Consider the following 144,179-nt stretch of genomic DNA (forward strand, 5'->3'; position numbering starts at 1 on the left):
GAAGATTTCCTTTAAAAACACTTCTGCTTTTCATGTGGCTAAAAGGAGGCATGTCAAATAAAGGAAGCACATAGATGGAGAGAAAAGACACAAATGAATAATGGGAAACACAAGTAGAAACAATGATGGGGAAAACAGAGTCAGTGGTGTTGAATGATATGTGAGAACACACGAAGAAGACACTGAAAAACATTGAAGGGTGGAAGTAAGGAAATATTAAAGAACAGGGAAAACTGCACCAGTGCTAAGAATTGTCACAGGCGTATTATTTACAGAAGAGTGAACCTAGAGATCTGGGATGGTTTGGGAGGGCATCCTGAAACCATCAAAATTGTGTACCAGATTTCATACACACACACACACACACACACACACACACACATAGAAGAAGAGGGTCCATAGCACTTAGAACTGCAAAGTGGTATGTGGCCAAAGAATCTTTGAAATACACTGATAGAATGTCAGAAGCTCAGTCAGAGAAGGACGTGATCAGAGTCACATGCAGGTAAGAGGAGGGGGGCTCTGGAAACCCGAGGTCACTTGCTCAGGGCTGTGAATCACATACGTCCTGGCTGATATTGGTCGCATTTCGGCCACACTCTGCTTCCCAGTCCTGCGAGGCACCATGCTGTCCCTACCGAGTGTTTGTGTATCTACTTGTATCTCATTGCCCATTCATTCATTCTCATTCATTCCTTCTCCTGTTTTACTTACTGATCTGTATCCTACACCCCCACCTTTAGCAATTGCCATAGCCCACTCTGTTCTGCAACTGAGCTCGTCCTCGGCACACCACAACCCAACACACACACACACACACACACACATACACACTACATACTACAAACACAATACACACTCGCACAGCTTGCTCCTCTATGTCATTACAAATCACTTTTTTTCTATGTGCAAAGAGGTAAACAGGATGACATCGCCATGAATGGACAGGGTATGACAAAATCAAGAGGTTAAGAAATCTTCAGTCCTTGGGGATGGAGGGACAGGGTTCAGTGGGTTCAAGGGGAGCCCTGCCAGGCAACAAGAGAGAAATCTATTTTTCTATTTTCAACAAGTTTGTGCAAGGAAATTGTGTGTGTGTGTGTGTGTGTGTGTGTGAGAGAGAGAGAGAGAGAGAGAGATCAAAGCTGTGGGACAATTTCCAGGGCAGACCACTAGATGGAGGTCCTGCCTAAAGAACACACTCGAAGGCTCAGGCACTACAATCTGCAAGCTTCCTCCTCTAGATGGAAATGTGAGTTGGGGGCACTGGGTGAAACCCTAATTACCCAAAGGGCCCTGTGATCTTGTTTCATCGTGGAACACACTTCCTCTCAATCTGCTTCAGCAAGTCTCCATTTTCTTACTCAGAAATTGCTCCAAATATGGGTCATTTGGTGCCACATTGTTCATTACACTTAGACAACCATAAGAATGTTTACTTTTTCCATGCTTTATTCCTTTGAATGTCAGAATGGCCAGTTTTGTCTTTTATTCTCCATTTTATGAGATTTAAGTGCTGCCTGTGTAGCGTTCTTTGTTTCTTGAAAGGAAACCTTGCAAACAGAGGTAATTCTCTCAATATGAGAATTTTGAGTGCAAGCAAGGCAGTAAATGAACTCAGATAAATCTGAAGGTAGCTAACCTCTCTTTCTGGGGGTTGAGTTGAGTTTTTTTGACTGATGCCAAGTACCCCATAGCTAAGGAACTCGGGACAGACTTTATTTTTATTGCGAGGATTACTAGAAGCAAGTGCACATTTATTCTGCAAATAAAACTCCATGAATTTAAACATACTATAGATCGATTTAATGAGCTATAAATTCAGAAATATTTGACACTTTTTCCAACAAAGAGCTTCACACTTGAGATTTATGAGTGAACTGACAATTCACAGGGTCTGCCTGTTTCCCTTTTGTGTGTCAGAAAGTGACAACTTTGCACCTGACAAAGAATGATTTGTTTTCTTGCTTAGCCTGATGGAGAATCAGGTTACATTAATGTTAGCCTGGGGAAATATTATACCAAATGGCCTCTGAATCCCTCCTTGCTGGGCTGACCAAGGTCAAGATGGCTGAAAGACAACTGGGGGCTGAAGATGCTTCTTTCCAGTGTCCTCAGTGCTCAGGTAGGGTCCCTTCCACTGTTTTGTCTCTCTTTATCTCGTTACTTCCTGCAAGTCAGCAGCAGGGGACGTGGTTGTCAGTTGCATGCTCACCCCATTCCCTGTCCAGGACTGAGAAGAGGGCAGCAGTATCCTACCATCCCAGCCAACTAGACCAGGGCAATACCACCAGGATCCACCAGGATAACTTAAGCTACTCTGATTTCATATTTAAAACATAGGAAACAATGCAGGTAATTGGTTACACAAGTGATGAAAGAGCTATGATGCCTAAGAGGGCAGTAAGGCAACCCAGAGATCAACAATAACAAGAAGTCATTACTATCCCCAGTCTGGAAGGGACAAAGAGAGAAGGTGGTACCTGAGCCCAAGGGCTAGGATCACCATTCAGAACCTGGAGCCAGAGAAGGCTGACCACAGGAGCCTGAGCCATGGGGAAGAGGCATACCCCATCAGAGTTGATACCCAAGGCAGAGCAGGATAGAGAAATACTCTGGCTTTTCTCTTCATTGGCTCTTCAATCTCCCAGTAATGCCTCCCATTGGCTGAACTCACCATAAGCCAGAAGCTGGCGAACATTTTCTGTAAAGGTCTGATAGTAAACATTTTTGGCTTTGTGGGTCTTATATCTGTACAGAGGTCTTCTACCCCTGTAAGCTCATAGCGTTAATTTATTTGCTTCATTAGATATTTTCTCTCCTCCCCTCACCCCCCACCTGCAAAAAGATTTGCATCACCGTGTGATAAGGAAATATGTGACTGCTATGCTACGTAGTTGCAAGCTCTTGGAGGACATGGCACCTGTGACAGGGCTCATTTTCTGGCCCCTCCATCTGTCCACTGACTCTGCCTCTGGACCTAGTCTGACTGAGGACTTGATATTCTATAAACACTTATGGCTCCTTGCATGACCCTAAATATTAGTGTTTCCTTGAGTTCTCTACTAGGTCACCTTCTTTTTCTCTTCCCCATCTCCTAACACAGGGTCAGTGTTCAGTAATACTTGTAGAATAAAGAAGGGACAATAGGATCCTCTTGTTTTTAGAACCTGAAATTCTTGTTGCCTTCCTAAAGGTGAGCAGCTATGGGGTCATGGAAATAGTCTTGGACCTGGAGTCTGGAAATCCAAGTTTTTATTCCCATTCTATTGCTTATCAGCTGTGTGATCTAGGCAAGTAGTTATATCATTTTGGATCCCAAGTTCCTCAGCTGTTGTAGGGGGTTGATAATTGGAGTTGTTCTGAGGACTAGTTGAGGGACTGCTCCTAGCATAGTGGCAGCTGACCTTCTCTTTTCAAGAGTCCTGCTCTTCTGTTAAAAAAGTCTCAGTGTTTCTTGAACAGGCCTCATGCTGTCATGGGGCCTCTAGAAGTCTCAGTGCTCAGACCCATATATCTAAGCTGTAATAGGATATACTCCTCCAGTACTGTGTGCTTTCCTGTCTCACCACCTGTGCTTAAGCACTTCCCTTGTCTTCAATCTCTGCTGATCAGAAAGGCATGCCTTTATCCCAGATCTAGGTCCATTTCTTTTAGGCTGTGTTGGGTTTGCTTACAACAGAGCAACTTCCTACAGAAAAATACTAGAAAGGGTGGAAGATGTTTTAAAAATCTGTTTTAAGGGATCAGGTTGTTACTAAAGCAGTCAGGACTCAAGGAGCCAAGATCCCAGAGAGAAGGGAAGCCCATGGAGGTGGTCAAGCATTCTAAATTGCCTTTCCCCTGGAGGTCTTCACTGATTTCTAAGTGGCCAGATAGAGAGGCAGAGAAGGCAAGAGAAACACGCATCTAAGGGGATGAGGGGAGAAGCAACAGCTGTTGGCAATTTTACAGTGCTGGTGCTGGGGAGATAGAAATTAGAAATAGAGTTTGCCAACGACTAAATGCTCCAAATAAAAGACAAAATCAGGGCTTCCCTGGTGGCGCAGTGGTTGAGAGTCCACCTGCCGATGCAGGGGACACGGGTCCGTGCCCCGGTCCGGGAGGATCCCACGTGGGTCCGTGAGCCATGGCCGCTGAGCCTGAGCGTCCGGAGCCTGTGCTCCGCAACGGGAGAGGCCACAACAGTGAGAGGCCCGCGTACCGCAAAAAAAAAAAAAAAAAAAAAGACAAAATCATAGGAGAAACTGAATGGTGCTTGGTAATATCTTGACTTTGGGAAGAATATTTTTGAAGGAGATTCTAAATTTTAATGGGGTATGTTTGTATTCTGTTCCAGAATGGAGTAAAAACAAGAAGGCCTATAATTTTGTAGAATCTAAATTTGGTGACACATTCAAAAGAATCGGAGACAAGCTTTTGGATAACTGTTGCCTTATAATAAAATATTTATCAAATAAAGATGATTTAAATAGAGGCAAAAATAAAGTGCCTTTTGTCACATTTGGGCTGAACTTTTGTACATTTAATAAAAAACAAAATGCTAACATTCTCTATTTAGTAGATTTTGCCCTGAGTTTTCTAGGAACCTTAGCACCTGTGGAAAAAAAGTATTTTCAAATGAAATATATAATGACCTACTGAGAAGAGTCAGTTAAAGCTGTTATCAATTTACTAACCATAAAATGCTACTTGGAAGTTTTCAGACAATTTTATGAAAAAATTCAAACTAAGATTATGCAAAACAAAGTGTTCAGTAGCATATCGTGTGACACAGGATTAGACCCAGGTGCATATTCTTAGAATATTCTGTTCATTTTTTTAAAAGTTTCACATTATCAGTTTAAAGAGGATTTAACAGTTGTTGCATGCACACAGACGAATGTCATGTTAACTTTTTAAAATGAATTTAAATATAGTTTTAAAATTAATCTATTTTATAGATCCAGTCATGCAATAAAACCAATCTGTTGATCAATCAATAAGTATTAAAAAATAATCAGACTCACTTTTCCCAAGAAGGCCTTTGTGGCAGTCAGGCTCAGAAGTGCGCTTTGTTGATTCTGAGCTTCCCACAGCACCTGCAGGGGAAGGTCATAGACTCTCATCTCATTGTCCCCTTAATTCTAACCACTTATGGACAGTTAATCTCCACAGGAAGGGGATTCAAGCTTCTAGTTCTCAGAGAGAGACTCTGTATATCACTCTTAGTTTTCCACATTGAGAGCAGACAGCTAGTAATTCTTACTAACATCTCAGAAATTACCCACAGAACAAATTGGTAGGTCCCTGGAGGAGAAAATATATTCCACTTTTCTTGCTTGGACTATAGGTTATTCCTACAGATGTTAGCCTTATGCTTTCCAATTATATAACTTAGAAAACCAGAAAGGATAAAACACAAAATAAATTGACTAGAAAACCAAAAAGAATGCATTAAAATTACGATGAAAACAGACAGGAGAAAACAATAAAATAACATTGAATCATGATAAGGTCTTAAAAAGAATGAAGATAAGGAAGCAGTATAAATAATAATAATAACACAAAGTAGACCAAGGACAATGGAAATACAGTAAAGAGTTAAAATGAAAGGAATAAAAGATTCAAAGACTAAATCAAGCTAAGCAGAGATAAAAGCAAGGACAGGTTTAGGTTTATAAAAAAGAAATCAATTTAAGATTAGATGTGGACTTGGTGCCATAGGAGTTCTTTGTCTAGCCCTGCCACATGAAAACAATCTTGGCCTTACTGGCTAAGCCAGACCTGCAAACTCGAGAGGCCTTGAAGGACTCCTTGGAAAGAACTCTAGGGCAGGGGGCCCTCAGGGCTGTGAGGTGGATGCTGGAATGCAGCTTCAGTTTACTAAGAAAACCCTTCTCTTAAACCTAATTGACTGTGTAGGTCACAGATCATAGTGTGGTAGATGGTTCCTAAGAAAACACATCTAGTCCAATCACCTGTCTATAGAGTTGTGAACTACGGCCTATATTGAAGAACGGGGTGTAATTCCAGGGATGGGGATGAATAGGTGGAGGCGTAGGGAACATTTCTTGGCCACACCATTTGGTTACAAGACCTGTCCGATTAAAGATCGTACTCTCAGCACCTTCCTAAATGATCCTTTTCCTTGTACCTGAAATTTAGGAATTGACACAAGCTTGTTTGATGTGCCTGGTGGATTGGTTGTAGTGAGCTGAGCTGCACAGCTGAGATGGGTCCAAGAACAGGATTTTCTCATCAAGGACAAAGGAAGCCCTGCTGGCCTGGTGTGAGTCAAGGCTGAAGGGGAGGTGAGGAGTGGGGAGGATAGTCCTGCAGAACCCTTGGCTGGGCTGAGTTTGCTGGAGCAGATGGAGAACGCTCCCAAAGGAGAAGAAAGATGCAGAGCACAGCACGATCCTGGGCTGGCCTCCACTTCACCCAGCCTCTCTGGTGGTGCCTGGGCATCTCGGCATAGCTGCCTCTGGAGCAGGGGCCACAAGCACAGATCTGGCATGGCGGGTCCGGTCAGCTACGGTAAGACCCAAAGGACCTGCAGGAGCCTTCAGAGTTGTGCCAGCTATGGTGTGAGGGGCCGTATTAATTTCCTATTACTGCTATAACACATTGCCACAGTCTTCAAACAACACAGATTTGTTATTTTACAGGTCTGAAGGTCAGAAGTCTGAAATGAGTCTTATGGGGCTAAAATCAAGGTGTAGGGAGGGTGAGTTTCTTCTGGAGGTTCTATGGGAGAATAACTTCCTTGCCTTTTCTAGTTTCTAGGGACTATCTGTGCTCCTTGGCTCCTGGCTCCTTACTCCATCTTCAAGGCCAACAACATAGCATTTTCAAATCTCCCTCCTGACCTTTCACCCCCTCCCCTTTTCTCTCTCCTACCTCTGCTCCCTACTTTGACCCTCTGGTATCCCTCTTAGAAGGGCCCTTATGATTAGATTGGGCCCACTTGGATTATCCAAGTGGATGACCCCCAAATCTCAAAATCCTTCATTTTTTTTTTTTTTTTTTCCAGTACGCGGGCCTCTCACTGTTGTGGCCTCTCCCGTTGCGGAGCACAGGCTCCGGAGGCGCAGGCTCAGCGGCCATGGCTCACTGGCCCAGCCGCTCCGCGGCATGTGGGATCTTCCCGGACCGGGGCACGAACCCGTGTCCGCTGCATCGGCAGGCGGACTCTCAACCACTGCGCCACCAGGGAAGCCCCCAAATCCTTCATTTAATCACATCTGCAAAGTTCACAGGTTCAAGGGATTAAGACATGGATATATTTGGGGGGTCTTTATTCAGCTTACCGTAAAAGCATTTATCCCTTGTCATTTCAGCAGGTGGCACAGTGTTCTGGAGAATCACCCACACTGAAGGTGGCTGTTCTCCAGCTCCTGGTCCTCACCGCTCTCTTGGTGGGGGCTGAAGGCAGGTACTGCCTTGTGGCTTCATTAAATGATGAGTGATTGAGCCAGCTGCTTTAGGGCCACCTTGGGGATCCACTTTCTGTTAGAATTCTCAGCAGCTTAGGCCCCTGACTGCTTAGGAATAGGGGCGCTGAGGGTCGAGTAAACTTCCTAGTACCAAACATGTTCATTGAATAAAAGTATTCTCAGTCCTTATGGGTACTGAATGCTAGGCCAGGAAGCTGAACCTCATTGGTCAATAAGACCGATTGCTCTCAGATTTTATTGATTTTTGCTTATTTACTCTCTCCCCATGTGTTAGCATCTAGGCTGCATTAGAGCACAGATTTTCTCTTATTCACTACTAAACCCCGAAGCTCAGCTTTTCAGGGATATTGATGGTAAATTCTCAATAAATTTTTGCTGAATTAGAAAAAGATACCATCTTGACTTCAGTGAACTAATAGTTTAATATGCTGAACTAGGGATTGGAAAAATCTGGCCCTGGGCCAAACCTGGCTCACCACTTTGGCTCGTAAGTAAAGTTCTATTGGAATAGGGTTATACCCATTATTTATTTCTATTGTCGTTGGCTGTTTCATGCAACGTTAGTAGAGTTGAGTGGCTGCAAGAGACTGCATAGATTGTGATTTGGGGCTAAAATATTTACTATCTGGCCCTTTACAAAGAAAGGTTGCCATCCACTGGGCTGACAAATAAATAGTAACTGCATTGAGAGTAAAAACAATGAAAGGAAATATACTGTAGGATGCCTTAGGAGGGCATAAGAGAGGCAACACTTTGGATATTCTTGAAGCATCCCATGCTTGCAGGGTCTTGCCATTAGTGAGGCCTCTTAGGGTATCGGTCATCTGTCCACAGTGGCTGTCATGGAGAACACATTGCTTCAGCCTTCATGGTTCCTGCGTGTACGCTGCTTTCCCGTCACCCAGGAGAATCTCTGTTGAGGTGGGAACTCTAGTGTCTAGGATCCGGATTCCCAGATTAAGCTGTTCTGCTTTTGTTCTCAAGGTCTTTCCACTTTCTTGCTTTACTGTTCAGGTGTAGGGCTTGGATCCCTACCGTTCATAAACTTCTCTCCTTCCCCCCCAGTGTCTTACAATTGTTTCCTGTGACTTTATCACTGGTCTCTTCCCCTAATCTTCCAGGCAGTCTAACATAATCTAATTTCTTTAAAATGTTTAGACGTTTACAAAACACTTCAGCTTCTAATTTTCTTCCTTGGGAATTCCCAAAGCAAGAAATTACAAAGCTTGGTTACCTGTTTGGAACAAGCATTAGGTGGAAATGACAATAACAAACAAAAATTGATATTTTAGGAAATTATCTTGCCTTATTTGTATTGCTAAGCAGTTTGGACTATATCCTGAAGGCAATAAATCTTAGATAAGAGAATGGTTTTAAGGAAGAGAGTGATAGGATTATCAGTTAGGCTGATATTCAGTATTTAACAACTAGTAAAATGCAATGACCACTCGGTCTTGAAGAACTGTTATGGCAATATGGCTACATAATAGCTATGGATGAGCTGGATTTGTGTGTTGTAAGTTGACCTAGCTGTCAAGGGCAGAATAAATGAGAGGCATCCCTACAAGATTCAAGGGAGGCTGGGGAGGAGAGTATTAGACTAGGAAGGAGATGATGAAACCTCTACTTGGGAAGTGACAAGGGGAATGTAGGAGTGTGCAGAGATTAACTTCATTTTAAATGTAGAATCAAAGGGGTTTAGGTGAGTGATTGGAAGCTGAGATTGAGAGAGAGGGAGAGTCATGGATTGATTGCTCCTAGGGTTTGGGCAATAGGATGGATGATGGAGCTCTTTACTGAGTTAGGAGACAGGGTAAAGAAGCAGGTATGAAGTATGCAGGGAAGATGTAGAATTAACTTGGCTGGGGTATTAGACCTTCTGGCAACCTCTGGGGGTCTTTCCTTTAATGGCTTAGTGAATAACATAGGTACTCAAGGAAAGGGAAAACCCCTTATGCAGGAATGGAAAAGATCTCTGCATCAGGGTACCATTTTGTGCAAGCCCAGCTTAGGGGGCTTGTAATTGTGCCTACTATGATGGGGACATAACTGTTGACTACGTCCCTTTCTGCTAGCCTGCCAGCACTTCTGTAAGTAGATTGTGTTTTATTAAATTTGGAGCCCTCTAGTCTAATCTCTTTCTCCTTTGTATTAGGTCCAGATAGTTCTTAGGTGGCATTTAAGATCACTTAAAAAAAACCTTTTCCATTATGATTCTATTAAGAGTTATGTTTTCTTTATTTTTCTCCTTCAAAATAAGTTTGTATAAACCCTATTAAATACAACACATGCTGGTTTCATTTGCTGTGATTCTACAGAGAGATTTCTTGACAGTATAACACAGATAAGGCACCTGGCAAAATTGAAATTTGGCCTATATTTTTTCTTAACCCAAATATTATGAAAAAGCCCTTTTGCATAAGGACAGGATCCGACAATAGTAAAATGGTTATTTTTAGGCTATCAAATTATAATCTGTTGTAGAAGCCAAGGGCAAAGCTATAAAAAGAGAGTACTTAAAACTACATTTTCCTTCTTTCTCTCCTTCCCTCCTTTCCCCACTCTGTCCTTCTCTTCCTCCCCATCTTCTTTCTTCCTATACCAGTAGGCACTGATGACCATACAGTAGCCTAAACACCTTCTCTACCTAGAATTCCCCAAATAGAAAATCAGGGAGTGCTTAAGGGATGCATTTATAAAGAATCAAATGATGGAAATTTCAAAACTTTTCCCAATTAAATTTAGTTTCTGATTCAGTCCAGATTCTTTTTCATTTAAGTGGTTGGATCAAAGTTAGGACCTCTTAAAATAAAATATTAAAAAGCAAAATCTTGGGAATTTAACAATACTAGAGCCTGCTGTTTTTGTATTTCCATTAGACCCATAGCTAGAGGAGGACAGATGTATTGAACATGTAAATGTGCTTTTAGAGTTTATGTTTATTTATTATTTTTTAAATTAGTAAACAATTTTTAAGAGTTCTAAGTTCACAGCACAGTGGAGTGGAAAGGATGGATCATTTCTCCTCACCCACAGCCTCCTGCACCGCAGGGTGCATTTGTAATAATTGATGAACTAACATGGACTTGTCATTGTCACCCAAAGCCCATAGTTTACATTAGGGTTCACTCTTGGTGTTTTACATTCTATGGGTTTTGACAAACATATAATGACATGTATCCACCCCTATAGTATCATACAGAAAACTTCCACTGTCCTAAAAATTCCAGAAACACCTTCACAGACTCACTCAGAGATACCATTTTACCAGTTACCTGACATCTCATAGCCCAGTCAAGTTGACACAAAAAATAAGTATCACAAGAATGTTTGCCTTAAGTATTTATATGTATTTGGAAACGTTAAGAAAGAAAACTTGGATTTTAATTTACTCATTTTTTACTATTTTGGATGCTTTTTGCTCATTCTTAAAGAACTGTGTTTTCCTATGCTATCAAATCTGTTTAGTCTGAAGAAGTTATTGTAGTACCTCTTTCACTGTAGATTTGCCAGCAATCAATTCTCTTAATGTTATAAAAAAGCGGCTTTTTTTCACTTTCATTCTTGAAAATTGTGTTCATTGGCTATAGAATTCTAGATTCACAGTTTTATTTCAGCAACTGAAAGATGTTGTTCTACTAGTTTCTTGTCCCCATAATTTTTGATAAGAAGTTCATGGTTGGGGGCTTCCCTGGTGGGTCAGTGGTTGAGAGTCCGCTTGCTGATGCAGGGGACATGGGTTTGTGTCCTGGTCCGGGAAGATCCCACATGTCACGGAGCGGCTAGGCCCGTGAGCCATGGCCGCTGAGACTGCGCTCCACAACACTGAGAGGCCCTAGTACGGCAAAAAAAAAAAAATTTCATGGTCATTTGCATCCTTGTTTCCCTTTATGAAATATATTTTTCTCTGGTTGCTTTCGATTTTTTTTCTTTATCTTTGGCTTCAGGTGTTTGACTATTATATGCCTAGATGTGATTTTATTCATACTTATTCTGTTTAGTGTTTGCTGAGGTTCTTGAAACTGTGGATCAGTACATATATCCTCAACTATGTTTGGGAATTTTTCAGTATTCTTTCTTCAAATAGGTTTTTCTTCTCCATTCTCTCTTTTCTTCATTTGGATTAAAATTATCCACATGCTAATCTTTGCCAATCTTTTTTTCTCTCTTCTTCAGCTGGGATAATTTCTATTAGTTTATCTTTAAGTTTACTATTTTCTTTGTTATTACCAGTATGATCATAAGCACATTCAGCTAATTTTATTTCAGACGTTGTGTATTTTGGTTCTAAAATTTCAGTCTAGTTCACTTAAAATTTTTCTATTTCTCTGATGAGATTTCCTCTTTTTCTTTGCAAGAGTAAAGTTTTTTTTAATTGAAGTATAGTTGCTGTACATTATTATATAAGTTATACAATATAGTGATTCAAAAATTTTATAGGTTATACTTCATTTATAGTTATTATAAAATATTGGCTCTATTCCCCATGTTGTACAATATATCCTTGTAGCTTATTTTATACCTAGTAGTTTGTACCTCTTACTCCCCTACCCCTATATTGCCCCTCCCCCCTTCCCTCTCTCCCCTGGTAACCATTAGTTTGTTCTCTGTATCTGTGACTCTTTGATTTTTCTTATATTCACTGGTTTGTTGTAGTTTTTAGATTCCACATATAAGTGACATATATAGTATTTGTCTTTCTCTGTCTGACTTATTTCACTCAGTGTAATGCCTTCCAAGTCCATCCATGTTGCTGCAAATGGCAAATTTTTTCTTTATGGTTGAGTAGTATCCCATTACATGTATATACCACATCTTCTTTATCCATTCATCTATTGATGGACACAGGTTGCGTCTGTATCTTGAGATTTCCTCATTTTTGATTTATTAAGGCATATTTTCTTTTATCTCTTGAGCATAGTCATAATCGCTTTTTGAAAATCATTGTTTGATAATCCCTGAATCTAGATCACTTTGGGGTTGACATTTTTTTCTTACAGTTTTATTGAGATATAGTTGACAAACAGCACTGTATAAGTTTAAGGTGTACAGCATAATGATTTGACTTATATTCATCATGAAATGATTACCACAATAAGGTTAGTAAACATCCATCGTCTCATATAGACATAAAGTAAAAGAAAAAAAATTTCCTGTGATGAGAACTCTTAGGATTTACTCTCTTAACAACTTTCATATATAACACACAGTAATGTTAATTATATTTATCATGTTGTACATTACATCCCTAGTACTTACTAAAGTATTTACTAAATCATGTAGCAGGTTCTGGGAACACCAAGAGGTACAAGGCCAAGGAGTTGAAATCTGGATTTTAGAGTAGAAAGACTGGGTTTCTCTAGCAACTCTCCACCTGAGTCACCCAATGACCGTGGGTAAGCTATTTAGCATCTTTTTCTTTACCTGTTAAGGATAATTTAAAAACATAATGTGGAATGCTAAGCAGTGTTTTTCACATTAGATGTACTCAGTATATGCTCATTTCTCTCACTTTGTATGGCTCCACCAAGTAAGGGAGATTACATATATGAAGTAAAATGAATAGTTTTTTTTTTTTTTTTTTTTTTTTCTGTACGCGGGCCTGTCACTGTGGTGGCCTCTCCCTTTGCGGAGCACAGGCCCCGGATGCGCAAGCTCAGCGGCCACGGCTCACGGGCCCAGCCGCTCCGTGGCAGGTGGGATCTTCCCGGGCTGGAGCACGAACCTGGGTCCCCTGCATCGGCAGGCGGACTCCCAACCGCTGCGCCACCAGGGAAGCCCGTGAAATAGATTTTAACAGAGGGTTATACAGAGGAGCCATGAAGAAGGACTATCTCCCACAGTATGGAAAGAAATGGGAGTGCTTCTTGGAGAAGATATGTCCAAGCTGAGGCTTAGAGGATGAGAAGGAAGGACAGACTCAAAAGCACAGAGGTTCCAAAGCATATGACATATCTGGGAGATTGGAAATTGTTATACATAGAGTATAGGGGTCATAGGTGGTAGGGGAAGGGTTAGAAAATGTGGCTTGGATGTTTATTCAGGATTTTAGACTTCATCTTGAATGTAATGAAAAATCAGAAAATTTTAAAATGGGGAGTTGACATAACTGTTATTTTGGAAAGGAAATTTTGTCATAGTGAGACTAGATGGTGGTGAGATTAGAGGTAGGGAGGTCAGTTAGGAATTTCTTACAGTATCAATAGCTACCATACACTGAACATTACGTATGGTATATTAATATAAGTATTAAGTATTTGTACTATCATAAGTATTCAGTGTTAAATATTTATATGAAGCATAAGGATTGAGACACTGGGCTAATTTTCAAACATAATGTCATTTGTTTCTTGCATAATATCTAATCTGCATAATAATATCTAGAGGGAAATATAACAATCTTAACCTCAGTTTACAAGTGAGGAAATTTAGGCTCAGAAAAGCTAAGTAACTTTGCCAATATCACACAGCCAATAAGAAACCAGGGTTAAGAACTGAGTCAAGTTCTGACTGATTCCAACAGTTCAGGTGAGAAATGAGGGCATGAGTTAGGATGGAATCTTTCCTTCTTTGTTATTTGAATAAGACATGGTTTTGTTAGCCTCAGAATCATTCTTCCTTCTTTCTTTCAATTCATTATGCCACAGAAATAAGCTGCTGCTATTTAGTAACAATTGCTTAAGAACCACTGTTGAAAGAGATGTACCATTTATGAGAATTCCCACCTTCCCACTTCCTTCTCCAGAGGAAACCTCTGGCAACAATTTAGTTGTATCTTTTTAGTATATGTATATATTCATACACATATAATACATATATTGTTTATGTATATGTATACAATGGTTACTAAGCATAACTCATAGATAATCATAGAGCAATTTTATTTGTATTCCCACTGGTCCTTATCTGGGGAGCTAGTTCTTCCCCTGCCCTGGATGAGAGCACATTTAGGTCTTGTGGCTTCTCTAGTCAATTCAAGTAACAAAATACCATCTCAGTGCACTAATTACTACGCTAAATTCCAAGTAATAACACAAAAATCTGGCTTTGATTTAAAGTTGAGGCTTCATCCCTATTTCATCTTGGCTTTGCTTCAGGAAAGGAGGCGTGGTTGTTTTTATTCATCTTTGTTCATCTAGAACTTCTGCTTGTCCTCCCACATCTCATCAGCCTTGTCTTTCTGACTCCTCTGCGTAAGAGTATCCTTTCCCTCACTTCTGACTCATTCTTTGATATTAGTCTTTTAAAAAAAATTCTGTCAATCTGATAGATACAAATATCTCACTGTTGTTTAATTTATAATTTCCCAATTACTAGTGAGATAGAGTATCATTTATATATTTATTGGCCAATCACATTTCTTCTTCTGTGAGCTGCTTTTTCATGTCTTTTTTAGCATTTCTTTATTAGTAATTTTTAAGAAATGATTTGCAATTTTGTATATTTTCCCTATAATGTCATTTGTTAAATATTTTGCAAATATTTGCTTTCAGTCCATCATCTGATTTTTGTCTTTGTGTATGATGATGTTTCTTGTATAGAAGTTTTACATTTTGGGGAGGTCAAATCTTTCCTTTATTTTCCAGGTTTTGTGTCTTGTCAAGAAAGGTCTTTCCTCCTCCATGGCTATAAAATATTCTCCTATAGTTCTTATTATATGTTCATATTTTGTGCATTTATCTTAACCCCATAAGGTATCTGGAGTTTAGTTTTGTATATAGAGTGAGGTGGGGGGGGTGTCTAAATTTAATGCTTTCAAAATGGATGGCCAATAGTTTTTGATGCTAGTTATTGAAAAGATCATCTTTTCCCTATTGATATGAAATGTCACCTTTATCACAAATAAAATTATAGATATGTTTCTGGAATCTATCTTATACCATGAAAGATTCTTCTTTTCTTGTGTTAATACCTTTGTTTTTGTCACTACAACACAGTTTGCTTTGACATCTGGTAGGGAAGAATCCCTTTTCCTCCCCTTATTCTGTTTTTAGTGTTCTTGGCTATACTTACACATTTTATCTTTACATAAATTTTAGAATTAACTTGTCACAGTTTATAGATGATCCAGTTGGAATTATAGTTCTAATTGCATTTTATTATGAATTTATTAACTGGAACAGAACTGAGATTTTTATAATATTGAACTTTTATATCCAGGACCATGGTATCTCTACAGTATTCAGGTCTTTTAAAGCACTTTATTGAAGTTAACATTGCTTTTTATCTAAATCTTTCATGTTTGTTGCTAGATTTATTTATTCCTATATAGTCTAGTTTCCTTTTAAATTGTCTTTTCTAAATGGTACTGCCAGTCTTGTTTCAGCAAGATTTTACTCACCTCAGAGGAACTAATTTGTTTGAGTTATATAATATTCTGTCATGCTGAACAATATGGTAACATTAATTCTAAGTAGAAGAAAACATGCTAGATTTAGTCACAAAACATGAGATTGCGCCCACCATTTATTATATGTAAATCATTTACATATTATATGTAATCATAAGGTTTTTTTCTTGTTAGATTCTTATCTGTAAAATGGGAGCAATAATTTTAACTATACACAGGGTCATTATGAGTATCCAATGAGATGGTATTTGGGAATATGCATTATATGAATGTAAAGGACTGTCAGTAGAAATCTTTTCACTAAAACATTTAGGAAAATGGTGAGTGAGTACAAATTTTTATGGACTTAATAAACTCTGGAAGATTCCTATAACTCAAATATCCCTGTATGTTACAATATCCTTTTAAGTTAAAGAGAAGTAAAACTTGTCAGAAACCTTTTTCAAAAGTCCATTAGAACCACTGCATAGGTATATTATGAGAGCTTCAGGTTGTAAAATAGCTATCATTTATTGAGCATCTTCTAGATTCTAGTCACAGCACAAAGCACTTTACACACATTACTTAAATCTACAAGGTAGATATTATTATCTTCCTTCTTTCCTTTCTCCTTTCAAATTTACTGAAAAGTTGCAAGAATAGTAAAGAGGAAATCTGTATAATCTTAACTCAAATCCTCCAAAAGTTAACATTTTACTATATCTTTTCATTTTTCCTCTATGTATTTAATTTATAATTTTTATTATTATATTATTATTTCTCAAACATTAGAGGATAAGTTGAAGATCTAATGCCTTATTATTCTTAAGTGCTTCAAGGACCCTCTCCTACAGAACCATTGGACATCTATTAGCATCAAATAACATTGATATAATACTGCTATTCAAACCCAGACCCCATTTAAATTTTGGCAATTGCCCCCATAATGTGTTTGTAAATGGCACCCTTTCTTTTTTCTCTAGGATCTAGGATCACCTGTTGCATTCAGTTGTGATCTTTTTGTTTCCTTCATTCTGGAAGAGTTTCTCATTTTTACCTTGTTGTTCAGGACATTGGCATTTTTGAGAAGTAAAAGCAAGTTACTTTGTAGAATGTTACTCAGTTAGGGTTATCTAATATTTTCTCATGTTTAATTAATGTTTTACACTTTTTATCCTTGGGCACGAATATCACAGAATGATGCTGTGTTCTCATTTCTTCATATAAGGAAGCAGATGGTGTCTATTTGAACCATCACTTTTGACATTGACTTTTATTACTTGGTTAAGATGGTGTCTGTAAGATTTCTCTATGTGAGAGTCTACTTATAAGTATTTTACTTATTAATCAATAAACAATTATGTTAATAAGTAATAAATAACCTATAGGAAGCTGCTTTGAGATTATGTAAATATCCTGTTCTTCAACAAATTTTCACCCATTAGTTTCAATGTTAATTGAGGATTTTTTAATCTGAATCAGTTAGTACTATCATGGTAGTTTTCTAATTCCATTTTTCCTTCTACATTATTATTATTTTTTTGAGAAGATCATTTTTTAAAAAAAATTCTATTTTTGGCTGTGTAGGTTCTTCATTGCTGTGTGTGGGCTTTCTCTAGTTGTGGCAAGTGGGTGCTACTCTTCATTGCAGTGCGCGGGCTTCTCATTGTGGTGGCTTCTCTTGTTGAGAAGCATGGGCTCTAGGCACATGGGCTTCAGTAGTTGCAGCATGTGGGCTCAGCAATTGCAGTGCATGGGCTCAGTAGTTGTGGCGTGTGGGCTCAGTAGTTGCAGCGTGTGGGCTCTAGGGCACATAGGCTTCAGTAGTTGTGGCACGTAGGCTCAGTAGTTGTGGCTCGTGGGCTCTAGAGCATGGGCTCAGTAGTTGTGGTGTACGGGCTTAGTTGCTCCATGGCCTGTGGGATCTTCCTGGACCAGGGATTGAACCCATGTCCCCTGCATTGGCAGATGGATTCTTAACCACTGCACCACTAGGGAAGTCCCCCTTCTACATTATTAATTGACATTCTGTTGCAATGTAGAGATTTCCATTAACCTCCATCTATTTATTTATATTAATATGGACTCAGATATTACTCTTTATGCAATCTGTCACCATAATAATTTATTTGATACTCAAATCGTCAAATATTCAGTCAGTGGAACCCTTTCGAGCTGGCTCTTATATCGCTTTGACATGACTGTGATGCTTAAAGCACATCTTTCTTTCTGGCACAAGATATTCTAGCTTAACTTGTACTTTCCCTCTGGATCTGGAATTATTCTTTTCTGATGGCTCTGGAATCAACCACTTTTCCTAGAATTTCTAATTTATTTTAGTGGATAATGACACTCAGCTGTGAGCTGTTAGAAGCTAATACTCTTGGTAATGGAGTGAATGAATGTCTTTTTCCTGAAGGGGAATATTGGTGGTGGTCCACAGTGTACACTGCTATGCATAGGTTAGTATAGTGTTCCTCTTTGTGTCTTGTGGGTTATTTTGGTCTTAAACACTATTTTTACAGGTTGTTGCCACATTTTATTTTGTCTCATATCTTCTTCATATATCATTTTTTCATTCTTTCTGTGTTTTTCCTTTTAAATGTCTTTGATAAATGACATATAGTTAGATTTTAAAAACTTTAAAAATTCCCATTTGAAGAGATTGGTTCAAGATGGTGGAGTAGAAGGATGTATGCTCACTCCCTCTTGAGAGAACACTGGAATCACAACTAACTGCTGAACAATCATCAACAGGAAGACACTGGAACTCACCAAAAAAGATACCCACATTCAGAGACAAAGGAGAGGCTGCAGTGAGATGGTAGGAGAGGTGTAATCACAATAAAATCAAATCCCATAACTGCTGGATGGGTGACTCACAAACTGGAGAACAATTATACCACAGAAGTCCACCTGCTGGAATGAAGATTCAAGCCTCACGTGAGGCTTCCAAACCTGGGGGTCTGGCAATGGGAGGAGGAATTCCCAGAGAATCAGACTTTGAACGCTAGAGAGTTTTGATTGCAGGAATTCGACAGGACTGGGGAAACAGAAACTCCACTCTTGGAGGGCACACACAAAGTAGTGTGCACATCAGGACCCTGGGGGAAGGAGCTGTGACCCCACAGGAGACTGAACCAGATGTACCTACTAGTGTTAGAGGGTGTCCTGCAGAGGCGGGGGGTGGCTGTGGCTCACTGTGGGGATAAGGAAACTGACAGCAGAAGCTCTGGGAAGTACTCCTTGGCATTAGCTCTCCTGGAGTCTGCCATTATCCCCACCAAAGAACCTGTAGCCTCCAGTGCTGGGTTGCCTCAGGTCAAACAACCAATAGTGAGGGAACTGAGCCCCACCCATCAGCAGACAAACGGATTAACGTTTTACTGAGCTCTGCCCAACAGAGCCACACCCAGATCTACCTACCACCAGTCCCTCTCATCAGTAAGCTTGCACAAGCCTCTTAGGTAGCCTTATCCACCAGAGGGCAGACAGCAGAAGCAAGAAGAACTACAGTCCTGCAGCCTGTGGAACAAAACTACAATCACAGAGAGATAGACAAAATGAAAAGGCAGAGGACAATGTACCAGATGAAGGGACAAGATAAACCTCCAGAAAAACAACTAAATGAAGTGGAGATAGGCAACCTTCCAGAAAAAGAATTCAGAATAATGATAGTGAAGATGATGCAGGACCTTGGAAAAAGAATGGAGGCAAAGATCAAGAAGATGCAAGAAATGTTTAACAAAGACCTAGAAGAATCAAAGAACAAACACCTAGAAGAATTAAAGAACAAAGAAACAGATGAAAAATACAATAACTGACATGAAAAATACAGTAGAAGGAATCAATAGCAGAATAACTGAAGCAGAAGAACGGATACGTGACCTGGAAGCCAGAATGGTGGAATTCACTGTCGCAGACAAAAATAAAGAAAAAAGAATGAAAAGAGATGAAGACAGCCTAAGAGACCTCTGGTATAACAGTAAATGTACCAACATTCACAGTATAGGGGTTCCAGAAAGAAAAGAGAGAGGGAAAGGACCCAAGAGAATGTTTAAAGGATTATAGTTGAAAAGTTCCCTAACATGGGAAAGGAAATAGCCACTCAAGTTCAGGAAGCACAGAGAGTCCCAAGCAGGATAAACCCAAAGAGAAACATGCTGAGACACATAGTAATTAAATTGACAAAAACTAAAGACAAGGAAAAATTATTAAAAGCAACAAGGTAAAAATGACAAATAACATACAAGGGTAAGGTTAACAACTGATTTCTCAGCAGAAACTCTATAAGCCAAAAGGGCGTGGCATGATATATTTAAAGTGATGAAAGGGAGGAACCTACAACCAAGCTTACTCTACCTGGCAAGGACCTCATTCAGATTTGACAGAGAAATTAAAAGCTTTACAGACAAGCCAAGGGTAAGAGAATTCAGCACCACTAAACCAGCTCTACAACAAATGCTAAAGGAAGTTTTCTAAGTGGGTAACACAAGAGGAGAAAAAGACCTACAAAAACAAACCCCAAACAATTGAGAAAATGGTAATAGGAACATGCATCTTGATAATTATCTGAAATGTGAATGGATTAAATGCTCCAACCAAAAGACACAGGCTCACTGAATGGATACAAAAACAAGACCCATATATATGCTGTCTACAAGACATGCACTTCAGACCTAGGGACACATACAGACTGAAAGTGAGGGGGTGGAAAAAGATATTCCATGAAATGGAAATCAAAAGAAAGCTGGAGTAACAATACTCATATCAGATAAAATAGACATTAAAATAAAGAATGTTACACAAGACAAGGAAAGACATACATAATGAACAAGGGATAAATCCAAGAAGAAGAAATAACAACTGTAAATATATATGCACACAACATAGGATCACCTCAGTACATAAGGTAAATTCTAACAGCTACAAAAGAGGAAATTGACAGTAACACAATAATAGTAGGGGACTTTAACACCTCACTTACACCAATGGACAATTATCCAAACAGAAAATTAATAAGGAAACATAAGGTTAATGACAGAATAGAACAGATTTAATTGATATTTATAGGACATTCCATCTGAAAACAGCAGATTACTGTTTCTTCTCAAGTGCAGATGGAACATTCTTCAGGATAGATCACATGTTGGATTACAAATCAAGCCTTGGTAAATTTAAGGAAATTGAAATCATATCAAGCATCTTTTCTGACCATGATGCTATTAGATTAGCAATAAATTACAAGGAAAAAACGTAGAAAAACACAAACACATGGAGGCTAAACAATACATTACTAAATAACAAAGAGATAAGTGGAGAAATCAAAGAGGAAATAAAAAAATACCTAGAGATGAATAACAACGAAAACATGAAGATCCAAAACCTATGGGAGGCAGCAAAAGCAGTTCTAAGAGGGAAGTTTATAGCAACACAATCTTACCTCAAGGAACAAGAAAAATCTCAAATAAACAATCTAACACTACACCTAAAGGAACTAGAGAAAGAAGACCAAACAAAACCCAAAGTTAGTAGAAGTAAAGAAATCATGAAGATCAGAGCAGAGATAAATGAAGTAGAAACAAAGAAAACAATAGCAAAGATCAATAAAACTAAAAGCTGGTTCCTTGAGAAGATAAACAAAATTGAAAAACCTTTAGCCAGACTCATCAAGAAAAAGGAGAGGACTCAAATCAATAAAATTAGAAATGAAAAAGGAGAAGGTACAACAGACACCACAGAAACACAAAGCATCATTAAGAGACTACTACAAGCAACTCTATGCCAATAAAATGGGCAACCTAGAAGAAATGGACAAATTCTTAGAAAGGTATGAGCTTCCAAGACCAAACCAGGAAGAAATAGAAAATAGGATCAGACCAATCACAAGCAATGAAATTGAAAATGTGATTAAAAATCTTCCAACACAGGGAAGGGTAAGATGGGATGAAGTGAGAGAGTGGCTCACTTATGGACTTATATATACTACTAAATGTAAAATAGATAGCTAGTGAGAAGCAACTTCATAGCACAGGGAGTTCAGCTCGGTGCTTTGTGACCACCTAGAGTGGTGGGATAGGGAAGGTAGGAGGGAGGGAGACACAAGAGGGAAGAGATATGGGAACATATGTATATGTATAACTGATTCACTTTGTTATAAAACAGAAACTAACACACCATTGTAAAGCAATTATACTCCAATAAAGATGTTAAAAAAAAATCTTCCAACAAACAAAACCCTGGACCAGGTGGCTTCACAAGTGAATTCTATCAAACATTTAGAGAAGAGCTAACCCCCATGCTTCTCAAACTCTTCCAAAAAATTTCAGAGGAAGGAACACTCCCAAACTCATTCTATGAGGCCACCATCACCCTGATACCAAAACCAGACAAAGATTATACAAAAAAAGAAAATTACAGACCAATATGACTGATGAATATACATGCAAAAATCCTCAACAAAATACTAGCAAACAAAGTCCAACAACACATTAAAAGGATCATACACCATGACCAAGTGGGATTTACCCCAGGGATGAAAGGATTCTTCAATATATACAAGTCAATCAATGTTGATACACCATATTAACAACTTGACAAATAAAAACCATATGATCATCTCAATAGATGCATAAAAAGCTTTTGACAAAATTCAACACCGATTTATGATAAAAACTCTCCAGAAAGTGGCCATAGAGGGAACCTGCCTCAACATAATAAAGGCCATATATGACAAACCCACAGCAAACATCTTTCTCAATGGTGAAAAACTGAAAGCATTTCCTCTAAGATCAGGAACAAGACAAGGATGTCCACTCTTGTCACTTTATTCAACATAGTTTTGGAAGTCCTAGCTATGGCAATCAGAGAAGAAAAAGAAATAAAAGGAATACAAATTGGAAAAGAAGAAGTAAAAATGTCACTGTTTGCAGATGACATGATACTATACATAGATAATCCTAAAGATGCCAGCAGAAAACTATTAGAACTAATCAATGAAACTGGTAAAGTTGCAGGATACAAACTTAACACAAAGAAATCTCTTACATTCCTATACACTAACAACGAAAGAGCAGAGGGAGAAATTAAGCAAACAAACCCATTCACCATTGCAAAAAAAGAATAAATTATCTAGTAATAAACCTACCTATGAAGGTAATAAAAGACCTGTACTCAGAAAACTATAAGACACTGATGAAAGAAATCAAAGATGACACAAACTGATGGAGAGATATACCATGTTCTTGGATTGGAAAAATCAATATTGTGAAATGACTATACAACCCAAAGCAATCTACAGACTCAATGCAATCCCTATCAAATTACCAATGGCATTTTTTACAGAACTAGAACAAAAAATCTTAAAATTTGTATAGAGACACAAAAGACCCCAAAAGGCCAAAGGATTCTTGAGGGAAAAAAATGGAGCTGGAGGAATCAGACTCCCTGATTTCAGACTATACTACAAAGCTACTGTAATCAAGACAGTATGGTACTGGCACAAAAAGAGAAATATTGATCAATGGAACAAGATAGAAAGCCCAGAGATAAACCTACTCACCTATGGTTAACTAATCTATGACAAAGGAGGCAAGGATATACAATGGAGAAAAGACAGTCTCGGGCTTCCCTGGTGGCGCAGTGGTTGAGAGTCCGCCTGCTGATGCAGGGGACACGGGTTCGTGCCCCGGTCTGGGAGGATCCCACATGCCGCAGAGCGGCTGGGCCCGTGAGCCATGGCCGCTGAGCCTGTGCGTCCCGAGCCTGCGCTCCGCAAAGGGAGAGGCCACAACAGTGAGAGGCCCGTGTACCACACACACACAAAAAAAGACAGTTTCTTCAATAGGTGGTGCTGGGAAAAATGGACAGATACATGTAAAAGAATGAAATTGGAACACTCCCTAACACCATACACAGAAATAAACTCAAAATGGATTAGAGACCTAAATGTAAGACTGGACACTATAAAACTCTTAGAGAAAAAAATAGGGAGAACACTCTTTTACATAAATTACAGCAAGATCTTTTTTGACCCACCCACTAGAGTAATGGAAATTTAAAAAAACAAACAAATGGGACCTAATGAAACTGAAAAGATTTTGCACAGTGAAGGAAACTGTAAACAAGATGAAAAGACAACCCTTAGAATGGGAAAAACATTTTCAAATGAATCAATGGACAAAGGATTAATCTCCTAAATATGTAAACAGCTCATGCAGCTCAATATTAAAAAAACAAACAACCCAATCAAAAAATGGGCGGAAGACCTAAACAAACATTTCTCCAAAGAAGACATATAGATGGCCAAGAGGCACATGAAAAGCTGCTCAACATCACTAATTATTAGAGAAATGCAAATCAGAAGTACAATGAGGTAGTACCATACAACAGTTAGAATGGGCATCATCAGAAAATCTACAAACAACAAATGCTGTAGAGGGTGTGGAGAAAAGGGAACCCTGTTGCACTGTTGGTGGGAATGTAAATTGGTACAGCCACTATGGAGAACAGAATGGAGGTTCTTTAAAAAACTAAAAATAGAATTACCATATGACCCAGAAATCCCACTACTGGGCATATACCCTGAGAAAAACATAATTCAAAGAGATACATGCACCCCAGTGTTCATTGTAGCACTATTTACAATAGCCAGCTCATGAAAGCATTCTAAATGTCTACTGACAAACGAATGGATAAAGAAGATGTGGTACATATACACAATGGAATATTACTCAGCCATAAAAGAACAAAATTGGGTCATTTGTAGAGACATGGATGGACCTAGAGACTGTCATACAGAGTGAAATAAGTCAGAAAGACAAAAACAAATATTGTATATTAATGCATATATGTGGAACCTAGAAAAATGGTACAGATGAACCAGTTTTCAAGGCAGAAATGAAACACAGATGTAGAGAACAAACGTATAGACACCAAGAGGGGAAAGCGGGGTGGTGGAGTGCTGGTGGTGGGATGAATTGGGAGATTGGGATTGACATGTATACACTAATATGTATAAAACAGGTAACTAACAAGAACCTGATTTATAAAAAAATAAAATAAAATTCAAAAATTTAAATTAAAAAATTCCCATTTGATAGTCCCTTTCTTTTAGTTTGTGAGCTTAATCCATTTATATTTTTTTCTAATTACAGTTAAATTGGGACTGATTTTTGTCATTCTATTTCATTTAAAAATTTTATTATATTGTCCTTTTATTTCTATTTAATTGAATTGTCCTAGTGATGAATTCCCTAGTTTATTTTTAACTGAATTAATCCTGCTGTTTGTCTCATATATTATGCTCTCAATTTTAAGTACTGTGTTTTTTCATATCTGTTATTTTTCTTAATTTCTTTTAATGAATATTATTATTACTTATATTACTACTATCCTTATCTCCTTAAATATATATTTTCATGTTTATTTTAAATTATTAACCATTTGTTCTGGCTGTTCCTTTAGTTGCTGCCTTTCTTTTATAATGGCCATATCTTCAGGTGACTTATTATTTTATCTCGTGAGATCACATTGACCTAGGGGTAACAATTACACTGGAAATGAATATTAATGAAGGGCCACAGGTCAGGCCCTAGTCTGTGTCCACCTCAGTGAGTTTGAGGAGAGGGGAAGAAAGAGGGCTTACAACATAGCACCATAAGATCGTTCTTGTTTAGTGCCACTCTACCAGGTAACTTCTCTTTTAACTCTTAGGAAAAAATAGCATGGTGAGGATGTCAACACTATAGATGGTAATACTGCCAATCCTGAGGTTTTTAGAGTAGAAGAATAGAATCTGGCAGCTGTACCTATTTTCAATAATTCTTCATCTCGTTATGGCTACTGAGCTGCCATAAATTCAAGATTTTACCTACCTGACCCCTGTGGTTGTGCTATTGCTATAGATTTGAGTGTTGAAGGGACAGGCCATGATTTTTTCAACGTAACAGCCTGAGAACAAGAAGAGAACTTTAAAGATTTTCTCCAATTTATCTTCTCACTGCTTTTCAGACCATCTTTGTCCCCAGGCTTCATTGATCTGTTTCTTATACAATCGGGTCAAGACAGTCATCATGCTCTCCAGGGTTTCTCACGTTTTCTTGATGATTCTGGGAATCCATATTTCCTTCTTATGTCTATGGTTTTATCAAGTTTGACATTTGGCAAGAAGCCAGCAACAACCCCTGCTGGTTTTCTATTCAGATGAAAAATTTGTAAAAATTTTTCTACATAATCAAATGGCTATAATTTCTATTTTATAACTTCTGGGTTTTCAATGTAGATTGTGCATGCAGTTTCATAGGTTTATTTTCAAGATTTTATTCTTTAAAAAAAATTAAAGTCATTTATCCATCTATAATTTATTTTTGTGGATGATGTAAGATTAGGATAAGGATGTCTCTATTTTATTTTTCCAGAAAGACAGTCAGTTGTTTTATCATCACTTAATAAGTTATTCATCCTTTTATTTCTGTTTGGCTATTTCAGTACCAATCATAATAAATAAAGTGGCTTTGTTATTAAGCTCTTGAATCAGTAGTAACTTAGCTGAAGTTACTCTCAGGACAGTCCTATCACCAAGAATGAGACTCATACAGCATCACTAATGCTGGCTATGGCTCCCTATTTTAATTGGATATACTTGCTGAATCATTTTTTATATGCTAAAATATTAAAAATAAAATTTGCCAAAAATTACCTTTGATGTAAGGATCATCTAGTTTGGTTGAATTATTGATAAGCAAATCATACCTCTTTCTGTTTTTCTTTTTAAATACCACATTGTTTTTAAAAGTTAATTTTAAAAGCTACATTATTAATGGTTGCTGCTAAGGGAAAGCAAATGGTATCTTAGATTGTCTTATTTAAGAGGCTTTCCAGTTGGATCCTGGTTCAGTTTCTTCAGCAGATAATCCCAGTGGGGAACACCTTGGTGATGGCTTTAGATGTGGGCTTCTGTAAACTGGATATCGGTGTTCCTTTGGTTCCTGGGAAAGAAGGTACATTATTTATCACCACCAATGGTTTCAGTGGTATCCAAGAAAGAGTGCAGGACTTTCCAGAAATCATTAAATGATAGCTTTCACAAGGGTTTCATTTTAATGCTGGTTGAATCCCACATTTCAAAGACACTGCCTAAAATTTGAAAGCAAATTGTATGGGGGAGAAACAGAAACCACTAAATACAGTTTCTTTTCATGTGCATATTTATATTCATTGAATCCTGTTTCCATTTGACCCACCACTGGTCCAAGAATTAAATCTCCCTATGTATGTCTTAACTCAGAACAACTAGGACTGCAATTTTGCCCAAGCGTATTAAAAAGGAAATGCTTGATTTATGTCTTAAAATGAAAACACATATCTATATGAATTATATCTTCTGTACCCTACTTCCTCACTACCTAGCTCCTTACAATGATTTAGGTTTCTCTGAATATGACTTAACCTAGAAAAACTCAGGTGGTAATATCTGTAATTTTGCATAAGTGTATTAAAAGGGAAACCTTGTGATTTGTATTTTTAAATACATAATGAACACTAAGCAGCTGGGTCAGCACACTGCTATTTCCTGGAGAGAAACCATAGCAATATTTGGGCTCATCAAGCATCATAGACAGTGATATTTTCCATATGGTTTCCAGGGAATGTAAAGCTTAGCTCAGTGCTGCTGCTTACATCATACATAAACAAGCCAAAACACCGTTTTTGCATGCATGGTAAATGCTTTTTCATTATATTGATTTCAACAATTTGAGAACATTTATAACCAGTATCTTCCAGGCCATGTCACAGTATGACATTTGGAAATGTCACTTTCTCCAAAAATAAAAGGAAGGGAAAATTTTCCTCTCTTCTACCTACAAAGTATGAAATTTGGATCATTTTCAAAAGTTTGTATCCCAAAGTGATACTCTGCTTGTTTATTCAGCAACCCTTCATTGAGTGTCTCCTGGGTGCCATGTATACTGTGTATTATGAGTATAACAATGTCCAGGGAGAAAACTAAACCCAAGTAGTTAGTTATTCAGAAAACTCTTGATTGCAGCTATGATAAATGCTTCCAAGGAAATGTTCAGTTTATAAAGAAAATATGTGGTAGACAAGAGGCTGAGGAAGAAATATGACTTCTTAAGGCTGACAGACAGATGTAGTTGCTGACCTCTACTAACATAGAATAGGGTAAGGAGACCCTCTCTGTGACACTTCTTTTGCTACTGGTATACCAAAGGAAAATAAGGGAAATCTTTGAGAGAGGACAGTGAAACAAGTGCAGACAATGTGTGGCTATTAAAAGTCCTAGAGGCCTTTTCAGTCAGGGTTGCAATGCTTCCTTTGGGCCATGTGTTCAGAACAGTGTTTCTTAAAGTGTGATCCATGGACAACCTACAGCCAGTTCCCTGGTATGCTTGTTAAATATCAAGACTCCAAGACCTAGGTCTACTGAATCCAAATGGGGGTGTATCGGGAGTCAGCATTTTACACAAGCTTCCCAGTGATTTTTATGTGCTCCATAATTTTAGAATTTTGCACTGATTCAGATTCTCATGTTTATTAGACCCTCAAATGACCTTTGTGCCCTTTCACTTTTGTCTCTGAATCAATTCTGGGATTACTTCACAGGGAAAGTAAAGTGAAGCCATTGGTCAGAAATCTAGAAGCAGCAAGGAGTCAGATTCCACGTGAAACTGAAATCCTCACAATGTGAAAAAGAAAGAAGCCTGAACGGGAAACCAAAAGAGGTGTTTGAATTCTGGCTCTGTCACTCACTATGTATAACCATGGAAAGTAATTTCTCCTCTCTCTTTCTGTTTGCTTGTTCATAAGATGATCCACATTTTCCCAACTTCAGTCAGTGGAGGATCACCTTGAAAATAGTATCACCTGTGCTATTAGAAATATTTTTCTTGGGCTTCCCTGGTGGCGCAGTGGTTAAAAATCCACCTGCCAATGCAGGGGCCTTGGGTGCAAGCCCTGGTCTGAGAAGATCCCACATGCTGCGGAGCAACTAAGCCCGTGAGCCACAACTACTGAGCCTGCGTGCTACTGAAGCCCACACGCCTAGAGCCTGTGCTCTGCAACAAGAGAAGCCACTGCAATGAGAAGCCTGTGCACCACAATGAAGAGTAACCCCTGCTTGCTGCAACCAGAGAAAAGCCCACATGCAGGAACTAAGACGCAATGCAGCCAAAAGTAAAATAAATAAAATTTATTTTAAAAAAAACACAAGAGGGGCTTCCCTGGTGGCGCAGTGGTTGGGAGTCCGCCTGCCGATGCAGGGGTCGCGGGTTCGTGCCCTGGTCCGGGAAGATCCCACATGCCGCGGAGCAACTAAGCCCGTGAGCCATGGCCGCTGGGCCTGCGCGTCCGGAGCCTGTGCTCCGCAACGGGAGAGGCCACAGCAGTGAGAGGCCCGCATACCACAAAAAAAAAAAAAAAAAAAAAAAAAAACCACAAGAAAATACAAAAAATCAAAATCCCAATCCCAGCAACTTTAAAAAAAAGAAATATTTTTCTTTTAATTGTTACTTAAGTTTAATTTGAAAAAGGAACTTCATATCATTACCATAAATGGAAAACCAATCATCACTATAATTAGAAAGTCATAAGTATAAAATATATAACAACTAAAAGTGTAAAAAGTCTATCCCTGAAGTGCTAAAATAATCAAATCTACTTTTAATATTATTGTTACCATACTTGGGAAAACAGCTAATTAAATGGTATTTAAGACCATTTTCTGTTTTATAAATCTAAGGACTTATTGGAGTGTCATGCAAATTATTTCATTATTACTGGGAGAAAAAAAGTTTAAACTTGAGAAATAGTTTCTGAAATATCAACCTTGGGTGATTATCAGGCAAAAATTTCATAACAAAAGCTATGAAAAAAATGACTTTTTTCCCTTAAAATAAATGGCATTTAATGCTACTCAAATATTTAATTAAATGCTTATATTAAGTATACAGTATTTAAGCAAGAAATATTTTCCTTAATAACATCTGTTAACTCCATCTGTTTCATTTTTCAAATGATTAAGACTAGGACAGAATTAGAAAAAAAAAAAACTACAGTTTTAGCCTAAATGAAATTTGAAATCTGTTTACAGTATACTTATTGTGCATCATTTTTTCGGCTTTATTGAGATATAATGGACATATTGTGTAAGTTTGAGGTGTATAACATATTGATTTGATACACTTATATATTGCAATATGATTACCACCATAGTGTTATCTAATGCTTCCATCACATAACATAATTAACATTTCTTTTTGTAATGAGAACATCTATGATCTAATCTTTTAACAACTTTCAAGTAAATATTAATAATACAGTATTGTTATCTATAATCACAATGCTGTGCATTAGATGTGGTCTCTCTCTCTCTATAGAGAGAGAGACCACACCTTTTTTTTTTTTTTTTTGGCGGTACGCAGGCCTCTCACTGCTGTGGCCTCTCCCGTTGCGGAGCACAGGCTTCGGATGCGCAGGCTCAGTGGCCATGGCTCACGGGCCTAGCCGCTCCACGGCATGTGGGATCCTCCCAGACCGGGGCACGAACCTGTGTCCCTTGCATCGGCAGGCAGACTCTCAACCACTGCGCCATCAGGGAAGCCCTAGACCACATTTTTTTAATCCATTCATCTGTTGATGGACACTTAGGATGCTTCCATATCTTGGCTATTATAAATAATGCTGCTATGAACTTTGGGGTGCATGTATCTTTTCAAATTAGTGTTTTCATTTTCTTCAGATATATACCCAGGAGTGGAATTGCTGGGTCATATGGTAGTTGTACTTTTAGGTTTTTTTTTTTTTTTTTTTTTGCGGTACATGGGCCTCTCACTGTTGTGGCCTCTCCCGTTGCGGAGCACAGGCTCCGGACGCGCAGGCTCAGCGGCTATGGCTCACGGGCCCAGCCGCTCCGCGGCATGTGGGATCTTCCCGGACTAGAGCACGAACCCGTGTCCCCTGCATCGGCAGGCGGACTCTCAACCACTGCGCCACCAGGGAAGCCCATACTTTTAGTTTTTTGAGGAACCTTCATAATGTTTTCCACAGTGGATGCACCAATTTACAACCGACCAATAGGGTATGAGGGTTCCCTTTTCTCCACATCTTCCCCAACATTTGTTATTTGTGGTCTTTTTGATGATAGCCATTCTGAGAGGTGTGAGGTGATATCTTATTTTTGTTTTGATTTGCATTTCTCTAATAATTAGCAATGTTGAGTATCTTTTCATGTGCCTATTAGCCATTTGTATGTCTTCTTTGGAAAAATGCCCATTTTTTGATTGGGTTGCTTATTTTTTTGATGGGTTGTTCATTTTTTGATATTGAGTTGTATGAGCTGTTTATATATTTTGGATATTAACACCTTATTTGTTAGATGATTTGCAAATGCTTTCTCCAATTCAGTAGGTTGACTTTTCATTTTGTTGATGGTTTTCTTTGCTGTGCAAAAGCTTTTAAGTTTAGTTAGGTGTTTATTCTTGCTTTTGTTTCCTTTGCCTTAGGAGACAGATACAAAAAAATTACTATAATTTATGTCAAAGGGTTCTGCCTATGGTTTTTTCTAGGAGTTTTATGGTTTCAGGTATTACATTTAGGTGTTTAATCCATTTTGAGTTTATTTTTGTATATGGTATGAGAAAATTTATTCTTTTACATGTAGCTGTCCAGTTTGAAGAGACTATCTTTTCTCCAATGTATATTCTTGCCTCTTTTGTCATAGATTAATTGAGCATAAGTGTGTAGGTTTATTTCTGGGCTCTGTACTGTTCCATTGATCTATGTGTCTGTTTTTGTGCCAGTACCATAATGTTTTGATTACTATAGATCTGTAGTACAGTCTGAAGTCAGGGAGCATGATTCCTCCATCTTCATTCTTCTTTCTCAAGATTGTTTTGGCTGCTCAGAGTCTTTTGTGTTTCCATACAGATTTTAAAATTATTTGTTCTAGTTCTGTGAAAAATGCCATTGGTATTTTGAAAGGGATTGCACTGACTCTGTAGATTGCTTTGGGTAGTATCGTCATTTTAACAATATTGATTCTTTCAGTCCAAAAACATGGTATATCATTCCATCTGTTTGTGTTGTGTTCAGTTTCTTTCATCAGAGTCTTATAGTTTTCCGAGTATAGGTCTTTTATCTCCTTCATCAAAGGAATTCATTTTGATTCTGTAATAACAAAACAATTACATAATAATAATAATTGGTCTCTTTAGTAAAAATAAAAAGGATAGTCAAAACTACCTATGGTAAAGTCTAACAACTCCTATGGGACTGAATTTTTTTTTCTGTTAACTGGTAGTATTGAAAAAGTAAAGATGAACACAAACTCATCTCATATGGATGTAGTGTTCTACTAAATAAGATGAGAAGGCTGTATTATCTATTGGGAAAAAAGGTAGAACAATTTCTACCTTTTTCAGAGAGCTGTTGGGGGGATAAGATAATAGATTGAAAGTGTTTTCAAAAGTTGTAAAAGACTAATAGCCTAAGAGATTATATATATTTTTTCTTTTAAGGACATAATGAGAATTTATAAGAATAGTTTCTTAATTTTTACAAGGGATCTAATTGATCTATGAAAATCTGATAAAATTATGATCCTTTGCCTCAGAAAAATGTGCACACACACCACACACATAAATACACCCAGACTTTTGCATATACTTTCAGGGTATTCATGTAATTCTCAAAGTCAAATCACTGGACCTAGAAGTCCATGAAAGAGAGAGTAAGATTCTTTGGTTTTATAATATAATGACTAGAGTCTAATATCAACAGGCTAATACTATAGTCCTGTATCAAATTATCAATATGGAAAGCACTCAGTGCTATCTACTTATATTAGATTCAAGAGAAATGTTTTGTGAGAAGATGATTGGATCAAATTGTTTCAGGTCCTGACTAAAAGAATCTAGTAAAAATGGACTCTCATCAGAGACAGAGGCTGAGGGATTAATTTAACCAAATACTTGAGGACCTACCTACTGCTTCAGGTGCTGGAATATTTTATTTGACCTTCACTTATCCATTCTCCAATGCTCTTCCTTTATTTCTCTAGAGCTGAGTGTCTAATATATCATTCTCCTTCTCTCTGGAGAACTTCCTAACATTCCTTGTAAGGCAGACTACTTGCAGCAAATCCCCTCAAATTTTGTTTGTCTGAGAAAGTCTTTATTTCTCCTTAATTTTTGAAAGAAAATTTTGCATTCTGTAGAATTTTAGTGTTTTTTTTTTTTTTTTCTTTTCAACCCCTTCAGTATTTCACCCCAATCTCTTGCTTTCATGGTTTCTGAGGAGTAGTTATGTGTAATTCTTATCCTTGCTTTTCTATAGGTAAGTTGTTTCCTTCCTCTGGCTTCTTTCAAGATTTTTTCTTTTTCTGTGATTTTCTGAAGTTTGAATATGATATGACTGTGTGTAGTTTTTTGATATTTATCCTGCTTGTTGTTCTTTGAGATTCCTGGATTTGTGGTTTGATGTCTGACATTAATTTGGGAAAAATTCTTAGTTATTATTGCTTTAAATATTGTTTCTATTCCTTTCTGTCTTTCTTCTATTTCCATTACATATAGGTTATATCTTTTGTAGTTGTATCACAGTTTGGGATACTCTGTTCTCTTTTTATTCATTCCTTTTACTCTTTGATTAATACTCTTGGAAATTTCTATTTTCCTATCCTCAAACTCAGAGATTCTTTCCTCAGCTGTTTCCCCTCTACTAATGAGCCCATCAAAGATATTATTCATTTCCATTATAGTGTTTTTTATCTCTAGTATTTATTTTTGATTGTTTCTTAGAATTTCCATCTCTGTACTTATATTATCTGTTCATGCAAGTTTTCTCCTTTTTTAATTAAAGCCCTTAGCATATAAATCATAACTTTAAAATTTCCTGGTCTGATAATTCCAACTGCCATATCTGACTCTGGTTCTGATACTTGATCAGTCCCTTCAAACTGTATTTTTGTCTTTTAGTTTGCCTTGTAACTTTCTGTTGAAATGTGGTCATGATACACTAGGTAAAAGAAACTAGTAAATAGGCCTTTAATAATGTAGTGGTAAGACGGTGAGTGAGGAAAGTGTTCCTTAGTCCTATGATTAGGTCTCAGTCTTTTGGTGAACTTATGTCCCTGGACTGTGAACTTCACCAGTACCTCTCAGTTTCACTCTCTTAGGTGAGACAGGATGGCTGGAGGGGTCTGGAACTCTGTGTTTCCCTTCCCTCAGGTAGGTTAGGCTCTGATATAGCACCAACAGATTAGGCTCTGGTAACATAGTTTCCGCTGAGGGAAGGCCTTGTTAAGAACAGAATAATCTGGCACGTTTTAAAATGGTTCCTTTTCCCTCCCCCTGCTGGAAGAACAGGGGATTTTTCTCGGATATTCACTATGAGAACTTGTAGAGCTCCTGAAGGTAAAACTCACAAAAATGTGAGGGCCTCCCTATGACTGGGGTCCCCTAGAGATTTTCCCTCTTAGATATGTCCACTCTGAGCCTCCAGCAATTTGTCAATTATAAATTAGCGTTTTCTACCCTGGCACTGGTTCTGTGGAATTTTCTGCTCTGATAAGTTGTGATTTTCTGTACTTGCTTGTTTGTCTGTAGAGTTTGTCACAGCAGTTTGCCCTGTGACCTCACTTGTTTGATGGATCTAGGAAGTGTTGTTGATTTTTCAGTTTGTTTCACTTTATACTTGTTGTAAAGAGAGCAAGGGCTTTGAAGCTCCTGGCATGCTGGTCTGAAAACTGAAAGTTCCCTGCTGGGATGTTTTAAATTGGTGAATGGACTGATCCTGGTAGAGAATGAAAAAGCTTCTGAGGCTAAAATTGGGTATGTGCATAGATAAAATGTGTTATACAAGTGGAAGAGGGAAAAGAAATGAGGTCCCACCTGGCACAAAAACTGAGGTTTTTCTAAATCACTAAGGCTCTGGGGTTGTGACCTAGGATGTAAAACGGAGAGTACTAGTATGTTCTAGCTTCGCTCATTTATTCCACATACTTAGGCACTGGGGATACACTAATGAAAATATCTCTGTCTAAAGAGTATATAATCTATTGGACACTGTTGGTTGGCTACTCAGCTTCTAGACTCATGGCGTTCATCTATTTCTTCAGAGGTACCATATTGTCTTCCATATCAGAGCCCTTACTCTTTTTGGTCTGCCTGCTATGCTCTCCTTGCCTGTTTTTCTGCTTCACCTAGACAAGTCTTTCCTATCTAGAGCAGACACTGGTGGTTGCCTACACATCATCTAACCTTAATCTTCATCCTGATATTAGTTATTGGCTCTTCTCCACACAACCATCTGCATCAGTGATAGAGACTACCTCCCCTGTCCAAGGGCAGATCCTGATTCATCTAAGTTAAACATGGAAATCTCATTTTCTTTTGTCAGTCCCTAGCTTAGGAGACTGTATTTGACACAATTGTGGTTGAGAAGGCATGAGAGGAAGCCTGTAGGAGGGGTTCTAGGAAAAGTTTCTCTGCTTCCAAGAAAAAGAGCTTTCTAGGAAAATTTTCTCTGCTTCCAAGAAAAATATCAGACATTTTATTCCTTTTCACACAGCCATGTCTGGATGTGATGCTTGGAACTTCTGTAGCCATTTTACCAACTTGAGGATGAAGCACACATATGAAGTAAGGCAGAAGCAAGAGAGCTACAGAGGAGTGGGACTGAGGAAATGTGATGTGGCGAGACTGCCTCATTCCTGGACTTCATGTTTTGTGAGATAAAAAATTTCTTTATTGTTAGGTTAAGAGTTTCTGTTGATGTCAAAAGTACCAGTAGTGTATATCATTCTTCATCAAACAACTCAAAAGTCAATTCCTCAAGGAAGGCTGAGCTCCACTCCCTTCAAATTAGTCCTATTCTCTTATTTTATGCTTTTGTATCTTCTTAGACTTTTCATCTATAACATTTATCACAATTTGTAATTGATTACTTCTGTGATTACTTGATCAATGCCTGATATTACCACTAGCCCATTAGCTCTGTCAGGGCCCTTATGTCTGTCTTGCTCACCACTGTATTACCAATGCCTTGAATAGTGTCTGGCACATAGTAGGTGCTCATGAATATTGATAGAATAAATAGATGCACATACAAACATTTATGTAAAGCTCACCGGGAGCCAGAGGAAAGGGTGCTTAAGCCTGACTGGGAGAATCAGGGAAGGATTCACAAGAGAGGTGAAGGGAGGAAGATGGGTTTTCCCGGCATAAAACGTGGTAGGGAAGAATAGTCCAGACAGTTGGAAAAGTATGTGCAGAGACACAGAGGTATGTTCTAAGCCATTTAGTCTGAACAGATCACATTTTCATTGCAAGAACTTTTGGTTCAAATCTATCCTCAAAATGATATTTAACATAAAAGCGTATTTTTGTTCATAAAGTGTCTCCCGTTTTTTAGTTTAAATTCTGAACAGAGAAATTACCCTCAGTGTCACTCAGCTTTTCCATGGATTTCCTTCTTTTGCATAAATTCCCTCTAATGAAACTCATTTATTTACCTTTTAATGGTCCATTAGGGGGAGAAATAGAGAACAACAAAGACTTGTTACATGTCATTCTGGTGACCTGTGAAGTTATTCTGATTAACTAGCCAAGAAGCTAATATTCTGCAAGTCACATCGGAGAAATAGAATAGACAGTAAGAGTCCACGCTGCCAAATAGGGGTAAATTCTAATCCAAGTTGCATCAGATCTATTATGAGTTTGGAGGAAAGTCAAATCTTTAGACTATTATATCCAGGAAACCTAATCATCTTCAGTCAGCACAAGCTGCCATAGCCCATAATATGTCATGTCCTATATAACACTTCAGAAATTGTTGCAATGGCATCTAATCCTTTTGTCCCTTCTTTCCAGGGCAGAAATAATTTTTCAGCAGCCAGTCCATGGGGCGCTGGTTTGGAATGTTGTCGTCTAGTGACAAAATACGATATGTAAGAGGTCTAGCTGATTTTGAATGTAAGCCACTGCTGATATGTTCAGAGTGTAACTGATTCCACAAACTAGGCCAATATCATTAGTTTATCATCATATCATGAGGCTTGTAATCTTGGTCATGATCACTAAATGTCTCCAGGAAAACAAGTAATGATTTCATCCATCATTTATATACTTTCCACATGCAAATTTCCAATCCAGGTCTCTGTCCTGAGTTGTATGTATATATAGAGCCAACTGCCAAATGGACCAGTCCAAGGACAATTCAAGTTCAGTCTGTTCAAAACTGGATTCATTGTCTTGTCCACAAGCTTTCTTCTGCTCTTGTGGTTTCTCTTCTTAAGCATGGAATCACTGTTAATCCATTTTCTTAACTAGAAACCCAGCAGGCATCCTGGACATCTCATTCATTCTCTACAGGCAGAGAGACACCAAGTTCTCTAGATTTAGCCTTCTAAGTATCTCTCTATTCCCTCTCCCAGCATTCTGATTCAATCTTTCTTAATCTCTCATCTGGTTTCCTACAGTCAGTAGGTTTATAACCTCATAAGTGGATGTATAGCTTCTAGCCTTGCTCATTTACAATTTCCTCCACAATATAGCCAGGCAGATCTTTAAAACAATGAATATCTGACCAAGGCACTTTATTGTTTAAAAACCTTTAAATGGCTCCTCATTGCTTTCAAGATAACACGTCAGCTCTTTAGCGCAACATACATTTTGGCATTTCATGACTTGGTCCCTATCTCCGTCTCCAGCATCATATATCTCTTTCCATCCTTATCTACCCTCTCCTTCTACAACCTCTGTTATTATAACTAATTATAGTTAACATCTATTGAGTGCTTACCCTCAACTAGGAACCATGTTAAATACTTTACATTAATATTTTCCAAACTTCTCTGCTGATACCTATCACCTGGGATCTTTGCTCAAAATACAGTTCCTAGTTCTTAGCCCAGATCCACTGAGTCATAGTCTTCAGGGACTGAGTCTGGGAAGTTGTATTAAACACCCACACACACATACACACACACACGACTCTTATCATCTGAGAAGTTTGGGAAAACACTGCTCTACATGAACTTTTACTTAATCCACATAAAAATTTAATGAGATAAGAACTGTTATTAGTCTCATTTATAGACAGAAATCTAAGGCTTAAGGGAAGAAGTTATTTGTCCAAAGACACATAGTTAACTGATTATCATTATTACAATTTGAACCCAGGCATCCAATCCCAGGATTTACAGCCCTGCTATGCTCTACTCTCTCAGTGCCTGCATTGTGATCACTTTCAATTCTCTGTGCCTCTTCTGCCCTTTGACTTGGAAGGTCATTTTCCCATCTTTGCCAGGAAAACTACTGTTAACACTCATTCAATTTACACTGAAGCTTTCATTAACCTCCCCAGTATTGGTTGCCTTCCTATGAACCATTCTGTTAACATAACACATCGTCATCTACATCCTTATCTGTTCCTCTACCAGACTATAAGCAGGCACATCCCAAGTCCTTCTATGTACTTAGTCTAGCAGCGTGCCTGATATATACCAGGTATGTGATTAAATATCTGTCAAATGAATAAAAATGTAACAAGTCACTTTAGTGTTGCAAGTGCTTGTGGTTTAGATCCTGTAAATGGATGGAGCTAGGGTTATCCAGAAACTTATTTGTTTTCAGGTATTGAATGCAGCCTCTTCAAATCAAGCCATGCCCCCATTGAATTTACCTGTTTTCATTCTAGGAGTCTCTTAGGAGAGGTGGGACTGAGATCCCAATCCATTTCATTTGAAATATAGAGGAATCAAATATGTGTGGTGTACTATAGTAGTCCCAGGCAAAACCAGATGATGGGAAAGGACAAAGAAGGCCCCAGAAAGGGGCAGTGTTCCAAGAGAAAGAGGAGCCTGGGCAGGCGATGTGGACTTACTACCAGAGTTCAGAAAATAGAGGGGTGTGCTGACATAGGCCTAAGACACTTTTGATTCAGACTCCCAGCGCCATGGGCACACTATGAGTGTGAAACAAAAGTTAAAGCATGGATGGAAGTTGTGTTTTCACTTGGTCTTAAGGTGAGAGGTAGAGCTCTACAGCGATGGCAGTGATTAAGACTTTTGAAATAGGAGGCTTGGTTAGGTCCCAAAATGTATGGACTAAAAATCTGTGTACCACCAGGATTTCAGCAAATGGAAATGCTGAGACTCCCCTTTTTGGCAGAGGTAGGGAAGGGACTGGACACAACTGGAGTGGAACTTTCATGGCTGGTGGTGACACCTGTGTTCCATCACTGGAGGCAAGGCAGTGGCCATATAAGAAGCCAAGACCAGCAGGTCAAGCTGTCCAGAGGTTAACAAACATCATGTCCACTTACGAGTGTTGCATGCATCTTGGTTCTACCTTTTCTAGTTATTAGTTGAAGGTAAGGAGTGAGGGGAACTGATCCACGGACAGGGGTAAGCTATGCTGGCAGTCCTTGAGAGTATTTATTTAGGGCAAGAGCAACTTAGTGGAGGGTGGAACTAGATTTTCTTTTCATTTAGCATATTCTTGGGTTTGGTATCATAATTTAGGTATTAAAAGAAATGTTGAGATCACCAGGTTGGTGAGGTCTGGAAATTGGGGTCACGTAATTCTGTAATAAGAGTAAACAAAAGAGATCTTTGAAAATATGAAGCCTCTTTCCAAGCATGCTAGACAGTCATATGCAGTCATGAAAAATGAGACCCTCCAGGCAACAGAACAGAAAAATGTTTTGAGACAAGTTTTATTTGAAACACAACCTTTATTTGAAACAAAAGCTTTATTTAAAAGAAGCCTTACTTGAAGAAAGACTTTGATACAAAACTATTTGAAGGCATTCTGGAGACTCTCACAGATGGGCAAAAGAAATTAGATCATATATGCAATTGGACAGAAGAGATGCTTTATTTGAAAACGAGAGAGCATGGCTACAACATCTAAAAAGTTGGCAGTGTATATGACAACAAAGAAAAGAGAACTGTTGTGTTAAGGAAATTAATGTGTTACTGACATGGCTTATAGCCTGTGAAGACAAATAACCTTGCCATATCTTATAAAATACACTCACTGGAATCTATTGACAGGAGATTCAGTTTCTATTCCGGACACTCTGCCTTAAGATACGAAGCCTTGACATGATCACATCCCAGTCGGCATAAGCTCCTTCTAGATGGCGGGATATCTCAGTTCCTGCTTCATAGCTCCGTCGGCCATGAAGTAAGCGCCAGTTATCAAAGGTAATCACATCACCTAGACAAAAGATTTTTTTCAATTTGAATATAATTCTGTGTGTAAATGATTTGCTGAGCTAGAAAATGTAAACTGCAAAACAGCATTGCTACTTGGTTCACACCAAGACGCAATATGTTTATTTCTTTACATAAAACTGCACATTTGCTTTTTCATACAAGTCAGGCCCACTGAATGGAGACTGCTTTAGACCTTTTGACATTTGAACTACATAGCTTGGGGGGCCCTTGTAGACACTTTTATAATTCTTACTTAAAGTATTATCTTTGTATAAAACTTCTGAATTGTTCTTCCTGATGGTTACTTATCTCTTACTCAGAAGTGTTTTTTATTTAAATTGAAGTATAGTTGATTTATAATATTGTGTTAATTTCTGCTGTACAGCAAAGTGATTCAGTTATATATACATTCTTTTTAATATTCTCTTCCATTATGGTTTATTTCAGGATATTGAATATAATTCCCTGTGATATATAGTAGAACCTTGTTAATCCATTCTATATATAATAGTTTTCATCTGCTAACCCCAAATGTCCAATCCAGCCCTTTCCCCAACCTTCTTCCCATTGACAACCACAGGTCTGTTCTCTATGTCTGTGAGTCTGTTTCATTTGTGTCATATTTTAGATTCCACATATAAATGATATCATATGGTATTTGTTTTTTTCCCTCTGACTTAAGAAGTATTTATTTCTACTTTAACAGCTTCAAACAATTATAAGGGTAGTGACATTCTTGGTTTGTCTTTCATGTTCCTACTATTTTATGTATATAATGTCTATGCCTCATAAAAATCTTGAAAGGAGAGTATTATCTCATATTTTCATACATGAGAAAACTGAAGCTCTGAGCAGCTGAGGCACTTGCCAGGAGATACACTTCCATTGAATGGTGAAGCTTGAATTCCAACTCCTATTTTGGGGGTATTTTTCTCCCATGGCATTTCCATTTTACATGTTACTGCTCTTAAACTCAACTTGGTGTTGACTTCATAGCAGCGGATTTATGGAGATTTCTAGTATTACCTTATTATACCAAAGATCAATTCAAAAAGTAGTCACACATGAAAAGTATCTTCTACTTGGCCCAATCAGCAGGAGGGAGAAATTATGCCTTTTATTTTAGATGTCATAAGCCTCAGGTTTGATGTCACTTTATTGAGATGGTCCAGACAAACCATAGTGCTTTCTGCTCCTTTATCCAAGTGGCTGGAATACTTCAAGTACTAATTTATTTCAGGTAGCACCGTTTGCCAGATCAGATAAGTGTAATGAGTAAAACCTACTCGTGTACTTTAGAGTGAGGCTCATGGAGATAATTTTATTTATTTACCAAGATAGAAAAATTAAGTACAGGTTTCAGTTTGTATTGTTTGGCTATCAAAATAGAAAATATAAGTCATCAGTCGTCATATCAGACATGAGATTTTATTTGGTCTGTAGCTTGTCTTTCAATATTTATTCTTTAGGTTAGAGGTTATTAAATTCTTGTGTGCTTAAGGATTACCTAGGAACTCATTAAAATGAGTATTTTAAAGTCTGGAGGGTCAATTTAGAGGAAGGGTAGGGGCCAGGAGTCTGCTATTTAAGCAAGTTGGCTGCTCACCAAGATTCTGTTGTTAGTGTTCCACATGCCAGGTTTGAGAAACACTGCTCTAGATATTGTGCTAAATGGTTAAGGTTGAAGAAAATCCATTCTTTCAGTTGTCTGAGAAAATGTGTTCACTGACCTGGATTCATTTTGAAGGTAAACTTGAATTCTTTACAATTCATGAGGTCAACAAACTCCTTCAGAGCAGCATAAAAAGGCTGAACGCTTTCAACAGGTACGTCAAATATTGTGTCTCTAGTTGCATTATTGAAGTTGATGCGAACCACTTGGCCTTTATCGTCTAATCTATTTTTCAAAGAGAAAAAGTTAAAATATAGAAGTCATGAAGTATCTATTTACATTTGTAAGGGTCATTTCATCTTGGAAGATATTTGTGAAATACAATATTGAAGAATCCAAACACATGTACAGAAGATATTAAGGTTATCTGTGGTACAATGTATTCATTTGTTTTTTTCACATATTCATTTAGCAAGAATTTTTTGAAATCTTACTACATAAGTGTCAGAATTGACTCAAATTAAGTTAAAATAAATGTTTCAGAGAAATTCCAGTTAAAATTTGTTTGTTTGTTTAGGAAAATAAATTCATTCTTTATTCTTTAAAACAGTAGCTTTTACATATTAAAATATTTTAAAGTTACAGTTCATAGGTCAATCACTTTATATGTTTCTTCTATGGAAGTTTTAAATATGATTTTACTGGAACAATATTGGGAGGAAAAATTTGTTTTTTAAAAATTGGAAATACTCTGTTCTATTTCAATCCCTAGTTTACAGATGGGGAAACTGAGGCACAGAGAAAGAAGAGTCTAGCCTGAGGTACATTCTTTGGATCTTTCCATCTATACTATGTATCTTAGTGTATAGGCTTCTAGTAGACTGATACTGAATGTCAGTTAACATTGTATTCCCAGCAATTAACATAGATCCTGGATTCAACAGGCAGTTATTAAATATTTATTGCATATGTAACTTTGTATATATTTTTTCAGTACATTTAGAGAGTACAAAGGTCTTTTTAGTACCTTGGGAGATCCTAAACTTGTGATATCTATATTCATTCTTAGAATATAAATCATGATCATGACAATGTAACATAATACTGTTTTCAATGTAAGAAATGATAACATTATTTCTAAATTTAAGTTTGCTGTTTATAATTAGCAAGGCATGACCATTTAGACACAGAGACAAAAGGAAGAGACAAAATTTTTTTTTTAGCTTATTCGGAAGGTGAACTTTTATCGAGTTCTAAAACATCAACCAACTTTACCTTTTCTTTAGGTACAGGAGGGATGGATAAAAACTGAAGGTGGGCAAGGAGGGTGACAAAGTACCAAGAATTACTCCTGGGCCAGCTTAGGAGGTGGTAATGTGAACCAACAGCTGACTGATGGGTCAAACCTAACAGACTGTCACATGTTCCAGGGGTTGATGACACTGATTTGGGGTCTAGATTACACTTAGCTGGCTGCTCACACAGAGTGAACCATTATCAACAAGCTAGGTTATGGGAGGAAGGATGCAATGGCCTGTGGTATACAAAGTATGGCTATCTGGGCCCCTGTGCTTTGCGCCTCAGATTAACAGTCAATCCTCTGAGCCAATGGCAAGTGTAATGATAAACTCTAAGAAATAGTGATTAGCAGCAACTCTTTGCTTATTGAATAGTGACTGAAAACTACATATTGAACCATATAGGGAAAGAATGTAAGAAAGGAACAGGTTTTCAAAAAAGGCTCTTAGACCTTGAATTTATATATATTGATAAAATACAAATATGACTGAATAGGCAGTGAAGAGCCCTCCCCTGTTGCCCCATCTTCTCCACATAGATAAATGATGCTCTGTGGCCTGCAGTTGGTGGCCTTATGAACAAAGAATCAAGGAAGAGGTCAGTCAGCAGAAGAGACTGTGGACCTCTGGGTTTGAGGGGTACAAAGGACAGTGCTTGGCCTTTCAATTGCCCCATTAGTGTTCATACTGCTGGTTTCAGACAACTTTCACAGTTTCTGAGGGCATTTTGCCTTTTCATCTTATCTTTAAAATTCTAGCCTGACTGCTCCCGACCCACATTCCCTCCTCTCCCCCTGCATTATTTTCCATACATATACCAATGACACCCTTTGTGTCATCCTCCATGATACTGACAAGTACGTCACATCTTTGAAACTTCTTGGGGTCTTCCATCCCAGCCACTCTGGGGATGTTTTTTTCCCCTCCACTAACACTGTAATTCTTGCATGGGAATGGTTATGCTAGTTATGAGCTCTCTCTTTTGGAGTCCATGTATATATCCTCACATATCTTTGAAAGGAACTTCATGATTCATTAATCTCATGACATCAGAATTGTGTGTCCCATGGTACATTGTATTAAGTTTTCATTTCCCAGAGTTCACACATGTGGGCAAAAACAAGCAATTTCTCTGTGTGTGTAAGTGTGTGTAACACAGCCTCTGTCTCTTTTCACCTGGTGTCTACTTTCTGTATGAGAAAACAAGAAACAAATTTGTTATTTAGCATTCTCAGTAATGACCTTAGGAGAAATAGAAAGTAAATTTAGTTATGAGGTCTAGAGAAGATGTTATCCTGAGGATTGAAGAATGTTAGAGGAGATGAGTGGCTGGCATCTTGAAGATCAACCTAAAATGCAAAATTGAATCTTAGTAAGCAGGATATTCTGTGTGCAAAAACAGAATGAAAGGAAGGTCTTAATGCAGGGTTATATGCTGAGGAAGGATAAAAAGCTCCCAAAGATGAGGAATAACCAGTTATGTATTAGCTATGCATAAAGGACAAGCATTTAAACATAAACAAGCAACATGGTGACTGCAAATTAGTAAAAGCAAAACATCATCAGTGATGCCAATAAAAGAACCCAAGTAAAAGACTGTAGAATCATCTCCTACAATCCAAGTGGATGCCTTGGATACGCCTCGTTGGTTAAAATATTATTTCTCATTGAGAGATATGATGTAAATTTGTTGTGATAATATCACTATGGTCTTGCCCACCACATCACATTTTATGCAAGAAAAATTTATTTCAGACTTTAAAAGCATCTCAAATCTTGCAAACGGATTATGTTCCCTCCTTGCTTTGGTCTTTAGAAACTCAGAGCTGAAATTAAAATCTATCACCAGTAAATGTGCTGGATTATGAAAATTATGGCTAGCTAAAATTTATTCTGCCCTTTCTGATCCAGACACTTTGACAGGGCTGTCTGTATATTATCTCTATAATTCCCAGTACAATTGTTATGTGGAAGTATTAATATCACTTTTTTTTATACTGACAATTCTCCTTTTCATGGCTTAGCAAGAATAAGTCACTTGACCAACAACTCACAGATAACAAGAGGAGATGTGTTCATGTGACCAAATTTGTAACCAGTAGGATGCAACACTATAGCTTAATCTCACTATTATTTTCATCCTAGTTACTTTGTTTTTTATTGTACTGCATGATACTTAACTTTCTCAGCAGCCTCCAAGATTTTTTTGTATTAGATAGGACATAAGCATGTCAAAAGACTTAAAAGATTTAACCACCAGGAAAATTAACCCAAACACTCAGGGGGCCGAGGCCCTTGATTAACTGAAAACTATCTTTGTTTCATCTCCTGTTGTTAAAAATACATTTTAAGTGAATTAATGTTAACCACTTGATATTCTCTATGGATATCCCTGAGACCTTGATAATGGCCAAATTCTAGAATGTTATTGCAAAAAATAACAAAAGCAAATTATGATGATAGATATTTAGTTGATCTCACTCAAGGAGACCTTCAGGATGGAGGAAGAGTAAGACGCGGAGATCACCTTCCTCCCCACAAATACATCAGAAATACATCTACACGTGGAACTGCTCCTACAGAACACCCACTGAGTGCTGGCAGAAGACCTTAGACCTCCCCAAAGGCAAGAAACTCCCCACGTACCTGGGTAGGGAAAAAGAAAAAAGGAAGAACATAGACAAAAGAATTGGGAAGGGACCTGCACCAGTAGGAGGGAGCTGTGAAGAAGGAAAGGTTTCCACACACTAGAAGCCCGTTTGCGGGCGGAGACTGCGGGTGGCAGAGGGGGGAGCTTCGGAGCCATGGAGGAGAGTGCAGCGACAGGGTGCGGAGGGCAAAGTGGAGAGATTCCTGCACAGAGGATCGGTGCCGACCAGCACTCACCAGCCAGAGAGGCTTGTCTGCTTACCCGCCGGGAAGAGCAGGGGCTGGGAGCTGAGGCTCGGGCTTCGGAGGTCGGATCCCAGAGAAAGGACTGGTGTTGGCGGCGTGAACACAGCCTGAAGGGGGCTAGTGCGCCACAGCTAGCTGGGAGGGAGTCCAGGAAAAGGTCTGGAGCTGCCGAAGAGGCAAGAGAATTTTTCTTCCCTCTTTGTTTCGGGGTGCGTGAGGAGAGAGGATTCAGAGCACCCCCTAAACAACCTCCAGAGATGGCTGTGAGCCAAGGCTATCAGCACAGACACCAGAGACGGGCATGAGATGCTAAGGCTGCTGCTGCCGCCACCAAGAAGCCTGTGTGCGAGCACAGGTCACTCTCCACACCTCCCATCCCGGGAGCCTGTGCAGCCCGCCACTGCCAGGGTCCCGGGATCCAGGGACAATCTCCCCGGGAGAACGCACGGCGAGCCTCAGGCTGGTGCAACATCATGCCGGCCTCTGCCACCACAGGTTCGCCCCGCATCCGTACTCCTCCCTCCCCCTGGCCTGAGTGAGCCAGAGCCCCCGATTCAGCTGCCCCTTTAACCCTGTCCTGTCTGAGCGAAGAACAGATGCTCTCAGGCAACCCACATACAGAGGCGGGACCAAAACCAAAGCTGAACCCCAGGAGCTGTGCCAACAAATAAGAGAAAGGGAAATTTCTCCCAGCAGCCTCAGGAGCAGCGGATTAAATATTCACAATCAACTGGATGTACCCTGCATCTGTGGAATACCTGAATAGACAACGAATCATCCCCAAATTGAGGCAGTGGACTTTGGGAGCAATGATATATATATATTTTTCTCCTTTTTCTCTTTTTGTGAATGTGTATGTGTATGCTTCTGTGTGTGATTTTGTCTTATAGCTTTGATTTGACCATTTGTCCTAGGCTTCTGGCTGTCCATTGTTTTTTTTTTTTTTTTAGTATAGTTTTTAGCACTTGTTGTCATTGGTATATTTGTTTTTTCATTTGGTTGCTCTCTTCTTTCTTTCTTTTTTTTCTTTTTAAATTACTTTTAAATTATTTTATTTAAAATAATTATTTCTTATTTTAATAACTTTATTTTATTTTATTTATTTTTCTCCTATCTTTCTTTCTTTTTTTCTTCCTTTACTTCTGAGCCAAGAAGGTGGGAGAGCTGAGGTCAGGACATTGGTCCACTAGAGACCTCCTGGCTCCACATAATATCAAATGGTGAAAGCTCTCCCAGAGATCTCCATCTCAACAATAAGACCCAACTCCACTCAACAAACAGCAAGCTACAGTGCTGGACATCCTATGCCAAAAAACTAGAAACACAGGAACACAACCTCACCCATTAGCAGTGAGGCTGCCTAAAATCATAATAAGGTCACAGATACCCCAAAACACACCACTGGATGTGGACCTGCCCACCAGAAGGACAAATCCAGCCTCAACCACCAGAACACAGGCACTAGTCCCTTCCACCAGGAGGCCTACAAAACCCACTGAGCCAACCCTAGCCACTGGGGGCAGACACCACAAAGAACAGGAACTATGAACCTGCAGCCTGCGAAAAGGAGACTGCAAACACAGTAAGTTAAGCAAAATGAGAAGACAAAGAAACACAGAATAGATGAAGGAGCAAGGTAAAAAGCCACCAGAGCAAACAAATGAAGAGGAATTAGGCAGTCTACCTGAAAAAGAATTCAGAGTATTGATAGTAAAGATGATCCAAAATCTTGGAAATAGAATGGAGAAAATACAAGAAACGTGTAACAAGGACCTAGAAGAACTAAAGAGCAAACAAACAATGATGAACAAAACAATAAATGAAATTTAAAATTCTCTAGAAGGAAAGAGTAGCAGAATAACTGAGGCAGAGAAACGGACAACTGACCTGGAAGATAAAATAGGAGAAATAACTACTGCAGAGCCGAATAAAGACAAAAGAATAAAAACAGTTGAGGACAGTCTCAGAGACCTCTGGGACAACATTGAACTCACCAACATTTGAATTATAGGGATCCCAGAAGAAGAAGAGAAAAAGGATTGAGAAAATATTTGAAGAGATTATAGTGAAAACTACCCTAATATGGGAAAGGAAATAGTTAATCAAGTCCAGAAAGCACAGAGAGTCAAATACAGGATAAATCCAAGCATAAAAATGCCAAGACACATATTAATCAAACTATCAAAAATTAAATACAAAGAAAAAATACTAAAAACAGCAAGGGAAAAAAAACAAATAACACACAAGGGAATCCCCATCAGGTTAACAGCTGATCCTTCAGCAGAAACTCTACAAGCCTGAAGGGAGTGGCGCGATATATTTAAAGTGATGAAAGGGAAAACCTACAATCAAGGTTACTCTACCCAGCAAGGATCTCATTCAGATTTGGCAGAGAAATTAAAACATTTACAGACAAGCAAAAGCTAAGAGAATTCAGCACCACCAAACAAGCTTTACAACAAATGCTAAAGGAACTTCTCTAGGCAGGAAACACAAGAGAAGGAAAAGACCTACAATAACAAACCCAAATGAATTAAGAAAATGGTACTAGGAACATACATATTGATAATTACCTTAAATGTAAATGGATTAAATGCTCCAACCAAAAGACATAGACTGGCTGAATGAATATAAAAATAACACCTGTATATATGCTGTCTACAGGAGACCCACTTCAGACCTAGGGACACATACAGACTGAAAGTGAGGGGATGGAAAAAGATATTCCATGCAAATGGAAATAAAAAGAAAGCTGGAGTAGCAATTCTCATATCAGACAAAATAGACTTTAAAATAAAGACTATTGCAAGAGACAAAGAAGGATACTACATAATGATCAAGGGATCAAGCCAAGAAGAAGATATAACAATTGTAAATATTTATGCACCCAAAAAAGGAGCACCTCAATATATAAGGCAAATGCTAATAGCCACAAAAGGGGAAATTGACAGTAACAGAATCATAGTGGGGGACTTTAACACCCGACTTTCACAAATGGACAAATCATCTAAAATGAAAATAAATAAGGAAATACAAGCTTTAAATGGTACATTAAACAAGATGCACTTAATTGATATTTATAAGACATTCCATCCCAAAGTAACAGCATACACTTTCTTTTCAAGAGCTCAAGGAACATTCCCCAGGATAGATCATAACTGGGGTAACAAATCAAACCTTGGTAAATTTAAGAAAATTGAAATCATATCAAGTATCATTTCCAACCACAATGCTATGAGACCAGATATCAATTACAGGAAAAAAATCTGTAAAATATACAAACACATGGAGACTAAATAATGCACTACGAAATAACCAAGAGATCACTGAAGAAATCAAAGAGGAAATAAAAAAATACCTAGAAACAAATGACAATGAAAACATGACGACCCAAAACCCATGGGATGCAGCAAAAGCAGTTCTAAGAGGGAAGTTTATAACAATACAATCCTACCACAAGAAACAAGAAACATCTCAAATTAACAACCTAACCGTACACCTAAAGCAATTAGAGAAAGAAGAACCAAAAAAACCCAAAGTTAGCAGAAGGAAAGAAATCATAAAAATCAGATCAGAAATAAACGAGAAAGAAATGAAGAAAACAGTAGCAAAGATGAATAAAACTAAAATCTGGTTCTTTGACAAGATAAAGAAAATTGATAAACCATTAGGCAGACTCATCAAGCAAAAAAGGGAGAAGACTCAAATCAATAGAAATAGAAATGAAAAAGTAGAAGTAACAACTGACACTGCAGAAATACAAATGATCATGAGAGATTACTGCAAGCAATTGTATGCCAGTAAAGGGGTCAGCCTGGAAGAAATGGACAAATTCTTAGAAAAGCACAAACTTCAGGGACTGAACCAGGAAGAAATAGAAAATATAAACAGACCAATCACAAACAGTGAAATTGAGACTGATTAAAAATCTTCCAACACACAAAGCCAAGGACCAGATGGCTTCACAGGCGAATGCTATCAAACATTTAGAGAAGAGCTAACACCTATCCTTCTCAAACTCTTCCAAAATATAGCAGAGGGAGGAACACTCCCACACTCATTCTATGAGGCCACCATCACCCTGATACCAAAACCAGACAAAGATGTCACAAGAGGGCTTCCCTGGTGGTGCGGTGGTTGGGAGTCCACCTGCCGATGCAGGGGAAACAGGTTCGAGCCCCGGTCCGGGACGGTCCCGCATGCTGCGGAGCAGCTGGGCCGAGAGCCATGGCCACTGAGCCTGCGCATCTGGAGCCTGTGCTCTGCAATGGGAGAGGCCACAGTAGTGAGAGGCCCACGTACCGAAAAAAAAAAATAATAATAATGATGTCACAAAGAAAGAAAACTATAGGCCAATATCACTGATGAACATAGATGCAAAAATCCTCAACAAAATACTAGCAAACAGAATCCAACAGCACATTAAAAGGATCATACACCATGATCAAGTGGGGTTTATCCCAGGAATGCAAGGATTCTTCAATATATGCAAATCAATCAATGTGATAAACCATATTAACAAACTGAAGGAGAAAAACCATATGATCATCTCAATAGAGGGAGAAAAGTCTTTCAACAAAATTCAATACCCACTTATGATAAAAACTGTCCAGCAAGTAGGCATAGAGGAACTTACCTCAACATAATAAAGGCCATATATGACAAACTCACAGACAACATCACTCTCAATGGTGAAAAACTGAAACCATTTCCACTAAGATCAGGAACAAGACAAGGTTGCCCACTCTCACCACTATTATTCAACATAGTTTTGGAAGTTTTAGTGACAGCCATCAGAGAAGAAAAAGAAATAAAAGGAATCTAAACTGGAAAAGAAGAAGTAAAGTTGTCACTATTTGCAGATGACATGATACCACACATAGAGAATCCTAAAGATGGACCAGAAAACTAGTAGAGGTAATCAATGAATTTGGTAAAATGGCAGGATATAAAATTAATGCACAGAAATCTCTTTCATTCCTATACACTAATGATGAAGAATCTGAAAGAGAAATTAAGGAAACACTCCCATTTACCATTACAACCAAAAGAATAAAATACCTGGAATAAACCTACCTAAGGAGACAAAAGACCTGTATGCAGAAAACTATAAGACATTGATGAAAGAAGTTAAAAATGGTACAAACAGATGGAGAGATATACCATATTCTTGGATTGGAAGAATCAAAGTTGTGAAAATGACTATACTACCCAAAGCAATCTACAGATTCAATGCAATCCCTATCAAACTAACAATGGCATATTTTACAGAACTAGAACAAAACATTTTACAATTTGTATGGAAACACAAAAGACCCAGAATAACAAAGCAATATTGAAAAAGAAAAGTGGAGCTGGAGGAATCAGACTCCCCGACTTCAGACTATAGTACAAAGCTACAGTCATCCGGACAGTATGTTACTGGCAGAAAAACAGAAATATAAATCAATGGAACAGGATAGAAAGCCCAGAGATAAACCCATGCACATATGGTCACCTATTTTTGATAAAGCAGGCAAGAATATACAATGGAGAAAAGACAGCCTCTTTAATAAGTTGTGCTGGGAAAACTGGATAGCTATATGTAGAAGAATGAAATTAGAACATTCCCTACACCATACAGAAAAATACACTCAAAAATGGATTAAAGACCTAAATGTAAGGCTAGACACTGTAAAACTGTTAGAGGAAAACATAGGCAGAGCACTCTATGACATAAATCACAGCAAGATCCTTTTGGAACCACCTCCTAGAGAAATGGGAATGAAAACAAAAATAAACAAATGGGACCTAATGAAACTTCAAAGCTTTTGCACAGCAAAGGAAACCATAAACAAGATGAAAAGACAACCCTCAGAATGGGAGAAAATATTTGCAAACGAAGCAACTGACAAAGGATTAATCTCAAAAGTATACAAGCAGCTCCGGCAGCTCAATATCAAAAAAACAAACAACCCAATCCAAAAATGGGCAGAAGACCTAAATAGACTTTTCCCCAAAGAAGATATACGGATTGCCCAAAAACATATGAAAGGATGCTCAACATTACAAATCATTAGAGAAATGCAAATCAAAAACTACAATGAGGTATCACCTCACACAAGTCAGAATGGCCATCATCAAAAAATCTACAAACAATAAACGCTAGAGAGGGTGTGAGAAAAGGGAACCCTCTTGGGCTGTTGGTGGGAATGTAAATTGATACAGCCACTATGGAGAACAGCATGGAGGTTCCTTAAAAAACTAAAACTAGAACTACATATGACCCAGCAATCCAACTACTGGGCATATACCCTGAGAAAACCATAATTCAAAAAGAGTCATGTACCACAATGTTCATTGCAGCTCTATTTACAATAGCCAGGACATGGAAGCAACCTAAGTGTCCACTGACATGAATGGATAAAGAAGATGAGGCCATATATACAATGGAATATTAGAAAAGAAACAAAATTGAGTTGTTTGTAGTGAGGTGGATGGATCTAGAGCCTTTAATACAGTGTGAAGTAAGTCAGAAAGAGAAAAACAAATACCGTATGCTAACACATATATATGGAATGTAAAACAAAAAAAAATGTTTCTGAAGAACCTAGGGGCAGGACAGGAATAAAGATGCAGACGTAGACAATGGACTTGAGGACACGAGAAGGGGGAAGGGTAAGCTGGGATGAAGTGAGAGAGTGATGGACTTACATATACTACCAAATGTAAAATAGATAGCTAGTGGGAAGCAGCTGCATAGTACAGGTAGATCAGCTTGGTGCTTTGTGACCACATAGTGGGGTGGGATAGGGAGGGAGACGCAAGAGGGAGGAGATATGGGGATATATGTATATGTATAGCTGATTCACTTTGTAATAAAGCAGAAACTAATACACCACTGTAAAGCAATTATACTCTGTAAAGCTGTTAAAAAAAAAATCTCACCAATAGCTAAGTTTATTTTTCTTTTCGTTTTTGTTTTGCCTCTGTTCTTTAGCCCTGAAGAGTCTGCAACCATATTGTGTCACAACAAAATGGTAACTTGTCATGGGATTTTAAGGTAACTTTAAAAAAAATTGTTGTATTTAGCCCATTTATATTTAATGTCATTATTGATAAGGTCATGTTTATATCTACAATCTTACCATTTATTTTCTCTTTTTTCTTGAATTTTATTATATTTTATTTTTTATAAAGCAGGTTCTTATTAGTTACCCATGTTATACATATTAGTGTATGTATGTCAATCCCAATACCCCAATTCATCCCCCCCATCCCACTGCTTTTCCCTCTTTTTGTCCATACGTTTGTTCTCTACATCTGTGTCTGATTTCTGTATTGCAAACTGGTTCAGCTGTACCATTTATTTAGATTCCACATATATGCTTTAATATATGCTATTTGTTTTCTCTTTCTGACTTCACTCTGTGCAAAAGCTTTTAAGTTTCATTTGTTCCCATTTGTTTATTTTTGGTTTTATTTCTATTACTCCAGTGGGTGGGTCAGAAAAGATCTTGCTGTGATTTATGTCAAAGTGTGTTCTTCCTATGTTTTCCTCTAGGAGTTTTATAGTGTCCAGTCTTATATTTTGGTCTTTAATCCATTTTGAGCTTATTTTTGTGTATGGTGTTAGGGAGTGTTCCAATTTCATTCTTTTACATGTAGCTGTCTAGTTTTCCCAGCACCACTTATTGAAGAGACTCTCTTTTCTCCATTATATATCCTTGCCTCCTTTGTCATAGTTTAGTTGGCCATAGGTGCATGGGTTTATCTCTCGGGTCTCTATCCTGTTCCATTGATCCATATGTCTGTTTTTGTGCCAGTACCATACTGTCTTGATTACTGCAGCTTTGTAGTAAAGTCTGAAGTCAGGGAGTCTGATTCCTCCATCTCCGTTTATTTCCCTAAAGACTGCTTTGGCTATTCTGGTCATTTGTGTCTCCATACAAATTTTAAGATTTTTGTTTGAGTTCTGTAAAAAAATGCCATTGGTAATTTGATAGGGATTGTGTTGAATCTGTAGATTGCTTTGGGTAGTATAATCATTTTCACAATATTGTTTTTTCCAATCCAAGAACATGGTATATCTCTCCATCAGTTTGTATCACCTTTTATTTCTTTCATCAGTGTCTTATATTTTTCTGAGTATAGGTCTTTTACCTTAATAGGTAGGTTTATTCCTAGGTATTTTATTCTTTTTTTGCAATGGTGAATGGGATTGTTTCCTTAATTTCTCCCTCTGATCTTTCATTGTTAGTGTATAGGATTGCAAGAGATTTCTGTGCATTAATTTTGTATCCTGTAAATTTACCAAATTCATTTATTAGCTGTAGTGGTTTTTTGGTGGCATCTTTAGGATTATCGATGTATAGTATCACATCATCTGCAAATAGTGACAGTTTTACTTCTTCTTTTCCAGTTGTATTCCTTTAATTTCTTTTTCTTCTCTGATTGTCATGGCTAGGACTTCCAAGATTATGTTGAATAATAGTGGCAAGAGTGGACATCCTTGTCTTGTTCCTGATCTAGAGAAATGCTTTCAGTTTTTCACAATTGAGAATGATGTTTGCTGTGGGTTTGTCGTATATGGCCTTTATTATGTTGAGGCAGTTCCCACTGTTTGCCCACTTTCTGGAGAGTTTTTATCATAAACGGGTGTTGAATTTTGTCAAAAGCTTTTATTGCATCTATTGAGATGATCATATGGTTTTTATTCTTCAAGTTGTTAATATGGTGTATCACATTGACTGATTTGCATATATTGAAGAATCCTTGCAGCCATGGGATAAATTCCACTTGGTCATGGTGTATGATTTTTTAATGTGTTGTTGGATTCTGTTTGTTAGTATTTTGTTGAGGATTTTTGCATGTATATTTATGAGTGATATTGGTCTGTAATTTTCTTTTTTTGGTAGTATCTTTGTCTGGTTTTGGTATCAGGGTGATTATGGCCTCATAGAAGGAGTTTGGGAGTGTTCTTTCCTCTTCAATTTTTTGGAAGAGTTTGAGGAGGATGGGTGTTGGCTCTTCTCTAAATGTGTGATAGAATTCTCATGTGAAGCTATCTGGTCCAGGGCTTTTGTTTGTTGGAAGATTTTTAATCACAGTTTCAATTTCCTGACTTGTGATTGGTCTGTTCCTATTTTCTCTTTCTTCCTGGTTCAGTCTTGTAAGGTTATACATTTCTAAGAATTTGTCCAGTTCTTCCATGTTGTCCTTTTTATTGGCATAGAGTTTCTTTTGTAGTCTCTTATGATGCTTTGTATTTCTGTGGTGTCCATTGTAACTTCTCCTTTTTCATTTCTAATTTTATTGATTTGAGTCCTCTCCCTCTTTTTCTTGATGAGTCTGGCTAATGGTTTATCAATTTTGTTTATCTTCTCAAATAACCAGCTTTTAGTTTTATTGATCTTTGCTACTGTTTTCTTTGTTTCTATTTCATTTATTTCTGCTTTGTTCTTTATGATTTCTTTGCTTCTACTAACTTTGGGTTTTGTTTGTTCTTCATTCTCTAGTTCCTTTAGGTGTATGGCTAGTTTGTTTATTTGAAATTTTTCTTGTTTCTTGAGGTAGGATTGTATTGCTATAAACTTCCCTGTTAGAACTGCTTTTGATGCATCCCAGAGGTTTTGGATTATTGTATTTTCATTGTCATTTGTCTCTAGGTATTTTTGATTTCCTCTTTGATTTCTTCCCTGATCTCTTTGTTATTTAGTAATATATTGTTTAGCCTCCATGTGTTTGTGTTTTAAACGTTTTTTTCCCTGTAATTGATTTCTAATCTCATAGTGTCATTGTCAGAAAAGATGCTTGATATGATGTCAATTTTCTTAAATTTACCAATGTTTGATTTGTGACCCAAGAAGTGACCCATACTGGAGAATGTGCCATGTGCACTTGCGAAGAAAGTGTAATCTGCTGTTTTTGGATGGAATGTCCCATAAAAATCGATTAAATATATCTGTTCTGTTGTGTCATTTAAAGCTTGTGTTTCCTTATTAATTTTGCCTGGATGATCTGGCCATTGGTGTGAGGTGTTAAAAGTCCCCCACTATTATTTTGTTACTGTTGATTTCCTCTTTTATAGCTGTTAGCATTTGCCTTATGTATTGAGGTGCTCCTATGTTGGGTGCATATATATTTAGAATTGTTATATCTTCTTCTTAGATTGATCCTTTGACATTATGTAATGTCCTTCCTTGTCTCATGTAACATTCTTTATTTTAAAGTGTATTTTAACTGATATGAGTATTGCTACTACAGCTTTCTTTTGATTTCCATTTGCATCGAATATCTTTTTCCACCCTCTCACTTTCAGTGTGTATGTGTCCCTAGGTCTGAAGTGGGTCACTTGTAGACAGCCTATATATGTGTCTTGTTTTTGTATCCATTCAGCTAGCCTGTGTCTTTTGGTTGGAGCATTTAATGCATTCACATTTAAGGTAATTATTGATATCTCTGTTCCTATTACCATTTTCTCAATTGTTTTGTTTTCTTTTTTGTAGGTCCTTTTCTCCTCTTGTATTTCCCACTTAGAGAAGCTCCTTTAGCATTTGTTGTAGAGCAGGTTTGGTGGTGCTGAATTCTCTTAGGTTTTGCTTGTTTGTAAAGCTTTTGATTTCTCCATTGAATCTGAATGAGTTCCTTGCTGGATAGAGTAATCTTGGTTGTATGTTTTCCTTTCATCACTTTAAATATATCGTGCCACTCCCTTCTGGCTTGTAGAGTTTCTGCTTAAAAATCAGCTGTTAACCTTATGGGAGTTCCCTTGTATGTTATTTGTTGTTTTTCCCTTTTTGCATTTAATAATTTTTCTTTGTCTTTAATTTTTTTCAACTTGTTTACTATGTATCCCAGTGTGTTTCTCCTTGGGTTTTCCTGCCTGGGACTCTTTGCTTCCTGGAGCTGGGTGGCTATTTCCTTTCCCGTGTTAGGGAAGCTATTGACTACAATCACTTCAAATATTCTCTCAGGTACTTTCTCTCTCTGTTCTCCTTCTGGAACCCCTATAATGTGAAAGTTGGTGTGTTTAATGTTGTCCCAGAGGTCCCTTATGGTGTCTTCATTTCTTTTCATTCTTTTTTTTTTTTTTTTCCTGTTTTGAAACAGTGAATTCCATAATTCTGTCTTCCCGGTCACTTATCTGTTGTTCTGCCTCAGTTATTCTGCTATTGATTCCTTCCAGTGTTTTTTTGTTTTTGTTTTTGTTTTTTCATGTTACGCGGGCCTCTCACTGTTGTGGCCTCTCCGGTTGTGGAGCACAGGCTCCAGACGCACAGGCTCAGTGGCCATGGCTCACGGGCCCAGCCGCTCCACGGCATGTGGGATCCTCCCGGACCAGGGCACCAACCTGTGTCCCCTGCATCTGCAGGCAGACTCTCAACCACTGCGCCACCAAGGAAGCCCTCTAGTGTATTTTTCATTGCAGTTATTTTATTGTTCATCTCTGTTTGTTGGTTCTTTAATATTTCTAGGTGTTTGTTCTTTAATTCTTGTAGGTTTTTGTTAAACATGTCTTGCATCTTCTTGATCTTTGCCTCCATTCTTTTTCCGAGGTCCTGGATCATCTTCACTATCATTATTCTGAATTCTTCTTCTGGAAGTTCACCTATCTCCACTTACTTTAGTTGTTTTTCTGGGATTTTAGCTTGTTCCTTCATCTGATACATAATTGTCTGCCTTTTCATTTGGTCTATCCTTCTGTGAATGTGGTTTTTGTTTCACAGGCTGCAGGATTGTAGTTCTTCTTGCTTCCACTGTCTACCCTCTAAGTTAACTTTTAAACAGTGAAAGCTGTCCTGTTAAAACTGGGACTCTCAGGAGGTATTTTATCTTTTTCCCACCTCAATGACCTACCTCTCAGGGTATGTTATTCTGAACTAGGATTTATTTTTGACATCTGTCTTTCTCTCACACCGTCATTCAATTTGTCATGAAAATATGCTGTTTTGATATGCAAAATATATCCCCAAGCAGACCCTTCTCCATACTGCTGCTATCGCCACCTGGACCACTCATGTTCAAGTTACCCTCATCTCTAACCTCTGGTCATGTAGGAGCTTCCAAGATGGTCTTCCTGCTCCTGCCCTTGCTCTTATACACTATATTCAGCACAGCAGCCATGGTGATCCATTTAAAATGTAAATGACTTTATATAAATATAGATGCCTCTCTTTTGGTCAAAATCTTCCAGCAAGCCCTTATTTCACTAAGAATTAAACCTAATGTTATTACAATGACTAGTAAGGCTCTATATAAATTTACCCCCACCTGGCCTCCTTTTGTAATACTATCCCCCCATTGGCCTCATTGCTGTCCCTTGAACACACCAAGCATCTTCTTAGGGTTATCCTAGGAACTTTGCTCTAACTGCTCATCTTCTGAACAAACTCCCTCACTCTTTTGAGTTTTTGCTCAAATATCACCTACTCAGTAAAGCTTATCCTTGACACACTATTTAATGATACAAATTTTATCTTCCTTAAGTCTTTGGCTCTACAGATTCCCCTATCTTGCCTTACTTTTCCTTTTTTTCTTAAGCACTTAAAATGTTTTAACATTCATTGCAATTTACTCATATATTTTAAAATTCCTAATTCTCCCTTCCCCTATTAGAAAGTAAGCTACATGAAGGCAGGAATCTTTGTTTTGTCCACTGATGTATCCCAAGCACCAAGAAGAGTGACTGGCCTCAGTAAATATTTGTTAAATGAATAAATGAAGATCATATGTGTATATAATAAAGCTGAGTTAGTATACTGAGGACTTGATTATTTATTAAATGAGTTTATTTTCATATTATTTGGTTATTTCTCCTAAAAGAAGAATACAAACTCAGTTATAAAATTGGAAACACCCCAGCATTCATTAACTGAGGTTGGATTAAATAAAACATGTCCTAGAAACACAATGTAGGATAATTCTCATATAACAGAATAAATGTGTGGCCCTTGTAGATACTTGAAAAATTATTGTGAAATAATGTTAAAAGAAAAAAGAACACGAAACATTCTGTGTAGCAAACATATGAGTTTTTGGCATCAGTCTGAGGAGATGTCACTGTTTCATTCTCAGCCTTTGTGGTTCAGGTGAGGCTGACCTTACTCCAGAGACGAACATGTGATCCAGGGACAGCCAGTCAGAATTCTCTGGCTTCCTAGCCATGGTGATTGCTTCCAGTATAGACTTGAACACATGTTGAGCAGCGAATCTACATCTTTGTGTTAGCTATTAGGAAATAAGTGTTTTCTGTGTGCTGTGATTACCAGCTCTAATAACAATGAAAACTTGGAGCTTCTATTGATTATCTTTGAAAATGTAACCAACACAGAGGATATGTTGGCTAAGAGGTGAAGGAAAAAAAGAAATCAATATCAGATGATATTTTTAAACTCCTGGACCTACCTAATTTGAGTTATATTTTTTTCACTTCGGAAAGGGTTCTGATTAGCATACAATCACACTGATTATAACTCTGTAGAACTTATATTTTTAAAATGAAGTATACGTGAAGTCTTAGTTACTTTTCTTATATTGATTAAGAACAGGGATTTGATAAAGAATTTTTTTAATGGTGAAAGTGTTCTTTTTTCATCTTTCATTCAATAATTGGATTAAACAGTTAATAAAAACTAAAGCTCAGGAGTTAACTGAATTTTTCTGTTGTTTAAGCTTTAGGTTAATGAAGACTTTGCTGTCAACAGTTTTACTGCTCTGACAAATTTAGAAACAGTACTTACTCTATAATTTTGTGTTTGGATTGTACGGAGAAATCGCAGTAATCCACTCCAATGTCTGTAAAGTCCACAAAGGTGGAGGACAGAATCTGGAATGCCCAAGGATTTTTTTCTTTGAGCTTTTGGCATACGTTAAATCCATCTACAATTTCTGAATCACCCCCAGTGACTGTTTGCTTTATGCAGTGCAGAAGCTGAACCTATGAAAAGAAACAGAGAACTGTGTTTTAAAATGGTATGCACTTAACATTTTTACAGTTTTAAGGAAAGATTCATAAAAGTAATTGAAGTAAAATCAGCAAACCTTTTATATCTGTCTCTTTGGTGACAACAGAGAAAGAGGTTAGGGAGAAAAAGTTGCTTGTAATCAATAATTTATAGTTCAAACATTGTTACAGTTGAAGACAAGGGCACAGGCATATAATGTTCATTAGTAAACAAAAGGCACAGATCATAAGAGCAGTGATCTTTTTTTTTTTTTTTTTTTGCGGTATGCGGGCCTCTCACCGCTGTGGCCTCTCCCACTGCGGAGCACAGGCTCCAGACGCGCAGGCCCAGCGGCCACGGCTCACGGGCCCAGCCGCTCCGCGGCACGTGGGATCCTCCCGGACCAGGGCATGAACCCGCGTCTCCCGCATCGGCAGGCGGACTCCCAACCGCTGCGCCACCAGGGAAGCCCAAGCAGTGATCTTTTGAGTGAGCACTCTGTGTTGACTTTACAGAGGAGGTGGGATTTAACATGGGCAAAGGAGGATGGATAAAATTTTGAATACATAGAATGGAATGGCAAGAACTAACCAGGTGGCAGTGTTGATGGGTATGCAAAAATGCATACTTCACTGGGTCTCAAAAAGTTTGGCTGCAGTAGAGGGTCACAACTGGGAATAGTAGATCCAGCTGGAAAGGTAATTTAGGATTTCATCAGGGAGAGTCTGGAATGTCAGATGAAAGATATTGGACTTTCTTGTGCACAGAAGGGAATTGTCAAAGTCTTTTGAATATGGAAGTAATGTAGTCAAGACTGAGTTGGAAATTATTAGTCTAGTGGTGTTGACAAGAGATACATTTTTTAAGGGCGGGAACTAGTGAGAGAGTAACTACTTGAGAATCTAATGCAGTTGTTCACGCATAATGATAAGGGAATGAGGAAGGATGTGGCTATGGAGATGAATAAGATACACTGGGAATGAGAAACCAAAAGGAGTGTTAGTTACTTTTACTAAGAGTTAGGGAAAAATGTTTAACATTATTTCATTTTGAAAAACTAAATGTAGTAATGTTTTAACAATATTCTTTTGAATGGAGTTGATTTGTTTTCCTCGGTTATATGATTGTTTTTGGTAAGTCAGCATGGGTGGGTGATTTTGAATACCTAAATTTTTAATACCTAAATTTAGACAGTAATTTTTCTACTTAAAGAAACTAACACTATAAACTAAAACTTCCTCTTTACTGAATAAAATAAAAATAAAAGCCAGTGTCTGACAGTTCTTGTAGAAAGGAAGAGGCAAATATGATCAAATACTCAGACTAGGGGGATATCAGTATAAGTGGCGAAAATATCTATTTGGCTTGGTTATCTCTGTAGATGGCTAGGGCAGTGCTGTCCATTAGAACTTTCTGTGTTGATGGAAATGTTCTTCTGTGCTGCCCAATATAGTAGTAGTCCCTAGTCCTATACAACTACTGTGCACTTGAAATGTGGTTAGTGTGACTTAATTAGCTTAAATTACAATGTAAACAATCATAGGTTACTAGTGACTACTATATTGGATAGTGCAGATCTAGAACACAAATTCTGCCTCCTCCCAAGTCCACACAAAATTTCTCAATATTTAAAATTTTATACATACTTGATCTTAAATTATGATGTTATAATGCATATTTATTAATTCCTCACAACAGTCCTTAGAATTCGATAATTTCATGTCCATTATATAGATGAAGAAACTGAGAGTCAGGTGTAAACACTGGCCAGCTGGTAAGAACTCTGCTAATACATGGCAAAGCTAATGTTCAAATCTCAGCCTATTTGCTTCAAAGTCCTCATACAGCAAGTTCCTTTCCTGTAATAGAAGTCCCTTTATAGTACTCGTACTAATTTGGTATTATGTGGTGTGTGTGTTTATATGTTTTGTAAACTTAAACTTCCATTACGGGTTGATAATACCTTGTTTTCTGTTATTAGGAGATAACTGATCTAAATGAGTAATGGTTCAGTCCTTAAATTGATGCCATTTTTTTTAAAGTTTGAAAAAATATGTACATAAGCTGACCAAGTCATTGTAGAGAATTATCTCACCGCCAGGGCAATGAGAGGTGAAACAGCATGATTAAAAAGAAGATGAAATGGAAATATCAAACTCAAGTCTTCCAAACTCCAAGAAGGCAAAGCAATAGCATAACTTTTTCTTTGGGAGAATCTAAGTGTTCTTTAAATTCTTTTATACTCTGCCATAATGAAGTCACAGAATTTTGCAAATACAAATCTTAAAAAAAAAAAGGTGAGCTGATGTATTTTACATGTGGCAAGGCCAACTAATAATCTTCTTTTGTACATTTACATTTTAATGCCATCTTATGAAAGAAAAAAGATGATGGAGCCAGACAATACTTTCATCGTGAATTCAAAAGGTAAATATACGCCTGATGTGTATAAAACCCAATTTGATGTCATGTAAATCACTCAGAACCAAAAATATTTTCTTTTTAAATGTTACTTTATGGCAGCATGTGACTTTTGGCCCAGACAAAGACAGTGAAGGAAGCAACATCTGTGTTTCATTAAAGATGTCTCCTTATCCTCCCGCGCGTGTTTGAAATTGATCAAACTGAACTCTCAACAGGTAACTCATTATCCAGATCATTTCATCTGTACTGAAAAGAGCATTGATTTATTTTATTTGTTGTAAAAGAGCTCAAACTTTGGTTCAATCCCTGATAATTCAAAATGGAAATTTAAACAATAGCACAAGCAGGTGGCTACATTTTATTCATTATTTTACCAGAATCTAGACATTTCAGGAATCATTTTTTATTTAAAAATCTCCAATCAGATCACTTAGATTTGGATATTGCACTTGCTGGTAGAGATAGGTACAATTTTGTGGCATTTTAAAACCTCTTTTTGGCATATTTATTAAGTCTCTATTACATGCAAGGTGCTGGGTTAAGTCTTGAAATTTATGGAAGTATAAGATTCAATTCCTGTATTTCAAGAGTTTGTAATATATGACAGTGTCTATAAATAATCAACATTTTATAGAAATTATGGTAATTAGAAAGTCCAACTCAAGATCCCTATGGTGTGGTGAAAAAACTTGATGGAGGTCTGGTTTCAAGTTCAAGTTCCCTATTAATCAGATGTCACCCTGTGAAAATATTTAACCATGCCGGGTGCCATTTCGTCATTTAACATAAAAAGACATGATGGCTCCTGTCTACCTTAAAGGAATTCTAAGAGGCATCAAATAAAACAATATAAGTAAAAATGCTTTGAAAGAATATACAATGCAGAAAAAAATAATATAAAATGCTATGAAAATGTCAAGCCTTATACTTCAGGGACATTTATGAAGTCATTTAATCACTTTTCCATAGGCTTTCAATTTTAACCCCCAAACAAACATAAACTCATAAAAAACAGATAATTTAAAAATTCAAATAGAATCTAGTTTTCTAGTCTAATTTTTAAAAATTTTATTCCATTTAACTTCTCCGACCTGTCTTTGGCAGATGAACTGAGCTGATTAGTTTGGCTTTTAACCCTCAGGGTTTTAGAAAATTTCTGGACCACATTTAAAACAAATCACATTGTGTGACTTCCCCTCAATCCCTACCCAAAAAGGTGACTATTGAGGGTCCTTTCACTGTCGTCATTTAGTTCAGAGAAATCATGTGGTGTTTTACAATCAACAAACTAATTTAAAACATGTGAAGTCAAATACTAGACTAGCTTAGTTAATACTGATGAGGACAATGGATAACAAAGGCACAGGGAAAACGTGGCCAGTCAATATGATGAAAAACACAGGAATTTTGATTTTCCCCCATTTCACCTTCATTAGCTAGAGAACTGCCCCAAATTTCCATTTACCTTTGAAGATATAAATTTCTGTGTGGCTATTTCATTTAGTCTCATTTAGCTCTAAAAATAGGAACAAAATACCCTTTTCAAAGGTAGTTTCCTGACCATTTATTTCTTGGTTTAACAAAATGATGCTTTTGTAAAAATGTAGCTGATTTAGTAAAATGGTAATTTTGTAACAATGTCGTGGAAGAGGAGGCTTCCAGAAAATCTGGAGGATTTGTGGTTCCATGGTGAACGTCTCCCTCCTCAGTGAAGTGTCTAATAGCTGGGAGAGTAGATGATTTCCACAAACAGCCAGGGTTATTCTGCTTTTTGTCTTCACACTCCTTTGTAGTACATCTTTGCAGCTTCTCCCATAAAAGGGGGCCTCTACTTCCTCACCCCTTGAATCTGGGCTAAACTTATGACCTGCTTTGACCAATAAAACATGGCAGAGATGACATTCTGCTGATTGAGGGGAGAGGATGACAGATCAGACGGAGCAGGGGCAAGTCATCTCAGCTACCACTTAGGTCAACCAGTCCCTAGCAGACTCAGCAGCCGCAGAACTACCCAGCTGAACATAGCGCAAATTGTAAAAACATGAGCTAAGTAAATGGCTGTTCTTTTAAGCTGTGAAGTTATGGAGTGGGGTGTTTTTTTGTTTTTTGTTTTTTGGGGTTTTTTTTTGCAGCAATAGGTAACTGATATGAATGGTGGCCATGTGACTTTGTGGGAAAACCTCTACATTGTGTTCCCTGGTTTTATTTTCTCTGTTAACTCTTTTGGGAATGGTAAATGTGCAAAAAGACCTCAAGGTGTACCACTGTGGTAAAATGTCTTGGCAAAGCAACAAATGCCAATAGTTATTTCCAGGGAGAAATGAAGAAATGTAAAAAACAAACAAACAAACAAAGAAAAACATGAAAATCTTCTATTCCTTGGGAATATGAGGCTATTCAGGATTTAAGTACAGAGATTTTCTGAGTTTGGATTGGGTTTGATCTACATGAGACAAATTAGCTAATGAAACATATAATCTTCTAGGCTCAAAATGCAGGAGGATATTAGTCCTTGGCCTGCCTTGTGGAAAATATGTCGAGGCTCACCTTACCCCAGGTGGATGATGGAGAGCTGGATAATCAGTGTGAAAGCTTAGCTTCCCAGTTGTGTAAGCCACATTGTTTGCGTCGATTTTGTCTTGCACTTGCCACGTGTGTCTGTAAAATACAAGAAACGTGTTTAAACAGTTGTCACTAAGCCAGAGAAAAGGTGTTAGAATGAACTTGAGACATGGGGCAAATGGTAACTTCATTTTATGAAATAATTACTATAATGACTATGAGTCAGGAAAAGAGTATGACCTTTCTTTGTCCAAAGTAACTGTTTCAGATTCAGCATCTCCTCATTTCTCTTCTCTCCAAAAAAGAGTGAAGAATTTATAAAGAGGTGTATATGGGTGTAGGTTATGTTTTTTAATAGCTTAATGCATTTGAAAAAAATGATTTATTGAGGCAAAATTTATAGAACATAAAATGAACCACTTTAAAGTGAACACTTCAGAAGCATTTAGAACATTTACAATGTTGGTAACCAACACCTCTTTCCATCTAGTTTCAAAACACTTCCATCACTCCAAACTAAAACCTTTTACCCATTAAGCAGTTTCTTCCCATTCTGTCCTCTTCCCAGTCTCTGGCAAACAACAATCTGCTTTCTAGCTCTATGGATTTACCTCTTTTGGCTATTTAATGTAAATAGAATCATACAATATGTGACTTCTTGTGTCTGGCTTTTTTGACATAACATAATATTTTTGAGATTCATCCATGTTGTAACATGTATCAGTACTTCATTCTCTTTTATGGTTGAATAATGTCCTATTGTATGGATATACAACAGTGTGTCTATCCATTCATCATTTGATGGACATTTGCACTGTTGCTACTCTTTGGTTATTATGAATATTGCTGGTTTGAACATGTGAACATGTTCAAGAACACGCATTTATTTGAATAACTGTTCTCAAAATTTTGGGGGGGTAATACTTAGAAGTGGAATTATGGGATTGTGTCATAATTATATCTTTAACTTTTTGAGGAACCACCAAATTGCTTGCCACAACAGCTGAGCCATTTTACATTCTCACCAGCAATGTGCGAGGGTTCCAATTTCTCCACTTCCTCACTATACTTGTTGTCTGTTGTTTGTCTTTTTAAAATTATTTATAGCCATCTTAGTGGGTGTGAAGTGGTAGCTTGTGGGTTTGATTCGTGATATCCTAATGACTAAAGATGTTGAGCAACTTTTCATGTGCTTGTTGGGCATTTGTATATCTACTTTAAAGAAATGTATTCAAGTATTTTTCCCATTAAAAAATTTTTTTTTTTTTGTTAAGTTGTAAGAGTTCTTTATATATCTGAGATACTAGATTCTTAGATAAGTGATTTGCAAATATTTTTGCCTCTTCTGTAGGTTGTCTTTTCATTTTCTTGGAATGTCCTTTGATGTTCAAAAGTTTTAAATTTTGATGAAGTCCTATTAATTTATATTTGTTGCTGTTTTTGGTGTTCTATGTATGAATCCACTGCCTAATTCAAGGTCACGAATATTTACCCTTATGTTTTCTCTTAAGGATTTAGTGGTTTTAGCTCTATAATTGATCCATTTGGAATTTTTTTTTTATAAGTGGTGTAAGAGGTCCCAGTTCATTCTTTTGTATGTGGGTATACAGTTGTCCTAGTACCATTTGTTGAAGAGAGTATTCTTTCCCCATTGAATGGTTTTAGCACCCTTTTAAAAAAATCAATCGGCTATAGATATATGGGTTTATTTTTGCACTTTCACTTATATTCCATTAGTCTATATGTCTATCCTTATCCCAGTACCACAATATTTTGATTACTGTTGATTTGTAGTAAGTTTTAAAATCAGGAAGGTTAAGTCCCCCAACTTTGTTCTTTTCAATATTGTTTTGGCTATTCAGAACCCCTTGAAATTTCCTATCAATTTGAGGATTGGATTTTCCATTTATGCAAAAAGGCCATTGGAATTTTGTCAAGGACTGCATTGACTCTGTAGCCCACTTTGGTTAGTATTGATATCTTTAACTATATTATGTCTTACAATTCATGAATATAGGATGTTCTTCCATTTATTAGATCTTCAATTTCATTCAGCAACATTTTGTAGTTTTCATTTTACAAGTCTTTCACCTCCTTGGTTAAATTTATTCATAGGTATTTTATTCTTCTAGATGCTATTGTAAATGGAATTGTTTTCTTAATTTCCTTTTCAGACTGTTCATTACTGATATAGATAAAACAACTGACTTTTCTGCATGGATCTTGTATCCTCCAACTTTGTTGCATTCATTTATTAGCTCCAGTAACTTTTTTGTGCATTCTTTTGGGTTTTTTACATACAGGATCATGTCATCTGGGAAGAGAGATAGATTTACTTCTTCCTTTTGGATGCCTTTATTTCTATTTTTTGCCTAATTGCTCTTGTCGAAACTTCTAGTACAATGTTGAATATAAGTGGTTAAAAAAAAACTAGCATTCTGTCTTATTCCTGATCTTAGGGAGAACTTAATGAATTTTTAATTACACTCTTGTAACTTCACTCAGATCAAGAAACAGAACTTTAAGCTCAAACATATGCCCTGTCCCAGTCACCATCCTTTCTCTCTTCTCTAGAATAACCATGACCATGGCTTCTACATTTATCATTTCTTTGCATTCCTTTACATTTTTATTCCCTGAATGTGTATCCTAAGACACTATGTTTAATCTTGCCCATTAAAAACAATTGTTATGTCTTTTAAGTCTCTTAATCTACATGTTTCTCTTCCAGCCTATTCTTCTTACAATTTATTATTTGAAGAAGTTAGTGAATTTGCCCTATAGAGTTCCTCACAGCCTGGACTTTGCAGATTGCGTACTCATGGTGTAGTTCAACATGTTCCCTGTCCTCTGTGTTTCTGGAAAAGTGGCAGCTAAATGCAGAGGCTTGGACAGACTCTCTTTGACAAAAGTATAGATGTGATTGTGTTCTTTTATTACAAGGCACAGAATATCTAGATGTCTTTCTTTTTGTGATATCTGTTGCTTGTGCTCAATGGCTAGACCCACTAATTCATTGGGGATTCCAAATAGTGAAATACCAAATTAATAATTTCTTTTTTATTTATCAGTTGGAATACTTTTTAAAAGATTCATTTTCCCTCATCTACTATTTGTTTACTCCATATAATACATTAAATAGGGATGATGAGATAAATGCTTGATTCTTTCCTTTATTTACCATTTTGCTATGTAATGGGTTAGTTTTCTACCACTCCAAGATGAATAATAAGTTTTTAAAAAAGTAACATCATTGATGAAAATGGATTAAAATTAAACAGAGGTAATGGTTTCATAACATTGCCAATGTACTAAATGACAGAGAAATGCACATGTTAATATGGTTAATTTTATGTTATGTGAATTTTACCTCTATTACTAAAAAATAGCTTGACTTAAACGTTATAAAAAGTTAATTAAAAAAATAACTAGAGATTACTTGCAAGTCTGTGGCAAGAGAAGCAACCGTTATTCAGATTTTGTAAGGCTTTTCCTTGGAAGATTGAAACAATAGGTAATTGGAAGGAAGCTGTGTCTCAAAATAAACCAAAGCTGATTTGAAAAGGTTTCACTATACATGCATGCCATTTTATTGCTGTTATAATGTCTATTTGTTAATATATGTTCATATTAAGTCATTTTCAATAAATATATATTGAAAAAAGACTATTCTATTCCAGGTATTGTTTTAGCATTAGTAATATAGTAGGGAACAAAAAGGACAAACAAGTAATCATCAAATCTAATATCAGATAGAGATAAGTGCTATAAAGAAAATAAAGCAAGGTAAGGAGATAAGGTTTGGGGCCAGGAGAACATCATGGTGGAAATGATGCTTTGGCAGGTACTCTAGAAAGAGCTGAAATTTTTCATAGAAACCTGAATTAAATAAGGGAAGGAGAAATGTGCATGTCTGAGAGATGTATTTGAGGCAGAGGAATCTGAAATGAAAATGTTGGGCTTCTTCCCCATTCTCTGGGACTGAGAATGAAACTAGCTATTTTGCTCTGTTTTTTTTTTTTTTTTTGTTTGTTTGTTTTCATTTAAATTTAGGGTGGAAAGCCTGGTATATCTTTCATTAAAATTAAAGAGCCATCCATATGTGGGCATGAACTGGAAAGAGACCTAGTGAAAGGAGAAAATGGTATGTATAGCCTGCTGCAACTCAAGTATGAGTCAGGCAATCCATTATACTGTTGTGACTATAGCCAAGAAATACATGTTCTCTATGAAGTTCATGTCACTTCATGGTCCATATATAATACAGATTCAGACTATTGTCAACATCAGCATTCCAAGAATAATCTACATATAGGAAGGGATTTAAGGATACAAAAAGAGTAATTTCATTAAATTATAGAATATATAATGTCTTCTAAGAGGATGATGCTCTTAACACTGTCAGGAGGAAATGATTTTATTTAGATTTTCTGTCCAAGAGTGATGATGGTTTTGCTTTGATCCATCTACATTCTCCTTCCTGGTTCATCCTATGATCAAGGGTAAATGAACTGAGTTTTGCTGTGGCCAAGAGCTGGCTGAGATTCAAGGTGCAAGCTTTAGGCAGGGAACAGATCTTTTCTTTGACACTAACTGGCTTCTACAGGGATGGGGCTTGTGACTTGGCTTCTTCAAAGCAGTTCTCCAGCCCTCTGAGCTAACTGGCAGGGGATGGTAAACATTTTATAGCCCTAAAGTGTCTTAGGCACAGTATGGGATGTATAGCCTAAAAGTCTATGCTCACACATAATGATAAATCCCAGGAAAGGAGTTTGCCAGTTCCAATCATAAAACATTCTCTTAATAGTTATAGCATAAGTCTGGAAAAATCTTAGAAATGTCATTTGATTTACCTTTCTACCTCCTTATAGAAATGAGTCATGCCAGGAAGGCTGCTGTTGATTGTCTATGACTCTAAGCTTTCACTTATCCTTCTCATATCCAAATCTCCAATAAAACATAGCAGAAATAAATGCAAGCATGATCCATTGGCCTGTGTAGAAAGCATTTTTTAAAAGCCTGCTTGTGGGGCCTTAGTGAGATTAGGGTATACTTACATGCACCTCTTATTAGTGACATATTCTTAGGTTGTTCTAAGAAAGGAAACAACTCAAGCAGATTATCAGGAGCTGTCATGCAACAGAGGTGCAGAGCCAGATTGTTCTAAAGCTGAAGAAGCAGGCTCAGTATAGCATCTAAATCTGATGGCGTAGACTTGCTTGGAATTGTACTGGGGCAGGTAATTGTCACTGTACAAATAATACTGCTTTTGCCAAAGACATTATTAAACAAGCCTAAGTATTTTCACTGAGCTATTCATGTCATTCTCAACACTTAATTAAAACTTTCCCTTTTTTTCCTCACCTATTCAAGAGTTTTGTCAAAAGCTTCTGTACATTAAAATCATGATGTTAAGGTAGCACTGTATTTCATGGAATTGGTTTGAATGCTAATTTATTAGATTCACCTTAATCTAGATGGCCAGTCATAGATACCATGGTATTTCATGATATTAATAGTGTTTTGTGACAAATTTGAATCCTTCAGTATTTATGGAATGCTGAAATTTTGTTTTCACTAGATTTTTTCTTTATACACTGGGTGATAGATTTTATACTCTTTTGGTTAGTGGCTCACACTTGGAAAATCATGCTGAATTTATTTGTAATCTTTTTCTTTTTTGAAGTACTATTTATATGAAAAGATGTTCTAAACCTGCAACCTGGATTTATTGTCCCCAGCAGCTACAACCTCCAATGTTGACCTGCTGCAAACTCTTATTGTCAGATATAAGAAAGAAAGCCTTTTTTGAACATCATTACTTATCCCATTGTATCGAAAACGTAATGTTCATATCTTATTTTTATTTTTTAAGTTTTAACATGGAAAATGGTCTCCTAGCTAAAATAAACCAAAAAATTTTATAGTTAACCATCTAAAGGAATACCATATTGCTTATTATTTCTAATTATAGTTGTGATGCTTCCACATTTGACTTGCTAGATGCAGTCACTCATCAGACATCCAGATATTTATTTTTCCATTATCATTTATTAGACACATACAATGGGCCAGGAACTGAGGATGCAGAAGTGAATAAAATAGACATGGTACTTACACTTCATGGAACTTACAGTCTATGCGGAAGACATATTAGTGTGATTTATCTTCCAAAGCTAACGTACAAGGTGTTATGAGAGTAAAGAAGTGACAGTCTGGTGGAGACCTGAAGATTGAGTAGGATTTACTTAGAAGGGTAAAGGGCATTACAGGCAGAAAAAATAGCTTGTGAGAAGGTCCAGTGGAGGGAAAAAATATGGTCTATCAGAGGATGTGAGAGATGGTCAACCGGACTGGAGCAAGGAAGATTTGCTCAATGGTTATTCTTGGCTTCCCTTCAAATTTCTGCTTCCCTATAGCCCTGTAAAGTCTTACAAAAAAAAATCTCAGGGCTTCCCTGGTGGCTCAGTGGTTGAGAGTCCGCCTGCCAATGCAGGGGATACGGGTTCGTGCCCCGTTCTGGGAGGATCCCACATGCCGCGGAGCGGCTGGGCCCGTGAACGATGGCCGCTGAGCCTGCGTGTCTGGAGCCTGTGCTCCGCAACGGGAGAGGCCACAACAGTGAGAGGCCCGCGTACCGAAAAAAAAAAAAAAAAATCTCATTACAGCAGGGAACTGAACAGCTCCATAAAACATAAAGATATGAAGTAAACAAGGAGGATTCTGGAATGTTGGTGGTGACAAAGTTCTTAATCTCTCTGAATTCTCTCTGCAAGACATCTAGAGTAAAAACCCCCAAACTCAGTAATAATATCTAATCAAAATTAGGTGACAAAATATTTCCATGAACCCCCAAAATGAGTGAGTATAGAGGTGGGCCTTCCAAAGCAACTGTGTAGGAGGAAGCAGAGGGAAGCAACTAGATATCTGATGGACCTGAAAAATTCCCAAATTACTGACAGATATTCAGTAGGGCAATTTGAGAATGGTAATTAAATCTGGGAGGGGATTTTCACATTCCACTATAGCTGAATACAAGAGGTCTATGGTAAGGAGTTGGAATAGTCTGGGCTCCATGAAATCTAAAAACTTACCAAATTCCCTTCCATGATAAAGCGTCCTTCTGAGAAAAAGATCCTATGTTGAGCGTTACAGGGACAAAGGAAAAAGGTCTAGATGAAAGTAAAGGAGAAGGACTGGGAGGTCTTAGATCGTTATCATCCATAATTTTGAAATATAGCTTAAAACCATAACTTATAAAAGGTTTCTGAATCACATCTCCCTTTAATAATTAAGAAAACACATTTTATATAAAGATAAGCGACATACAAATGATTAAGGTTTAGTCTCATAGTTAATTTTTTAAAAGAGAAAGAATAAATAGTGAAATAGCACACCTACAGAAAATACATGATAGAAGGATATGCCCCTAAACGATGAAAAATATATTTTTTCTATTTCTAACTTCTATTTTCTATTTATAGCTACTTCTAATGAATCCAGAAGACTTTGGTACAATATACGAAAGAATAACTTACATAAGAAGCAGAAACTCAAAAATGGGATGATATACTCAGAAAAGAAAAAAAAAATTAAAAATCATTAGAAAATGAAGACTAAATTAGAAGGAATACAAGATCAAATAAGCATAACAAATAATGCCTTTGGATGACTAGAGGATGAAAGGCAGGAAAATTTAAATGTAAAAAAAAAAAAAAGAAAGAGATAGGGGACCTTCAGGATGGCCTGAGGAGTAAGATGTGATCACCTTCCTTTCCAAAAATACATCAAAAATACATCTACACGTGGAACAGCTCCTACAAAACACCTACTGAATGCTGGCAGGGGACCTCAGACTTCCCAAAAGGCAAGAAACTCCCCACATACCTGGGTGGGGCAAAAGAAAAATAGAAAAAATAGACACAAAAAAATAGGAACGGGACCTGCACCTCTGGGAGGGAGCTATGAAGGAGGAAAAGTTTCCACACACTAGGAAGCCCCTTCACTGGCAGAGACAGGGGGAGGGTGGGAGGGAACTTCAGAGCCATGGAGGAGAGTGCAGCAACAGGTTTGCAGAGGGCTAGGCGGAGAGATTCCTGCACAGAGGATCGGTGCCGACCAGCACTCACCAGCCTGAGAGGCTTGTTTGCTCACCCACCGGGGTGGGCGGGGGCTGGGAGCTGAGGCTCGGGCTTCGGTGGCATCTTAGGGAGAGGTCTGTCAGCACAAACACAGCCTGAAGGGGGCTAGTGCGCCACAGCTAGCTGGGAGGGAGTCTGAGAAAACGTCTGGAACTGCCTAAGAGTCAAGAGACCATTGTTTTGGGGTGTGTGAGATGTGTGAGGGCATTCCTTCCCCGAGTGCCCACAGAAGGCAGAGCACCGCCTAAATGAGCTCCAGGGATGGGCGTGAGCTGCGGCTATCAGTGCAGACACCAGAGATGGGCATGAAACGTTAAGGTTGCTGCTGCAGCCACCAAGAATCCTGTGTTCAAGCACAGGTCACTATTCACACCTCCCTGCCTGGGAGCCTGTGCAGCCCACCACCGTCAGGGTCCCGTGATCCAGGGACAACTTCCCCGGGAGAACACACAGCATGCCTCAGGCTGTTGCAACATTATGTTAGCCTCTGCTGCTGCAGGCTTGCCCCACATTCTGTAGCCTTCCCTCCCCCGGGCCTGAGTAAGCCAGAGCCCCCAAATCAGGTGCTCCTTTAACCCCCTCCTGTCTGGGCAGAGAATAGATGCCAGAGGGTGACCTACATGCAGAGGCAGGGCCAAATCCAAAGCTGAACTCCCAGAGTTGTGCGAACAAAGAAGAGAGAGGGAAACTTCTCCATGCAGCCTCAGAAGCAGGGGATTAAATCTCTACAATTAACTTGAGGTACCCTGCATCTGTGGAATACCTGAACAGACAACGAATCATCCCCAAATTGAGGCAGTGGACTTTGGGAGCAACTGTAGACTTGGGGTTTGCTTACTGCGTCTAATTTGTTTCTGGTTTTATGTTTATCTTAGTTTAGTATTTAGAGCTTATTCTCATTGGTAGATTTATTTATTGATTTGGTTGCTCTCTTCCTTTTATATATATATATATATATATGTATATGTTTTTCCTTTTTCTCTTTCTGTGAATGTGTATCCAAATGTTTCTTTGTGTGATTTTCTCTGTATAGGTTTGCTTTTACCATTTTTCCTAAAGTTATGTCTGTCCATTTCTTTTAGTATAGTTTCTAGTGCTTGTTATCATTGCTGGATTTGTTTATTGGTTTAGTTGCTCTTTTTTTAAAATTACTTTTTTATTTTTAAAATTTTAATTATATATTTTTAAATTTTAATAACTTTATTTTATTATTTTTTCTTTCTTTTTTTTCCTCCCTTTTGTTCTGAGCTCTGTGGCTGAGAGGGTCTTGGTGCTCCAGCCAGGTGTCAGGCCTGAGCCTCTGAGGTGGGAGAGCAGAGTCCAGGACATTGGACCACCAGAGATCTCCCAGCCTCATGTAATATCAACTGGCAAGAGCTCTCCCAGAGATCTCCGTCTCAACACTAAGACCCAGCTCCAATCAACGACCAGCAAGCTACAGTGCTGGACATCCCATGCCAAACAACTAGCAAGACAGGAACACAACCTGACCCATTAGCAGAGAGGCTGCCTAAAATCATACTAAGTTCACAGACACCACAAAACACACCACTGGGCACAGTCCTGCCCACCAGAAAGACAAGATCCAGCCTCATCCACCAGAATACAGGCACTAGCCCCCTCCACCAGGAAGCCTACACAACACACTGAACCAACCTTACCCACTGAGGGCAGACACCAAAAACAATGGGAACTACAAACTTGCAACCTGCTAAAAGTAGACCCCAAACACAGTAAGTTAAGCAAAATGAGAAGACAGAGAAACAACAGCAGATGAAGGAGCAATGTAAAAACCCACCAGACCAAACAAATGAAGAGGAAATAGGCAGTCTACCTGAAAAGAAAGACTATTACAAGAGACAAAGAAGGACACTACATAATGATCAAGGGATCAATCCAAGAAGGAGATATAACAATTGTAAATATTTATGCACTCAACATAGGAGCACCTCACTACATAAGGCAAATATTAACAGCCATAAAAGGGAAAATCTACAGTAACACAATAAGAGTAGGGACTTTAACACCCCACTTTCACCAATGGACAGATCATTCAAAATGAAAATAAATAAGGAAACACAAGCTTTAAATGACACATTAAACAAAATGTACTTAATTGATATTTATAAGACATTCCATCCCCAAACAACAGAATACACTTTCTTCTCAAGTGCTCATAGAACATTCTCCAGGATAGATCATATCTTGGGTCACACATCAAGCCTTGGTAAACTTAAGAAAATTGAAATCGTATCAAGTGTCTTTTCCGATCACAATGCTATAAGACTAGATATCAGTTAGAGGAAAAAATACACACACGGAAGCTAAACAATACGCTACTAAATAACCAAGAGATCACTGAAGAAATCAAAGAGGAAATCAAGAAATACCTACAAATAAATGACAATGAAAACATGATGACACAAAACCCATGGGATGCTGCAAAAGCAGTCTAAGAGGGAAGTTTATAGCAATAAAATCTTACCTAAAGAAAGAAGAAACACCTCAAATAAACAATCTAAACTTACACATAAAGCAATCAGAGAAAGAAGAACAGAAAAAAATCTAAAGTAGCAGAAGGAAACAAATCATAAAGATCAGATCGAAAAAAATGAAAAAGAAATGAACAAAACCATACTAAAGACCAATAAAACTAAAAGCCAGTTCTTTGAGAAGATAAATGAAATTGATAAACCATTAGCCAGACTTATCAACAACAAAAGGGAGAAGACTCAAATCACTAGAATTAGATATGAAAAAGGTGAAATAACAACTGACACTGCAGAAATACAAAGAATCATGAGAGATTACTGCAAGCAATGATATGCCAATAAAATGGACAGCTGGGAAGAAATGGACAAATTCTCAGAAAAATACAACGTTCTGAGACTGAATCCAGAAGAAATAGAAAATATAAACAGATGAATCACAAGCAGTGAAATTGAAACTGTGATTAAAAACATTCCAACAAACAAAAGCCCAGGACCAGAGGCTGTACAGGCGAATTCTATCAAACATTTAAAGAAGAGCTAACACCTGTCCTTCTCAAACGCTTCCAAAATATAGCAGAGGGAGGAACACTCCCAAACTCATTCTACGAGGCCACCATCACCCTGACACCAAAACCAGACAAAGATGTCACAAAAAAAGAAAACTATAGACCAGTATCACTGATGAACATAGATGCAAAAATCCTCAACAAAATACTAGCAGAGAGAATCCAACAGCACATTAAAAGGATCATATAGCATGATCAAGTGGGGTATATCCCAGGAATGCAAGAATTCTTCAATATACACAAATCAATCAATGTGATAAACAATATTAACAAATTGAAGGATAAAAACCATATGATCATCTCAATAGATGCAGAAAAAGCTTTTGACGAAATTCAACACCCATTTATGATAAAAACCCTCCAGAAAGTAGGCATAGGGGGAACTTACCTCAACATAATAAAGATCATATGTGACAAACCCAAGCCAACATCATTCTTAATGGTAAAAAACTGAAAACATTTCACTAAGACCAGGATCAAGACAAGGTTGTTCACTCTCACCATTATTATTCAACATAGGTTTGGAAGTTTTAGCCACAGCAATCAGAGAAGAAAAAGAAATAAAAGGAATCCAAATAGGAAAAGAAGTAAAGCTGTCACTGTTTGCAGATGACATAATACTATACATAGAGAATCCTAAAAATGCTACCAGAAAACTACTAGAGCTACTCAATGAATTTGGTAAAGTAGCAGGATACAAAATTTATGCACAGAACTCTCCTCTATTCCTAAACACTAATGATGAAAAATCTGAAAGAGAAATTAAGGAAACACTACCATTTACCATTGCAACAAAAAGAACAAAATATCTAGGAATAAACCTACCTAAGGAGGTAAAAGACCTGTACTCTGAGAACTATAAGACACCGATGAAAGAAATCAAAGATAACACAAACAGATGGAGAGATATACCATGTTCTTGGATTGGAAGAATTAACAATGTGAAAATGACTATACTACACAAAGCAATCTACAGAATCAATGCAATCCCTATCAAACTACCAATGGCATTTTCCACAGAGCTAGAACAAAAAGTTTTACAGTTTGTATGGAAACACAAAAGACCCTGAATAGCCAAAGCAACTTTGAGAAAGAAAAGTGAGCTGGAGGAATCAGGCTCCCAGACTTTAGACTATACTAAAATGCCACAGTAATCAAGATAGTACAGTACTGGCACAAAAGCAGAAGTATAGATCAATGGAACAGGATAGAAAGCCCAGAGATAAACCCACACACATATGGTCACCTTATCTTAAATAAGGGAGACAAGAGTATACAATGGAGAAAAGACAGCCTCTTCAATAAGTGGTGCTGGAAAAATTGGACAGTTACATGTAAAAGAATGAAATTAGAACACTCTTTAACACCATACACAAAAATAAACTCAAAATTTATTAAACATCCAAATGTAAGGCCAGACAGTATAAAACTCTTAGAGGAAAACATAGGCAGAACACTCTATGACATAAATCACAGCAAGATCCTTTTTGACCCACCTCCTAGAGTCATGGAAATAAAAGCAAAGATAAAGAAATGGGACCTGATAAAACGTAAAAGCTTTTGCACAGCAAAGGAAACCATAAACAAGATGAAAAGACAACCCTCAGAATGAGAGAAAATATTTGCAAATGAAGGAACTGACAAAGGATTAGTCTCCAAAATATAAAAGCAGCTCATGCAGCTCAATATCAAACAAACAAACAACCCAATCCTAAAATGGGCAGAAGACCTAAATAAACATTTCTCTCAAGAAGATATACAGATTGCCAACAAACACATGAAAGGATGCTCAACATCATTAATCATTAGAGAAATGCAAATCAAAACTACAATGAGATATCATTTCACACCAGTCAGAATGGCCATCATCAAAAACTCTAGAAACAATAAATGCTGGAGAGGGTGTGAAGAAAAGGGAATCCTCTTGCACTGTTGGTGGGAATGTAGATTGATTCAGCCACTATGGAAAACAGTATGGAGGTTTCTTAGAAAACTAAAAATAGAATTACCATATGATCCAGCAATCCCACTCCTGGGCATATATATATCTGGACCAAACTATAATTCAAAAAGATACCTCCCCCCCTATGTTCATGTTGGCACTGTTCACAATAGCCAAGACATGGAAACAACCTTAATGTCCACTGACAGATGAATGGATAAAGAAGATGTGGTACATATATACAATGGAATACTACTCAGCCATAAAAAGAACAAAATAATGCCATTTGCAGCAACATGGATGCAACTAGAGATTATCATACTAAGTGAAGTAAGTCAGAAAGAGAAAGACAAATACCATATGATATCATTTATATGTGGATTCTGAAATATGGCAGAAATGAACTTATATATGAAGCAGAAACAGAGTCACAGACATAGAGAACAGACTTGTATACTTACCTGGCAGGGAAGATACCATGATCACGAGAACAGATTTGTGGCTGCCAAGGGGGAGGGGGTTGGAGGAAGGATGGATAGGAAGTTTGGTGTAAGGGAATACAAACTATTACATATAGAATGGATTAACAATGAGGTCCTACTGTATAGGACAGGGAACTATATTCAATATCCTGGGATAAACCATAATGGAAAAGAATATTAAAAAGTATATATGTGTATTACTGAGTCACTTTGCTGTATAGCAGAAATTACCACAACATTCTAAATCAACTATACTTCAATTAAAAAAATTTTTAAAAAAGGTAAGAAGGATTTGAGAGAAAGTAACAAATTAAGAGGATAGGCAAAGATGATTTAATATATACATAATAGGTGTCCTCAAGAGAAGAAACTCAAAGTAAAGAACAGAACAAATACTAAAATCTACAACTCAAAAAACTTCTTGAAGTTAAAAAAATGAGATTCGAAACAGCACACCGAAAGATCAACCCATATACTCCCTGAAAAAGTTACCCCAGAGCAACCAACATGAAGAAATAGTCTATAAAATTACTGGTCTTTAAAGAAAATAAAATCTTTTCAGAATCTAGGTAAAAATATCAAATTATTTATAAGGAAAAGAAAATTAGATTACCAATAAAACCATACTGACATCTTAGAGATGCTGTGAGCCAAGAATTTGATATTTAGCCAAGCTGATTTTCAAGTATAAAGGTCTTAAGTTGCTTTCAATATGCAAGAATTCAGAGAGTATTGTTCCCATGAGTTCTTCCTTAGGAATTTACAAGAGAATGGGCTTCAGGCAACCGAAGTTAATAGAAATACATTGACATAGCACTGGTGCTGATTAATAAATTTATGTTTACAAATAGAACTGATTATAGGTAAGGAAAAAAGGTATCAGAAAACTAAAAAGTTGGGAAACCAAACTGTAGTGCTAAGGAAATCACAGTTGGGTGCTAATACTTTAAACTAGAAAACCATATAAGTGAATATGATAAAGAATACCTTAAAATTCAGGGGCTTTATTACATGTGGGGAGAAAAGAGAGGTTTGTGATTGGTTAGGACTGTGGATGGGCTGTAGAGTGGCTGGCAATGTTCCATTTTTTTGACCTGGATGGTATTTAAGGGTGTTTGCCTTAGTAATTCATTAGGCTATACATTCGTTTTATGTGATTTTTCTGTATCTATATTCTACCATGAGAAGTATTTTTTGAAAATTTATTTTTAAAGGTTACTAATACTCTCAACAATAAAAATGAAGATGGGTAATGATAGAAAGATGACAGCTACCTCTAAAAACATAAAGAAAAACGTTACAGCAATTTGCTCCAAAGGCCTTCATTATGAAAAACTTAGAATGCAGTACACTGCAAAAAAAAAAAAAAAAAAAAACAAAAAAAAAAAAACAAAAAAAAACCACTATAAGATTTCCACATTAAGCATATTTAATAGTTTTTTGGGGGGTGAAAGGAAAACTGTGCTTAATTTATTTCATCAGAACAAGAATTGAATGCTAGTTTAGATTATTAATGTGAAACATTAAAATATAAATTTTAGAAGCAAGTAAAATTACAATCCTGCAGCCTGTGGAATCAAAACTACAATGAGGTATCACCTCACACCAGTTAGAATGGGCATCATCAGAAAATCTACAAACAACAAATGCTGGAGAGGGTGTGGAGAAGAGGGAACCCTCTTGCACTGTTGGTGGGAATGTAAATTGATACAGCCACTATGGAGAACAGTATGGAGGTTCCTTAAAAAACTAAAAATAGAATTACCATATGACCCAGCAATCCCACTACTGGGCATATACCCTGAGAAAACCATAATTCAAAAAGACACATGCACCCCAATGTTCACTGCAGCACTATTTACAATAGCCAGGTCATGGAAGCAACCTAATTGCCCATCGACAGATGAATGGATAAAGAAGATGTGGTACATATCTACAATGGAATAGTCAGCCATAAAACGGAATGAAATTGGGTCATTTGTTGAGACGTGGATGGATCTAGAAACTGTCATACAGAGTGAAGCAAGTCAGAAAGAGAAAAACAAATGTCGTATATTAACGCCTATATGTGGAACCTAGAAAAATGGTACAGATGACCCAGTTTGCAGGGCAGAAATTGAGACACAGATGTAGAGAATAAACATATGGACACAGAGGGGGGAAAGTGGAGGGGTGGTGGTGGTGTGATATATTGGGCGATTGGGATTGACATGTATACAGTGATGTGTATAAAATTGATGACTAATAAGAACCTGCTGTATAAAAAAATAAATAAAATTAAATTAAAAAATTTTTTTAAAAGAAAAAAACCTTTTGTGACAAGTTATCTGTTTGTCAACTGTCATTTTCCCTTTGCATAAACAGTTGGCTATAATTTGAATTTAATAGAGGGGAAGGGAATGAATAGTCTGGTACTGTCATTATGGTTTAGTTTGAGAACTTTCCACATAATCCTGTCAAATTATTCCCTTGCCTCTGGGCTAGCAGTATGAGTCAAAGACACATTTGATAGTCAACAATTATTATGGAATTAGGGACTATCGGAAAATGTTAATATCAACAAACCACCATAGTGGCGTGTTGTAAAGGAAAGATTATAGACTGTTGAGTCAAGTAAACCTGAGTTTGCAGCTGATTCTTCTGCCTCAGTTTCCTTACTTTTAAAATGGGGATAATGATTCTTATCAGAATTGTCAAGATTCAAGATCATGATGGTAAAGCATGGAGCTCAATACTTAGCACATAAAAAGTGCTTAATAGAAAATTATTTTCTCCCATCCCAATAACAGCAGCTGCCTGTCTTGGCTGCACAGAGTATAACCAAGGATGTAATGGGGATCCGAGGGCTTGTGGAAAAGCAACTGCCTTAGTAGGGTATCCTATGAATTTCCTCAAGTGATTTCTAGAGTAGCATCAGATACAGAAATTATTTTTCCTTTCATTCATGAGATGACCTCATACTCAAGTGGTTTTGTTGGCAGCTACTTTACCGTGAAACCTAAGATTACAAAGGAAACTCCAGAGACTGGCTCTTGGCTGATAACATAAACTGGGATTCACAATGGCTGAAAGAACACAACTTGTTACTTTGCTTGGGAAACGCTAATACTCAGAAGAATACACATTTTAAAGCTCCCCCCAACCCAATCCTCAAATACTGTGATCAGTACTAAATCTAAAACAACTCATTAAGAAATCTCAGTGTCGATTTTTCACAAAGTAGGATGAAATTACAACTCAATTCAGAACTCAAGACACGTTTTCTTTGTTTTCTCCCCAAGTCTGAATTGATTCTAGGTTAGTTTTTATTTCATAGCCATTTTTATTCACGAAGGGCTGTGTGGTTTTCTCAAGCAATTGCTTGGCTAGAAACTTCAGCAAAATGGGTAAACTTGTTTTTTCTTCCCCTCTTCAGTCCCCACACTTCACAAATATTTTCTAGTAACATGTATATCAAGCAAGTAGCTGTTTCAAAGTCAGATTTGGAGGGAGTACTAATGGTAGGAGCAATTTCTAAGGGGTCAGATGCCAAAGAATAATCATATTTTTCACTCATACGTCCTCAATCTCTAATACAAGCTAATGTGTGAAGTGCTGCTGGGCTGGCTTACAGAAGTGCTAGCAGAAATCCAGTGAATGCTGGAAAGGAGATATGTCTGTTCTCCCCAGAGGCTATTTCAATAATGTTAATTCTTAACTGGCTTGGCTGGTGCATTTGACAAACAGCCCAATAGAAGCATTTGCTGTTTGACATTATTTTATTCATCTCTTGAAGCCTGCATTCAAGGTACTCATGCAGATGCAAAACTCAGCAGTAATAGTAGCATTTCAAGATTTTTTCCAGCAAATTTTCATCCAAAGGCCTCAAAGGGCATGATAGGTATTAAAACACTCCTTTAGAAAGAGAAACAAGGCCTCAGTAGAGGAGAATCATAGAACTCTCGGAAACTAAAAGAAAAGTTTAGACTAACTTCTCACCTACAAATAGCTGGTGGTGAAGCCATGATTAAGCTCTGCTTCCCTACTGGTCCCATGGGTAACTCTCTGGGCAGTAAGGCAATACAGATGCTTTGGGGAATTGGGTCCTCAATTCTTTCCTAAACTTTTTGGAAGGAAGTGTTTCAAAGTATTTATTTATTTTCCACTACAATTTGTGGCCTTATAAGTTTTATTCAACATTTACATATCTTTCATGCTGTCTCCACAAGATAAAATTTGACTACCACTACCACTACTCCACAAGATAAAATTTCTTTGCTTTTACCTGTATTCCTCATTGTCTCTCATCATCTTTATTTTATTCCTGATGTTAGTGTTTCAGAAAAACGTATTTTTAAATTTTCACCTGATAATTCTTCTTAGTCTAATCCTTGTTACGTGTGTTACTACATCTTGCTTGTCCTAGAAAATAAAATATTCTTAGAAAGAAGAAGAAAGAACTGAACTTCTGGGCTCTGATCTGGAAAAGAGGAGTTTTGCTAGCCAAGGTTGAACTTTGTATTTTCCTTCCTCTTGACTTTCTGATGCGTTGTTCATGAGTTAATTTTCTAAGGACTGATAAATGTCGACAATGTTAAAAAAGAATTTTTGATGTCTTGATCAAATGGAATTTCTCAATATCGTAGCATACATTCCCTTTCATTAACGTTTCCTGAGAGATAAGTGTGTGTGAGACACCAAGCTAGTACTGAGCAGGCCACCATTTCTACCTGCAAAGAGCTCAATATGACGGTGGCAATGGCAATGAGATACACATGCCTTATTTTCAAAGGTTATCCTGGCTAGTAGTCACAAGCAAGGTAACTAGTTAATACACAATATTAATGGGAAACACTAAAAAGTACGATATTGAACCCTCCTCTCCCACTCCATCTCTGTGTCACACACACACACACACACACACACAAGTATATATAAATAGTAATACCCTGACCTCACCAGTTAATTTAGTTGTCCAACTAATTAGAGAAGAAATCCTCAGGTTATGCTTTTGCCTTTTTAGGGAAGAGCCTGTGAACTTCTCATTGTTGTCTTAATTACAGTCTCAAAATATGATGACTAGCAAATATTACCACAACCCAGCAAACTAATAGTAGTGATATCTTACAACACAGTAGTTTATTTTCTTTCACACTGCATGCATTATCCCTAAAAGTGGAATCCTCCACAGGAAACAGAAATTGCCTAACTAGATATTAGGAATATATGGGAGAGAAGGGAATTTCCACCTCTCTGTCTGGATGGGTGGTTCAGAATGCAAAACTGGCTCCTAGGATGAGTTGTAAAGTACTTATTTTGTTCTCTTGTAATGCCTGGGCATGGGGATGTGGCGTTGGTAGTGATCTCACAGAGCTGAGGCTGGGAGAGGGGTTCTCTCCCTTAAAATGGCAGAGGCTACCAGATCAAGGGAGGATGTAGCAGGGGTGGTGGTTGGAACACAGGAGGAGAAAGATTAATAGGTCAAGCAACTAGGGTAGAAAAGGCCAAAAAGCAGCCAAAATCAGTGGAGGACTTGGAATAGGTTGTTTGTAGACAGGATACAGGTCAGGAGATGGAAAAGTGAGGGAGATGCTTGCAAGAAAGAAGGTGTTAAGTTGGAAGGGAGGAAAGCAATCTGAGCAAAGTGAGAAAGGAACTATGGCTGTAGTTGTTCTCCACCAACTCTCTTTGGTGGATAAAATGATTTGCATCTAAGTTGGGCTAGTGTGAGATGGGGAGGAGGAGCTGTATGGAATTATATAGTTATAATTAAATATGTATGTAGCAATGCCACACCTATTCATACAGTGGTAGCCTGTGTAAGTTTGAGGAGTATGGCTTCATTCTCTCTAGTTGCCATATTGATAGCTGAATATCGCCCCATTTTCACCATGCTTTCACCAGGCTGGGAGAGTATCACCCTTCAGCTATGTGCTACATTTTAATTACTGTTGGCATGTATTGACTTTCTTGTTCCCTCATTTGTAATGCCAAAAGTCCAGGGGTACTTTACAGTTTGTTCCTTGGTTTTATGGAATATTGATTGCTCCAGATTATCTAGATGAAGACAACTCAACTCTTTATATTCACCCATATACAGCAATCACCAAAGATAGTTTTCCATAAAGGAGAAACCCAGATCTAGTTCAGAACAAAATGCCTGGCATGGTGCCTTGCACGTGGTAAAGTATTCAAGGAATGGTTGTTGTATGGATGAGTAAGATGACAATACCACCAACCAGGACATTCTCTTTCATTGACAGCGATTGTACTTTCTTTAAGATTTACTCTGTGGGATGCATTGTCGAATGCATTATTCTAACTTGCATTCAGTCATTGAAGATGGCAGTGGAGTGTAGTTTACAATGACTATTTCCCATTGGGTTAAATTATGTCATAAAATTCAGATATTTTGTTGAATAAAGAAATGATCCAGGGGCTTCCCTGGTGGCGCAGTGGTTGAGAATCCGCCTGCCGATGCAGGAGACACGGGTTCGTGCCCTGGTCCGGGAAGATCCCACATGCCGCGGAGCAACTAAGCCCGTGAGCCATGGCCGCTAGGCCTGCGCGTCCGGAGCCTGTGCTCCGCAACGGGAGAGGCCACAACAGTGAGAGGCCCGCATACCACACACAAAAAAAATAAATAAATAAATTTAAAAAAAAAAAGAAATGATCCAGAAAGCTGTTTTTTTTCCTTTTGTGGGGGCGGGGTATGGTCAGGGACATGGGATGAGACTTTTGGCCTCATTCTGTAAAAACCACATTGTTCCAAGTCAAAGGTTTAAATCCTCCTAAAAAGGTCATCTTTTTACATACTGCTCCACATGTATATGTATTTGACAAAATTGACAATGGGGGTTTCTTTACCAACTCTTACTCTTTTCTCCCAGGAAAGATTTCATCATTAAGGCAGTAAGGTTACTGAGCATTTCATATGGCTGCATGAAAAAATATTGCCTAGATGATGCACTGTCAAAAATGACAAGTATCTGCGAAAATACAGCTGTGGAAAATGATGTAAACACTTATCCTCAAAGCTATTGCCATTTTGATTTAGTAGGTGAACTTAATTTTATAATATGAAATGCTCTAATAATTATTGCATTCTTCAGCTGCTTTATAGTCTTTTAAAAACTGGGTGTGAATTTATTCATTATACATTTATTCCTTGCCTACCATATGCTAAAACTACAGAAAGTTCTGGAATTTACTGTTTTTGTTTATCCAACCAACAATCTAACAATGTAGATGGCAGCCGAAACCCCAAAATAGACATTATAATTCTCACTTTAGACCCACGCAGTTTAAATTCTCTAAACTAGTAACCCTGTTCGAATGGAAAAGTAGTAGGTTAGTTTCCCAAGGCAAGCACGTGTGAAGTAGCATCAAGCTATTATTGTTTTTGGCATCTAAGAAAGAGTGGAAACCAGGCTCCTTGAAAAATCTACCCGGAAAGCAAAGTTTACCTTTAACATTCCCACTTTCCTTTCTCTGTCCCTCTCCTATTTCTGGCATTATTATTATTGCCTTCATTATTTATTGCCTTCATTTATTCTTTCCGTTCACTCACTCACCAACCAGTTATTTTTCAAACAAGAGTAAGGCCAGGGCTTCCCTGGTGGCGCAGTGGTTGAGAATCTGCCTGCCAATGCAGGGGACACAGGTTCGAGCCCTGGTCTGGGAAGATCCCACATGCCGCGGAGCAATTAGGCCCGTGAGCCACAACTACTGAGCCTGCGCTTCTGGAGCCTATGTTCAGCAACGAGAGGCTGCGACGAGAGGCCCACGCACCGCGATGAAGAGTGGTCCCCGCTTGACACAACTAGAGAAAGCCCTCACACAGAAATGAAGACCCAACACAGCCATAAATAAATACGTAAATAAATAAATAAATTTTAAAAAAAAAAGAGTAAGGCCAGTGGAGAAACAAAGATATTAATGGGAGAGACCCTGTCTAAGGCAGCTACTGATTCTGTTCTAAAGTCATGTCCAGGTATTACCACAGTACAAAGAAGAATATGACAAGTGCCATTTAGTCTACATAATTGTGAGAGGTCAGAGGATGTAAAAAACCAAAGCTCCACACCACCTGTGACCTGCCTTCTCTTGAACTACCCTTCCTCTCAACCAGAGGCTTATGACCTTTGCTGCAAATGAGTATCACCTGAAGAGTTTCTAAAATTCTTGATACCCAGGCCAAATCCAAGTCTTGTTAAAAAAAAAATTTCCGGAGATGGGACCCAGATGTCAGTATTTTTTAAATTGATTATTCCACTGTGCAGCCTAGGTTGAGAAACATTTTCCTAAATATCTCCCTCTTTAAAAAATCTCATGTTACCCTAGCTTCAGTATAGAAAAGGCAAGTGACTTTGGGGAAAATATTCACTTTTCTCATTCTGTTGACAACCCCCCCCCCCCAAACAAGTAAGCAAACAAACAAAATCAAACCACCACCACCAACAACAAAACTGTTCTCTTCGTTAAGTTCTTCAGGTAAAGAATTAGAAATTACCAAAAAAAAAAAAAATTAAAAATTAAAAAAAGAGATCTAGGTAATCATTGGTGGAAGAAGCAGTAAGGTGGAAAGAAAAGCATTTTCTGGAGTGTGGTATAGTTTGAGAGATTTAGGGAAGACATGTGATCAACTGCTGAAGGTGAAATTGTGTAGGTAAACTATGTGGTCAGATGCAAAGATCTTGGACAAAGGGAATGGAAGAGAGTAGTAGGAAGTCTGAAAGGTTTTGACAACAAACCTTAGTATTCATTCCAATAAATTTCACAATGTTAGGTCAGTGGTCAAATTATTAAGCCTTTTTTAGGATTTGTAACAACAAAACAAAATAAAACACAAGTGATAAATCAGGACTAAGTATCTGACCCTTAATGTGATGGATGGGGGTGGAAGTTAGGGAACCATAACAAAGAGCCCCAAATTTGGCCACTGTAACAAAACTGTGAAATGTGTTGGCATCAGTGCAAAAAGTCTGTTATCAGCAAATAAAAATGAAGTAAAACAACTTAGAAGATATTTGAAGTGTTCTGTTTACCTCCAGCTCCCTAAAGCATCTTTTCCATGTTCTTCCTTCATACTATGATTGATAGTGAGGTAGATTAGAAAGCCCAAGGATGGCACAGACACAGATTCCAACTCTGGTTCCTTGTTCACTATCTGTGGAAACTTGGGTTTATACTTTAATTCTCTGGGCTTCAGCTTCCTCATTAGTGAACTCAGGCATAATATCTATTCCAGAAAGTTGTGAACAATAAATAGAGAGCAAATAACACAGTTGGAGCTCTTAATAATTTCAAGACTCTTCCTCTTTCCTTTGTCTGTTGTTGCTGCTGTAATCTGTAAGGCAGCTTAAATTCTTACAGATGTAGGGGAGATAAAAATTTTGTACGACACAAACTCGATAATGGTAAAAGTTCATTCTTGGGATGGGGGTGGGGACCGGGTCATCTAAGCCTAAACATGATAGAGTCTTCTACCATGAATAAACATGCTCAGATCATTGGAAGCAAGTGACTGAATATTTTTGACCTTCTGTTTACCTACAGACGAGGTCTTGCTCTAGATTAGCAAACCTAGGGGCAAAGTCAAAGGCTAGCAGGGCTCTTGCAGGTCTGAGGTGGGAGTTGGGGGAAGAATTCAGGAAATTGGAGAGTGAGAATATGCTCTCTTCAGGGCTCAGCCTTTTTTTTTACCTCCAGCAGGTTACTGGCAAGCAGGGGTTTAAGCTCAGTTGTTGCTACATTTGATTTTTCAAGAAAAGTCAGCTCCATATTTAATGTAAAATCTCCCAGTTTTTAAGTGTTGATTCCATTTTTTTTCAACATCATGTGAGCCAAACAAAACACATCTGAATATTTCCCGTGTGCTACCAGTTTGCAAACTTTGCATTTTGCAGGTCCTTTTCACTTTTTGTGCCCTCTACTCTGAGCCCAAGAATAAGTGTCTCCATCGCCAATGAGCGGCTCACCCTAAAGATTAGAAATACAGTCATACCCCCACTTCCAGGTAGTGTTTCTTGTTGCTAGTGTTTTCTTATCCATAATTAATGTTACCTCCCAGGCAATTCTTATGCAAACAGCCTCTTATTCCAAAGTTAAAATCAATTGTATTTCCTGTTACTTGCTAAAGTGCTAGACTTAATTTTCTGCATGTTAGCTTTATTTAAAACATCTGGTGGCTGGTTTCATTTCCCTGGGGCCCAACCTAATTTTGTGCCAACTCTTGGGAGGTAAAACTTTAATAAACGTTCCCATTTGTAAAGCTGAATATTTTTTAAAAGCCTTAGAGAAACAGTCTTCTATCCCACTTGCTATGGACTGAATTGTGTCCTCCCCAAATTCATATGATGAAACCCTAACCTTCAATGTGACTACATTCGGAGAAAGGGCCTTTAAGGAGGTGATTAGGTTAAATGAAATCTTTTTTTTTTTTTTTTGACCAGGGATTGAACCCGGGCCCTCTCCAGTGAGAACGTGGAATCCTAACCACTGGACTGCCAGGGAATTCTTAAGGGCGGGGCCATAATCCAATAGGACTGGTGGCCTTATAAGAAGAGGAAGAGATACAAGGAGTGCAGGTACCCTGAGGAAAGGCCATGTGAAGATACAGTGAGAAAGCGGTCAACTGCAAGTCAGGAAGAGAGCGCTCACCAAGAACCAAACCTGCCAGCGCCTTGATCTTGGACTTCTGGCCTTCAGAACTGGGAGGAAATAAACTTTTGTTGTTTAAGCCACCCAGTCTATGGTATTCTGTTGTGTGGCCCTAGCAAACTAATCCTCGACCTTTAATTATCCTGTCTTTGGTGTCTGACGTCATTCCAGTCATTCTCAGAGAAATCCCACTTTTAGATTCTCATCTGACTTCCTGTCAAGACATTGTGGAAATTTCTATATCATCAATCAAAAGAGTCCCCTGTCTGGAAAGTATATCAAACTCTATATATGAAGGCAGAATACCGACTATTTGGTGACTCACCCATAAAATGTGAGATAAAGGAAACCAATCCTTTTCCCAAGTTTTAAAACTTCTCCTCGTTTGTCAGATGCTCCTGTGAGTCGCACTATGCCGACTTTCTTGAGCCTGGAGAGCCACCTGTAGGCATGCTCATCATCTTTTAAAACATCTTCAAAATCCAGAGTAGGTAGCTGGAACTCTGAGTCCCAGTACTGACATCCTGTGAATTAAGAAAAAGAAGAAACCAGATAGGATTGCACTGTTTTTAACATACAATGAGAATCTCAGAGAAGGGACTAGTTCATTGAAGCTGACCTTTGTTCTATCATGGAATTGATTAAATTTCAGTCATCTTAGAAAGGCCCAAGTTACCAGCTCTTCCTCCCTGGACCCAAGCCAGTCTGCTCTATGCTTTCTGCCTACTACTGTGGAAGACCCATGACAAGTATTCACTATAGCACATTTGTCAAGAGAATGTTGTTTAGCTTGCAATGGCTCTTGATACATATGTCCTTAGGGCTTCTCTTCCTGGACATTGTTTAGAAATAGCCTTGAAATATTGTATATTTTAACAGCCAAGTTGTATTGCTCAATTCCAAATAGAGATAAAATCAGAATCATGTGCTAGAACTGCATATGCCTATCCCTGGGGGTTGGGGTGAGAAGTGTTGGCCATGGTAGGAACTGCTCTTTCTTCTTCCTATTTTACCTGATAAGAAGCTTTCTCTTGAGTCAACTTGTTCACAGGAGTCAGCAAAAGCTGCCCATGGGGAGGAAAAGATGAAAGCTGTGCTCATGGCATGCACAAACACTTTGGTGACAATGCCACATGAGATAAAGTCAAATGCCTTCCTTTGTTTTCTGATTCCTCATGATTTATGGCTCATAAAAATGTTTACTTGAAAAAACAGAAAGGAAAACAAATGTAGAAAATAATTTGCTTACAAACCAGGCTCTCTCAAAGGAGGTAGAACACAGAGGAAACATAATTTTGCCAAGGAAAGTAACACAGATATTAACAATTGCATTCAGCAAAGACCACTCTAGCTAATCCACTTGATTTCTTCATTTGGGGGGAAAGAATTTGCCTTAGGAAGGCAAGCCTTCCTAACAAGTGACAGAATGAGGTCTCATGATCTCAAAATCATCCTGTGCAATGCCTCCCTTTTCTAACTGGGAAATATATGTCATGTTACAGAAAACAACCCCAGAGCCTCCAGTTTAAGACAAAAGATTGGGTCAGTGTTCCCTTGTAGTAGTAGTAGATTGGGAATAATTTCTTCTTTGATGTCAGCATGGCTGTTTCTGCAGAACCAAGGATTTCTTAGGAGTCAGATATTGGTTTAGTAGTAGCAAAGATACTTACAGGTGCAGGAAGCCATTCCTGATCTCCCATCAGTGAGTTGCATGAGGGCATTCACAGAGAGGAGCAGGTGTGTGTCGGGGTGGGGAGAGGTGGGGAGAACTAATCAGATTATAAACACATATATTGCCAAAGTTTGCATAATATTGCATAATGCATAATGAGGCAGAATTTTCAGGGCCTAAGTTGCAAACTCTAAATGAGTCCTCCCTAGTGGCTGCATTCATTATTTTGGATAATGTTAATATTGTTCAGTATTGAATACATCCCAAGTGACTTACTGTATCTTCTCAGGAAGTCGAGTTTATATTCAGCCACTGGTTCCTAAGTTTTGTTTTAACTCTTCTCTTTGTGGGACTAACCATAACTGAAAGAACTATAACCATTCCTGCTCCTTTTTTTTCAGTGTTTCTTATCAAGTGTCTTTAGAGAAAAACCTTAGAATTTACTATTAAACCAAGTCAGCTTGGCAAAGAGAAGCAGATCAGCACATGGGCCAGAGCAAGTTGGCTAAAGCGATAACAATGGGGTGTGAAGGCTGTGGGATATAATCGTAATTTTTTTGGAGGGTGGATGGTGTAAAATACAGGTTCTTGGTCTTCCTTGATTCTATTAGCTACTCAATAATTATCTGTTGGTTTATTTTTTCAATAAGTCTAATATTTTACCATGTTGTGAGACACTGTGATAAGCAGTAGGTTTTCAGGAACTCATAGTCTATGGGAGACTTGGACACGGAAACTGACAATTAAAACATAATATGGTAGCTGCTATAGTCGAAGTACATTCAGGATACCATGGAGATATCAGACCTTCTGATCCCTTACCTAATGCTCCTTCTACGATGCCAGCTGCTCTTTTATATGCATGAGGTTCCTCAGGTCTGTCCCTCATGCCTCAACTATTTCTTCTGAAATCAAAGTTGGTTTTATGGGCCCAGCACGGTTCTGCTGCACCACTCTGCTCTCTAACAAGAGTTGGCTTTATATGAAAGAGCTTTTGTTCAAAGAGGCAATCTAATTGACTTTGTTTTCAATATTGGATTATATGGTTGTTTGCTTTGCCACTACCATTTACCCTTTGCATTTATAGTCTCCAGATTGTAATATCTGATACTAATCAAAAAGGTCTGTGAAAAGAAGGTGATAAATATCATAAATATTGCTTATTGGCTACCTAGCTAGAAAAGTCATTTGGCTTCCAGTTAAGAGAAAAATTTCCTGGGCAAAATATCAGTGTTAACAACATAATAAATCACTATCTCCTCTTTCCAAAGCTTACACCTAAGTAGACTACACCCAGAAATTTAAAAAATATTGCAAACAACTTTAAGCTTGTTGAGCCCCAAATGAAAGTTATAGGTCCATAGAGTATTAGAGGTAGATGAGAGGTGGAGACTCATCTTGCACTTTCACATTGGCTTTAGGATTTCCCATCACCATGGGTTATTATTGAATAAAAAGATCATCTAGACTACAGCTAAGGATTCTCCTAGTTCTTGGGCACTGTGATGACCTGGCCAAGGGCAAATTTTTCATTCCTGTGTAGACTGTTAGATGGATTAGCTACGATCTCCATGGCCATCTATAGCAATGTGTTGTCTTTATTACAAAGGGTTAAGTAATTAATTGATGAGCCTTTGTTATAATATTTAAAAGAAAAAATTTTTTGTCCTATGGAGAGCAAACCAGCCTGGAGAGATAGTATGGTCTAGACTGCAATATTGTCAAATAGAACAGATGAAGGAAATATTCTCTATCTGAACCATCCAGTATCATAGCTACTAATAACATGTGGCTATCGAGACTTGACATGTGACTAGTGGAACGGAGGAACCAAATTTTTTCCTTCATTTAATTCAAACTGATTTAAATTTAAACTTAAGTAGCCACATATCACTGATACTGTATGAAACAGGGCATGAATAGAATAATGAACATGGAGCTAAAGAGGCCTGGGTTTGAGTCATTGTCTTGCTTCTTACCAGCTTGTTTCCTTATCTCTTCGCTGATTCTCCATCTCTTAACTTATAAAATAACCATACTTATATTTACCTTGCAGGTCATATGTTCTGACTATGCAATGACATTATGCAAGGAGCTTGGTACAGTTCCTGGCACATAGTAGACTAATAATAATAATAATGTAATAGTTAATATTTACTGAATACTTTCTAGGTGTCAGGCACAGTACTAGGTGCTCTCCATACCTTATTTCTTTTAATGTCCGTAATAAATATATGCCATAGATGCTTTCAGTATTTCCATGTTACAGAGAACCAAGTCTTTCAGCTAATGATTTGCAGAGCTAGTTAGGTAAATTCGGGTGACTAATTCCAAAGTCTGTAATTTCAACAACTCCACAGAAAACAAACATTTAATGCCTTGAAATACTGTTACATGTATTCTTAAGTCCTATGTCTGAATGTCCACAGCTTATTCTATCCCTTACAAAGGAAATCTACGTTCTAGATGAAAAAGAAAGCAGGGCAAGTTACAATTAGGAACACTTTGTCTGGACATGTTCAAGCATGGATGTTTAAAGATAAACCTTGGCTCCCAGTCAGGATTTTAAACGCAGAAAAAGTTTATGACTAGGTTTCATGGCACAACTCTTTGACAGCATTGCTATTCATTGCTTTTGTGAAATGAACCAAGGCTTAAAAATCAGCTAGCTTCTTTTTTTAAATTTATGCCAGTATATGTCAGTGATCCATGCCAGTCTGGTTTTACTTAAGGCCTTTATCACTTTCCAGAGAGTTTTGGTGACTGTGTAGCAGGGAAATGTAATAAATAGAGATGGAAAAAACACTTCACAAGATGTAAATATTTTCAAAACTTTTGTATTTTGAGCATTTTGTGGATTCAAGAAGGCTCTACTAAGGGCACACACTATATACATCTATATATAATTATAGCATATTTTAATGAATTTTTGTTTCTACATGAGTCATTTTCCCATTATAGAATAACACACACACACACACACACACACACACCACACACATACGCTCTCAAACACACATGCACATGCACACACGATATTCTTTGTTTTAAAAATACAAAATGATTTAGACTCTTTTAATAAATTTGTTACTCTTTACATGTGTAAAATTAACCATATTCACACAAAGACTCAGTATAAAGCTCAGTGTAAGGCTGTTCATATCATACATAGCATAGTCTGTACTATACATAATTTCAAATTCATAGGATTTTACTATCAGGGGTTGGTCACCATACCTTTTAAGTTCTACAGAGTTTACAGTTTTCCAACTATAGCTCCTATTTTGGTGTGCCTTGGCAGGAGCTTTGAAAAAAATCAGTGACCAAGGGCCACAACCCATAACAGGATCTGTTTCCTAAAATGAGCCACTCACAGACTCAGTTATGCCAATTGTGGCTTTCAGAGACAGCACTATGACTAACCAGTTTCCAAATTCATCAAAACATCCCCGATATAAAATTCTCCAATTCTCTGGGAGAAATAAACTACATCTTCTTAATAAATCCACCAGTAAGATCATTCTATGATTTCTGTACAGAAACTGTGACAATGAAAAAGTAATTTAGAAGCATCTTCCCAGTCTCCCCCCAGCTGCAAAACATCACTACTGGGGACCATAAGAAAACAGGCTGGCCTAGAGTAAATCGTTTGTTAGGTGAATACATGAAAAGAAAATTTAAATTTCACACTTGGGTCTGGAAAGATAAACAGTATGGAAAATGACGGAATATTTAAGGCATGAACCACCCTTTCTAATTTAACTTATGGACTTACTAATAAATATTTCCTTGAACATGTGCTTCACACATCATAAAATTTATGAACAGGCTACATGCTGGCTTTCAAGAAACCATTTGTACAAGGCTTCCTTTTCAGGGTTAAGCCTCACATTCCTGGATCCTGAGCTGTATTTCAAAAAAGGAAAAGACACAAAGAAGCTCTTCAGTTAAAGATTCATGAGTACAGCATGCAGGGTTGCAATGTGTTATTTCAAGAGTTTAGGACCTTCTGTCTACCTGCACGGAACTGTGCTGTGGGCTCTGAAACAGCTCATCTCATGTGTTGATGATCAGCTGATTGCTTACTATCTTTTACTATAAATATCTTGCAGGGGCCCAGCCATAATCAAAATCTGACCCCCGGATTTTGGGACTTTGATTCTCTTCTTTGCACTAAGGAAATCCTGCCCTCTTTGGAAATTCTTTTACCTCTTGTCTAGTGAACTCGACACGCCTTTCAAGATTCTGGTCACTTGTCCTTTTTTTAGATTGAGACCTTCCAGAAGCTGACCTTGAGATGAGGATTTGAATGCAAACAATTTACTAAGGAGGTCTCCCTGGAGACACCAATAGGAGGTGGGGAAGTGAGAAAGGGAAGTGGCTCTCTGGAAGATGTTTTAATGAATGGGTTACTGCTTTTGCAGCTGGGGCTCAGCACTGCTGGACCTCATGGCAACACTGTAGACTATACTCAGATACAGAGTTGTCCCACCCAGGGACAAGGAAGCTGAGACGCAGAGGCCACCCACACCTACCCCTTATTTGTTGAGAGCTGCTTCTGGGCGTTCACTCCTTGGTCTTTCTGGCCTTCCCTATGTGTTGGCCAAGCAAGCTCCCTCAGGCAGGTAGAACCCTCCAGGAGCTTGGCAATCTTGCAATAGCAAACTGTTGGCAAGTATGGGAAGAGTGCTGAGGAGGTCTGATGGGGCAGTGACAGCCTCTGCAATGCCCTCCTTCAGGATCTCCAAGACTGGGTTGGATGGCTATCTTCTGTGATCCCTAGCACCAATACACACCTCAGTCCCTGTGTTCACTACCTTATGCTGGAAGGATCTTTCACTTACTCCAAACACGTATTTGCCAAAAGTCTGGCTATGCGAAAGAGGTTGCATTGGTGAATAAAACTAGATGTGATTGCTGCCTTTGGGATGGAAAAAGTGAATAAACAATGAAGCAAACAAATAAATACATAAAACTAAACGTTGTAGCAAGTGCTGTGGGCGGAGCAAATGGGGTATATTGACAAACAATCATTGGGAGTGGAATGGAGAACTTATTTGTTTAGACATGGCACGTAAGAAAGGTGTAACTGAAAAGAAGTTGTTTAAGCCACATCCTGAGAGGTGAGAGAAGCCAGTCACGCAAAGGGCAGGGAAAGTGTCTAAGAAGGAAAGACTGTAGGAAGAGGGGTGATCTCTTAGCAAAGTCAGTGAAGCTAGGACCCATGAGACAAAGAGGTGGGTGTCGTAGATGAAGGGAAAAGGTAAGCAAGTGTCGGTCAGGCAGGTCCTTATCTTTTTCTCTCTGCCACTGGACTGTATGATCCTTGCAGACTATAGAGACCCTGTTGCTTATCTTTATTTCCTCACCACTGTTACCTCCTTACTCTTCCTCCCCCTGGTGTATAGCCCAGGGCATTTTGCACCCAGTAGATTTTCAGAAAACTTCTATGTTCTGTATCCTAAACAAATCTTTGATTATTTCCTAATGATGACTGGAAACAAGAAGCAACCCCTGAAAAAGGAGTGTTTGAGCACACTTTAGTATTTTAAAAGATGGAGAAATCCATAAAACCTTTCCTCTAGGTGATAATCCCACCCAAATTGAACAGTCTCCCTGAGAAGGTACAAGAGATGCTTCTAAACAAGTTTACGTTGCTTGAAAGAAGAGAAACACATTTTTGTTTTGAACTATTAAGTACCCAGTAATATATATATATGCTCAGCTCTATGACAAGAGTGACGATTTAGTTGGAAAAAACAAGAACTCATGAAATAATGAAGCAGCACTAAAGGGGAGTGTGTGAAAAACACTTAAAAAAATGAGAGTGAACACTTGTTGGGCATTTATAATTCCAGGCACCCTTCAAAGCACTTTACATGGAGTTATGTCTGTAATCCTCACAACAACCCCATAATAGAGGTTCTATATTATTCCCCCTTTATAGATTAGACAGGCATCAGGATCATACCTAAGTTATGCAACGTCACACAGCTAATATATGTCAGAGCTGGGATACCCACACGAAGAACTAGACTCTGGATATTCAGAAAAACAATTGTCAAAGGATAACAAGCACCAAAGGATGTTGAGAAGGGAGATTATTATCTCAGACTTCGTTGGAATTGGCAGGACTAACAGAAAATTCAGTTTTACCCTCTCTCCTTCTTGTGACAATCCCCTCTGACATCTCTCAAAAGGTTATAGAACACCCTCTCGATGGCTTTTAATTCCAGATCACACATCTCCCTATGGCACAGCCCATCCTGGTTCCAGACGGCTCCAATCAACACAATCTTCTTCCTTATGCAGAGGCACATCTACCTCTGTCACCTTCTTTTAGGCACTAATTCTGTGCTCCAGAATCACACAGAATATGGCAGGCTTGGAGATGTGTATAAAGACAGTCACTGAGCTAAGTTTTTCTTTCCAAGCCTAAATAGTCTCTTTCCCTCCCATATTTTTCATGTTTTATGGCTCCCAAGCCCTGCACTACCCTCTCTGCTCTCCTCTGGATGATGCTTTCAAGTTTGCTGATGTCCCACAGCAGCCTGGGCTTCTCAGATCAGACATAATACTACAGGCGTGCCAGCACAGTGGGCTCGCTACTACATTTTTATTCAGGCAGCCTAAATCTAATTAACCTTGTTTTGGCAGTCTCAAGTCTGTTGACGCATGTTAACTTTTTGGTCAACCAAAATGTGTAAGAATTCCTCCTCAGGCAAGTTTCCAAAGCTAGTTCACTGAGAGCATACTAAGCACATATAGAGTTAAGGATGTGGGTCTAATTTGATAGGGACTTTGTGTCAAAATTCATAACTCAAGGTTTGAGGGTGACAGATCTGGATTCAAATCTGAATTCTGATACTTTCTGTCTACATGACCTTCAGAAAGTGATGCATTCTCTCAGTTCAATTTCTTCATCTGGAAAATACAGAGTTAAACAACCTGCAGGGTTGTTTGGAAATTTAAATGAGGTGATACCTAGAAAGAACTTGACATTGTATACTTAATTAAATCTGCACTTGACCCAGAGCAGCCGAACATGGCTGGAGGAAAACATACCATGATGACCGATTTTATTGCACACCCATTAATCTATAGTTAACTCTATCTCATACTCCCCTAGCTGACTGTTTCTCACCTTCCCTGTCCTCAAACTTCCCACACTTCCTCCTCCTACTCATGCTTAGCTGATAACTTTGCTTCCTATTTCAGTAAAAAATTAGAAGGACTCAGAAGAGACTTCCATACACCCCATTGCCACCTCGACCAACCTGCCTGTGTCCAAGTCCTTATGGCCACTTGATGTAATGTAGATAAATTTGTAAATTTTGCGATCTCTTTTCTCTACCAAAATGTAAACTGCTTACAGATAAAGTCTACCTCTGTTTTGTTATCACTGCATTCCCAGTACCTAGAACAGTGGCTGGTACATAGCTGACACTCATTAAGTACTTGCTGAATAAATATAATGTACGGAAGATGTTCAATAAATGGTACCTGTTATTAATATTAGCTATTTTGCTGGATTCCAATTGTCTAGTGGGGATGACGGTCAAATACACCGACATTGACCCTTCAATGCAATAACTGCAGCGACACAAAAAGAGTAGCCAGCACAAATTGCTGCAAGCACATAGAAGAGGTGGAGGATTACAGAAAGGCATTCAATAAAGCAGAGGTTCTTCGGTCAAGTGTTGGCTGTGTTACTTCTTTGCCTCTTTGATTTTGGACTGGTTACTTACTTCTAGCAGACTTATTTTCCTCATGTGTAAACTGGTTACAATGATGTTGCTTTTGTAAAGTTGTTGCTAGGATTAAATAGAGTAATACATATTAAGCACTGAGCTCTGTGCCTGGCATATAGCAATGCTTTAAAAATATGAAGGAGGAGGACTGGCAAAGGAGTAGGGGAAGAGGAAGGGGAGGAAGAGGGCATATGATGTTGGTAGTTCAGATGGGGGGTTGGTGGTGGAGGTAGTGAGATGTGGATGGATTCTGGATTGTTGTGGTAATAGGGCTAGTAGATTTTCTTGACACATTGGGTGTGTAGTATAAGGGATAATGAGGAGTCTAGGATGATCCTGCTGACTGAGAGATGGAGTTGCCATCAACTGAGTTGGGAAAGACTGTGTGTGAAACAGGATTATCTAAGACCATCTCCTCCCATCAGAGGATTCACCTTTTCTCTGGTTTTCCTCACTTTTTTCTCATTGCTCCAAGTAAATCACTTATAAATCTCCTTTAGGTTGTCCATCATATATTGTGCTTGACCAATTTATTCTGGGCTAGAAACTTGCATCATGTCTCAGTGAAGTTAGAGTTGAGAGACTCTGCTTCCTCCTTGCATGAGCACATTGTTCTCTTTAGATACCTTTCCTGTATCTTCCTTATTCATATTATCTGTTTTCTATATGGTGATGAGACTGTATCTAGATGGGTCTGGAATTTTTTTCATCCAAGTATCTAGGTTTGTACATGAAATATATCGACTGAGTGCTGGTATTTTCATCTGTAGTGATCCTTAACTAACTAGGAGATGACTCACCACTTTTCCCCAAGTTTGCTTATCATCCAACAGCTTCAGTAAACATTTTTACAGCACTGATTCGAATTAGGGTCATAGTTGACCAGTCTTTTCATTGCCTTCCTTTGTATTATTTAAAGGAAACTATCTGTCAGGTAGGTAAAAATTTGGCCCAGACTTCAAACCAATGTCTGAATAACTAAATTCCTTTTCATGGCAATAATTCACCTCTGAGTCACTCTCAAGTGTTTAATCGGGATTATAACATGATTATTCATCAAGTAAGGGGAACCCACACATAAGATGTGATCATGCCACTGTTGTTTCTCTCTCCTGTCCTTACCTAAATGCTCTTTACTATGCTTCTGCTATGTTCACGGCTCTCTAAGTAGGAGAAGGGCAGGGAAAGGACCTAACTGAGCATCCACAGTGCTGCAGGCACTGAGCTAAGCAAAGTACTTACATTTTTCCATTTACTCTTCACATCCTGGAGCTGAGAGGCATTGCCTCTTTTACATATGGAAAAAGTGAGAGTCAGATCATTTCTGACACTAGGTCAAGTTCACAGAGCAGAAAGTCAAAGCCCCTCTGCTGACTCCAAAGCTGTTCTCCTTTCAAAACACTGTGTTGTTTCACAGGGGGAAGCGCTTTCCTAGCAGACCACATTCTTTCACTTCTTCTCCTAACAAATTCTAACAAAATTCTTTTAGAAAAATATATATGTTTCCATTGTTACATTATAGCTTTGCATTTTAGTGTTACCAGTGAAATTATGTCCATTTCTTGGGCTTGCTTTCTTTCTGGTCTCTACTTTGTAGTTTGACTTGGGGATAAATAGAAATATAGGGTAGGTTGGTAAAGGGCTTCTTTGGGATGTGAGTTGGACCTTGCAGGATGGAAAGGTGAAGTTTGGCCAGACAGAAAGAATAGAATAAGTGATCTGAGAAACTAAGAGTTTGGACAAAAGTAAGAATCCACACGCTTGCTGAGGGGGCACTACATTGTGGGATGATTAGAAAGTCCCAGGGAAGACTTTGCACTTTATTGTGCTGTAGACTTTGGACTTTATTGTGTGAGATAATAAAAGGCTTCAACTAAGTTGTTGGCAAGAAGGACAACCTATACAACCTTTCTCCCTAAAACCTTTTGAATGTCAGTCTTCTCTGGGCAAACAGACGATTTGCATGGAAGCTTGACAGCTAATGGAAAAAAGGAGAAAGAATTTTACTAATAGGATTCTACATTTTTTCATTTTCATTGAACAGTAAACATATACTGTTCAAGAAGTTCAAGAAGCCTCTCAAGGCTGTTCTCTGTAGTTATTTACAACTGCTTTCAAGGGAAACTTGTGAAGATGAAGTGAGTTAATATGTAAAGTGAGACACTGTTTTTCTCTCAACATGGCGCTATTCAAGGTGATAAGTAGGTACCATCATGAAGTTAAAGATTTAGGGGCATAGACAGGTTAAGTAAATTGCTCAAGATCACAGACCTAGAAAGACCTAAGTTCAAGAGCACTTTAAATTTCAGTGCTACACTGCTCTTTTGATTAAGAGCAAAGTTACAGATTGAGAAATATACAGAATTTTGAGGAAAAGAATAAAGTTAGAGAATTCATTCAATGGAACAGTGTTTAAAAATTATTTACCTAATTTGCTCAGCTAGATATTAGGCAAATACACAGAATGGGTAAATAGCAACATCAAAATTCTTTTTAAAAATCAATTTTTTCCTACAGGGATAGAAAACTTTAGAAATAAATTAAAAATCAATTTTTTCCATGGGCATATTTGAAAGTTTGGGACTGGAATCTTAAGGAAGAAATTTAAGTATGATGAAGATATCTACTATCCCAAAACTATAGTTGTTCTGCTGTGTTCTGTCATCTTGAAGAACAAAGTAGAACCAGAAGTGAGAAGTAGTTGTTTATAACTTATGTGTAGGTTTGGTAAAAGTGAAGCCAGCATATAAAGCAATCCAACTTTACTTCTTGAAATTGCTACACTTTGGAATTTTCTAAATTTATAAATTCTAAATTTGCAGTCCATTTGCCAATGTTATAAAACTTATTCCTGGGCTGCAAGAAAAAGTAAGTCTTGTTTGTGAGAAATGGAAGTTCTTCACTCACTGAAAAAAGCCCACTCTACCCTGTTTGAAAAGAAAAAGGAAGGAAAAGAAATAAATTTACTTTAGTGTAACTCTAGAAAATTACTTTTCCAAGAGTAAAAAAGATTAGTATATTTTTCTTAATTTTTGATGTGGAAGTATACTGAAAAAATATGAAAAGGGAATACAATGTAATAATTCTTCCTTAAAATAAATTTGTTTTAGGTTCTCAAAAATATCCTCAAATGTTTTCAAGTCTTTTAAAGATAGCAGCTTTTGAAGACACCAGCTTTTCAAAATACTATTTCGCACTAACATTGGATGATGACATGATACTTTGTTTTATGAAGTTGTTAAGTAATAAAAAAATGATTTTTTAAAAAGAATATAATTAAGGTTTCTTACCTAAAAATTAAAAAAAGTAATAGATATAGTACACAGGCCTTTTCCCCCCAGTGTTTCTGTAATGTATCTAGTTGTAAAATAGACATCTTTAATATTGGGTTGGACAAAAAGTTCATTCAGGTTTTCCATAACATGTTACAAAAACCCAAACAAACTTTTTGGTCAACCCAATACTTATCTCTGAGTATGTGGTTATGTATTTTCTATTTAGAGGTATGGATGGAGATGAGAAAAGGCAAAAGGAAAAGGATCTGACCTAGAGTTTACAAGTGGAATCAAAAACTAGGCAGATTGCTGTGGGAACAACCTGCAGATTTGGGGCCTCTGCTGGGTACACAGCACTGCAGGGTACCTCCCAGGCTGTGAATCTCCCATCTTGGACTCACTGACTCACAGCCCATGGAGGGATATTAGACCCTTTACATATTACGCCCACGTTTACCAAGTACAATGCAGAAACTGAGTGGGATAAATGATACGTAATTCAGAAAAGATCAAGACACATTGGAAGACATCACTATGGCACAGAGAAAAAGTGAAGCAAAATATGCATTTGTAAACTCACAAGCATTTAAGATACCTATATTCATTTCATCAAAACCCCCAAAACGTTTCTCTGAAAGTAGGTTCATTTCACATATGGCAGGCTAAGTAGAATAGAGACTGGCTTCTTAAACTTACGAAGATTTTGAACCATTCTCCCACCTGAGCATCAGACAGTGTGAGCCTGGATGACCTCAGGGAAGGAATTTTTATAAGGTCTTTCTTGGGAAGGGAATGTATTTTGGTATGTGACATGGTGAATTGATTGCTCTAATGCAGATGATTTAGCAGAGCTCTTCTGAAGCCATTCTGACCTGGCAGTTCTGATACAGTTGGAACATTCTAAGGCGTCTTGAAACAAACAAACTCCCAGTCCTTTTTATAATTACCAAGTAATATGTGAAACAAATGCCCTCACCCATCCCTGACATGCACTGCAGATTCCCACCTCTAGGGGTTTAAGAAAGGGAGAAGGATGGGGCAAAGCTTAGGGACATGGGTGAAATATTACATGGGAGTTAGGCATGTTTATTGTGTACATTACTTGTTAATTTTTTAAAAAGATAGTGATGTTTTCCCTTTTGGAAAATTTCTGTAAAAGTAGCCTGGGTACCAAACCAATTCTGTTCTTTGCACTATAATAGAAAGCTTCATCTTCAAGGAAACACATGCCCTCTGTAAGAAATGGGGAGCTCTGTTTTTTGGTGGTTTTTTTTTTTCACCATGTGCAAGGCACAGAGATCTTAGAGGGACCTTATATCTCCTTGAGAGTTTTCACTCCTCGTGTGGCATATTCCTTTTGAAACAAAGGAGGGAGTCATAGCTACGTACCGAAGCGTTGTAGTCTGATAAAGTACACAGGTGAAGACTTGCTCTGCTAAAGTGGGGCTTATTGAAACGAGGGGAAATATCCTTTTTTTTTTCTTTTTAGCGGTACGTGGGCCTCTCACTGTCGTGGCCTCTCCCGTTGTGGAGCACAGGCTCCGGACGCGCAGTTTCAGCGGCCATGGCTCATGGGCCCAGCCGCTCCGCGGCATGTGGGATCCTCCCGGACCGGGGCACGAACCCGTGTCCCCTGCATCGGCAGGCAGACTCTCAACCACTGCGCCACCAGGGAAGCCCGGAAATATCCTTTTTTGACAGTGCAATGTACTCACTCCCTGCACTGCTGAGAAAACTGAGCAGACCGCTTCCATAGAACAAAAGATTTTCTTCAAATTACCACATATTAAATCTCAATTTGCAATGACCAATACTATTGATGTCAGAGAATAATATACAAATCTTTCAGTACCAATTCAAGGAGATAGATAGGAAAACAAGCATTCATTCTGCCTCTGAGCATTAATAAGAAGAACAGATATTTAGGTTCATAAATATGAGATCATGCTATGTATTGATTTTTTCCCCCACTTTAGTCTTATCAATTTTATTTTGGGAATTTTGCATCATGAAGTTAGTCACAAAAAATGAGTGTATAATTATGTCAATTGCACATGGAGGTTAAAAAACAATTACGTTAAAAATCTTCATATTTCCAACGTTTTATTAAAGTCTTCCATTTCATCCACCTATCTGGAAACGCTCACATGCAAGCCTTCAACAGTTTTTTGTTGTTGTTGTTTTTGTTTGTTTTTTTTTTTTTTTTTTGCGGTACGCGGGCCTCTCACTGTTGTGGCCTCTCCCGTTGCGGAGCACAGGCTCCGGACGCACAGGCTCAGCAGCCATGGTTCACGGGCCTAGCCGCTCCGCGGCATGTGGGATCTTCCCAGACCGGGGCACAAACCCGTGTCCCCTGAATCGGCAGGCGGACTCGCAACCACTGCACCACCAGGGAAGCCCCAACAGTCTGGTTTTAAATTGGTAGAGATTAGAGGGCCAGCAACCTCCTGTCCTCTAGGTCAATATATGTTTCTCTTGAGTACAAATTCTACCCCCATCCTCTCTGCTACTTCCCTAGTTTAAGTTCTTAATGGCTCTTACAGGACAAATTCTAGGCCATGCTATGGTTACCCTGCTCCCAGGCGCTCCCCGCGCTAATCCATCCAGCACAGATGACCATGACCAAGACCTTTCTACAACACAGAACTGATACTTCACCGTCTTTAGTAAGATAAGTACAAACCAAGAACCAAAGGGGTACACTGGAGGGGGAGAGAACGCATCAAGAGAAAAAGGAAGCTAAGAAGACATTCACTACCTTGTAGGCATTTACGAAATTATATGCATTTGGTAAAAATCAGAAAGATACAACTCTGAAAATATAAAATGCATCCTAAAGAAAATAAGTAAAGCAATCTTTTTAAACTTATAAAGACCTTAAACTCATTTCTCTGGAATTTTAGGAAGAGAATCAGCCTGGGAAACGAATGGAAGGAAACATACTTGACCTCTGTGCTGAGCAAACTTCCTTGCCTAAGGGTTTAGGGCTGAGCTTCTTAGTAGGGTACTTAAGCCACTTCCTTCCTTGTTGCCTAACAATTTTAACTTCACCCATATTTTAAACTAATTGCAGTTTCCTACACCTACCCTGCTCTTTTATGCTACTCTGATTTTCTACATGCCCTTTTCTATGTTGAGAATTTCCTTTCCTTCTATCTTTGTCTGACAGATCCTTCAAAACCCAGCTCAAGTATTAGCTCTTATTTGAGTCCCATTTCCTTTTCTCTTCAGAGTCCTTCGACATTCTAATTAACCTTCTATGCACACTTTCATGTACTTAAAATGATGTACTATACTTATTTGTTTCCATGGCTAGTGTCCCCTCCTAGACTGGATACATCCTCTAGGGCAGAATCCACGTCTTTTTAAAACTTGGTATTTCCTTACAGCTTCCCACACAAGATAGGTACGCGATATACGTGCAGTTGAATAGAAATTTATGACGGAATGATCGTTACCCATGCCTTCTTTCCAGCTGTGGCTGTCCCATGACAAGAGTGTTTTTCTGGCTGATGTTTTTTTCATTTTTGAGTTCAACATCTAGTGCCAAGCGAAGATCAAGGAAAAGTGATCTGCATCTTGACGCCAGATTTTAAAAGTCTTTCCTCACTCTCAGGAAAGAGCAGCAGAGGAAGCATTGCCACTGAGGACTAAATACAAAATTCTTTGACAAATGTAACTGAGTTTGTTTACTTGTTCTGAGTATGAATATTTGAAAATATGCAATGGCAGGGAAATAAGGTGTCAAATTCTACAGGCAAAAAGCCATAGAAGCAATATTTCACAAATGGTCCATTAATTTCTTCTTTCACCTACCAATTGCACAGCTTGAGAATATATTTTCAAAATCTGATCTTGTTTTAAACCATTAAAATAGTTTCCGTTGTCTAAATAGCAGCCAGTCCTCCTTATATTATTCATGATTGCAGCCTGTCAGCGTGACTAGTTTTTTCCACTGTTTAACTGGATGTGGTATCATTTCCATCCTGCTACTGCCTGATAGTACTGAGAAATGTAAGCTATAAAACCGAACTCGTCAAGACATATTAATGGAGGGGGTGGCCGTATACTTTTACAATGCTTAAAAGCATAAGCTGTAATAATAAAAAGTTGGCTTTTATTCCCTGAAATAATCAAAAGAAGAACTCGAAGGAAATTAGAGTAAAATCCAACGGGATAACAAAATTAGGGCAGAGTTAAGGAAAAATATTTTGAGTACCAGAAGAAATCTAAAATAAATAAAAAATAATAATATACTTGTGATATTGCTATTTGACCCAGACAGTTGCCACTCAGTTTTGTAATTGAAGACTCTTTGAAGAATCTAGCAAAGCACTCACTGGGGGAAGGCAGGAAAAACATCTTTCCCTGGATATCCATCTGGATTCCACCAGCTAGCTGGACTAGATAAAGACGAAAATGGATTCCTGGTGGTTTAGACAGAAAGCACTAGGGCAAAACATTGTCGGTTGTCAGAATGTTGAGAGGAAGAGACTAGAGGAAGCTAGCTCTTGATAAGACTGGACTATGCCTGAACAGGAAGGGAACCACGTCATACCCTATTGAGAACCATGGGACAAAGTGAAGCTGTGGGGCTCAAGTTGGCTATTTAGTAACATCTCCACACCCAGTAAACTGTTGTAAGTCTAACATTGAAAACCATGCAGTTACTACACATGTTGGAGAATTTCAGATTTGAAAGGAGTAAGGTAGAATCTCTATCTTGGTGTATGACCCAGAAATCCCAGAAGAGGTGTGTATAAAATCCAACAAGGCTGGTCAGTTGCCCAAAGGGACAGTAGTGCAATATATCTGGTAAAAGTGGAAAAGAATGTTCAGGGAAAGTTGGCTTGTTAGTGTGTTTGTAGAAGTCAAGGTTCTAGAAAATACATATGAATCAGCATGTTTTCAGAATTTGAAAACATGAATTTGTGGGCCTTTGACCCACATCATCTTATGACACAAATCTTCAAAATACACAGAGAGCAAAGTATGAATACTTCCCACTTCTCCCCAGCGCCTCTGTTTGAGCTGTATTACTGTGTATCTCCAAAAAGTCATATTTAAAAAATAAGTTTTTATCTAGATTAAGTATTTACTTTGTCTCTCAGGTCAAAAATGAACTCTTCTTCATAGAGAACAGACTCACAGTTGCCAAGGGGGAAGTGGAGGAAGGATGGAGTGGGAGTTTGGGGTTGGCAGATGCAAACTATTATATAGAGGATGGATAAGCAACAAGGCCCTTCCGTATAGCACAGGGAACTATATTCAATATCCTGTGATAAACCATAATGGAAAAGAATATAAAAAAGAATATATATATATGTATATATGTATAACTGAATCACTTTGTTGTACAGCAGAAATTAACACAACATTGTAAAACAACTATACTTCAATAAAAAAAAGAAAAAAACTGAAAGGAAATTTAAACAAACCAACAAAGAATATAGTCTTCCTTTTCGATCGAATCTGTCTACTGGAGATTTTCTGAATGTTTCTGTGTTCACAGATTCCCTTGGGATTCATATAAACTCTCCCCAAGCAATTTGCTGTGCACAAGCCTGACACACATAGACACATGCACATGCTCACATGCACACTCAATGTTGTCAAGGTTGTGTATATCATTTCATGAGGTTCATGGATCACATAGTTTTATCTGATGGCAGGTTAAGAATTCCTGCCTTGTTAATTGTGTGTGGTTCTGGCCTTAGATAAAATTATTAAGGGCAAGTGTGCCTCTGGTTCATCCTGCTCCTTTGCAGGGAACACTTATGGAGTGTCTACGGTGTGCCAGTTTTTGTGTTAGATGACAAGGGTAAATATTTGCTGCATTTTTCTTTCTGTCTCTTTAGAATGTCTAGAACTGCTCTATGTTTCTTTCCATCTCTACCTACACGATCTGTGTTGGTAAATCATTAAACGTTCCACGTAAATTACAATAATATTTTAACCAAAGCACAAGGGTTTAATTTGCTTCTGAGCAAATTTCTTACCGGACAAGTTTTAAAGGACATTGAAGACCATAGCAAGGTTACCTGGCAAAAACAATTCCCTCTGGAGTTTTTCTCTGGCCTGCTGTGAAAAACATCTTTTCTTCAGCCAATCAGCTTCATATTCACTGTAGTGGTCGTTTGGCCACGTGATATGCACCTTATAATACAGAAAGCAAATATCAAGTAAACGTATATTATGCTTCTATGTACTTTGGTTCTCCACGCTTGCTGTTTCTGAATGTTATTTAAGGTTAACAGGGAATCAAATTAGCCCTTGCTCTTTTCTCTTTCTGTTTTTTATCTTATATACTCACAGGCATAGAATAAGCTTTTGGAAAACAAGGAAACGGAAAGCCAAGGGGATACAGCTGAGATCTGAGGCCCTTTAAATATCACAAAGAAATAAAACCGGGCTAGATCTGAGTTCTTGTTCTATATTCTGAAAACCTGTGGTCTCTAAACTTTCTGTGATGACTTGAAGTTAGAGATCAATTAATATTCCTGCCAAGAGTGTCAGAAATAGTGATGATGATGATGAGGCAGATAATAATAGTAAGAATACCACCATTTTGAGTGTATACTATACAATGAGCACGATAAATATAACCCACTTAGTCCTCATACAACTTGAGGGAGAAGCAATAACTAATATTCGAATACACCTTTCAGGTGAGCAAAGTAAGAGGAAATAACATGTCTAAGGTCCCACAGCTAGCAAGCAGTGAACCCTGGGAGTAAAGGCCTTCATTCGAGATGGAGACAGGAGTGGGAGAGGATATCCTTGCTGGTCACACTTGCTCTTCTGATAACTATCTTAGCGAATTTGGAAGAGACAAACACAGGGCGAGGCCACATCTAGCTTGTGGTTTTGAAAGCTATGCTCTTAGGAATCCCATACAAAGCCTTACACATTTACTCACGAATCTGACTAAAAATACTCATCAATACGAGTTTCTGAGTGCTCACCATATGCCAGCCACATGCTAAGATTTTTACCCGTATTAGCTCATTGAATCTTCACATGATGTCTAGGAACAAATTTTGTTAGTATCCCTCGTTTCTAGATGAGTAAGCTGAAGCCCAGGGGCTTTCCTTTTATTAGAGACATAGTTTGATTGTGCGTTCAAGGCTGCCCCTCACTGAAGGAATAATGAGCAACACTGTACCTATTATTAAAATAATAGCAGTAGTAATAAAAATAGTAATAGTAATAGCAGAGGCTTCCATTTAGTGAGCATGTAGATTCTGCACCAAGGACTATGCAATCACGGTTTTATATATAAAATATGATCAAATAAAATATAATTCATTATGTAAATTATTGGAGACTAGTTCCTTTATTTAAGTTGAGGGAGAAGGGAGAGATAATTTAGAGATAGTTACCTTTTTCCTGTCAAACGTCAAGCCTTTGATACCGATGTTCACATCAAGAGCTTCGATGAGAAGTTTCCGTGCTTTTGCAGAATCCAGGTAGCAGTCTGGACACTGACAGTTGTCCCTCAGCCACACAGCGGGGTAGACAGACTCTGCACCATCCTGCCAGAGGATTCGCATCAAATGAGCCCCATCCAGTGCTTCTGCCTTTTGGATGGCACAGTGCATGTTTCTAGTCCTTGAGGGTAAATCTTGTCAGCTACCTGCTATGACAAATCAGTGTTAAAAGGACTCTCAGGAAGATGGGCTCTGAATTTGACTTCAATTCAAATGGACTCTGGCTTCTGCTATTTGCTTGAGTGTGTGGTTTCACTTATCAATGCTAGGACCTTTGTTCTGATGAGAGTATTTAATGAGCTATAAACAGAAACACGGTGACTAAAAGTAAACAAGATAAACGTGCTGAGTCAGGATCCAGATGAAAAGAATTCCTTGTTTTTCTCACAGTAATTTTAGATAATAAGTTCAGAACCAATGACACAAGCACTTTTATGTTTGCATAAAAGCTCTGGAAATTTTTTAAGGGAGAAAAATACTCCACAAATTGAAAGTGTAATAATCATACCTGTGCTATTTCAACTGATGCCCAAGTACACTGTCTCCAGCCAAACTAAATATTTTCTGTCGTTCAACCTCCATACTTTCAAATCTCAGTTCCTCGGCTCATTCTGCCCCCATTGCTTGGGATGACCTTTCATAAACTTCTTTTCATGAGCCAACCTATCTGTATCCAGATGATCTGACAAATAGAGGCTTAAATAAGCAAGGAGTTTATTTTTCTTGTGTGAAAAGAAGTCCCAACATGACTGCCCAGTAATGGTAATGTGATTTCACAGAACCATGGGAAGCCCAGGCTACTGGTAGATTTTCTCTTTCTACTTCTTGCCTCATGTTTGCAAAATGACTGCTGCATCACCGATACCACATCTACATTCCAGAGAGGAAGAAGGGAAAACATCATGTGGCAGCTAAGTCTACCTCATTTTAAAACATTTCTCCATCTAGTGACTTCCAAGTATATTTCACTGACCAGAATTATATCACAATCTAACCTTAGCTACAAGGGAAGCTGGGAAACAGCTGTTTACTAATCACATGCTTGCTCTGCAGAAATCAATGTTTTATTAGTGAGGAAGGAAAATAAGATAGAATTAATATGCATTCAGCAGCATTGATCACATTCTTTAAGACTTACTCATATAGACATCTTTAAGGAGGCATTTTGGAGCCTTTCAGACAACTATCAATGCCATTTGTGCCCAGTCTTCCTCATTTTTTGTTTACATTCGTAATTATCTCACTTTTTTTTTTTTTTGAGGTCTGAAACCTCATGGTGATCTTTGTATCCTCTAGTGCAGCAGACACATAGAAGATATTTAATATATATTTGAATGATAACTCTAGCTTTACATATGAGGAGGAAAAATAGAACTCTATTCTGTATTTAAGTAAGATTGTATCTACTGAAGTAAAAGCATGACTTACATAACTTGATCAAGGACAGGCAAATTACTGCTTGTGGGCCAGAAGTTTTTGTACAGCTTATGAGGTAAGAATAGTTTTTACATTCTTATAAGGTTTGAAAAAATAAAACAAGAACATATGACAGGGAATGTATACAGCCTGCAGAGCCCCAAAATATAATATTTGCCCTTTTACAGAAAATATTTGCCAACCTCTGAGCTAGAGAAAAATTTACTATGTTTACTCTTTTTGTTCTTATGTGTTGTACTCTATTTAAGGGTCTGGTTATATTATCCCAAATTAACTGGAACCATCACTGCCCAGTGAAAAATCTATGGCAATTACCCAAGTAAACAGCAGGAGAACGAGGTCGGGGAATATCAGAATACATATGATACCATCTTCAGTTCTCCCAAGGAGTAAGACAATTAAGGAAAAAAATCCTTTTTATTTTTATCATTAAACTTTCATGTGTTTAAGTGTATATTCTAAGCTTAACTCATTGTCAATAAAGTGTTTATTAATGAGCTTGAAAATGTCTTGATAGAAAGGATTTTTATAAATTCCATACATTGAATTTTTTAAACATTTTTATTGGAGTATAATTGCTTTACAATGGTGTGTTAGTTTCTGCTGTATAACAAAGTGAATCAGCTATACATATACATATATCCCCATAACCCCTCCCTCTTGTGTGTCTCTCCCACCCTCTCTATCCCACCCCTCTAGGTGGTCACAAAGCACCGAGCTGATCTCCCTGTGCTATGAGGCTGCTTCCCACTAGCTACCTATTTTATATTTGATAGTGTATATATGTCCATGCCACTCTCTCACTTCATCCTAGCTTACCCTTCCTCCTCCCCTTGTTCTCAAGTCCATTCTCTCCATCTGTTTCTTTATTCCTGTCCTGCCCCCAGGTTCTTCAGAACCTTTTTTTTTTTTTTTTTTAGATTCCATATATATGTGTTAGCATATGGTATTTGTTTTTCTCTTTCTGACTTACTTCACTCTGTATGACAGACTCTAGGTCCATCCACCTCACTACAAATAACTCAATTTCGTTTCGTTTTATGGCTGAGCAATATTCCATTGTATATATGGGCCACATATTCTTTATCCATTCATCTGTCGATGGACACTTACGTTACTTCCATGTCCTGGCCATTGTAAATAGTGCTGCAATGAACATTGTGGTACAGGACTCTCTTTGAATTATGGTTTTCTCAGGGTATATGCCCAGTAGTGGGATTGCTGGGTCATAACACATTGAATTCTTAATGGATACATTGTTTGAAGGGTGCATCTCCTACCACAATAAATACTGTTCTGTACTAAACTTGGCACCGTGCCAACTCACACTAACTGTTAAAGTGATCACACCAATAGATGTATCTGCACTAACAGACACAAATTACAATCCAACCTTCCTTTTTAGGCTTTCTCTCTCTTTTTTCTTTATTTTTCTTCTTCTGCCTAGCAAATTTGAACTGGAGAGGGAAAGTGCATTCCCAGGTATTAGGGGAACCTGAGACTCTTCCCCCCAGCCCTCCTGAAATGGATGTTCTGAGGAGGGTATTTCGAGAGTGGTGGCCACATCAGGAGGGTGGTTGATGGAGGCTGCCTGAGGCACCTGGGAGAGGGTGGAAGAACTGGAAAGACCTGAGTGTTGCTGAAGTTAAATTGTTTGGATATCTATGAAGGAACTCGGTGGGTTATTTCTACACTTCACAATTCCTTCCTCAACTTCATGACAAATGTGCATGGTAATCCAAACAAAATGAGGGAGCAATGGGAAAATAGTTTCCCTCTTCAACTTTTCTTGATTTATTTAAAGCTGTATTGGGGCAAATGGGCTGAAAATTTAAACAGGAAGAAACCATCAAGGATCATCAGAACTTGAAAGCAGATTCTTCACGAAAATGAATAGGCTTGTAGTGTGTGTGATTTGTTGAAATCTGTTTTTCAATTTGACTTGTTAAAATTGAGCCCTGTTAGTGAGATCAGATCAGAGCTTTGTGACCACCTAGAAGGGTGGGGTAGGGAGAGTGGGAGGGAGATGCAAGAGGGAGGGGATATGGGGATATAGGTATAAATATAGCTGATTCACTTTGTTATACAGCAGAAACTAACACAACATTGTAAAGCAATTATACTTCAATAAAGATGTTAAAAAAAATTGAGCCCTGTTGAAGCATAATGACCATTTAGTTATTTGATAAACTATTGTGTTTCTCTGAAGAAAAGAGAAAAAAAAAAAAAGAAAAAGTCTGATGCTCTTAGATATGTATATCTATCTATCTATCTATCTCTCTCTTTATAACTATCTCAGTGTGACCTTTATGCTGAATTAAAGGGGTCCTATAAAATGTAAACGTTTATTTATTTTATACTTAACTATTCTGCTTCTTATTATTCACAATTATAATTTATGAAATATCAGCTTGACTTTTGTAGGAGGAAGTAGTTTTTTTTTTTTTTTTTTTTTTTTTTTTTTTTTTTTTTTTGCGGCACGCGGGCCTCTCACTGCTGTGGCCTCTCCGGTTGCGGAGCACAGGCCCCGGACGCGCAGGCTCAGCGGCCATGGCTCACGGGCCCAGCCGCCCCGCAGCATGTGGGATCTTCCCGGACCGGGGCACGAACCCGTGTCCCCTGCATCGGCAGGCGGACCCTCAGCCACTGCGCCACCAGGGAAGCCCAGGAGGAAGTAGTTTTACCTGTCCTGGAAAATAGACCTTGGATTGGGGTCAGGGGGTATTACTATCTGATGGGACAGATTTCTTTTAATTTCATCCCATCACTTGATGTGTATGTGTTGTTATTGTAGTTTTTGTTGTTTTCCTTCCTAACTCACTTATCATATTTTTCCCCTTCAGAGTTATGGAAGTGTGTTTGGCACTCCTGTTTTGCACATCTAAATTGTTTTAGAGATTATCTTACTTAAGTCATGGGTGTGATTTTTGTCATCTTTAAAATTTTATGAACTCAAATTTTGTCAGCTGGTTTGGAAAATCAAGAAAGTAGCTCTGAAAGGTATTTTATCTATTGATCTTGGAAATAAAAGAAACTTAGAACTAGCACTCTCAGAGCTGGAAAGAAACAATCTTCAATATCACTGGGTTAAGTGGCCTCTATTTTTATGCAAGGAAAGTGGAAGCTCAGAGATGTTGGGTATGACTTGTCCGAGCACATATTGCTGGCTAGTGGGAGAGGTTGCCCCAAACCTGGATTTGCCAGTCCAGTACCCACATAGAAAGTGAACAACTTCTGGTTCTATACAAGAGAGTGCAAAAATTCCTCAGATGCGAATTACAACTAATTTGAATCAGAGGTTTTAGTTAGGATTCTCAGGAAGTTGATGTAGAAACTGCATAGTTACTATATGTAAAATTAAAATTGCTGGAGATTAATAATATGCACCTGAGAAGGCTGAGTCATCTACTAGATTACTCACCCTCCAAAAATAAAAGGCCGCCATTTTTGGACTGATTTTTATAATGGAAGACGAGATAGAGTGGACTCATGTTATCAAATGTCAGGATCTGTTAAAATCTATTTTCTCTTCCTCTGGTAAGTCATCAGACTTGGTGTCATAGAACAGGATTCTCTGTGTTTGACCTCCTGCTTTTAGGTATTAGGATCAAAAAAACGATCAAAATGCAAGAAACATACAAATCCTATGGGTAGGTGTGTGAGGTATAGCACAAAACCATGTATTTGGCACTTTTTATGTTCTAGCTGCTCTAATGATGCTTTCGATTGCATAAACCTTATTTAATCCTCCAGAAAACACTGTGAGATCCGTTCCGTCACTTCCCTTTTACAGATGATCTTAAGCTTCAAGACGTACAGAAACTGATTTGAAGGCAGAGGAAATAGAAATTGTGACCACTACACAGGACTGCCTCATGAAGAATCTGGGGCTGAATAATTTTCCAGGCAATAACTTCAATTTACCAAAAAGGTACCATTAAAATAGCACCTAACTCTCATGATTATTGGGTTTTGGTTGACCTCACCAGCTGACATTTCATCATTGAAAGGAGAGGACAGGAAGAAGTTTTCAGACATTACACCATAAAGGCTTAAAATATTATTATTCCTTTATATACAACCTTTAAATCATAAAACTCAATTTCCACTTGGTAAGGTAGAAATTGACCAAACTGCATTTGTAGTGTGTGAACCTTAATATGGTTTGAATACATACATACTCTACTCATTATGTTTGCTACCTAAGTCCTTTCAACTTTTAGAAGTTATTGCTTTTTTTTCCTCTAACTTGATTTAATTAGTGGCTGAGTTACTTAATAATTCATGAATATACTCTCATGGGAATAATGAATTCTATGAAGCCATTAGTAAAACGGGCCCATTCTCTTGAGTAAGTTTACCCTTCTGACTGCTCCCTTATTTAAAGTACCACATTTTTTTTTAAAGTATCACATTTTATGCAAACACTTCTTTCCTAAATTATAAAAAGGAAAATTTTAGCTTCAGTCTGGTGGCATTACTACATTCAGATTGAAACTCAAATTATCAATTCATTTGTTTACCAAGGTAAAGCAGAGTACTGGGTCTAGATTTTAAGAAGGTTTCTACATCTTTGAAACAGAACATATATTCATTATGAGAAATTCTATGTTTTCCAATAAAATCAATTCAAAATACCTGTCATATGTCTTCTTGAGCTATATTCAGGAAGCAAAATAATTGAAAGAGGGCACAATAGCCTTAATTGACCAATATTCTAAAAAAGCATGTTACATTCAGTTTGGGGGCTTAACAAAGGGCCAAGGTATAATATACAGTCACTTTCTTTGGGCTGGGTTGTGGATTAGTTAGTGAACATTTCCAATTTCCAGCCAGAACCCTCCCTCCCCCTTCACCCAGTCTACTTTTTAGACAGTATCCTCCCTGTGCCCTCTGTATGCTTCCTGGATCAGCTTAGGGACTGCAAAGTAATTTGACTACTAGACTAAGCCAAACATAATTGGGAAAAGGAAGCTGCCAAGAAGCAAACAGATCCACTGCATTCCAAAATCAAGCCTATTCCTAATGCCTGATGGACCATCCCCATCTCAGCCCACATGGCTGTGAGATGCATGTGACTGGATTTACAATTGGATACTCCCCCCCCGCCACCCCCAATCCGTAGACCCGAATCCACAAGCCCTTCAAAATAAGGGAAAGTTGAGCTCAATTTTACCTGTTCTCAGATGTGCGTTGTGTGCCAAGCCATGCAAAATTTACCAAGGAAAGAAAACATCAGCTTTGATCTTCAATGTCCTTTGGGCAGGTAGCCTCCTGATGCCCGTCACCTCCCAGATGTATCTGCCCCCAGTTTCCCCACGTCTGATGTAGCGCTCTGACTTGGAAGCCTTTCTTCCTGCTTCTGGCAGCTCCACTGCTGCCCTGCCCCCAGACACAGCTGAGGTTTGCAAATGAGGAAGGATGTCCCAATCTGAAGGTGTGGGAACTCCTGACGGGAGCTTGGAGATTAAAACAATAAAAAAAGTGAAGAGCTTTTATGGCCTAGAGGAGAAGGAGTTAGAAAGAGAAAATACTTTCACTTCTACTAGTGCCTAAAACCACAAAACCCCAAGATTCAGAGCGATGCATTGCCATAGTTAGAATCTTTCCTGGTAGAAGGAGAACAGTTCTCACCTGTCTTATATCCTGCCCCTGAGCCAGCAGCAGCAAGTGAAGGAACTCCTTTACTCCCGTCCCACCTGTTCACAGCAACAGCTTTAATGTTGCAAAACGCACTTGGAGAAAAGACATTGAGAGACACATTTAACAGGGAGGAGCTATAGCTCCCACCTGAGCAGAGATGAGGTGGTATCTCCGTGCCCATAGAATATTCCATGAGTCTCGTTGGAGGGAGCTTGACTAGTTCTCAGGGGCTAGTAGGAAGGTTGGGGTGGTCCCCCCTGAGCCCGATGACCTCCTTTCTCTGTCGCTTTGGCTGGAGTGAACAGTAGTGGCCAGAGAGCATGGGGCTTTTCTGAAGGCACCTGGTTGCCAAGTGACTTGATTCCCTACACACAGCCCTTAGGGCAACAAAAGGGAAAGACCAGGGTGGGCAGCCTGCCAGGGACCCAGAGCCTGGCTTCTGGGCCTTCAGTAGGTGCATGCCCAGTGCAGGGGGAGGGCTGGTGGGCAAGGCTCAAGTCCTAGTTCTTAACGGGGGTCCAGATCCCATTAAAAGAAAGTCTGCAGGTGGCAACTGAAGTCCAGGAAAGTGACCTATGAATGCTCTGCCCTCCTCCCAGCAAACACCACCCTTCCCAGGAAGACGCCCAAACAGCCTCAGCCCACAACTTGTTGATTCTTGCCTGAAGGACCCCACAGCTGTGAGATTCAAACAGGCAGCCACAAAGAGCTAATGAGAGAGAGAGAGAAGAAGAAGAAGAGAGAGAGAGAGAGAGAGAGAGAGAGAGAATACAGACCCACTCTCCGTGGCCTCTTCTAAGGTCTCCTGCCCAGGACAACTTCCCCCTTCCAGAACTGCAGCTTCCCCTGCATTAATGATGCCCTGTCAGCTCTTTCACAGTAAAATTTAAACTGTTTCCTTCCATCAGTGGTCTCCTCCTCCATCTTCCTCCTTCCCTCCCCCAAGTCTCCAGGTCAAAAGACTGACATGCAGGAATCCAGTGAAAATCAAGCAGATTTTGTTTCCCACATATGGGAGGAGAAGGTGTGTGGACATGGGGGTCCTCCATCAGTGTTGCCAGCGCTTTAAACCCACAGTAACTGAGGTGATAGCTATGCCAGAAGCAATCAGTTAATTATATTTTAAACATTCAGATGACATAATATTGTAGAAATACACTCCACTGACTTATAAAAATTTAACTTTATTTTTTTATACAACAGGTTCTTATTAGTGATCCATTTTATACACATCAGTGTATACATGTCAATCCTAATCTCCCAATTCATCACACCACCACCACCGCCCCCTGCCGCTTTCCCCCCTTGGTGTCCATACACTCCACTGACTTTTATTTCACACTTTGTGCTTTAGTAACAATTACTGGAATAAATTAGGTGAATTCCGTTCCAGCTTTCAGAACACTGTTGAAAAAAATGGGTTGCATGAACACGGTTTCTAACAGAAGAGTGACAGAAAACAAAACGACAACAATAAACAAACAAACCTGTTAAGGTTAAAGTTTAAACACCTGCACATAAAGAATTAATTCCCACATTGAAAGCAAACAGACAAATCCTACTCTTGACTGTGAGAAGCCTCTTCAAGATTGAAAAAAAATAATAATAAGTATTTCCCTGCGGCCTCTCTTCTATCTGTATTAACCCTTTACAGTGTTCAGCTTGCTATACAGTCAATTTCATAAAGGTTGAAAACACACAAAAAACTTAATGATATTAAAGGCTATAATTGATACATACTTCTCTATAAAGAAGAAAACCAAAATGGCCCATAATCCCACTGACTTCATGTTATTATTAAGAAAAATATGGAAATACAGTCAATGAAAAGCCTTCCTTCTCTTTCTTTTAAATTACTTTTCCCAAAAGTAATAGCTGTTAATAATTTTTTTTAGTCTATACAGAAGTATTTACCATACATATGTGTAACCCAGTGGTAACCCACTGAAAAATCAGCTCTCCGTGCCCACAAGTTTCTAATTTTCAGGTAAATAACAAAAATACTTTCATTATCTAGGGTGATGGGACCCATGAGCAAGGAGCAAGCCCAGCCCAGAATTTACAAAAGGACTCATTCAGGTAGGTAGAAGGAACAATTATACTGAGTGGGAAGTTGTCCTGAGTCCTTCCTCAGACATCATAACAAATATTGTGATGAAAAGTAAATATTGGTCATCATTTTGTGAACTAAAATCAATAGCCACGCTCTGAATTTTTAGTCATTCAGTTTCCAAGAACTTAGTATTTTCTGAATAAGTAATCTGTCTATTAATAGTCACTATTAATCTTATGATTAACAGTCACTACTAATCTTAAAGAGGGGTGGTAATATAACCAATTTGATCTTGAAAATAATTTGTTTTAAATATTTAAATATTTGATATTTAAACTGTTATATGTCCTCTTAGTGAAATATGAGCTCCATGAGGACTTTGAAACTTCTGTATTTAGTATCATTCTTAGAACAAACAATAGAGGACTCTACACTGTGCCCTGTGTTTTAGGGGGCTCTACTCTGGCCCCCTTCCATCCATACCACTCCCCATAGGTGATTTCACATAGGACCAGGGGACCCACCTGGAGCCTGTACCATCCCTCCATTCTAGATGATGCTCTGTGAACCCAGAGCCTGACATTTCAGACCTGCAAAGACTTGTGTCTGCTACCAGGGTCTGTAACCATTCTCTTCTCTTCTGCTAGGCCACTGAGGTTGTACAGCACCCCTGATATGAAAAACCCTAGGCCCAAGGGGTGGTCCAGGGGCAGCCCTACATGTGTGTGTGATATATAGATAGATGAGCTTCCATGTGTTTTCTGGAGTGTCCATGATCTTCCTCCCAGTGAAGGGGGAAACTTGAGATTGATTAGAAGTGGACAGAGCTGTGGCCTCAGGCTGCAGGCTGGGGGCTAGAGTCTAGGGGCTGGCTCTCCCTTCCCTGTCAAAGTCTGGTGCAGAACAACAGGAATCTGAGAATTATAAATTCAAACTTGACCTCCTAGATTATTTTGAAGGTATATTTTTCAAGGTTGGGGGATAGAACATATTTTATTCAACAGTTAGGTTATCATAAGCAGTGGTATGCTGGTAAATGTTTAACAAGAGGCTCTCTGAAAACAACAGTAACAACAACAATGAACCAATTTGTAGTGTTTTCCATTTGCCATGGTGTAAATTCTCCCACCACGGCCAAATGCAGACTGCCAATGCAACATTAATGAATGTGAATTTGGGAGGAGATGCGTACAGTTGGCTGTATGCAGGAACCACCCATTCTTCTTGCGTGGCCCTGCAATAAATCTTTCTCTGCTCCAAACTCTGATGTTTCGCCTCATTGTGCATAGGTAACATTTATATTTTAAATATTTAGCTTTGTGGTATAGGAGCCTCAATTTGTAGTCTCATTCTTGGACCCCCCCCCCCCACAGCCAAATGTTAATGATGTACCCTAGTGCATAGAAAAGTGCTGGAATATAGTAAACCTTAATAAATATCTCTTGGATAAGAGGTTTTATAGGTGCATGACTTTAGGTAAGCCATTCAGCTATAAATTCATCTGTACTTTATAGAGTTTTTGACCAAATGATACAGTTCATGTGAAAACATCTAGCACAGTTTTTGGCACCTTATATACAATCAATAAATGTTGTTGAAAGAATGAATAATAGACTTTCAATAAATTTTCATGTTTTTTATTATATTTGGGAAAAATTCAAGTTTTTTTAGTTTAAACTGTTCTTAGGTTTTTGTAATTTTCTGCGGTTGTCTATAGGTCAAGACAAATGCCCATTTCTTTGAGGGTTTTTCTTGGAGAATCCTTTGTGATAGACATCTCATTTTCATACAGTTCCCAAGGGAACAGTGCTCACACAATGTTACTCATTTTAGAAAGTTTGGTAAAATTCCATTTGGCTACAAGTCTGTTATTTGAGCTTAGGGGAGGAAAGACAGTGTTTTATGCTCTAACTTTGTTCTCAGCTGTATTTTGTATCCTGGGATAGTGAAGAGAAAAAGGGCTTTGAATTAGTAGTTGAGATTTAGTCATTCCATATACTATCCTCAGTGAGGAATTCAAGATGAACATGTGAGAAATAAGGAAGATTCAGCAGAGGCATTCTCCCTCTCATTTGCTTGGCTAATGGAATAAATCTTAATGATGAGTAATCACTTCTGCTGAGAGAGTTGTTACCTGTGAAACATAGTCCATTGACTGGTTCTTGATACACTTAGTTTAAGCATTGCTTTTTCTCGATAGCACCCCTCCAGCACCACCAAAGGATTTGGCAGTGCAGATGGATGCATTAGTGTCTGACAGCATATATCCAGGAACGTTTGAGACCCACAAATAGTTCTCCTTGCCCACCAAGATATTTTTATATCAAAATTTGGCTTTCACAGATTTCTTTTTTCATAGAGACGGAAAATGGACAGCTTAGGCTAATAGGAATATTTTCCATTTCAAAGTTAAGAGTTCTTCTAATTCAACAAATTGGTCTCTAGTTTATATGCTTCAGTGTGGACATTGCAAGGCAGTCTCACTTAGTGTTATCAACTCTGAGAAACTGACATTTTTCTGAGTCTGCAAGGCCAATCCTTGATTAAGATAAATTCACCCAGGAAACGCTACTGGATAAGACTTTCTCCTCACCAATATCTGACCTCCTATCTCACCCTCTAAAAGACAGTTCTTGCCTTCTTTATTGGAAACACTGTCTTCAAACTATGATGTGCAGTGTGCTAGTTAACTTCCTTTCTTAATATGATCTCTTTTCTGCCAAAAGAAACTACACTAGTAATAGGCGTCCCATTGATTGAAAGGCAAGCATCTTCTCATTAAGATTTAGTCTCTTCCTGAGATCTTTTCAAATGCAAATATTCTTTGAGAGAAGCACTACTTTGTCACTAATGTTTACTGAGCATTTCTTGTGGAGCAGACACTTTAATCAGCGTTTTATGCTCTATTTTGTTCAAGCTTCACAAAACCCAATGAGGTAGACACTATTATTCTTACTTTACAGGTGAGTAAACCGGAGCTCAGAGAAGGTTGTTAACTTGCAAAAGTTTATTCAGCTGGTAATTATCAAGGCTGGAATTCAAATACAGTTCTGACTTCAAAACCAGAGCTCCCTATCACTATGTAGCAATGAAGAGACTAAAAGTAATTGCAATATTCATTTACTCACTTATTCAACAACATGTTTAAGAGCCCACCATAAACACTTCGAGATGTTCCTCAGGGAGCTATTATTTCACTGAGGAACATAGACGATAAGGAGGAAATAAATTAATGAGATAATTTCAAAATGAGATAATTTCATCAGTTAGTGGTAAGTGCCTTAAAAATTACTAAACAGGGAAATGAGGTGGAGAGAAATTTGAGTGACAATATATTAGTTGTGGTGGTCAGGGAAAACTTTTTTTTTTTTTAAAAAGGTTTTTTTTTTTAAATGCAGAAAATGCTCAAGCTGAGAAGTGAATGATGAGAGAGAGCCAGCCTTTGAGAGAGGATGAAAAACATTGCAGGCAGAGAGAACAGAGGACAGGAGAGTATAAGAATATTCCAGGCAGGGAGAAGAGCAATGGAAAATGGTTTGAGAAAAGCGTCAGTCTGGTGGTGCCCTTGGGGAACAGACGGGCCACTGCAGATGCACATGGTGATAAGGGGAAGAACTGGAGGAGATGAAGTTAGACAGATGAGCAGGAATCATTTAGGGCAGAAGATGAGAGGCAGGGAGCAGCATCTGCTCTTGGATGAGAGTAAAAGAAACAAGAGGGAAAAACTGAGGAGTCTTGGAAGGTTTAAAAAAATATTTCTTTCAAGGGACCAATCTTACTCCTAGAGATTCTTAGTTTGTACCCACCCCACCAAGACCGAGTGACATGTACTACAGATTTGGATTTAGCTATGCAAACCATTGCATTCCTTCAAGCACCTGCTGAACACAAGACACAAGATTGTCTATAGCATTGAGCACAGTTAGGTCAAACATGCATTATCACAAACAGCTGTTTGTAATTAAGAGTTTTACATTTAGAAAGATGTGTAACACACTGATGGTGGTTGAGGTTAACATAAATAGCTGGCAATGGGACTAAATAAAGGATAACTATGGATTTGAGGACATAAACTGATAAACATGCCTTCCTAAGATTATCAAATGGTTCCCAAATCAACACTGTAACATGCCTCTGAATCCTATAGGTCCACCTTGAAATTAGGGGGGTTTCTAAGGCAAAGGTTCAAATGATCTTAAAGATGGAACATGTTTCTTATTCTGTGGCTAAATTCTAGGAGACCCAGGGGGATCCAAGGGAACTTTCCTTGCTCTTTTCTTGTGAGTGTATCTCCTGTATAAACCTTTTTCTGCAAGCCAGCAACCAAATTCAACAAAGTAACAGATAGTTCTGTTTTCTGATTTGTTGTTTAACAAATGAAGTGCTCTCCAGGCTGTTTGGATGCCTCAACAAAAGACTTAAACATATGTGTGGATAAATGGATTTAGGATTTGATAATATACTGTGGAAGATGAATTTAGAATGTGACTGGAAGGAAATATATACTACACTGAAATGATTTAAAGAACCTGGTCCAGCGTGTGCAATTTGTGGGCAGACTTGCACTTGAGAAAGTATATTAAGTGTCTTTTGTTCCCTTGACACTAGATCCTAAATCTCACATTCCTTTCTTATCCAGATGTATTTACTTTTTATTTTTTCTTAGCTGTGTAGGGTTCTATAACATTCTTTGTTTTTCTTTCATGATCATTTTTCCAATTAGCTCACAAGACTCTGATGGCATTTTTGGCAGAAAGAGGGTAACTTCTCACTCACTACATGATTTGAACAGTGGGAAAAGAGAGTTAACACACCATTTATATAAAACATTTGGGAAACAATGATTTGTGGGTTCATTATTTGTCTAGCCAAATTTCAATTTCTCAAAATACTCTATTTTTTCCTACTTCAGAGAATGTCATCCTGAGTATCAAGAGCCACTAAAAAATGCTTCATCCAGACATGTGTACTTGATTTGCAAATGTAGGAGTGAGTTTTAACTTTAAGATGCTTTTAGACGGATAAACTAGAGCTATAAAAACATCTCAATGGAAAGGCTTTACTCTTCTAATAAATTACTTTAAAGGGTTGGGCTGGCCCATTAATGGCTTTAAAAAAATTAATAAACACAAAACTCTGAGACTGAAATACAAATGGAAATCTGGAATTCATTTGTTTTATAGTACACTAACATTTCAAATATTTTTATTATAATTTACCATATTTGATATATTACTAAATTAAATAACATTAATGATAAATACCAGGCACAGAAGAATTGTGACATATCATATGAGTATACTAATTTATTGATTTCTTAGTGAGTTTGGAAATAAAAGAAATCATTAATGGAGATTATGGCTGTATAATTCTGGATAATGAAGATCTTTGTTTTATATTTAAGGAAATATTTTTATCTGTTTCACTTTCTTTTCGTATAAAATCTTACATGATCATAAAATTTTAAACAACATGGAACCATATAAAGTACACGACTGAAGTTCTCTCTTTATTCTCTTGTCCCCAAATTAATTTACAGAGATAATCATGATAACAGTTTGGAGAATACCTTTCCAGATTTTTAATGTTTATATAGATTTACATAAAGGCATGCCTACACACACAGTTACATGCATACATACATTTATACAAGAGGCATGTATAAGTTCATACATGTATATAAGAAATGAGATTATACTATATACATAGTTCTACAACTTGCTTTTTCACTTGGATTGTGGAAAACTTTCCCTAAGAGCACATGGAGTAATGACTTACTATCTTCAACCATTGATATTGAAAAAATGAAATTTTGTTTTTTCCTCTTGGCTTGGTAAAATTGGAAAAGATTGTTAAGGCCTGTCTTTAGGAGGGGATGGAGAAACAGGCCCTCCTAGGTCCAGTGGGTGGGAATGTAAATAGTGATGATATGAAGAGCTCTAACAGCTTTCTAGGGAATTTAAGCAGTATATAACAAAGTTTTAATGTGCAATGTCTTTGGCTCAGAAACTCCTCTTTAGTTTTCTAGCATATAGAAATAATTTTCATATGTACAATGATATATTCAGAGATATTTACTGCAGCACTCTCTGAATTAAAAAAATTTGAGAAGGTCAACAACCTAATGCCTATAAATATGGTGGAATGGCTACTTTAACTCATATCCATCCTTTTATTTCTCACATTGTGCCAGTTGGTTGGGCTTCAGCAGTTCTAGACTGGGCTTGGCTGTAGTTCGTGAGTTGGGTTCATGTCCTCTCCATGGGTCTCCCATCCTCTTTGGACCAGTGACCACCTGAGACATGTTCTTCTCATGGTAAAAAGCAGGAGTGCAAAAGGGCCAGCCAATCCATATAGTGCTATTTGAGTTCTTGCCAACAATCCATATGCCAAAGAAGGTGCCATAGCTGAGCCCAACATGAATGCAGGATTCATGCCATTATCTTCCAGTCTATGGAGGAGGTCAAGGGGGAGGGAGTGACCATTTGCAAACAATCTAATGAAATTGAATAAGCCAAACAATTTTAAACAGGTCCCACAGTTTTCCAGTAAATTTTACGTACCAAAAAGTCCAATCCAGTCTAGTTGAACTTAAAGCTTCAAGGTCATATTCAATTTACTTCTTATGTTCTACTCTTCTACATCCAACTTCAGCTTGATTAGGGCTGGGGCACCTGTTAGATCTCTCTCTTCTTTATCTTCCTTTTCTTGTTCTCTCTAGTATGGAAAGAGACGGAATAGTACAAGCGTCTCTAACTTAGCAGGTCTCAGCAATTCTCCGTGTCTCTGGGCAATCTCTGAGTCGCTGGCTAAGATGGACTGGCTGCTGAGGCTCCCATAAGGCAAACATGCTGACTCTACTGTGGGGTACAAGAGACCCCTTTGAGCTTTCCTTACTGCCTAGTTTTTTATTATGAGATTCTTTCTAGCTTAACTGTTTTGAACCCATGTAGCATGTGCTCCTGGCAGTTTATCCCACAGCTTCTTGATGCTCTTGATATCTCACTGGGTGCGCAGCCCTCTTGGGTGTGTTACCAGCAAGATACTTCCTGTTCAACCACCTTTTGACATGTCCACTTAACCTTGAAAATTTCCCTCACTTTTGCCAAATCTCACCGTTGATGTCCCTCTCTCCATGCTGCCATCTCTCCCCAGTCCCTTTGCCTTGCTCAAATAGGGAGATTAGCATGATTATTGCCTAAGCAAAGGTCCAACCAGGGAACGAGATAACAATTTCATGTTGCTGTGGACACCCTCAGGCTCTCAGATTGTCTTCTATGTGCCCTCCTCATTAGCTTTGGGGTAAAGTTAGGAGGCATCTTTCCCTTCTCCAAAAGAAGCAGTAGTTGAGGAGTCAATGACTCCCTACTCCCACACACCGCTAACTCTCTGTCTTTTTATTTAGGCTGGATGTTGTGGCAGGGAAGAGAGGAAGATGACTCAGGTAGCTGAGACATCGTTGGGTTTGGAAGAGCCAGATCTACCGCTTCTAAGCAAGCCTTGGAGAGAATTTGCCTCACCTTTGTTTTTTTGCTCTTTTTAAAATGTGGGGTACTTGTCACTTCTTTGTCATCAGCAGAGGCTCCCAAGGGTCAATTCTAAGGAAATGGGAAAAAGTCCATTCGATTTCATATTACTTAGTATATGTGAAACTGGGATTTCCAGTCAAGAGCAGCCATGGTACTAGGGAAATTATTATACCTGCAGGATATAATTTGAGTGCCCTGGAAAGATCCTGTCTTGGATAAAAATGCTCCATCTTAAAATTCTTAGTTGGTGTGATCCTAGGGATAAGCATTGCTTCCAAAATGACTAGACCAAGGGAATATCTTAATCTCTTCTATCCTCAGTTCAGTTGTCTGGCACCCTATGTCTGAGTGGGTCAGAACTGGGTGGGTAATTGGAACCATCCTGAGAGGCAAGATGCAAGGATATCACTTAAACTTACCATATATAGTACCAGCTGTAGCCTTCCCAGTAGAAACACTCTAATCACAATAAGGAAATCATAAAACTTTTTGACACCTTGTGAACAATGTTATTGACTCTGAGCTGGACTTCTGGCTACATGATGGGGTAGAAGAAGGATGTTGGAATCAGAGAGATCAACATTCTAATTTTGATCTACTCCTTCCTAACTGTGTGACCTTAAGCAGTTAAACCAAGTTCAGTGTCTTCATCTGAAAGCTGGGAATCCTAATAACGACCTGATAGCATTGTTGTAGTTAAATGATCTAATGTATATAAAGCTATTAGCACACAATATTTGCTTAATAAATGGCTACTCTTATTTAGAAAAGCACGAAAGCAGATAACTGATTGAGTTAGTATGACATATACATGCTTACTTAGAGAATATCTGCTACTGCCCTCTAATAACTTAGTCATACTCTAGAGAAATTTTTAATTTTGTTTGAAAAACTCTCTCTGTTTTACAAGTCCTAATTCTGAAGAATCTATAAATAATATTGGTTATTCTTTAATATATCAGTCTCTAATGGACTAGCCAAAATTAAAAACAAATTTAAAATATGCCATATTTTATATAGCAAAGCCCAGAAAAAATGGTATTGGATGACAACCAACATACACTGATTTTCAACATTATGATTGTTTACATTTTTCATTACTTCCTTGTATTCATACCAATGCACACATACCCACTACATTAGTCAGTGCAGTTTCTCTCCTATAGTTACCAACTGAAGGATGGCCAACTCTGTGTATAATGCAGTTGTTTAATATGCATCCATGGATTTAAGCATAAAGAGGAAGCACCTCACACAGCTTCTCTTGGGATATGTTTTTTTTTTATACTGTAGTAAAATGAATACATTTGTTCAGGGAGCACATGTGCCCTAGCATCACAGAACTTGTGGCTTATGGTCTTCCATGTTCTTTCCTGTACACGATGATGAAGACTTAAAGGGTTATAGAGCCACAAGACAGAGAGGTTTAGTCCACTGATGTCCACATAAGGGAGAGCTTCCCCACTGACTCAAATGATGCTCCTGGGACACTTATGTGAATGGAAGGCTTCTATTGTGTTAAGCCACTGAAAGTTTGGGGGCTAGTATCACTGCAGCTTAATCAAACTAATACATAATCAGGTAGACCTAAGTCCAAATCTGATACTTACCTTTTATTAGATATTTAATGTTGGGCTCTTCACTTATCCTCTCTTATCCTCTCACTTTATATGAAATATGGATACAAAAATAGCTACATTACAAATTCTTATTAAGATTTTAGAGAAAGTAGGTAAACCATCTAAGTTAGAGCTTTAAAACCATTTTTTTCCCTTCTATTTTGGACCAAGGAGCACAGGATTGGATTAATCATAGTCTTTAGCTATGAAGCACTCTCATCACTGGTTCATGAATGGTTGCATTTGTTTTGTTGTTTGTTTATAATTATTCATTTATTTTCAATAATACAAGAAACACTTGAGGACTCACCATTCAATATAAGAACTAGAATACTGCTTGAAACTACCCTTTGCTCACCCATTATGGGATAGATTACAGTTATTTGGCATAACCAGATGTCGGACTATAGAAGACCCTGGTTCTTGGGTTGTGGGGTTTTTAATCTCTATGGTTAAAGGTGCTCCAGCTCCTCTGCCAATGTGATCAGATTCCAGAATAAAATAGCAAAGTAATATAGCAAAACTTTTAGTCCAGCCCTATCTTGCTAGTTGAGTCTTCTCAGTAGAGGGTACCATTAGCCTTTCCCTTGCAGTGATCAGGAGGTCAGGGTCCCAATCTATCAGTTGCAGCTGTATGATGATGTGAGTGAATGGAAGAATTTGTCACCTGGCAAGAGTATTCATGTTCACAGAAGCACCAGTCCATCATGGGGTATCATCAGTGTGCTGGGATCTAAGCCTTGAGGTTAACTGGGATTGACGTCACCTTAAGTATTTGACCAATGCTGGTTTCTACGAAGTTTTGCAGGAAATCACCTTTTTTTCTGGGAGATCAGCCTGCAGTGGATTGGTCTCAGAGAGTTAATATGTACCTCTCAAACCTATTATCTAAATTCTTTTCAACACTTGACACTTGTCAAAAATTATTACTACTATTATTATTTTGCCAATCAAAAGGGTCTAAAGTGGCGTCTTATGTTGTAATTTGTATTTTCCAGATATCTGATGATACAGGATCTTTCTCTGCATGTATATTGACAATACACGTTTCTTTAACCTCGAGGTGTGTGCTCATGCCTTTGACTATTTGTTAGTGTGTTATTTGTCCTTTCCTTATGATTTCCAAAAGTTTTTTATATGTTGTCATCAATTTTTTATTGGTTATACATGTTGAAAATATCTTCTTCCAGTTCATAACATGTATTTTCACTTTCTTTAATGTGTCTTCTGATTAGCAAGTGGCCTTAATTTTAATATAGTTAAATTCATCAATTTTTTCACTTACATCGGCACATTTTGTATTTTAAGAAATCCTTTCTACATTGAGGTCAGAAAGAAATTCTCTTATATTTCCCACTAAAATCTTTACTTTTGACATTTAGTTCTCTAATCCATCTGGAATTGATTATTATGGGGCAGGCAGAAATCCAATTTTATTTTTCGCTGTATGGATAACCAATTTGCAATGGTCTTTCTATTACATCATTTGTACTTCAGGGATTTGAGTTTGACATTCTACCTGGGTTAACGTCATGCATGATATAGAATGGGCCTCATTATTTCTTCCCTTAGACAAATTCTCCCCATCATAACTGAGCGGGAAAAGGTTCTGTCCTCACCAAGGCTAATTTTTATTTTATTTTTATTTTTTAGTGAAGCTGATTAAACAGTTTGTTTTTTATATTTTTCTTAGTGGCAAAATTATTTGATTTGCTTTGTTCTAAACCATTTCTCTTAAGTGCTTCTAGGTTGATTGTTCAGAAATGGGCCATATTATTGCCTCCAAATCCTCCCTCCCTGATCACAATCAGTGACAAAAGATGAAGCATGTGTGCCTTGAGTGTCTCGTCTCCTTTGGTAGAGGTTTCATCCAGGGTATTCAAGGATCACTTTGAAGAAAGTATGGGTTTGAGTGTTCTGCAAAGCTGGGGAAAGACACACTGGTTCAAAAGTGTAAAACTGTTGAGATGGTATGCTCTGCATGGCATATATGCACCCAGTACAAGTGTGTGGTGGTGTTTAGTGAGTTCCGTGGCCTCATTGATGAAATCCAGATCTCTGTGGTCAGCAAGATCTGGTGGTTTCCAATGATGGTTCTCTCCAGGGAGAGAGGTTCATCTTCGGGAAAAAGTAAAAATACTAGTTGACAAAGTTAGCATATAGTCTTGTTTTGGTAAACTTTGAGCCACATAAATATGGACCACTTTTTTTAAAAAATCAAAGTCTATTCTTATTATTTTAAAAAGTGTCTTATTGAATAGGTTGCTTAAGAATAAGTGTTTCCCATGAGCATAACTTTGATCTCTCATTTTTATTTAACAATCTTTTGCACAACTGCCAAATAGCATTGATCTAACACTGGATAAGAGAGGTACTATAGAAACCCAGTAACAGAAAGAGAAAACATTATTTTTTTCTGAGCTTCAGGAGGAAAAAACTCAGTCCATGTGCTGTTATCTGCAATTCCTATTCAGCATGCATTACTCCATCTGATTCTGCAAACCAGTGTTGCCATTGAGTCAGAGTCTGTGGTTAAACCAGAGCCCCAAACTACACTGCAGTGTGTTACGGTCACTTCACGATGACACGCCACCTACAAACACAGGTAGTTGCTTTGGAATAACAATTTTACTTGGAAATCCTTGCCAGAAATCCTAGTAATGTAGTGCAACACATAATTTGTCTGAGAAGTGTTTAAATAAGGGGTTCCTGAATTCTTATCTCTCAAGATTCCTGTAAGCACAATTTTCTGAATAGTGGTCAAATAATCTAGTTTTATAGTTACTGTGGGTCTGAGAAAAAGCCTGTCCAATTCATTTCAATTTGATTCAATTCAGGGCAATTCAATTCAATTCAACAATAGTTGCTGAATAACACACAATAGTTCAATTATGCGGACTTTATTGAGAACCTATTATATACAAGGCAGTGTGCTGGGGAAGGTGAAGAGAAACCATTTTGCTGTATTCATTTTACACGAGGAGACTAAAAGCTCCTTGGTAGGAAGCAATAAAAATCCCTCTGTCTACTTCAAGCAAAAGGATTTAGTGGAAGTGTTCAAGGGTCATAGAACACAGAATTATTATATCTGGCCATTTACAACACTCATATAAGCAAATAGCCATATAAGCAAAATTCATACAACCACGGATGACTTAAATGTACACTTATCATTGTACAATTGTCCTTATCTCCAGATATTCATTTTTGTGAGATATACAACAAAATAAACACCAAAAGTTTATAAAAATGGCTCTGACTATACAGATCCTCGTTTATGCCTTTTAGAATTTAGATTAAAAATTTTGAGAAAACATGGGTAGTGATGCATAAATGTTATTATCCTTGAAACAATTTAAATACTATTACAGAAGGACTAAAGGACAGGGGGCATGTAGAAAGTTAGTCTTTTATTGTTTTCTTCTATGTATTAAGAATTTCATTCGCTTGTCTTGTAGCTAATGAGATAGTTCAATATGAAAAACTGAGTACAATATTGAAATATTCAATGTGCTTGAGCTTGTGGTTTTGATTAATCCCATAGCTGGCCATGGTGTTATGTCAGAGAAACCTGACTTCTCATGCAAAGAGATTATCTAGCCAAGACCTCAAACTCAAGATTTTTATTGAAAACGTCCTTAAATGCAATAAAATGGTAGTAAGTAGACTAGGCTCAGGAACAATAGGAATCAATGTATAATTAATATACTATACTATACTATAGAAATGTATTGTGTAATAATAATATGTTATATATTATATACTGTATACATTATATAAAAAATAGGTGTATAATATATTAGTCAATCCAGAGGCCCAAAAAATGCAGGAAGATTGGACCATTTAACAAATATCTCCAGCAAGACCAAGACTCTTGTATGCTGGTGATGTTGTAGTCATTGTCACTTCATCCTCCCTGTGATAAGAATAATTGACCCTCAAAGTTCCCAAATCATCTGATTAGTTGAGATTTGGTCACAGACCTATCATGGCTGAACCAGAGTCTTGTCCATAATCAGATGTGTGCATTTGCAAGCCAGGAATTACCCTTCTATCAACTTCAAAAACAATGGGGGGAAGATAATTCCTCCCAAAGAAACTGGGTAATATTGAGAAAAGGGATGATGCTGGGAACTTTCTAGTGCAGGCAAGGTGGACTTTGTCACATTGCTTATAGAGGAAGGAGAAGGAGGATGGAGAAGGAGGACCAAAAAGGGGCTGTTTAGTTTGAAGGTGTATTAGAAGGTCATTATTGTTGGTGATAAATGGGGCAACAATGAAGTGCCCTCTAAAAACACATACAAAATGAAATAACATGGCCACATGAGAACTAAACTATAACATGAACACTTAAGGTTTGATCCATCAGAGATGGTCAAAGCTACATAAAGAAGAAAGAGTGCCTTTCAGGCCAGTAAGACAGGACTGAAACTTGATTGAAGGAGTTACCTTATCTAAGGAAAGAATGTGTCATTTCAGAAGGGATTTTGACCAGCAAAGAGAAGCAGAGAGACACAAGCCAGAGGGGAGACTGCTCTGATTAGATGGTATAAACATCCACTTCCCACAGGCAGATGCATCCTTATCCTAGAAGCAGACATGCTGGTGTCATTAAACATTCCAGTCACCAGAGTTGACTACAAGACAGCCAGTTCTTGGCTGATCAAGGTACCTCCTGATAAACTGGCTTCACATGGCTTTTCTACAGGGAGAGAATGTACAACAGAAAGAGAGTGTCCAACTGTTCTATTTCTTTTTTAACACATACCCTGGTTTAGATATCCAAATCAGTACAAGTTGTTAACCCAAATATAATTAACTCTGAAAGACTGCTAAAGCCAACTTTATGGGTAATTTTTGAGAAATGAATCTCAATAAAGAGATAGTTAGATGAAACCAGACTGCAGGGGATTAGAGCATTAAAATGTCTTAATAATAACACTCCTCTATATATTGTGTAGTGCCTTGTAGTTTTCAGAGCACTTTCCCTTATATTATCTCATTTGACTATTTTGTGAGGGAAGCAAATATTTCAAAACCCACTTGAAAGTAAGGATGCTGGTATTTAGAGATGAAGTGATTCACAGGTGAGAACTGGCAGAGAGAACTATTTCTCCCACCAGTCCAGTGTTTTCCCATTGGTCTACGCTTTCTATCATTTCTTCAGCATTGTGCTACTCACCATGGACTTGCAAAAGGTAAGTGAGACACTGTCTGGCTTTCAAAGAACTGGCAATGCTACAAAGCTACACACTTATATAATGTATTTTGTATTTAAGCTTTAAGAAGTATCCATTCCGTCATTCATTAATCCATTCTAAGCATTAGAACTATGGTGAACAATAGAAAACTATGATCTTTGACCCCATCAACCTTTCAAATATGAAAGAGATTGGTTGTCTACTTTCTGTTTGCTTCAAGGCCAAAGGGCTTGGAACTCCAAATTATTGAATGTCTATGATGTGACAAGCAGGATCCTGGAAACCTTATAAGTATTATTTTACAAAATCTTCTCAACTACTTTATAAGGGAACATTTCTTAAGGATTTTTGAGGAGATCCCCAGTTCACTTATAATTTACTTTCCAGATGTCACTTTCTCTGGTTAAAATCTAAACTCCATGAGGGCAACAGCTAGCTGTCTTGCTCCCTGCTGTAGTGTCAGAACCTAGCATAGAAGCTTCTTCAAGCATAGAATATTTCTTGAACTGAATAGAAATAACTTGTCCTTTGTTTACTAATTTTTTTCCTGGCATTAAAATGTTATATTATAGACATTTCAAACATATACTCAAGTAAGGAGAATAGAACAAAAAAGTCATCTATATCCAGTTCCAAAGACTGCTAACTCATGGCCAATTTTATCTCACCTCTACCCACATCCCCGCCCATCTCATGACCTTTCCTATTAGATTATTTTAAACACAGTCTCAGACATCATATTATTTCATGCATAAATACCTCAAAACATTGAAAGAACCTGTCCTTTAGAGATAAAAGGTTAAGTAGTGTTCTCAGTTTCTAGAGATTGTAAGTGGTGGCTCAAAGATTCAGACAATGGTCCAAATGAAGCCAGAGTCTCTGTTTACCTGTTGATCTGAATCTTGTCTTTCTGTGTACTGAATTGACAGTAGTTTTCTTTTCAAACTCAGCTCAGAGTCTTATAACCATGAATTTCTCTTCCTTTCATGCTGTTTATCTTTTTCTATTAAAACAACCCAAACCAAGCTTTAAACAAAGATCAAAACAGTAATTTTAAAAAATTAAAAACAGATAGAAACTCAAGATACATATCATGTATATGTGTGTGTATAAAACTAACATTTATAAAATACATACTATAAGGAAGAAAATAGGTTTGATTCTACCACACACTCCATATATATTTTACACACATAGCAAAATTGCTATCAGCTCCATTATTTCCTGTTTTCATTTGTATCCTTTTCTCTTTCTGATCTTGTCTTATCTTCATCTTTTGGCTTTGAAGGAAGGGTCTCAGCTGCTCACTCACCAACTCATTCACAGCCCTGAGACTATGTGTCTACAGCATTCTGGTTTTTGGTTCATGTAAATCCAGAGTTCTTCTGATTTCCTCTTTCCCAGCAAGGAAACATTTTCCAGGAAGAAGGAGAAAAAAGATCTTTCCATGTTTCTGTCTCACTGACTCTCTTCTTTAAGAACTCTTTTTCTTTCTTTCTTCCTGTAAAGTTTCTCAAATGGACTTTACACTTAGGAAACACAAAATATACCTCAAAATTTCCTCACATTTAGAAAGAGATACTTTCTCAAATTGAGGAAGAAGAATTTTCCCTTTCATTCAGATTTCTAGCAGAGGACTAGAACAGATTCCACATCTTTTCTTGAGCAGTTTTTGTAAAATTAAATTTTTTATATAATTCAGGAGTTTACTTACCTACTTAATATCTGGATTCTCAGAAGGTTGCTCTAAAAATATTTTGAAAAAATTTCTATGCTCTGAAACCATGGGAAATTTAAAGTGATAATGTCACTTATAAGAGAATGACTAACTGAACAGTAACTAGAAAGAAAAGAGCTCCTCTCCCACTCCCCTCCTGAACAAACCATGTGAAGGTTTTATCAGAACAAATCTCCTCATCCTTGACTTCCCTCTCCAGATCTAATTCCCTTATTACAAACTGTTTTAGTAACATCTAATTCTCAGTTATCTTATCTGTCATAGTTGCAACTGTCCATCTATTCATTTAACCTACGATGCTTACCGAACATTCTGCTCTGTGTCAAGCATTGTTTTAGGCACAGTAGTTATCGCAGGAAACAGTATAGACAAGGTCCCTGCTCTCACAGTTTTCTCCTGCTGGGGGAGACAGACAACAGAAACCTAAATGGAATAATTTTAGGCAGTGATAAGAGCTATAAAGAAAACAGGGTAATGTGATAGAAAAAGAATGTGGTGGAAGTCTATCTTAGATATAATGTGTTTTAGCTAGCTATTGGTGCATAACAAATGACCTCCATGCTTCTTGGCTTAAAATGATGACAATTTAAATTTTGTACAATTCTTTTGGTTGACTGGATTCAGCTGTGTGGTTTTTCTATTCCACATTCTGTGATGAGGTCATTCATGTGGCTGCATTCAGTTGAGGGCTCAGTTGGCCCTGTCATGTCCATCATGACCTCTCACCTTCCCTGGTCTCTCTCCTTGTGGGCTCCTTCATGCAGTAGTCTAGCCCAATGTTCTTCACACCTTTGTGGCTAGATTCCAGGGGGCAAGAATGGAAGCTGCTCTTGGCCTTTAAAAGTTTGGGCCCAGAACTGGCACAGTGTCCCTTACAACACATTCTATTAGTCAAAGAAAGTCACACGGCCATCCAGATTCAAAGGGAGGAACATAAAATGCCACCTCCTGATGAAGGAAGCAGCAAAGAATTGGGGCTATCTCTAATTCTAATTCTAATTCTCTAAGGTAAATGATTATTTGATTACTGATTCTTTCCACTAGACTTTAAGCTCTGAGAATGCAGGGATAATATCTACTGTTGCTCACTGTTATTATATTAATGTCTATAATGGGTACCAAAATGAATGATAATGTCAGTAAATGTCAGGAAAGGATGAGGAAGGAAAATACTTGTTTTATATATTACCTCCTCCCCATCTTGTAATTTTAAAAGGTGCTGTTAATAGATCATAAAATTCTTTCTCCTTCTATTGATAAGACTTTAATATCCTTCCTGACACAGTGATCCAGGTAGTCTTTATTAATCACAGTTGTTATGCATTATATCACCATCGACAGGAACCCTAGAGAAAGCTTTAGAGAGGTAGTATGAGCTGGGCTTGGAAAGATATGTAAGAACTAGAAAAGCAGAAAAAAGGGACCACAGTCTTCACTGGTTTATATTGTTCCTTTAGATGAATTAGAACAAGGTGTCACCTCTTGGTAGATGAATAAAAAAGAAACTAAAAAACAAACAAAAATACAATGTTCCCATTCTGGGTGGATGCATTCACTTGAGTTTGTGAGCAGACAGTAACCTGTGCATGAAGAAAAAGGAGCCCCATTCTCCAGGCAGATATATTCCTTGTCTAGGGAACGTGGCTTGATCTAATGCTTTGGTGGATTACACAAACTTCCCAGGAGTACATTGAGAGGGTATTTGGATATGAGCAATCACAGGGCAACATAAATGAATGTTATGCTTGAGTTCTTCCTTTTCAACTCTAGAGCTCCTCTTTCTTATAAGCAATGGTCTTTCAGGTTGAAGATTCATACCTACAATTCTTTATTTTAGAACCAGTTGATTCTACCCTGCCATCAGCTAGGTTTACAATGATGACTAGCCAACATCCAACAATGATTTATGTTTCCTCCATATCAAAACCACCAAGTGCAAAATGAAAGTGCCAGTCAACCAGATGTTTTGTCTACATCATGCCAAACTATTATTTAGAAAAATCAACATCCCTCATCCCTTTTAATTGTCTTGCCAGAGCGTAGAGGAAGCCCTAGTCAATGGAAGGGTCAGAAATCCCGTTGTCTTTTGAAGCCAAGGAGATAAAATTAGCCTCTTGATAGATGCTTTCACTTTTCAGCCAGATGTTGGGGCATTATAACCATGATACTATATAAAATATGTGAATTTGCATCAGGATGCCTGAAAGTCTCTAGTATCTCTGTGTTCTAATATGTTAGACAAACCTTTGTAATACAAATCTTCCAAAATTTGTATTTCCTTTGTGCCTTTAGTTCTATAATACACCCATTACGTCTGGGAAGAATTTTAACCTGATATTCAAGATCCTCAATCTAACTATCACATCCTTATTGTCCACCTGCTCACTATGTCTTACATATTGTAGACCAGGGTTTCTCAACTTTGGCACTATTAACATTGCAGACCAGATAATTCTTTGTCGTGGGGGTTGTTCTGTGCACTGTAGGATGCAGATCAGCATCCCTGGCCTCTATCCCTCTCCTTTCATGTCACACTCTATCCCCCTAATGCATGTGGTTCTTCCTCCTTCAAAACTTTTTTGTTGGGAAGTGGGGTGGATCATGTGTCAGTGCAGTTTTTTTCCTTTTGCCAAGAGCCAGGAAGGAGATAGAAGGAGAGGAGGGGCCAAACAGGTAAGGGACAGGAAAAAGAGTGTGGACTCTACCTTTATTATAGAGCATAAACGAACACAACATTGTAAGGCAATTATACTCCAATAAAGATGTTTAAAAAAAAAAAGAGCGTGGACTCTACGTGTTAATCATTTTGATCCCATCGTATTCATGGGACAAAGACTGCTTGCTCCTTGTCCTTTTATGCTTAATGAAATAGTGTAACATACATGCCAGACCATATACCAAGCTGGAGTCTCTCATTTGGTTCTCTTCAAAATACTAGGAGATAAGGACCATAATATCCATTTATAGAGAAGAAAACAGGCCCAGGGGGTGTAATCATTCACCACAGATAACCCAGATGACAAAGGAAGAGCCATGATTCAATGCAAGGCAGTCTGTGCCCAAGAGCCCCTTCTTAACACTATGTTGAAGTTTATATACTTTAAAAGATATTATCCTTGAGACAATTTGCTTTGGTTTCATCTTCCTGTTACTGAGAGATGGATCACCTGGGAGAAAAAGCCAACTGAATTCCTATCTTCCTTGAGTATTTCTATTCCAGGGTTTTCATTTGCCTTTAATGACTTTCTCAGGTCTTTCTCTTGAAAGTGAGACCTTCCAGGGCTGAGCTCAGCCCAAACATGAAAGTTAGGGGAAAGAGTTAGGAAAGTCTGTTCAGCTGTTTTTGTAGCTGGTGAGGGGGTGGGGAGGGATGAGATAGAAAGTACCTTTTCTCCCATTCCCAAAATAACTTAGTGTTTGGATTTTCAAATTAGCATGTGGTCAGACGTTTATGAGAAAGTCCAGAATTCGTTGAAAAAGCCTTGAATTTAAGACTCTTCCTGTCCCCTTACTGAGTACAGCCATGAGCATGAACTACACGGCTTATCACATGGTTGGTGAACTTGTGACAGAAGGGCTGAGGATGCCCTTCACGGAAAGCTCACCAGTCGTCAGCCGTGGCATTTGGGCTCATCATTCATGCCTCTCCCCTTCATTCCTCCTTCAGCCTTCTCCCCAACAGCGTCTTCTCCAGATTTGCAATTCTTTCTATACAGCTCCCTTAATAATGCTGAATTTATACAAAGACCCAACCTGGGGTTTGTTCATTCATCCATTCATATCTATTTGTTGAATTCTTACGAAATGCTAGGTGTAGTGCTTGGAATTTTATTCATGTTATTTCATTTATTCACCCCAACAATCCTATGTTGTGGGTATCATCATCACCAATTCACGTAAAAGAACCCAGGTTATGGTCAGAATAAACTGCCCTTGGATGTTTGTGTTGTAAGTGTAGAACTGAGATTCAACCCAGAGGTTTGTCGGTTTGCAAAGCCCATGCTTTTAACCACTGTAAATCATCGCTTGCTGGTAATAAAGTAGAGCAAGGAGACCTTGGTTATTATGCTACAGAGGGAAAGGTTGGAGGTTATGGAGCCTGGCCAATGGAGCTGCCGGGTTGTTGATTAAATTGATATGGGAAAGCGATAAATGAGCCTGTGGGTCCCTGAATGGTGGAAGTTCCATGAGGAGAGATTTAAGTTCAAACTACAGAAGAACTTTCTAAGAGTTGGGACTCTCTGACAATTGAATGCACTCCTCCAGAGACAAAAGAGTGTGCCACAATTTGAGGAGTGCAAGCATGTGGGCTGTATTATCACTTGGCAGAGCTGTCATATTATAATATAAGGAATTCAGGCAGCTGATGACTGACCAGGTAAATGAGATGAACTTGGCCCCTTGGGTTGTGATTCTGTGACATCCCGGCCTTAATACCAGGAGTTTATATGACCTGGAATAAATTTCTTCACTTGTTTGGACCTCAGATTCTCCATTTGTGAAGGTTATTTCTAGCTCTGATGTTCTCAGACTATGTAGCTCTCAGGGCCAAAACTATATCTAGGGATGTAATTACAAGTAAGGTTTTATTACTATTTTAGCCTGACAGAGGTTAACATAATGTTGAAATCTTGGGTTTCATGATCAGGTTGGCTGGCTCAATCCTGAAAACTTGAGCTTGGGGTCAAGGTCTTCTCCTGCTAACTTTCTTTCTCTAACATTTCTTTCTCAGATAATCTAAAGTTTGTTTTATTTAACTCCCTGGATCACTGAGGAAGAACTTTCTCCAAATATTCCTGAACTCCTGATTTAAAGACTGCTCAATCCTTCCAGAATTAGCATTCCATTAGAGGATAGGAGGGGTCAGATCAGGAGAGGCTGGTAGCCAGAGAGGGGACTCTGGCAAAGCTGGGGATCAGGGAAGAGGCAAGACGAGGGTTGGCATTGGCATTGGTGACATTCTAGAAAGGTCGTTGAGCAATTTACAAACAAACCTTCTGAAGGGTTATTGCAAGGTTTATCTGTGTTAAATAAATGTGATATGCTCAAAATAGTGTGCTGGGCACATAGTAAGTAGTGTAAAAATATTGTCTATTGTTTTATTTTTATTATTATCATTATTATTACAATTATTATGCTCTGAATCTAGTAAAGTAATTGCACATTGTAGGTATTCAATAAATATTTGTTGAATGAACAGAAAAATGAATGAATAGCCCCTCTGAAAAATGGTTGTTTAACAATGAATGAAAGGCAAAGTGGTGGCTTTGGTAATGGTCAGATTTTTACAGAGGAAATGGGAGAGCCCTGTAAACCCTGACATCCGGGTAATATTATGTCATTATTGCAAACTGTCAGTCCAGATTTTTCACTGCAATTCTTTTTATGACAAAACTCTTGGAAATTAGAGGGGCTATGGAAAATGTGATTATGAGATAAGTATTTATCATTAGTATGGCCTTTGCCAATTTCTGAGCCTGAATGAGTTTTTGTTTGAGCCAAACAGTTAAAAATTGTTCTATTTCTGAAGTTTCCCAAGTGAACAAAATGCTTCTAATTAGAAAAGAAATGTTGCCTATTTATTCCTTAGATTTACTGCTAAATATATGCACAGATTAGTGTTCACTTGGGCCACACTGTCTGCTTTTATACTGAAGAGGATGTAGATCCAGGTCTTCTCTGAGTGTGTTTTGCAGGGATCACCATGCCCGATCCTGAGTCGTTATTCAACTGACCCAGGGCCTCTTCCATTGCAGCGCAGGTAGAGAGTGCATGGGGGAGAAGCAGGCAAGCTAGATAATTACTAACTTCAGAAATTCTCACCTCAGGAAGTCTGCAAGCTGTATGCAAATGCCCCCGGGTCCTCTTAGTGAAGCCTGCATATGTCCGAGCTGAAACAGGGCTTAGATCAGTACAATCTACCTGCCCTGGCAAGCTCATGACCTGGAGACTATAGTGTAGGGGTCCCCAAGCCCTCTTAAGAACTGGGTCACACTGCAGGAGGTGAGCGGTGGGAGAGCAAGTGAAGCATCATCTGTTGCTTCCCATCGCTCGCATTATGGCCTGAACCATCCCCCCTTCACCCGCCTCACCAGTGGAAAAATTGTCTTCCATGAAACCGGGCCCTGGTGCCAAAGATGTTGGGAACTACTGTGATAGAGGACTACCAGGCAGTTAAGGCCAGCAAATCACACAGCAACAGTGTGGGTTTACATAAAGAAGGTCATGCTGTCACCCTAATGCTTTCCATATTGAGATCACCACAAATGGCTCTGGTTTTAGTCTGACAGGCCTGAAAACTGGACTTTTCCAGGGTACCCAGGACCAAAGATGTAGTTAGTGCTCAATAAATATTAGGAATTAATATTCTTATTCTCTCTCACTTGATAGCCCTGTTGCCAAGATTTGCGAGTTCTCTCACTGTAGCTGCCCAAGTACTGCAGTTCCCGAGTTTCTTTCATGTGGTCAAGGCACAAAGCAAAGGCACTGTAAACATTTGGAAAGGAAAGGTGAGCAAATTTGCTAACTGTTATTTCCTGCAATAGCATTCATTCTCTTGGCCTAAATAGGGAGGAATATTTGAGGTATACACACATACATGCAAAGGAGCTTCTCTTACATGAATGGGAACAAACACGTCTTTGGCTTCTGAGATGCCTGCCTAGAATGGGGAGGTTAATACAGGCTCATGACACATACATACAATGTCTAAGGCTTATTTGAAATACATCTTTTTCATTTTAACCTAAGAACACATAAGGTGTCCCTTCTTAAAGGAGGGTCTTCGATGAGCTACCCATGGCCAGATAGCATGGGTATAGTGGCACGCACTTTGGCTCAGTATTATAGTAAGTCCTCTTCATACAATGGCATATCAAATCCTCACAAGAACCCTGAAAACTATGTGTCATGATTCCCACTGTACAGAGGAGGAAACGGAGGCTCCAAGAGGTTAAACGATTTGCTTAGCTTCTGCAGCTAATAAATTGTAGAGTTACGATGTGAATCAGAATTCTGCCTCTACTTCTCATGTTCCTAATAGCAAAAGGAGAGGGAGAGATGGAGAGCAAAGGAGGAAACAGGAGAGAAAGAGCTTTGCTAAGGCAAGGGGAAGGGGAAACCAGGGCAGGAGAAAACAGACACGAAGGGTAGGCAAAAATATACCTCAGAACAGAGCGAACCCACTAGGTTTTCTGCTCTTTATAATTTAATCTGTAGTCGAATCATGTGGAAAATGTTAGTGGTTGACTCAGTGGGACTGCCAGCAAAGCATACATTTTGAAAGTTGAGCGGAGTGCCTGCATTTAGAGTCGGGCAAAGATCAAAGCAAGAAAAGACATTCAGGAAACACATTTCCTTAACTCCTGCAGGAGGAAACGTTTCACAACTGGAAAATGCAAGCCATTACTGCCAATCCCAAAGCATGGAGGCTCTCCCTCATTAATCATAGCTGTCAGGTTCTGCTCTGTAAACAGCAAGCTATTGACACACAAAATGTCTTCTGTTTTTTTGTGGAAAGGCAAAAAAGAGACATGGTGAAATGTACAAGCCATACAAGTAAACACTGTGAGAGTCAAAATAGGATGCTTTGTGCCCTTATCGAGTAGGAGGCAATGACAAATTCTGAAGTCATCTGAAAGCCTCAAAAGAAAAGTCATGTATTTAGATATAGCTTATCTATCTTAAAGCTCCTGTGAAGAAAAATGCAGAATAGAGATGCAGTGGTGATGCCTGAGATCATTAGTAAAGGGGAGATGTCTAAACTTTAGAGCGATCAGTTATCTTTGTGTAATAGGCGATCATGTGAGCCATGCCTGTGGTTTGAATGCAAATCTCCACCTTTACAGGTCTTTCCATTCCAGCCTAAAAAGTAGGGTAGACAGGGCTTGGGCTGGTGGGCCAGAGTTGGAGCTTTGAGTGGGAGGGGTCAGCTGGGGTCCATATATTGCCTGATGTAGTCATTCATACATATCCAGCCACCTTTTGGAGGGGAACGTGGTCAAGAACCTGAGGGAGGCAATGCTAGAGTCAAATCCACAGGGGGAGGAAGAGAAGAAGTGGAGGCAAGAGTTAGGAAATCGGATCAATGCGGAAGAAGGTTGGGAATAATGACACACACTCTTCTGGGACAAAAGCAATAATGAGACATATTGGTAGAGGATCAAGGCCAGTTCCTGCTGTCTTTCCCATTACCACCTTAGCCCAAGCCTTTGTCATCTCTCATCAGCATGACCTTGTAGCCACCGATCCAAGTGGCTTTCCTTCTTCCACTTTGCTGCCCTACATATAGTCTCCTCCCAACGTGGTCTTTTTAGTGTAAATCAGATCATACTACTCCTCACCTTAGACCTCCAAGTGCATTGAAATTTGAATAATATCCAAAAGGAAATTAGATCATTGAAATTTGAATAATACCCAAATATTATCCAATATTACTTATATTATATTAATTAATAACTAAATAGATCCTCTCCTTAGACTTCAAGTGCATTGAAATTAGAATAATATCCAAATTTCTTATGATAATCATCTAGTTCATATACTATCTAGTCTTGGTTCTCCTCTCTGACCCCAAGCTCTTTCTTTCTCTGATTTACTCTGCTATCATAACATGTGTTATGATAGAAAGTGATAATACATGTGAAAGTGATTGGAAAAATGTCATATTTAGCAAGAAACCAGTTGTTCTTAGGCAAAGAATCACAGAGTGACACAGGTATAAGGAGATACTTGGCCCAATGTAAAATCAAGCAGAGAAAAAAGTTCTTTGAGAGAAATTGGGTTTAACTTTCTTCAGTTAAGGTAATCATATAAAAAAATGTTCATTTCACAGGCCACATGTCATAGATCCTGGAATAGGCAGAGTTAAGAAATCATGTGTCCAATCTCCTGCTTCCAGAAAGGAAAAGAATCATTAGTGGTTATGAGGGCAATAGAGAAGTCAGATTGCCTGCTTTTGAATCTTGACTCCATTCTTGTTTAACTGTGAGACCTTAACCTCTTTGTGCCTCAGTGTCATTATACAAAAAGTTCAGAAACTATAACATCTACCTGAAATATGAACCTGTGAGGATTTTATAAGGTCATGTATGGAAAACACTTTGAGCTGTACCTGTTCAGTAAATATTAGCTATTATTATCTTCATTTTGCAAACAAAGTGACTGAATTTCAGAACATTGAAGGAACTTCTTCAAAGTTGCACAGCTAACACATGTTGGGCCAAGATCTGAATCCAGAACTTCCACCTCCTGAAGCATGGTGGATAGATTTAAGCATTTTAAAAAGATTTATGCAATTGAGCATATTTAACACTTAAACTTCACATTGGCTACAAAACAATGCACTATTATAATATCATTTAAAAAAAAAATACAAAACATAGATATGTGTGAAAAGCACTAAAAGAATGCACACTGAAATACAAATAGTGAGTGTATGGCAGGGAGAGTTTGAGAATATGAACGATTTTGTTTTCTTTATGTTCTGCTGTTTGCCACATTATTAGAATTCAGCAGGTATGGCTTATATAACTAGAAAAAAAGTTATTTAAAAAGCAAAACAACAACAATAATAACAGCAACAATGAAACTCCTTTATCCCTTGAATATGTGGTTATACAAAATCCTTATTTTATTTACACTGTTTTACATTGTCCAGACAATTCTAGTTTAGACTCTTGCTGGACCTTGTACATACCAATCCACAGTGTGCCAAGCTCAAATCCTTTTTTAGGTGTCAGTTTCCTCACATGCCTAAACACAGTTGTCCCTCTGTATCTGAA

At 38.1% G+C, this 144,179-nt stretch overlaps 1 protein-coding gene across 1 annotated transcript; it reads right to left on the bottom strand.

Annotated features, from left to right (window-relative positions):
• Positions 1–39,849: 39,849 nt before the first annotated feature.
• BBOX1 (gamma-butyrobetaine hydroxylase 1) lies at positions 39,850–109,288 on the bottom strand. Its single transcript, XM_059070751.2, has 7 exons — positions 109,070–109,288; positions 107,729–107,843; positions 89,315–89,513; positions 64,716–64,821; positions 59,536–59,732; positions 41,740–41,906; positions 39,850–40,010 (listed from the first exon to the last, which is right to left on the bottom strand). The coding sequence occupies exons 1-7, from the start codon at positions 109,286–109,288 to the stop codon at positions 39,850–39,852; spliced, it is 1,164 nt and encodes a 387-aa protein (XP_058926734.1).
• Between the last annotated feature and the right edge of the window lie 34,891 nt (positions 109,289–144,179).

Source organism: Kogia breviceps, chromosome 7 (genome assembly GCF_026419965.1).
Source record: "Kogia breviceps isolate mKogBre1 chromosome 7, mKogBre1 haplotype 1, whole genome shotgun sequence".
NCBI classification, from domain to species: Eukaryota; Metazoa; Chordata; class Mammalia; order Artiodactyla; family Physeteridae; genus Kogia; species Kogia breviceps.

What these genes read in the sequence shown, in the direction of transcription:
- BBOX1 (XM_059070751.2), bottom strand. Translation starts at nt 109,288, where the DNA reads ATGCACTGTGCCATCCAAAAGGCAGAAGCACTGGATGGGGCTCATTTG. An exon ending in TGACGTTTGACAGGAAAAAG is followed by an intron (nt 107,844 to 109,069) that starts GTAACTATCTCT and finishes CTGTATTATAAG; the next exon opens with GTGCATATCACGTGGCCAAA. An exon ending in CTCTCCATCATCCACCTGGG is followed by an intron (nt 59,733 to 64,715) that starts GTAAGGTGAGCC and finishes TTCTTTTCATAG; the next exon opens with GTTCAGCTTCTGCACTGCAT.